A 136,041-nucleotide genomic window follows, 5' to 3' on the forward strand; every position below is an offset into this window, starting at 1 on the left:
AGCAAGCAAGGTGAGATGTGAGGAAATAAGGTTGCTAAGGATGGGTTTCCAGACCCCTTGTCCACTGTAGTCATCTCATTCATTCATTCATTCAAATAGTGATTGAATAGCTACGTGCTAGGTTCTGCATCAATCCTATGAAGTACGTATTATTATTTACATTTCAGAGTGAAGAAACTGGGCCGCAGGTGGAATAACTTGTTCAAGCTCCCAGAGTAGGTGGGGACAGTCATATCTGCGTGGCTCACAGTGCAAAGTTCTGAGTCACCCCAAGAGAGGACCATAGGGTACAAGGGCAGGTTGCATGTCCCGAACTGGCCTCACTCGCCTGGGCCCTGACCAGTCCCACAGGAAGGCTGGGCTTGGCTGGATGGGGCATCTGTGCTGTTTTGTAAGGGATGAGGGCCTTGACCAAGGCACAAACCATTCTGGAACCAGCTCTGATTCCAGCGCCTGGCAGGAGCACTCGGGGTGGGGCCGTTTTTTAGATATAGGTACCCTGGGCTCCACCCCTAATCCCTTACACCACACCTCTCCACTCCATAAAAGGCCACCATGGGTCTCAAGCCCTGGGAAGGCAGGACGGTGCCTCAGCCCAGGAGCTGGCCTGGCCGGTTGGCCCTGTCCAGGGCATCCACACCTGCAGCTGCCCAGGTGGGTGTCTTCTCAGCATGGGGCAGGGCAGGAGGAAGGGGGCAGGGGCCAGAGGCTAAACACTGGAGGTGGCAGCCTTGCTGCCTCACCCTTCCTCGGCCCTCCTGGGCAGCCAGGTTCAGGGCAAGGAGGGCAGAGAGCAGGCTGCCTGTACTTGGCAGGTCAACCAGAACCAAGACAGGTAGCTAAAGGCAGGGTGGCTGAAACCAAGCCTCAATGAGGAGGTGGAGTAGCTGGCTGGGGTCTGTCTTGTCCCAGACTGGGTTGGGGGTGGGGGGCGGTGTGAGAAGGGAAGGGAAGAGGAAGGAGCTGGTGCGGGACTTGTCCCCAGCCTGTGCCCAGGCCTGGTGGTACAGCAGGGGAAGTTGTGGATAGAGCTGCTGAAGCAAGGGCTCTAGTCCCGTCCCTGCCATTCATTTACTGTGTGACGTTGGACAAGTGCTGCGACCTCTCTGATCTGAGTTTTCTCACCTGTACAATAGGGAGGTGGCCTGGGATGATCTTAAAGATTTCTCTGGGTGGACCGTCTCAGCTTTCGGTTTGTGGTGGGCCTGGATGTGGGTGCCCCACCCTCTTCCTCACACCACCTTTTCTCACCTTCATCCCCTCCTGCAGCCACTTCAGACTTCCAGTCTTGGGGCCCCAAGCCAAGGACTGGCAACTTTTGGATCAATTTTCAGGGCCTCGTGGGGGCCCAGGTCTTCATGGTCATCTTCCTTCTTCCCTAGGGCATCCCGGGCAGGCATTTTTATTAGAGAGGATGTGGATGCCCTCGTGCCTGGGGAGGTGCAGGCCAGAACTGTGAAGGGTGTGGTGCTGAGTCCCTGGGGAACCAGCCCTAATTTCTCTAGCTCTGTGCTTCTGGGACACCCTGCAGAGTGATAATGTGTTCGCCTGCCTGACCCCTGGCCTCCTGAAGGGGCCTCTTTGGCATGCATGGTGTCCAGGGATTTCTCTGCCTAAGGGTTTGGAAGTCACTGCCCTAGAAGACCCAGGAAGGGGTGGGGGATGAGAACAAGCTTCATTTGCAAGCAGCACTACAGAGATAGATGGGGTTCCCCTTGCAGCCTGGGAAGCTCCTCAACTCTCAGGGGGGCAGGCACCAGCAGCCTCTGCAATGGGGGATCCCCCCAGCTTAGGCCAGGAGCTGGGGTGTCCTCTGGAGACCTTCTAAAAAGGGGACAGGAGGACTCCCTCGGCAGTCCAGTGGTTAAGACTTCACCTTCCAGTGCAGGGGGTGCAGGTTCGAATCCTAATCAGGGAACGAAGATCCCACAAGCAGCTGTTGTGCCTGATCCTCTGTGACCCCATGGACTGCAGCCCACCAGACTCTTCTGTCCATGGGATTTCCTAGGCAAGAGTACTGGACTGGGTTGCCATGCCGTCCTCCAGGGGATCTTGTCAACCCAGGGGTCGAACCCGTATCTCCTGCACTGGCAGGTGCGTTCTTTACCATTGAGCCACCTAGATCCCACATGCCCTGAGCCAAAAAAACAAAACCTAAAACAAGCAACACTGTAACAAAATTCAATAAAGGCTTAAAAAAAATGGTCCACATCAAAAAAATGTTAAAATAAATAAATAAAAAATAAAAAGGGAGAGGAGAAGGAGACACCCTCTGCAAAGCAGGGTTGGTGGTCAAGGGGCTGCAGGCTGGCTGGGCAGCCCAAGGCAAGGCAGGAGTTTCTAGCGCTCCTTCCTTCTCCTGCTAAATCCTCATCCCTCTTGAAAAAGACGTTCTGGGGAATGAAACCAGAGTTTTTTTTAAATTTCCTGAGCTACCACAGCCTTTCTCTTGACAGAGCCAGAGTTGCCAAAACGATTAAGATTAAAATAATCCTGTTATTGTCCTTATGGATCTGCACAAGCATTTCCTTTCTGGTAGGAAGAGAGCTAGTTCCCTGAATTTACTGGTTCTACTGGTTTGGTCCTGGAGCTCCAGTTGAGGCCTCCCCAGGGCAGAATGCTAATCTGGGTTGCCCATCTGGTGCTCTTGATTATTAACAGGAATAATCAACCAGCTTCCCTCATGCCCAGGCTGCAAGCATTCATCTTTAGAAATCAGAGGCCACACTAACATCTCAGCTGATGGTTTCACCTTCCTTTAGCTCATTTCTCAAACCAACTTTGGATGGGGGATAGGATGAGAAACTGAGGCCCTGAGTCAGGGGCAGATTTCCACAAAACTCAAGTTACTTAAGCTTCAAGATTCCCATTTGCTGAAACAATAAAGTATGTGAAAACGATCACTGAAGACATGCTAAGTTTTACCTTTTCTGTCATTACAAACCATCCATCTGTGACTGATTTCAACAAAATGAAACAAGTTCTGGGAAATCATATTTGCAATATTGTGCTCTTTTTCTTGAAGGGGGCTCCTGTGAAAACTGCTGCGGTCCTGCCAGGGTCTCTTGGGCAAGAAGTGGTAAGACGGAGCATCCAAGTCAGTGACTTTTCCCTCCAGCGCCTCTGATCCTTCAGCCTGTCCCTTTCTGCTCCCACCTCACTGTTTTCAAGCGAAAGTGTTGATATCGTCTACCTGCTTTGTTTAATCTGCAAATGCGGGTGGTAGGTTTATGGGAAATAGTTGGCAAGGATCGCCTTACTTTAAAAATAAGCCTGTGATCTCTGTTACGGGGGATTAGACTAACTTATATTGTAAAAGGTGGATATTTCACGGGGATGGATGTCAGCTCACTTAAAGGGAAACTTAAGCCCATCAGAGATTTCAAAGGTGGATGGGTTCTCTGAACAGGCAGGAAGCGCCCAGTCATGAGATATGGGCCGAGAGAAGCTGGAGGCCATTGGTTGCCGAAGAGGCGATTCCATCTTTGGGGAGAGGGTGTTCAGGCAGATGCAGTGTAAGAGGGGACCCTGAGAGCCTGCAGGGGCAAAAGCGTGGAAAGAGCCCAACCAAGCGTGCAGGTGAGTGAACGCAGGAGAGGAGGCCTCAGGACTGAGGATCTGGCTTAGATGCCTGGATGATCTCGGCTATGAGGGCAGCAGGGTATTATGTCAGTTCAGTGTCCCCACGTTTGGGGCGGGTGGTTGTCACCAGGGCTGCTGCTGCTCTTTCGGACCCTACTCCCAGCTCTTCTTCCCTCCGTTGTGATTTCCCATTTCCACTTGCGTTGTCGCTTGGCCCTGACCCTGCTGGGCAGAGAATAAGGTACCTCTCTGTTTCTCCAGCCAGGATCCAGGAAAAAGAACACCTGCTCCTCACCTTGTCACAGGTGCTGCAGAGGCAGAATTTGACACTGGAAGGGATCTGAGAACCCAACCCCTTCACAAGCTGTCAGCTAGTCTGCACACAGAGCAGGGCAGAGCCTCTGTTTTTTCATCTATGACGTGGGAACAATAGTTCCCAGTTCTTGGGATGGGGTGAGGTTTTAATTAGATCTACGGTTCTCAAACTCCAGCCTCCATCACCATCACAGGGAGGGGGCTTTTGTTAAAACCCAGATTTCAGGACCCCCTCTACCCACCCTAGTAGACCTTGAAAGAAGCCTGAAAGGTAGCATTTCAAACCAATTCAAAGGTAATGGGAAAACTCCTGGTTTGAGGGCCAACACTTTGAGAGTCACTGAACTAGACCGAGACGTTCTATATCTTGGCCAGCCCCTCAAAGTCAGGGACCAGCTCTAAATCACTCCCGTTTCTGCTTAGTGACTGCTCAGCACAGGCATGAGGCAGATGCTCTCAACAAGAGCTGTCCGAACTGAATGTTAATGCAAACCAAGCAGGCTCCTCCTCAGAGGCTTTTTCAATGGCCGGCACTGGGTTCTGGTTGCCATGGTGACCGCTGGAGCAGAAGCCAGGAGATAACATAAACACCCGACTTTTCGTAATATTGAGGAGAGCAGGCAAAGGTCTTGTTCCAGCTGCACGTGGACAAAAATGCGGAGGGAGGCAGGAAAGATGGGACTTTCGAAACCTCCCGTTACACAGACACCCTCCCATCTGCTCGGCAGCTGGCCTCAAACCGGGAAGGATTTAAACTTTGGTTGCATAACAGAGAAAGGAACAAAGGGAAGGGGGCTGGGAGGGAGTCTGTCTGTAGGAAACCGGAAAGAGGAGGACATCCTGGTCCCTGGGAACCAATATATAAACTCGGTGACTTAATCCATTAGCCCATTTCGTCCTCACCCAAACCCCAAGAGGGTGCCTTTACAAGGATTCACAGAAGCCGTCCAAGGTCACACAACTGTCTGGGCCTTGGTGTTAATCCAGATTGGAAACTTGATCTGCTGTTGCCAAAGGCCAAGTTTGTTCTTTGATTTCAGGGCTGCCTCTTTGCTGAACTTTGGACGTGGTTTAGAGAACCTAGGAGTGTGGGGGTGGCAGGGAGTCTGTGAGAAATGTTTGGGGAAATTTTAACACCCCAGGGAGCCAGGCTGGTCATCATCCTGGCTTCTCCCTTCAAAACAACTGTCCCTTCCTCCTTTATCTGCTTTTGTGTTTGAATCTACCTGAGCTGTGCTATGCGATGGACATGCTATCCCCCACACTGTTCTGGTCACGTTAACCCCACAAGGCAGTGGTTCTCATATTCCAATGCGGAAAAAAGTGAAACTTATTTAAAATGTCAATTTCTGCCTGGCCTCCAGAGATTCTGATCCGACAGCTGCAGGTGGGGATGCCTTAGGAACTGGGAGTTTTAATAGGCCCATGACGATTCTGATGTAGGGGACTGGTGCCCTTTGAGACATCCAGCCCGGGCCTCCGCTGTCTCCTGTACCTACGCGGTCCATCTGGAGCCCCCACTTTCAGTGACTTCTCATTCTAGCTCCCTGGCTGCCTCTGCGCTCCTCTCCTCCTAGCTATTTCCCGGGAACAATTCATGTTGTTGCCGAACTCTGGCTTCAGACTGCATGTCCACAGTTGCCCCCAACTGGTCAGCTCACCCTGTAACCAGCAGGCCCCCACACACCTAGCTGGCTTAGTAAACCCCACAGTCGAAGCCTCCGATCTATTTTCTAAAGATCTGGCTCCTGAGTAGCCAGAGAGCCTTTGGTCAGGCTGAGCCAGCCGCCCCTGACCTCAGAAGGAACTACGATGTCTGCCCTTTGTAAAAGAGGTTTGGGCAGAAGATCATCCCATTGACAAGAGAAAGATTAGATTTTGGGCATGAACCAATCAGACGGGGCTGCTTCATTTCCCTGCCTTAGTTTTCCCATCTGTAAAATGGGGGCAAGACCAAGTGCTCATCAGAGACTTTCAGAAAGTTCAGAGTCCCCCCGGGGAAGAGGTCAGGCAGGAGGTTTGGCCAGGGGCTTAGGGGCTTAGCCTGAAGAATTGGGGCTTCAGGCTCCTTCTCCTGCTCCTCTTTGATGACAGGGCTCACCTGTGTCCTGGCCTTCTGCCCTGATGTCACAGAGCCATCCTTTGAGCATCATAACAAACCTCAGAACGCCTGGGAAAAGCGGGCGGGACAGGGTTTTTCCTCCCCATTTTGTTCAGGAGGAAACTGATTTCTTATCTAAAGAGGCCAGGCATCTGGTGAGCAGCCGAAGCAGAATTTGGCTTCTAATCTCGGGGTGGAGGGTCTGTGTGTGTGTGTGTGCACGTGTGTGCTTAATCGTTCAGTTGTGTTCAACTCTGCGACCCCATGGACTGCAGCCCGCCAGGCTCCTCCGTCCATGGGGATTCTCCAGACAAGAATCCTGGAGTGGGTTGCATGCCCTCCTCCAGAGAATCCTCCCAACCCAGGGACTGAACCTGCGTCTCCTGCGTTGCAGGCAGATTCTTTACTGCTGAGCCACCAGGGAAGCCTGTATGTCTGTGCTTTGTGACCACCTCATCCCTGGCCCTGTAGGTAGACAGGGCAGCTCCTTTGAACATGCCTGGCGTGAGTTCCTGCTCAAGAAACTCCTTTCCTTCCTGTAAAGCAGGAACTTGGAGCTAGTCTGAGACTGCGCCCATGAAGGAGAAAGCTGGAGTCGGAGAGAGCAGGGAGGAGTCAGGCCGACTGAACCCTCCAAGGCAGGCACTGCCCTGGGAAAGGACGAGGGGAGCCCGCACCAGTGTGGAAACGGTACCACTCTGAGGCGAGAGTTGCACGGAGCTCCCTCGCCCAGCCCCCATCAGGCTGGGAGAGTTTTCCCTGGGGAAGGGTGGCTCCCGTGGTTGGGGTGAAGCTGGGTGGATTTAGATGCTTGACACACTCACTGGGGCTTCCCTGGTGGCTCAGCAGTAAAGAATCTGCCTGCAATGCAGGAGACACAGGTTTCATCCCTGCGTCGGGAAGATCCCCTGGAGGAGGACATGGCAACCCACTCTAGTATCCTCGCCTGGAGAATCCCATGGACAGAGGAGCCTGGTGGGCTACAGTCCATGGGGGTCCCAAAGATTCAGACACGAGTGAAGCGACTGAGCACGTACGCACGCAAGCTCACATGCACGCATGCACGCACGATACACTCAGTGGTGAAAACAAGGCCCGGGTCACTTACTCTGAGCCTCTGCTTACTCATCTGTCCAGTGGGGATCATAGTGGACACTTGAGATTTGTGGTAACAGTGCTTAGGATCTAGGTGGTGCTCAGTAAATAGGAATTAGCTCTTCCTTTCATCACTGCAAGGGCTCAGCAAATCTTTGGGTCTGTAGAGCAAGGAAAGGCTTCAAGGGATCAGACTGATCAGAAGGTACGAATACGAGGTACAGCCCTTGGCTCTGTGGGATGTAAAAGTTTCTGTTGCAAGGACTTCCCTGGTGGTCCAGTGGCTAAGACTCTGTGCTCCCAATGCTGGGGGCCTGGGTTCAATCCCTGATCAGGGAAATAGATCCCCACATGCTGCAACTAAGACCTGGCACAACCAAATAAATATATATTTTTAAATGCTTCTGCTGCAAAGAGAAGCTTTGCTTTAAGGGCCAGTTTCTGCCCCCTTCCCCAGCCCCTAGGTTGACTGTCTATTGTAAGTGCCCGGAGTTTTCACGCTGTTCACATTCAAAAGAACCTTGGGTTGCAGAGTGTGGGACAGCACTGCCCACAGCAGAGAAAGGCCCACTATACTAACGGTCCCTGTCTCTCCCTTAGACTAAGATCACACCTACCTGATGAGTACTTGATTTGGTGGTACCCGCACCTTCACCTGGACAAATCTTCTCCCGTTCTCTTCAGGGGACACCGCCCTTCCAAAACCAACAGAGCAGCTGTCAGGACAGGTCACAAAATCCTTGTCCTGCCCTGACCTCTGTCCAGTCCCGTCTCCCCCTCGCCCCAGCCTTGGCTCTGGCTCCCATCCCTCACTCTCGTTCATCCAAGTCCAAGCTCCTTAACTCCAGGCTGCCTATCCTGAATCCTCTAAGGCTCATCCTGCAAATGCCTCCATGCTGCTTTCATTTGGCAGAATCTGGGGAAGGGGAGGGGCTTCCCAGGTGGCTCAGTGGTAAAGAATCTGCCTGTAATGCAGACCTGGGTTTGATCCCTGGGTTGGGAAGATCCCCTGGAGGAGGGCATGGCAACCCACTCTTGCCTGGATAATCCCATGGACAGAGGAGCCTCGCAGGCCACAGTCCATGGGATTGCACAGAGTTGGACACAACGGAGTGACTGAACATACACGCTCGCACGCACAGGGTTAGAGAGGCAGAGAGAGGAGTCTTCTGAGACAGACCTGCCCTGGAGGGACTCCAGACTGATGAGGGACAGGTACTCTGAAGATATGATTTAAAGTAGGAAATACTCTGGGCTTTGGAGAGCTGGACGGTAGTGGGGAGCCATCACTTCTGGAGGGATCAGAGCACCTTCCAGAGGTGGGAGCTTTGGTAGGAGATGGACATATTGCATAAATATAGAAGAGAACAACATTCCTAGTGGCTCAGCAGAATCATAAAACAAAACTGGATGAATCCAGTAGAATTTGTGGAAGAAAATTGTAAAGATCAAGCAGGAAAGGTAAGTTAGGGCCAGGTTTTGAACTCTCCTCTAGCATTCCAGACTAAGGCCATCCATCCATTCCACAAACGGCCGTGCCCCTTTATGAGAACTGAAACACAGACAGGAACTCAGTCTCATCCTTTACAGTAATCAACCTGGGATGGGGGTTGGGGGTGCCCAGGAACCTTGGCAGGAGTCTCAGGAAAAATCTGGATCTACCAGATCCATGCAGAAACTGAGAGTGTTTCTTTTAAATCATGTTGGCGGAGGGGAAATGTACTTTCAGAAAGAGGACACACAGGAAGAGCCCTGTAATCATAAGGGTGGTTTGCTTCAGCTGTGCAGCCCGGCTGAGCGCGACGACACTGCTAAGGCTGCTTGATGACTTGACTTTTAGGCTCAAGGGACAAACAAAGCAAAGAACATGTTATGTAGAAGGCAAATGCTATCAAGCTCAGGAATGAAAATATCGAGGTTCAGACAGCTGAAGTGGGGAGGCAGAGGCAAGGGGTTCAGAGGAAAGGGGAGGACCCGATGCTGATTGCTTGGCTGTATGGTGTGAAAAGATATCGCTTGCAGTGAAAGACTAAAGAAATAAAGGTCCCAGGCTATTACTTCAGTTATAAAAATGATTAATAGAGGATGTAAAACAGGTACAGAAATAATTATGTCGACATGTGAGCAGAGGAGGCTGTCTGTGGTTTTAATAACCTGACTCATCATTAGCAGGACTCTAGAGGTAAGACCTAAAATTTCAGACAACAGCCAGCCACAAAAACATTTATTTACCAGCATGCAAATAAGGACCAGAAGCAAGTCCGAAATGAGGTAAGGAGTTGATTCTTCCTGGGCAGGGAAGATGAGGTGAAACAGGAGAGTTGGCAGGCAACTGATGTTTGCAACCCCACACTTACTTACTTCTTTCTTTTTTTTTTGGTGGGGGTGCATGCGGTTGGGCTTACAGGGTCTTAATTCTTTGCCCAGGGATTGAACCCGTGCCCCCTGTGGTGGAAGTGAGGAGTCTTAACCACTGGATCACCAGGGAAGTCCCTCTTCACATGTTTAATTTTGATTTAAGAAAAAGGAAGTGTACAGTCACTATTCTTTACATATGGGGAGCCAGTAAAAGAGTTGGTTCCTTGGCCAGTGACGAGGCTGTCTGGGTAATCTTTTAAAGTATTCATGTATGACTTAGAATAAATAAAACACTGATAATGCACAAAGTGTGAAAGATACAAAGGGTGTACAATGATGCCTTTGCTCCTGGTCCTAGTTCTGCAGAGACAACCAATGCTATCTCTCTCTTTCCAGAGAGTTCATACATATACATCCAAATACAGATACACAGTATGTACATTTTTCCCCCTCCACTTTCTCTCACAGAATAGTTTTTAAAACACAGATGAAAACATTCTCTACCCACTGGCCATCACCTTGAATTTTCCTTTTGGCAATTGATCTGAGATTGTTCCCTATCAGCAATGAGCTTCCCTGTTTGTCTTCTTTACAGTTGGATGGTATTTATGTTTGGATGTGGCAATAATAAATGACAGTGTCTATTTCCACTCAGTTCCACCAACCCCGTGAGTCATCAAACTTTCAGATTTTGTTGTCATTGTAGGTGAAAACCGGGATCTTGGTCAATTTTTAATTTTCATTTCTTCTATGTGTGGGGTTGAAAAACTCTTCATATGGTTAAGAGCCATGTTTGTTTTTTTTTTTTTTTCTGTGAACTGATGGTTCCTATCTTTTGTCCATTTATATGAATCAATCCTTTTCTTATTAATTAGTAGGGACTGTTTATTAGGGAAAGTAGTCCTTTGATTATTGATTATCAACAATTGCAAATATTTCTTCCTCGTTTGCCTTTTGCCTTTGGACTTTGCCTGTAGGTCTTTGTCACATATCATGTTTTGATTTTTATGTAGGTAGTTTTTTCAGTCATTTATGGCTTGAGGGGTTTGTGTTCTACTAATAATGCAGAAAGGTTTCTTGGAGATTAACACAAATTCTCCCAGGGTTTCTTGCAGGACTTTTCATCTCTTTTCTTTCACTGGGATTAGTGGCCCAGAGAATCTTTTTTTTTTTTTTTTAATTCATTCATTTATTTATGTCTGGCTGTGCTGGGTCTGCATTGCTGCATGCAGTCTTTCTAGTTGTGGGGAATGGGGGCTGCTCTTTAGCTACGGTGCTTGGGCTTCTCGTTGTGGTGGCTTCTTTTGTTTTTGGCCCATGGCATCAGTTGCCCCTCGGCGTGGGGAATCTTTCCTGACCAAAGGGATCAAAACCATGTTCCCCACGTTGGTGGGCGGATTCTTAACCAGTGGAGCACTGCAGAAGTCCCTCTTTTTTCTTTTTTAGAAATTGTTCCAATCTTTTATCTACTGGAAGTTTTTATTAGTGTAAGGTGTGAAGTGTGTATCCAACTTACATTTTTCCCCAGCTGGCTAGTGAGAGTGTGTTTTGAGAAGAAAAAGGTAAGGGACAGGAAGGTAGGGCAGTGAGCAGAGTAGTAGAAGAGGAAGTTTCCCTGGCAGCAAGTGGAGAAGAAACTGGAGGTGGCATGAGAGATAGGAACTGTTGAGATCATCCAGGGGAAAGGTGAACCCAGGTGTGCCTAAACTAGGGCAGGGACAGCAGGAAAGATGAGAAGATGAGGAGGGTGGTCCTGGAGAAGGGATCTATAGGACTCAGTTACAAGCTCAACCAGAAAAAGCAAAAGAAGATACCTATCTCTGGCCCCAAGCAGGCCATTAGCAGTGAGAAAGAGAACTGAGCGTGCAGTGTTTTGGCTTCATATAAGCAGAGTGCAGTCCATTCTGAAGGAGATCAGCCCTGGGATTTCTTTGGAAGGAATGATGCTAAAGCTGAAACTCCAGTACTTTGGCCACCTCATGCGAAGAGTTGACTCACTGGAAGACTCTGATGCTGGGAGGGATGGGGGCAGGAGGAGAAGGGGACGACAGAGGATGAGATGGCTGGATGGCATCACCGACTCGATGGACGTGAGTTTGAGTGAACTGCAGGAGTTGGTGATGGACAGGGAGGCCTGGCGTGCTGTGATTCATGGGGTTGCAAAGAGTCGGACATGACTGAGCGACTGAACTGAACTGAACTGAAGCAGAGTGCAAGGATTCATGGAAGCCTCTTTAGGAAATGCAGGGGAGGTGTTCAACAAAGCGGTGGAAAGGTGAGACAGAGTATCAGAGGTCTGGGAGATGAATTTCCCTCTTGCTGTCTTGAGGGTCCAGAAGATCCCCTGGAGAAGGAAATGGCAAACCCACTCCAGTATTCTTGCCTGGGAAATCCCATGGACAGAGGAGCCTGGCGGGCTATAGTCCATGGGGTCGCCAAGAGCCGGACACGACTTAGCGACTGAAACAAGGACTCTTGAGGGCCTAATATAAGACTTACACATTCAGTCCCTTAGTTAGACACGGATGTGCCCCACCCTGAAGGCTCTGGCATTTAAGCAACCTGTAGGCGGAACTGGTTTAATGAGGTGAATCAGACCTATTCCGGACAAACTGGAAGGTAGGAAGCCTAAAACTGGGGCTACGATCCTCTCTTTATACAGGCCTTTACAGTTTTCAAAGTATTCATACTTGGTTGTCGTTGGTGGGTCCCATTTTTAAAGATGGAGAACTGGTTCTGAACAAGTGAGTTGCCCCTCCCCTCCCTCCACTGTTCCCAGAGGAATTCGTAGCAGAGCCTGAAATTAATATTAATAGGGACTTCCCTGGCGGTCCAATGGTTAAGACTCCCCGCTTCCAACGCAGGGGCCACACGGTAACAATAATAGTGATAATAATGACTTACATTTCTAGAGCACTATCGCACCAAGCTTAACTATTTACGAACATGAGTTACCTCACTTAATCCTCATAACCCTGTAACATAGTAACAAAGCAGAAGGCAAACGTGGGCTTCTTACCCCTCAACCAAGGAAGCCAGACTTTTCAAACCAGAGGCGCCCTCTGCCCCCTCCCGCCTCTCTGGTCCAGTCGTCGCCCCTGGCTTGCTCACCTCCTGCCCTCCCACCCAAAAAGCAGGTCAGCATTCCAACCCTAGGCTGGACTGACCCCGACACTCGCCTCGCCATTTTCGAAGGCGAGGGAACTGAGGACCAGGGATGACAAAAAGCCACGAACACAGGCGATCAGCGGTCAGCAGGAGGCCAGGTGGCGAAGCTCACTGGCCACCGACCCTGAGAAAGCGTCGTCGGCCGCGGGCGCCGCCTGCCCGGGCACCGCAGCCCAGCCCGGAACAGAGCCGGGCTCCCAAGGCCTCTAGGCGGAGCTGGGACGCTGAGGGGGCGTGGCCGCTAGGGCCGTACCAAGAGCGCGGATTCGCAGGGGGGAGGCCTGGCCCCCCCAGACGCGAGCGCATGGCCGGGTTGGGGCGGAGCGGCGCCGTCGCTGGCCACGCCTCCACCCCCGCGACCGGCGCGGGCGGTGGTAGCGCCTCAGTGGTGTGGGCCTGCGTCCTGCTCAGATGTCTCGAGTGCAGCCGGCCGCCTGTGGTGAGTGCGTTTGTTCGCTGGGGTGGGATTGGTGGGGTCCGGGCGCCAGGGCTCCGGGTGCCGAGGCTCCGGGGCCCGACGCCTTCTGGCTGCCTCGGCCACCGGGGCTCCCGGCGCGGGGGCGGGCTCTCAGGCCGGGTCGGCTGCCTGTTTCGCCCGCCGCTCCCGCGGAAAGCGCGGCCCCCATCTCGGCCCTTCTTGGGGGTGGCCCTTCCCCTCCGCCTGGAGCTGACCTCTTGCGGATGCTTGAGGGTCGTCGTTTCCACGGCCGAGGGCGCATTACGGGCCCCTTCGACGGAGAATTGGGTCTCGGCGTGAGAAAACTCGGGCTCCAGACCCCCACGCCTTCACCCTCGGGCTAAACCACTTTTCCTCTCCGAGCCTCAGTTTCTCAGTCTGTGCAGTGGGCCTCAGGAGGCGGCCAGTTCTTGGGTTCAGTCACGTAGGGCGCGCTCGAGTGTGGGTGGGACCCCAGCCTGGCCGCGCAGCTTCAGGTGGACTCTGGGGAGCCCGCAAGACCGGCCTCTCCTGGGAAACGGTTTCGGTGCCGGCGGCATCACCGGGAGACAGGGGATTGCCGGGCTCTGCTAGGCAGCCGTGACCTTCTTTGCTCTTGGGAGCAATTGGGTAAAAGGGCGAGGTCTCCTGGGCGGCGGGGGCACTTGACCTCGACTATTTTGCTTTTTCGTTTCTCCACGAGATTCACCATTGTGTGAGCCGGTGACCACAGAGAAATTCGGGGCCGCTTCAAAGAACGTGGCTACCTCCTCTCTTAAGACCAACAAACTACAGCCTTCTCTCTGAGCTTGGCGGGAGTGAGGAAGAGTGCTAAGACCAAGGGAGATGGGGCTGGAATGGCTAGTCCTGGGTCTAACACCTTGGCATCTTGGCAGGACCACAGGTTTTTACAGTCTCTGTTAGGCAGGTTGAAATTCGAAAGAGAGGGTCTTGAAGAGTGACTTTGAGAACTGTGACATTCCATCTAAGTGAGCGTTTAACTAACCTCTGTGATCCAGTATCCTCACTGTGTTACTGTTACAGGCCCGCCTGTTTGGGGAGAAGACATTGATTCATTAACCACTCACAAATTCTATCTACACAAATCCCTTTTGAGTGGTTATGGGGTTGTCTTGATCAGGAAAAAGTCCAAAAGTCTAAGTTAATAAAGCAGTGAACCCAGAAGAAATGACTTTCTTTTCTTTGTGTCCCTCTAAGGAATTTTCATTTTCTCTTTGAAGAGTGGTCAGTTCTTGAGCTTCTCATGATTTTAATAATACCTAGTTTAATCATGTCTAAAAAAAATAGGTCTGCATTTCAGAGAGTGGAATATTGGCTTCCAGCTGGGTTGTAGTGTTGACAGCTTCGCAGTGATGGTAACTCTCCCCAAATCCTTCCTGTCTAGCACTTGAAAATGTTACAGGTAGGTCTGAGGTGAAAGGACCCCAGGGATGTACTTCAGCACCTGGAAACAGCAGCTTTGACCAAAGCCAGCATGAGTGAGGCAGGTGAAACTCCTGAGTGATACGGATTTGTAAACAATTCATGAGATGTTTCAGATATTTGTTTTTGGACAAGCCAGAAATTTTAGGACCTGCTGGTCACTCTGAATTGATCCCTTAACTCTTTGAAAATCAGAATCTGAGTTAAATAAAGTTCATGTGTACTTAGGAAAGAGACCATTTGAAATCAGAACTGCTTGGCAAATTCAGCACATTTACTCGCAAACTTTTCAAGTTCATTAAAAATGTAGCTCTTAAGCAATCCCCCTTTTTTTTTTTTTTCAGTTTCTCTCCCTTTGGAGGCTTCTTTAATTGCAGAGCTTTTCATGGTTCCAGGGAGCCCAACTGCCATTGCAACGTCTCTGCTTCCTCACACTTTGGAAGGGCGAGCCCTGGATGGGGTCGTGGGGGCCAGGAGTATCAGGGAACCTTAGTACCAACTCAGGCACGAGCACTGTGTGCCGTCTACCAAACCACCCCAAGCCCAGGGGCCTCAGTTTAGTGCTATGGGATTTAATTTAGGTGTCAGATTGATTTAACAATTAACATCAGAATAAAAGTGAAATAGAAAAATGATGGTTTTTATAAAAATATATTTTATTCTGTTAACGGAAATGCTAAGTGCTCATTATTTTAAAAAATACTATTATAGAAATACTCAATATGATAGTGATATAACAGTGAACATCCTTCATAGCCTTACACTGAGACAAAAAAGTTAACTGCTAGTCATGTAATATATATTCTCCAGATATTTTTGCTTATATATAAAAACACTTATTACCTAGATTTTGTTCTTTTACTTAAAACAGCAGGAAGTTTTTACTATTGAAGACAGAATTAAGATGAAATTAGTCATGCTGTTGTGAGTCTTTTTATTACTTAACATGATGTCTTTCTATAACACGATGTAAATAGCTACCTCATTTCTGTTTTAAAACCTCATTCCTTTTAAAAACGACAGTAGCCCAGTAACCAATGTGATTGAAAAAAATTTTTTGTTTGTAGCCTTTTACTGTTATGAATTCTGCTACAGGGATTAGCCTTGTTCTTTATCTCTTGGCAATTGGACAAATATTTTTATATAATGAATTCTTAGAAGTGGAAGAGCTAGAATATTTATGAGCTTTTAAAAGTATTCATTTAACAGGTAGTGACTACCTCCAATATACAGGTGCTATTTGAGGTGTCGTGCCTATAGCAGTGGAGAAAATAGGTCCTCTGTGGATCTGACACATGGCTTGTCAAATGATGATGTAATTTCAGACTTAACTTTTAATTATATGTCAGTTTCATTTGAAAATTAAAATCAGAAAAAAGTGGAGAAATGAATTTTTTCTAAAAGTGTATTTTTTCTGTTTACAAAAATATTCAGTGCTCGTTATGAAAAGACTATTATTATAGGAAATTCCCTGCTAGCCCAGTGGTTAGGACTCTTCAGTTTCACTCCAGAGGACATGGGTTAACGATCCTTGGTCAGAGAACTAAGATTCTGCAAGCTGAGTGGCACAGCCAGAAAAGAAAAAAGGACAATTACAGAAATGTGCAATATAGACAGAGAACATTCTTCATAGTCTTACAGTGAGACATTTTCCATATGGAAAAAATAGTACAAAAGAGTATGTGTGTTTGTTAAAAAAAAAAAAGTTATGACTTTAAATGTCAGTAGATATTGCCAAACTTCCTCCAAAAATCTTAATCTTACGTTCCCACCAACAGAGATGCATCATTTTAAAATTCCTAATTCTAAGGCCAGTCGCTAGCCACTAATAGCAGCGATGCTTTTATTTCAGGAAAAGTAGGCGCGACCTGCTTTGTGCTAGGTTTGTATTAGGTATACATGTTTTTTCTTTCTTTCAAGTTCTTCTGATGATCCCAAAGCCTGGTGTTTCCATGCCCACTTCACCCCTGGGAAGGCTGTCTCAGAGAGGAAATCACTTGCTCAAGTCCATGAGGGTAAAACTAAGGCCTCACACAGGGCCGTTCGCCTTCAGAGCCCTCCCTCCTCTCTTTGTGCACTGTTATCTCATTTTCTGACTGTAGAGGACATGTTTTTGTGGGGGGAGTGGGAGGAAATCTCCTAATACATGGTATTACTGAGTAATGTGATTGTTCTTCCTCGATTCTGTTACTGCAGCGTGCAAGTGTGTGCATCTCGTATGTCTCACCATGCATCTCATTACAGTGTAAGAAACATGAGAGTATCTCATACAGAGGTAGATGAAGCCAGTTCTTTTATTATCATCACCATCATCATCATGATCATTATACAAACTATAGGACAAAACTTGTGTTCTTGGACAGTTATCTGGCAGGTGATAGAAATGCAGGCTCAGGAGCAGGTGGAGAAAAGCTCCTGGGTTGGAGGCAGTATTCCAGCTTCTATTTAACAGGCACCAGCTTATACAGTGGAGAAGGCAATGGCACTCCACTCCAGTACTCTTGCCTGGAAAATCCCATGGGCGGAGGAGCCTGGAAGACTGCAGTCCATGGGGTCGCTGAGGGTTGGACACAACTGAGCGACTTCACTTTCACTTTTCACTTTCCTGCATTGGAGAAGGAAATGGCAACCCACTCTAGTGTTCTTGCCTGGAGAATCCCAGGGACGGTGGAGCCTGGTGGGCTGCCGTCTATGGGGTCACACAGAGTTGGACGCGACTGAAGTGACTTAGCAGTAGCAGCAGCTTATGCAGGCCCACACCTGGCCTTACTTATTTCATCCATGAAGCGGAGGAAAGAGTCCCTGTCCCACCACCTCCTGGAACAGCCCAAGGGGTGTTTATTTTTGGCAGTGAATTCTCTATGTTCTTGGATACGTTTCCATCCCTGAGGAGGGACACTTGAAAGACACATATTTGGCCTCTAGGATCTAAACTACTGTGCATAGGGTCTAATTCAGCCCTGGTGAAGGGTCTGGTTCAGCCCTGGCAAACGCTGATGGGGAGGGGACCAAACAGAAGTAAACAACGATGCCAGGATGTGTCGAGCTCCTTCTGGATTTAAGGTGTGTGACACATTTCCTCTTGGTGTTGAGCCCACTATGCCCTGGGGAATGCTCAGGAAGAGCTCTCTTTCAGAGAATTTCTTTTTTTTTTTGCCTGTCCTGGGTCTCTATTGCAGCACACGGAGTTTCTCTAGTTGCCCATCGGCGTTTGGATCTTAATTCCCCAACCGGGGATCGAACCCGTGTTTGAAGGCAGACTCTCAACCACTGGACCACCAGGGAAGTCCCGGGACAAGCTCTCTTTATGTGGGGTATCCTGCAAGGCTCAGCAGAAGAGAGGGTGTCTGAGTTGGATCTTAGAGGTTAGATAGGAATTCCTTGAGCCCACCAGGGCACACCAGCTCTGGGGCATGTAAGGGTGTAGGTTGCCTGAGACTTGGAAGTGATTGGGGCTTATCTGAAGGGGTCTTGTGAACCATGCCACGTGATAGGAAGGCTTTTAAATAGGTCAGGGATGTGGCTAGCACAGAACAGTGTATTCTTGTCTTGGGTTTCTGGACATTCTTACTTCCCTCCGGGTGAATCCATCATTTAGGAAGCTGACTCTGCCTTAAGTCTGTATCATACCATTTTAGAGCTCTACATCCTCAAAAGTGTTTTTTTCCTCCCCCTCCCCAAGTGAGGTGTTTACAACAGCTGTGCACCTGCGGGTGTGTGCGTGTGTAATGGTGGGAGAGGAGTGCCATTGTGCAAACCATGGCTCTTTGAAGGCTGGTGGCTGCTGTTGGTTGGGTCCTTTGGAGCCAAATTCATCCACCTCTGTTATGCCTGATGCTGGTTGGCATGGCAACATGCTCAGGAATGTTGTGAACAGAGCAGCGGGGGGACCTGGTCATTTATCTGGGTGGCTTGTGGAGAAAGCCACTGACATGGGGGGGCTTATTTATTTCACTTATAAAGAGGGGTTCCTGTGGGGGTGAACATCTAAGAATTATTCTTTCATTGGACTGCTAGAGGGATTCTGATCTGTACAGAGCTGAGAGAATTGTACACGTGCTTCCCAAAAATTAATCTGTTTCAAGGCTAAGCTAGAACAAAATGATGGCGAAACTGTGGTGCCCTCAGCCAAAGACTGTTCCTCAGACAACTGGATTCTTTGGGAGGTGACCTGTGGTAGGAGAATAGAATGGAAATAAGCAGACTCTTGTCCCCTGGTTATAATCAGAGAGGAAGACAGACTCTGTAAGGGTACTGTGCTGTGGGGTTATGTAATTCGCTTCTAAGTGAGAGTCACAAATGATGTTTAGTCATTTTTAAAAAATCTCCCCAAGTTCTTACCTCCAGTGCCTCCTCCTGTGGCCCTGTCCACCCCATTCCTTCTGCCTGAGCTTAGCTGTTCATATCACCTTGGAGCACCTTGGTCAGGTAAGAGCGCCTTAAGAGCACCTTGACCTCAAGAAACTTTGATCCTCGCAAGCATACACCGTGTCCTCGAGCCGGGTAGGCTGGGTCTGTGCAAAGGTTTGAGGGCTGGGCAGGAACACATGAACTTGTGCTCACCTCTGAACCCCATGCCCTGACTCTATCTGTAGGTTGCTTGAGGTTGGCTTTCAACACTGTAAACAGGGGTGGCGGTTCTTAAAAACACAGGACAGTGGATCAGCCAATTGTGCCCGGCTTCTTTCAGGGGTGGGGTTTAGGGAGGTATGCATTCCAGTCACAGGAAAGTGTCCCACTAGGAATTTGTGGTCTTGTGAAGAAGGGCATTTGTTGGTTTCAGCTAGGGTTGCAGAACCTTTGTGATTATGAAACCACACGGCGTTACCTGGACACATTGGACACAGTCACTTATGTAATGTGATTTGCAAACTCTAAAAGGTCATTGAGCATGACAGCAGAGATGGGCAAGCCTGTCCCTCCTGAAACCCTCACCAGTGAGGTCTCTGCCCCTGCGAGCGACCTCACCGTCCCCTGGTCCCTGAAGCTCTAAGGACAGAGGACGTTTCCACTTTCCCCTCATATTCACTATGGGTTGCCACCAGCACCCAGTCCCGACAGTTTTTAGTCTTTGAATCCCCTTCCACTGCTGTGGTCTTTCTGTGGCCCCTGTCATTTCCTGCCTCGCCAGCCCTCGTGTTGGCCTCCCGGCATCCATAGTTCTCCCTCCCGCTCCTCCCCCATCACTTCTCATGATCTGTCCATGGTACTATTGCTCGTTATCACTCTTCCTTTGCTCAAGAATACAGTCTCACTGTCTCAATGTTTTCTATTTATTTTTCCTCCTTCTTCCTCTGCTTCCAACAAGAATATGGAAGTGTTCAGTCGCTTTAGTCGAGTCTGACTCTCTGCGACCCCATGGACTGTAGCCCACCAGGCTCCTCCATCCATGGGATTCTCCAGGCAAGAATACTGGAGTGGGTTGCCATTCCCTTCTCCAGGGTGTCTTCCTGACCCAGGGATCGAACCCACATCTCCTGCATTACAGGTAGATTCTTTACCTACCTAGGAAGCCCGAATTCTTTAACATCTTGAACCACCTGGGAAGCCCAAATATGGAAGTAACTTATAATAAAAGGAGTCTCATTCTCCTCTCCCTAATGGCTGTGTGGTTGGAATAGAATGTGATTTGTCGGGGACAGAGAAATCCCACCATTTCCGCATATGTCAGCCAGGACGTGGGACAGTGCCAGGCGTGCAGTAGGCCCTCAGAAACACTAATGGGATGAGTGGAGGGTGAGTGCCTGTGGTTTCTCTCTGCCAGGTGTCTTGCCAAATTTTCTGCTGCATGTTGACTGAGATGCCACTATTGGGTCTGATCTGAATTTTTTAAAGATTATTCTAAGACACAATATGAATTTTTGGTACAATTTTAATCTTCCATCTAGTTGTGACATTTTACCTGTTTCGAGTTCCTCCTGCCTTTGGTAGTTGATTCAGAAATTGCTTTTTAATTGAAGAAGGGAAAGAGCTTCTTTGCTGCCCCTGGTAATACTAATAGCATTTTAAGCTTTGCCTTGTCCTGAAAAGGTGGTGAAGGGCATGCAAACGGATAATCAAGTGCCTCTGATGCCAGTTTGTCTAGGTTTAAATCCTGGTGCTAACGCTTATCAGTTCCCTGACTTTAGACAAGGTACTCTGATCACTGTGCTAGTTACAGCTCCTATACCTCAGAGCATTGGTGTGAGGAGGAAAATAAATAGTGGAAAGTCCCAGTGTATGTGCTTCATAACCTGGTAACTGTTGTTACGGTTAGTATTTATTTAGGAAAATGAAGTAGATGAGGTAAATAGAAAATGATGAGACCTAGGGATAAGGCTAGTGTGTGGCTGCTGGAGTCTGTTTGGCCTTGTCCTGAATTTCCTGATGTCTGGAACAAAGAGGGGAAGACGCCTCAGGAGGTGGGAGTACCTGCTGATGGGAACAGCTTTCCTTTGTAGGGGGAGAGGGGTGATGAAGATGTCCTGGAGGTCGCTAGTGGTGCCGCTTGCACAGCAGGTGAACATACTGGAAACCGCAGAATCGTACACTTTAAAAGGGTGAATTTGGGCGTGTGTGGATTATATCTTGATTTTTATGTCAGGACTTCCCAGGTGGCCCAGTGGATAAGAATCGGCCTGCCAGTGGAGGGAGCATGGGTTCAGTCCCTGGTCCAGGAAGATTCCACATGCCTCGGAGCATCTAAGCCCATGTGCTCCAACTGCTGAGCCCCCTTGCTTCAGCTGCTGAAGCTCGCACACTGAGAGCCCGTGCTCCTCAACACGGGAAGCCACCGTGATGAGAAGCCTGTGCACCACAACTCGAGAGCAGACGCCACTCACCGAGACTGGAGAAAGCCCGCCCGTAGCGACGAAGACCCAGCCCAGCCACAAATAAATAAATAACATTTTAGAAAGAAAATGTTAATACTACTTGCTTTAAAAAATCAGACCAATAAGCTGGATTTGTCTTCCTCCTACTAAGTGAACACAGTCAGGCAGTCCACAGCTCAGCAGCTCGTGGTTTAGTGCAGGTGGTATAATAATCATGGACGCTTTTACAGACACCATGAGACAATCCTCTGTCCCCACAGGGTCTGATTCTTCCCGACTCGTTCATGCTGCTCTGTTGTGAACTTCGGATAACCCATCTGCCCAAACCCTGCCACCTGAAAGCGTGATGTGACTCGGCAGGCAAAGGTCATGGAAATGACCTTCAGTTGTGTTCGTACAACTTGACTGACAACAGGCCTTTAATGGGCAGCAGTGGCCTAATGTCAAGGCAAAATACAGGCAGAGCTGGGATCAAAACAATGCCATCTGAGGCCCGAGCCTGACCTCATGATAAAAGCTGGCCCAGGAGAGCGCACGGCAACGTCTCTGAATGCTGGCCTCCGTCAGCGCCTCCATCATTGGGTGCGGAGCCGCTGCCCGGAGTGGCCTTGTGTGGCTGCCTGGTCCTCACTGCCGCGGCAGAGAGTTAGTCTTTGAACCAAAAGGCACCATCTACTGCTGGCTGAACCTGGGGTGACCAGCCAGCCTGGGAACCACCTGGGAGGATGGTGACCCAGGATTGGGCTGCCCCCTTGCTCATCTGTGGGTAGCCAGTGATGGCTAAAGCAGTGACAGGATCTCACACAACCATTAAATCTCCCTCTTTGAGTTACTGGCTGTGGGCCCTTAAGTAATTTGCTGATTCCTTAGGTCTTCAGGTTTGTATCTGTGAAATGGGTGAAATATTTACCTAAAGAGGCTAATCATAAGCGCCAAAGAGCTTGTGTGAAGTGCCTAGCGTGGTGCTTGGCCCACGGTGCCCTTTGGGTGGGTACTGTCTCTAAGCCTACCCTCTGCCTGCTGAGCAGGCAGGCAGCACACAAGGTGCTGATGAGGACCCTGCAGCCTTTCTGTCCCCTGTGGTGCTCAGGGCTGGCTTTTTGAGGATCGAGGTATTAACACTTGCTGCTCAGCGATTATGAGGAATCCTGGTTGTCAGATTCTCGAGACTGGCTGGAGAAGTCCAAAGATGATGAGTAAGACATAATGTGAGCTTCAGGAGCTTGTAACCCGGTGAGAGAAGCAGATGTGGAGGTAACTGTAACCTGAGGCAGAGGCTGCCAGGTGCCAGAGCTGAGAGTGGCCGTGAAACCAGGAGCCAAAGTTTTATGGAGGAAGTGGCACTTGTGAAGGGACAGCTTTGATGGCTACAGAAAGAAAAGGAAGACCATCCTCCGGTGGGAAGGCAGTGAAGCAGAAACAGGCAGCAGTGTAGCAGGTGTGTTTTCGGGGGCTGATAGGAAGGCCTCACGGTAAGGATGCTACTGGATTTTTTTTTTTTAACTTTTTCTCTTGAACCAATTTTCGACTTACAGAAAACTGCAAAAATAATTGCGAGTGTTCTTATATTCCTTACCCAGCTTCCCCTGATGTTAGTATCTTACAAAATTATAATAAAATTAGCAAGAACAGGCAGTTAAGTTCAGCACAGTATCATGAACTGTAAACCAGGGGTCGACAGACTTTTCCTATAAAGGATTAGATAGTGAACCCTTGAGGCTTCATGGGCCAGAAGGTCTCTGTCCCAGCTACCAAGTCTGTTGCTTTAGCGAGAAAGCGGCATAGATCATCTGTAAATGAACGAGCGTGACCGTGTTCCAGTAAAACTTTGTCTTCACAAGTAGTCAGCAAGTTGGGCATGGCCTGAAGAATGCCAGTCCTTGAATGAAGCTCCACCCCTCATGAGAATTTCACTTGTCTTTCCACTCATCTTCTCTCTACTCCAGGCTCTCACCCAGGATCCCACAATGCCCCGACTCGTCAGGTGTCCTGAGTCTCCTCCAGTCCCTGACAGTTCTCCTTTCATAACCTTGATGCTTTAGGAGAGGGCCAGTCCATTGTTTTGTAGAATGCCCCTCAGTGTGGGTTTGACCAGTGCTTTCTTGCGATTGTTGTGAGGTTGTGCATTTGTGGCAAGAGCACAACAAAGCTGGTGATGTGTTCTTCTCAGCGTCTTGTCTCAGGGGTCCCTTACTGATGATGCCTACCTTGACCTCTTGATTAGGTTGGTGTCTGTGGCGGTTTTCCACTGTGAAGTTTTTATTTTTTCCGTTTGCAGTTTTTTAGGTATCTTGGAGGAGATAACTTTGAGACTATGTAAATCCTGTCCTCCCCACCCTACCCTGCCTCAGAACTTTTTGCCCACTGATTTTAACACATCCATTGATGGATCTTACCTGCAGTAGTTCTGACTGTGGTTTTCTCTGATGGTAGTCCTGTCTCTTCCTCTTTCCTTCTAATACCTTTATTAGTTGGAACTCTACTGTGAGAAAGGCTTGTTCTTTCCCTCCCATTTTTATATCTGGACTCACGGAATGTTTGTTTGTCCTACGGTTAAAAATCCATTAGCAGCAAGCAGTCCAAAGAGGAAATCAAGAAAATAATTTCATTTATAGTAGCATCAAAAAGAACAAAATACTTAGAAATGAATTTAAACAAGGAGATGCCAGACTTTTGCACTAAAAACTGCAAAACATTGCTGAAAGGAAATGAAGAAGACTTAAATGGAAAGATATTCCTCTTCATGGATTGGAAGACTTAATATTAAAGTGGCATTATCCTCACTCTGCTCCAAGCAATGTACAGGTTCAATGCAGTCTCTATCAAAATCCCAATGGCCTTTTATGCAGAAATGGAAAAGCTGATTCCGAAATTACTATAGAATTTCAAGGAACCCCCAAGAGCCAAAACAATCTTGGAAAAGATCACACTTGGAAGACTCATACATACTAATTGCAAAACTTATTTCACAGCTGCAATAATTAAGACAGTGTGGTCCTGTTATAAGGATAGATAATGGATAGATCAATGGAATAGAATTGAGCCTCCAGAACTTAGCACATTTGTGTATGATTAATTGATTTTTTTTCTTTTTGACAAAGGTGTCAGGGCCATGCAATAGGGAAAAAATAGTGCTGGGACAACCAGATACCCACATGTGAAAGAAAGAAGCTGAACCCTTGCCTCACACCATATACAGAAATCAACTCAAGATGGATCAAAGATCTTAATGTCAAAGCCAAACTGTGAAGCTCTTAGAAGAAAGCAAGGGTTAATCTTCATGATCTTGGATTTTGCAGTGGTTTCTTAGATATGACACCAAATCATAAGCAACCAAAGGAAAAACAAAAACCAGATAAATCAGTCTGTTATGGACTAAATGTTTGTGTCCCCATAACATTCAGTGTTGAAATCCTAACCCTGAAAATGATTAACTGCTTCTTCTCTACTCTGCCATGTGAGAATATAAGAAAGCAGCTGTCTACAAAACACACAGTGGGCTCTCGCCAGACATGGAGTCTTCTCATGCTCTGATGCCAAGACCTTCCCACCCTGCAGAATTAAGAGACATAAATACTTGTTGTTTTAAGTCTGCAGTGTTATAGTAACAGCCCCAAGCTGAGGCATGGACTTGCTGTTTCTGTAGCCAAATAGCTTAGATTTTATTCATCAGTCTGCTGAACCATTCCTCTGTCAGAAACGATAGATGCCATCCAAAAATGTGTCTGATATCCTTGCTTTTTAACTGTTGGGGCTCGCTGAATTGAAGCAGCTGAATTTGATGCACTTCCACTGCCACCTCCTTCAAGAATTAGCTCATCTCCATGGGCTTGAGATAGCGAACAGGCACTGTCAGGCCACGTCCAAACCTTGTGGAGTTATCTTTTGCCCAAGAAATTTCGGACTTTGACAAGAGAGCAAGTCTCCTGAATGATTGCATGGATAGGGAAATGGGCTCACAGAGACCTGATCCTGTAACAGAAGCCCAGTGCGACACCCTTGATCTTGTTCTGTGTGTGAGTACAGATAATGCCAGTGATGGCCAGGTCCTTCCTGTCTCCCCACCATTCATCACCCTGGAGCCTTTTTTCCTCTCCTAGGAGGCTGAGTTCTACATTAAAGTGATTGAAGACCCTATGCTGGGTGGCCCGGGGCCCCTTCACAATCATTGTGCATCCCTTCAGAGAGAGTGATGCCAACCTTTTCTGGAATCTTGATGGTCTGATTGCTGAGAATGGGCTTCCCACAGTAGATGCAGCAGAGAGGATGCCCCATTCCCCACCCTGTGCCACTCCTCTTGTGGGGTCCTAGTTCCCAGCCAAGGATTGAACCCAGGCCTTGGGAGTGAAAGCATGGAGTCCTAAGTACTGAACCACCAGGGAGTTCCCGACGCGGTTTATTTTTAATCCGCTTCTGTCCTGAAGAAGTGATCCACTGACGTTCTTCGGGCGCCTACCATGTGTTCTCTGCAGCTTTACCCATATTATCCTCCCGGCAGCCCCTTTGGAATTATTAGTAATGATGATTCTCTATTTTAGATGGGCAAGCAGCTGAGGGAAGTCAAGTTTTGCCCACAGTCGTAGAGCTATAAGTGGCAGAGCAATTTTGAACTCATTTTATTTAGAGCTGTGACCCCATTGTACCTGCAGGCTGTACCTTCTGGTTCCTCTTCACTCAACCCCTCCCCGATCCCTCCATCTCTGCCATTTTGCATCCTCTCCCATCAGGAAGCCATCCTAAGCCAGCCTCTGCCCAGCCGTGAACTGCGCTGGCCGGAACCTGCACTCTTCGTTTTGGCAGGGAAGTAACTGTGTGTCCCATCTCTTGCCGTAGAGGAAGGACATCTCCTGACCTAGTTTGTCTTCTCCTGTTTAGTTAGTATGGTGCTGGGTACATGGGCATGGAGGGTCCACTCTTGATATGAGTGGAGCGGTTTCTCCTCAGGGCAGTTTCCCTCTGGACAGTTGTCTTCAAATCAGCATCACCATCAGCATTTCTGTGATTCTTTGCAGTGTTGCCACAGGCATCATTTATGTAAAAGCCAAACAAGGATTAAAAAACCACCTGGTTGGCTAAGATGAGAAGTGGTTCAGGCTGGCGGTGGTGAAACCAGCCTGCAGGTTTGGTTCACTAAACTCCTGCCAAGTCGCAGACCCTTTCACTGTGTCCCCCTGCCACAGTTTTTCTAGTTTTATAAAGCAGTGGGCTAGAGAGAAATCAAAGGAAAGGTGGGGCTATTTCACTCCCCTCTGTTATAGCCCCTTCTCTGTGAAGCTACTCGTGGTGAGAAGAGTCACAATTTTTAGTTGCAATTCAAATATTCCTTTTGGAAAGTAGCCTTGGTTTCTTTCCTTTGATGTGACTGAGGTGTAGGAATTCAAGAGTCACCAGATGATGAAAAAGTAGTTACTCGCTTTCTCTAGAGAATACTAGAATGGGGGCATTTGGAAATTTGACATAATACTATAAATATTAACGTATAAATAAAACAAAGTAAACAAAAACCTACCCACAGTTCTTAACATTGTGAAGGAATAAATAAAGGTAGGTCGGTTTCTGTTTACTTTGTTTTGTCTTCCTGGTAAGATGGTTTGGAACAAGGACAGGCTACTCCTCACACCAGAGCAGACAGTGAGCTTGGATAGACGTACCTTCGTCTTTCCACTCCGACCAGCGGAGGTTGGCAGAGACCTCACTGACCTTGTCTGCTGATGGTAGAAAAGTGCAGGCAGGGGACCACCAGGGTCTGGCAGGGGTTCCAACTCCCACCTGCGTGTTCTTAAAGCCCAGAAGAGCTGTTGCGGCACCTCTTTGAGTCATTTCAAACCTTCCGAGCTCTCCTCTGGGTCTGCCCTCTGCCACGCACTTGTTTCCTGTCCCCTTGGAGGAGCTTCCGGGGCCTGTGTGCACACCCACTTTCTGTCCCCGTGGAAGTTAAGGTTTTCATGTCGGAAATCAAGGCGAGCCCTCCAGGAGTGGCTGAAAGACTGCCCTTCTTGGGCACCAGGGTCCTGGCCTCCCTGGAGTCCTTATGGAGTCTTTTCTTTTTTAATATGGATTCTTATCAGTAGGGTTTTTTGGTTTCTTTTCTTAACCCTGTTTCCTTCCCACGCTGATGGGGATGTAGTGTTTTGTGGAATTACTCCCTCTTCCCCCAGGTTAGAATGCAAAGGGAAAGCTGCAGAGAAATGCTGAAAAGAAATTGCTTTGTGGAAAATGATTTGAAAGTGAGTCAAGGGTCCTAAAAATCTTTATTCCCTTTGATTCAGAAATGTTTCTAAGATATATTTGGAAACCCTATTTTAAGCAAATAATCAGAGGTGCACAAAGTTTTATCTTGAAAAGGTGTCAGTCGTCCTGTTTATCGTGGTGGTATTTGTAATAGTGAAGATATCCAGTAAGCTGCTGTGTAGTCATAGGCTGGAAGAACATTTGAGATTTTTATAATGTTCACAATTTAACAAATGAAAAAAGCCCGGACAAAATTATCTGTAGTATGAAACCAATAATGTTAAAAATAAATACATTTTATAGTACACATGTAAGAAAATGGGCGGCACAGAAACAGATAGGCATTTGGGTTGTGTTTTCTTTATGTTTTTTAATGTAATACATTTTCTTCAATAAGCTTGTATTTATTTTAACTTATTTTTATTTTGAAATAGTTTCAGATTTACAGAGAAGTCACACAAATAGTGCAAAGAATTTTTGAGTGCTCTTTACACAGGTTCCCCAGATATTAACGTTTTACTTTATTATTTCCTCTCTTTCTCTCTCCTTTTTATTGCTAATATTTTACTTTTTGGCTGCCCCATGAGGCAGGCAGGATCTTAGTTCCCTCCCCAGGGATCTGACCCTCACCCTCTGCGGTGGGAGTGCAGAGTCTCAATCACTGGACAGCCAGAGAAACCCCTCTCTTTCTGTCTTGAAATTGAAGTGCAGTCCACCTGCGTCTCTGTGTTAGTCCCAGGTGCGCAACGAAACGGCCCCATGGCCAGTCTGGCAGCCGTCTGTCACCAGCAGACCTTACAGTATTACTGGCTCTGTTCCCCCGCGGTGCAGTTCATCCCCATCCTCTCTGGCATTCAGGGAACCAGTTTGTTCTCTGAATCTGAGTCTCTTTGTTTTGTTTCTTAAGATTCCACAGATAAATGAGATACATGGTGTTTGTTTCTCCATCTGACTTGTTTCACTTGGTGTAATACCCTCTAGATCTGTCTGTGTTGTCACAAATGGCGAGATTTCATTCATTCTTACGGCTGAGTAAACTTCCATTCTATACGTATACCATATCTTCTTTACCCCTTCATCTACGGATGGGCACTTAGGTTGCTTGCATATATTCGCTATTGTAAAGAATGCTTAGGGGTGCACTATGTTTTTTAAAATTAGTGTTTCTATTTTCTTTGGGGAAATACCCAGAAGTGGAATTGCTGGCTCATATGATGGTTCCATGCGGCACCTCCATAGTGTTTTTCCATGGTGGCTGCAGCAAGTTACCTTCCTACTAACACTGCACAAGGATTCCCTTTGCTACATTCACACCAACACTTGTCTCTGTCACTGCTATGTTTTTCCTTGATCTTTTTGAGAATAAGTTGTACATATGGACATATGAAGTACCCCTAAGTACTTCAGTGTTTCTTTTCTGAAATCCAAGGGCATTTTCTTACATAGCCATGGTTTAATAATATCAGGAAATTAACACTGATATTCTGTGTTAATTGTCTAATCATAGACTTTTTTTTCAAACTTACCACTAATGTCTTTTATAGCAAAAAGAAAAAAAAAATTTTATTTTTTCTTGGCCCAAGATTGCACTGAACTGTAACCACCCCCTCTTTACTTTTCTTTGATCTGAAGCAGTTCCTCAGTCTTTCTTTATCTTTTGTGACCTTGACATTTTTCAAAAAGTCAGGCCATCTCTTTATAGAATGTCCCTCAGTGTGGATTTGTCTGTTTCCTCCTGATATGATTCAGATATGTTTTGGATGGAATGTCGCAGAAATGGCCTTTTGTCCTTAAAGCACTGTATCAGGTGCTTTCACTTTGTCCCGGTATTGAACTTTGATCTCTTGATTATGGTGGTGTCAGCCACGTTCTCCACCATAAAACTCTCTCTTTTCATATATAATCTTTCAGTTTATCACCAGACACTTACCCGCAAGTTTTAGCACTCATGGTTCTTGTCTGAAACAGTTATTAGTCTGACGATTGCCAGTTGGTGACATTCTGTCCTTTTCTTTACTCCTGCATTTATTAGCTGGCATTTCTACTCTAAGGAAGAACTTTCCCTTCTCACTCAAGTGTTTATTCGTTTGTTTTTTTATTTCAGTATTGACTATCATTATTCGTTTATCCAGTGGGTTCCAATCTGTTGCTGGCAGTATGTATCTTGATGCTCAAGTTGTCCCAGATTTCCCAGGGGGAACCGCTTCAGGTACACTCCTGCCTTCTTCAGATGCGTCCCTGTCATGCTTCAAGCCCTCCCTTGCTGGAGCACAGCAAAGTGATCCAGGTTCATCCACTGCTTTTCCTGCCCTTATTCCTGAGTCAGCCATCTCTCCAAGGAGCCCTAGTTTCTTTGGTTGGAGAATGGTGTTGAGAAGCCAAGATTTGGATGCTAAATGGCTTCTTGCTCCTAGGATATCTTTACTTCCTCTCAGCAGACAAAACTAGGAAATATACACAAACACATACGCATTTCCGTGTTCATCTTCATATATGAAGAAACCATTGTGTATACTGATATCTCTAGTTTCAGTCCAGCCCCGCAGCATTCATTCCCTGATCTCTCTTCCCATATTTGTACCTCGAAATCCAGCTCCTGTGAATCTAATATCGTAAGTAACACAGTCATCTCCTTATAAAGAATAGGCAAAGCAAAGGTCCTTTTAGACACCCGCCCACCACTATCATATTGTAGATGTTTCCTAGAGGAAATCACTATTGTATACATCCTCCTGGATCATTTTTCTGGAGAACTACCTAACTTTCCTTTTATTTCACTAGTGGTTTCATAATGAGACTGTCACTGCCTTCTGTGTTATGTATATATAATGACAGCATTTCAATGAGAATACCATTAGTTCCACATAACTTTTTTTGTTTTAACTATTGTATAGCATCCCATTTCTTGGAATGGAAAACATAAGCACCCAGTTTGGGGGCTGGTACAGGCAGTGCTGAGCTCAGTGAGAGACACAGTCAAGGAAGAAAGTCACCAGACCCAAAGGTCTGGGCATTTTTTCTTTTTTTCCTTAAGAAAAAAGCTTTAAAAAATTTTTCCAGTTAGGTAAATAGCACATACTCATTATTTTTAAAGCAAGTCATACATTAAGAATAAACTGGGGGAAAAAATCTCCCCCCTGAGATAATATTTTGGTGCTCCTTTCACATATCTTACGCAGATGCAGGCATAAATATTTTACATCCTAGAGTACATGTGCTGTTTTGTGGGTACTTATTTTTCCAGTGTAACTTACATACAGTAAAGCGCACAGTCTTTTAATACGCAGCTTGATGAATGTTTACATAAACTTCCCACGAACTGCTGCTGCAGATGAGATACTGGACATTGCCCAGTATGCCAGAAGGTTCCCTTGTGCCTCCTCCTCCACTCATGACCCTTGACCCAAAGGTAACCACTGTTCTGACCTCTGTCACCATTGACTGCTCTTGCCTTTTCTTGAAGTTCAGCCATAAATGGAATCCTTTAATAAGGTCCTCTCCTGTGTTTGGCTTCCCTCGTTCAGCATTACATCCATGAGATTCAACTGTTACTGTGGGTAGTAGCAGTTCATTCTTTATCATGGTCATGGGTACTTATCTTTTGTTGTTTACTTCTTATCATTAAGACTTTTCATAGTAGTCACAGCTACATTTATCATAGCACATAACCCTTTGCATGGAGAAGGCAATGGCACCCCACTCCAGTACTCTTGCCTGGAGAATCCCAGGGACGGGGGAGCCTGGTGGGCTGCAGTCCATGGGGTCGCACAGAGTCGGACACGACTGAAGCGACTTAGCAACAGTGGCAGCATAATCCTCTGCTAGGCACTGTTCTAAATCCTTGACAATTTCAGCTTGTTTCAGTTCAGTTCAGTCGCTCAGTTGGGGCCAAATCTTTGCGGCCTCATGGACTGCAGCACACCAGGCTTCCTTGTCCTTCACTATCTCCCAGAGTTTGCTCAAACTCATGTCCATCAAGTCAGTGATGCCATCCAACCATCTCATCCTCTGTCATCCCCTTCTCTTCCTGCCTTCAATCTTTCCCAGCATCATGGTCCTTTCCAATGAGTCAGTTCTTCACATCAGGTGGCCAAAGTATTGGAGCTTCCGCTTTAGCATCAGTCTTTCCAGTGACTATTCAGGACTGATTTCCTTTAGGATTGACTGGTTTGATCTTCTTGCTGTCCAGGAGACTCTCAAGAGTATTCTCCAACACCACAGTTCAAAAGCATCAATTCTTTGGCGCTTGTTTAATCCTCAGAATAACCCAATGAAGTGGGTATTACTATCATAATAGCATGTCCTTGTCTCTGTATCAAGCTGAAGAAGTTCCCTGCTATTCCCAGTGTGCCGAATTTTTTTCATCATGAATGGATGTTGCATTTTGTCAGATGCTGTTTCTCCATCCACTGATGATCACATGAGGTTTTTTAAAAAAGCCTATTGATAGAGTAAATCACATTGATGTTTGAATATTGAACTAACCTTGATTCCTGGAGGAAACTCCATTTGATCATGATGTAGTATCCTTTTTACATTTTGTGTTATTCGATTGGCTAGTATTGTAGATTTTTGCATCTGTGTTCATGAGGCACGTTTGTCTGCAGTCTTCTTCTTTGTACTTTCTCTGTCTGGCTTTGGTATCAGCATAATACAGGCATAAAAGAGTTGGGAAGCCTTCTATTTTCTGTAAGAATTTGTACAGAATTGGTCTAATTTCTTCCTTAAATGTTTGATATAATTCATCAGTGAAGCTGTCTGCTTCTGGAGTTCACTTTTGGTGATGATTTTAACTAGTAATTTGAATTCTTTTAGAGAACTCTTCAGCTTATCTATTTTTCTGGAGTGAGCTCTGACAGTTCATGTCTAAGGAATTTGTCCATTTCATCTAAGTTATCAAATGTTGACATAAAGTTGTTCATAATTTCCCATGTTACCCTTTTAGTGTCTAAAGAATCTGCTGATGTCCTCTTTTTCATTCCCTATATTGATGATTTGTATCTTCTTTTCCTCCTGGTCATTCTGCCTGAGGTTGATCTATTTGAGAACAATGTATATATCATGAGTTCTAAAAATTCTAGTATAGTTGAGAATTTAAGGATTTTTTTAAGAGAAAACTTCTTGTTTTAAAATATTTTTTTCTTATTATTATTTGGGGAGGGAATCAGAATGGACCTTAGTAACAGACACACATTTTATTTACTTATGAAAATGCTCATTTATTTGTTTTGGCTGTGCTGAGTCTTAGTTGCAGCATGTGGGGTACAGTTCTCTGACAGGGATTGAATCCATGCCTTCCAGCATTGGGAGCACAGAGTCTCAGCCACTGGACCACCAGGGAAGGCCCCAGACACATGTTTTAATTCAAGCTGCACCCCTCATCAGCTGTGTGACTTCAGGGGGCTGAAAGACTTGTCGACCCCCGGGATGCCCCTCATCGCAGTGGAAAGCCCAGCTCCGTGGGAAGCACGGACTGATCTTGGGACTGATGATCTTGATTAATCGAGAGAGTTAGTACTTCCTCCCCTTCCTGCCTCTTTCAGAGTCTGCCCTGCGCCTCCTGGCCTCTCTTCCCGTTGCCCGAGCCCTTAGGCTGTGCAGCGGACGTGTCGCTGCGTCATTCTCTGCTTTCACTTTCCATAGCTCTTCTTCAGTGTGAGCTAGAAGCATGTGTGTGTGTCTGTGTGTGTGTTTCAAAGCCTTTGAAAGAGGGGAAAGAAGGTCAGGAATCCGTATTGAAGTGCTGAGGCAGGTCAGAGACTGGAGTTTTCCTCCTGGCATCGTCACCAGTCAGCTGGTTCAGTTTTATGGTCATGAACTTGGCGGGTCTGTGTCCTGGGCCCCTGGCGTGGCAGGCAGTCTGTCATTAAGTGCAGATTACCTACCCTTGTGTTGACCCATGTCCACTGATGGGAGTGGGGCATGCCTCACCACGGTTCATTGTCTTTCTGCGCATATTTGTCAGAAGGTTCTTCCTGGAGAGTGTGGGAACCTCCGTCCCTCCGTTACCACTTCTGCAGTCCAGGGCTGCCGCCACCTCTGTTTCCTGACTGCCCAAAGCAGGGATCCGCTGCCTCTCAATCTTCTCTTTAGGGTAAACCTCTCCGGTTCCTTTCCAGCTTCTCGTGTGTCAGGTTTTGGGGACCACGCCATCCCAGGGGCCTTTTTCTGACTGTGTTCTGGTTTGTCTCTGCTGTTCTATGTGGAGCCCATTTGTAACCCTGTCAGGGGGCCTTTAGTGCAGGTCCACTCTGGGAAGGCCCCATAGGCTCTGGCCCATCCCATTCCCTTTTCTCGGAAAGGGAGGCATAGGATCTGTTTTGCAGGCTTGCTCTGTGAACATTCCCAGTGAATGGTGGCATGCCCTGCTTGGGATGGGGGGTTCTGATTCCCCTTTGGCGGTTCTCATCACACCAACACCCGATTCCCAGTCGGGCACTAGAGGCAGAAGCCGACCTCAGAACAGGTCTGCCCGGACCTTAAGTAAAGCAGGGCAGGTCTGCAGCTCTGTGCCTCTCTTTTCCGTCTTTGTATTCCCAGTCAGTGAAGGCGATGGGGTGGTCAGGAGAGTGTCGGCTTCAAAATGCACATGAGAGCTGTGAGATAAGTTCTGTTTGGGGCAAAATGAGGACTGCAGCCTGGGAGACAGCACCTCAGCTCTGGGAAACTGCGCCAGAGAGACGGGGTGGGGGGAGGGACAGTATGCTTGTGATTTTGGTAAACGGGAAATACATGCAGTCAGACACAGATTTTTCCAGAAGCTTTCTGCGCATCTCGTGAAGCTTTCTGCTAGCCACGAGGAGCAGTTGTTACCATGAAGGATTTTAGTGCTTTTCTGGGTATGAGGAGATACAAGAATTGGGCTCAGAAAATCAGCTCCTGAAAATATCTATCTGAAGATCTGTCCTGCCAGTTTTTCCCTCAGGTACAGATGCCTCATTTCTGCTATCAACCCTGAGCTCCTTTCAGGGGGTGTTGAAGGTCAGCAGCTGCAGTAGCCCATGAGTAAATCCTCGTAGGGGTAGATGACAAGTGCCAATTTGTAGTTGAGGGGGTGAGCCATATGAACTTGGCTTAGAGAAGCCCAGCCCTTCCTCCTGGGTCTCTCCTTCACTTCTTATGCCAGATGTGGGGGGCTTCCCCCACCAAGCACTGCAGCTAGGTGCCCTGCAGTTTGACTCCACGTTGATGCTGTCTACCTGGAGATGGAGTCAGATCCCACAGGGGAGGGCTCAGTCCCTCAAGACCGCTCCCCCCTCCCCCGCTGCAGATGTTGGGCCCAAGTCCACTTGTCCTCTGTGCCTCTCACTGATGGACTGTGCATTTCGGCTCCCACAGCCCCCTTCTCAGGTTTGGTTAGTTTGCTGGAGCCACTGACAGAACTCAGGAGAACACATTCACCAGTATATTAAAGGATCTGATGAAGGGTACAGAGGGGCAGGCGGGTGAAGAGACACATAGGGTGAGGCCTGGGAGGATCCTGAGCCCAGGAGTTTCTGTCCCTGTAGACTTAAGGTCACCCTCCCAGCACATGGCTGTGCTCACCAACCTAGAAGCTCCCTGAGCCCCGTGCTTCTGGGATTTGAGGGAGGCCTCCTCCTATAGGGATGATCAGTTATTCAGTCCATTTCCAGCCCCTCTCCCCTCTCTGGAGAAGGCACTGGGGGTAGGGACTGAAAATTCCTAGCTTATCCCCTGGAAAAGGAAGTGGCAACTTACTGCAGTATCCTTGCCTGGAGAATCCCATGGACAAAGGAGCCTGGGGGCGACAGTCCATGGGGTCACAAAGAGTCAGACATGACTAAGCAACTAAATAACAACAACAAATTCATCGCTTGGTCTTCCTGGTAACCAGGCCCATGCAGGAGCCGACTCACAGTTGCATTCAAACAGAAGATGCTCCTGGTGCTCTTATCACTTTAGGAAATTCCAGGAGTTTTAGGATAGAAATTTTTTCTATTATCTCACAGCACTCGTGTGAAGTCTCTTGTACCCATAAATTGCCCTTGCTAACTTTTAGTAGTGTCAACTAAGTTACACCCTCAGAATGCCCCAGAGTTCATTGCCGAGGGCTTAGGGGATCTGTGGGTTCACACTGCTTTGGGTTCAGGCCAGGTGGCTGAGGCCCCAGAGAGGCTGAAAGAAGAAACAAGTGCACGTGGCTGTCCACGGCCGGCTGCAGTTCCGGTGGTCAGCGGCCGTGGGGCTTTGTCAGCTCCGTTGACGCTAAGTGATGCTAGGTCGGTCTTCTGCCTGCTTCTTGCCAAGTCATGCTTTCACAGATCCAGCTTCCCTGGCTGCCTTCCTCTTTCACGTCCTTGCATCAGACACAGTGCTTGTCATGTGTCTCCACATCCCACCCAGAAGCCCTGCTAATCGGGGGAAAAGTCATCAGCCGGGGCATTTGGGCATCTGCGGGGAACGTGGGCCTGCATGAGTTCTAGTCTAGGACGCCTTGGTCATGGCTCCACGTCTGCACTGATCCTGCGGGTGCAGCCACTGTTTGGGGTTACCACCCTGCCACCTGGTTCTAACCGTGCCACACCCTCACCCTGTCATCACTGCCACCCAGAGCTCAAAGGCCTTAGGCGCGTGGAACACTCCTTCACGCCCTGGTCTTAAATCTCCTTTTAAAGGCCAGCCTCTTACTCACCACCTTTATACTCACGCATACAAACGCATCTTGTCCTACCACTGTTGAGTCACACTAGATTCTGTAACTACTGCTGTTTTAGCATTTGTATCAGTGGTTGCAAGTGAGTAACTGCTGCTGCTGCTGCTAAGTCGCTTCAGTCATGTCCGACTCTGTGCAGCCCCAGAGACGGCAGCCCACCAGGCTCCCCTATCCCTGGGATTCTCCAGGCAAGAACACTGGAGTGGCTTGCCATTTCCTTCTCCACTGCATGAAAGTGAAAAGTGAAAGTGAAGTCACTCAGTCGTGTCCAACTCTTTGCAACCCCATGGGCTGAAGCCTACCAGGCTCCTCCGTCCATGGGATTTTCCAGGCAAGAGTACTGGAGTGGGGGGCCATTGCCTGCTCCTTTATCAGGAGGCACATGCTTCCTCCAGCTGGAACTTTTCCCTCCTTTACCTGACTGGTGGGCCCTGGTCATTTTTCATGCCCCAGCTCAGAGGTTGGGCCCTGGGCGACCCATCTTTGACTGTTTGAACCATCTTCCCTTCTTCCTCAGATCTCCATTTTCCCCTACGTGTGGCCCCTCCATGGTTTGAAACCACTGGAATATGCCTACAGTGGCGGAAATGGGTTGGCACTCTCCATCCCCTACCAGTGTTGGGACAAAGAAGGCCTGACAAAAGAGAGGACTTAAATAAGATTTAGAGTGTTATAATACCCAAAATGCTTAGGATCCAATTTAAAAAAAAAAATCACTCAACATCCTAAGAACTAGGAAAAATCTCAACTTGAAAGAGAAAAAGCAGTCATACAAAAGATAAAGAAGAGCCGAACAGACTCTTAGAACTGAAAAATACCATAGCAAAAAGAAAAGACCAAAATTCCATGGATGGCACCACGGCAGAATTGGCAGAGGAAACCACCCGTGAACTTAGAAGAATGGAAATTACCCAGTCTGAGCCAGGAGAGAAGCTAGAGTGATAAAGCTGAGCATAGCCTCAGGGACTTGGGGACAACCTTAGGTCAGCATGGCCCCAGGAGGGAAAGAGGAAAAGGATGGGGCTGAGAAATATTTAGAGACAAAATAGCTGAAAAGTTCCTAAACCTGCAGATTCAAGAAGCTGAGTGAATGGCAAACTGGATGAACCCAAAGAAAGCCTCACCGGCCTTGTGTGGGTTTAAAAGGTCAACGAGGTGGACACTCTAGCCAGAGGGGAGTGTGTTCCAGCTGGTCTTTTGAGCAGTGCTCTCAGCAGGCTGCCTTGGGGAGGCCCTTTCCCCTGAGTTTATCGCTCAGGCTCTGGAGGATTAGCTGTTAGGCAAGAGCAGGCTTGGTTTCCCTGAGGATTCTCTCTCTCATTTTGAAGAACCTTGGCGGAGGTTTGTGACCCTGAGCAGACCCTACTCCCGCTGCAGCTCCTGGAGGAGCTCCTTGGAGGCAACAGTGCCTGCTTGCCTGGGTGATGTGCACGCTATCTAAAGGGGCGGCATACACTGCTCGCTGGCTTCCTTCCTTCCTTCCTGTTGCTGCATTCATGCCAACTCACTGTGATGTCACCGCCAGCTCAGTCGATCAGTTACTGACGGGAAGTTACGTACAGTGACGGCAAAGCTGCGGATCCTTTCCAGAGGACGATCTGAGACATCAGGTGTTGTCGACAGTTGTATGGAGAAAGAGCCCTTCTCTTTTTGCCACGTTTGTCCCTGCAGAAGCTGACTTAGCTCTCGCCACACCCTTGGCCCCGGGTGGCCAGCGATTTGTTCACCCTGCTCTGCAGGGTGTCAGGCTGCCCCGGGGACTGCCACTCAGTTGCCTCCAACTCTGTGCGACCCCAGACTGTAGCCTTCCAGGCTTGTCTGTCCATGGGATTCTCCAGGCAAGAATACTGGAGTGGGTTGCCATTTCCTACTCCAGGGGATCTTCCCGACCCAGGGATCGAGCCCACATCTCTTACATCTCCTGCATTGGCAGGTGGGTTCTTTACCACTAACACCACCTGGGAAGCCCTGGCCTTGCTGCCTTTGACCTTCAGCATCAGTGGGAACTGGCTAATTGGTGCAGTTCAAAAGGAGGAATAGCACCTGTCTGTCTATTTATGCCCGTTTCCATATGTACACTGTCTTTATGATAAAAGTGAAAAAACTTAGGTACAGTTCAGTTCAATTCAGTCGCTCAGTCATGTCCGACTCTTTCCAACCCCATGAATCACAGCACGCCAGGCCTCCCTGTCCATCGCCAACTCCCGGAATTCAGTCAGACTCGCGTCCATCAAGTCTGTGATGCCATCCAGCCATCTCATCCTCTGTCATCCCCTTCTTCTCCTTACCCCAATCCCTCCCAGCATCAGAGTCTTTTCCAATGAGTCAATTCTTCGCATGAGGTGGCCAAAGTACTGGAGTTTCAGCTTTAGCATCATTCCTTCCAAAGAAATCCCAGGGTTGATCTTCTTTAGAATGGACTGGTTGGACCTCCTTGCAGTCCAAGGGACTCTCAAGAGTCTTCTCCAACACCACAGTTCAAAAGCATCAATTCTTTGGCGCTCAGCCTTCTTCACAGTCCAACTCTCACATCCATACATGACCACAGGAAAAACCATAGCCTTGACTAGACAGACCTTTGTTGGCAAAGTAATGTCTCTGCTTTTGAATATGCTATCTAGGTTGGTCATAACTTTTCTTCCAAGGAGTGTCTTTTAATTTCATGGCTGCAGTCACCATCTGCAGTGATTTTGGAGCCCCCAAAAATAAAGTCTGACACTGTTTCCACTGTTTCCCCGTCTATTTGCCATGAAGTGATGGGACCGGATGCCATGATCTTTGTTTTCTGAATGTTGAGCTTTAAGCCAACTTTTTCACTCTCCTCTTTCACTTTCATCAAGAGGCTTTTTAGCTCCTCTTCACTTTCTGCGTAAGGGTGGTATCATCTGCATATCTGAGGTTATTGATATTTCTCCCTGCAATCTTGATTCCAGCTTGTGCTTCTTCCAGCCCAGCGTTTCTCATGATGTACTCTGCATAGAAGTTAAATAAGCAGGGTGACAATATACAGCCTTGACGTACTCCTTTTCCTATTTGGAACCAGTCTGTTGTTCCATGTCCAGTTCTAACTGTTGCTTCCTGGCCTGCATACAGATTTCTCAAGAGGCAGGTCAGGTGGTCTGGTACAGACCTAATATATAGTATATATATTATATAGTATATATATATATATATATACACTATATATAATATAAAGATTGAATCAGACCTGCTCTGTTTGGGGTGGGGGAGACTCACTTGGCTAGTCTTGATGAACCCCATTTTTTTCTGTGTCTAATTTTTACATGTAAGAACATGAAAGCCTCCTTCCTGCCAGTAAGGGATTTGCCTAGCTGGCGATAGGCCTGTGGCAAGAGCCTGGTCTGGTTAAAAACTTCCTCTATATGCTCACAGCCTTTTATTTTCTTCTGTTGCTGACAGGTGTTGCTTTTGGCCCTGTGAGCTCTGTCCTGTTTGGTTTTCCTGCTTCCCACTAAGTGCAAAAGAATGACTGACGGAAAGGTGGATTGCACAGGGCTCCCAGAGTCTCCCTCGGGGGCCTATGGGGACCTCAGACTGTCTCACGGTCAGCCCCCCACACTTGAAATGGAAAACACCCACCAGGCAGAGTGGTCAAATTTCTTCCATCTGAATATTTCACATGCAGAGTAGAGTGATTTTATGCAGCAAGGTCTTGATTCCCTGACCTTGCCAAGGTGCCTCGGGGCATCATTGCTGGCACCCAGACGTGCTCTGAGAGACTCCACATCTGTGCCCCTGAGCGCAGCTTGAGGTGTTTCGCAGTATCAGTGTGAGATCTGCATTCCTTTTGACTCTGTGTGTGTCTTTGCAAAGCTGGGTTTTTGTAAGTTGTTGGGATCCAACTACTCCTAAATGGAACTCTCCTGTATGTCTCTTGGCCTAGGGATACCATATACTCAGATGCCAAGGGCTTCACAAGCCAAGAAAGTCAGGGGACCTCAGTCCTGGAGGATTGCTGCATGGGCCTGCTCCCAGCCCCTGAGTTCTTTGCAGTCTGTAGGCTTCATGTCGGCTGTCCATCTCAGAGCTGTGGGGACCCCAGGTCTGAGTGCTGCGGTTGACTCGCGTGTGCAGCGAGAAGCCGTCTAGTTTTGTGGGTGTCAGTCCCCCCTTGGTAAAGTACGGGGGCCGGGCAGCCTGAGTCAGCAAGGCGGTGGGACAGGAAGGTGGTTCATGCAATTGATACATCCTGTGTGTTTCGATGAATTCATTGACTCTTTTCATTCCGTGAGAACTTTTTTCCAGCCCTAGATGATGTGCCAAGCACTGTGCCGGGAAAGTGTGATACACACCCCCCACCCGGGAAGTGACAGTTGAGCCAAGGTCTGAGGACTGAGTGGGGAGCAGGTAGAAGGAGAACATCCCAGGCCCAGGTCAAGGCCCTGCGGGCGGGGACACAGGCTGGAGGGGAGGGCAGGTGGGCTCGTGTACACCTCAGTGGGTCGTTGGTGGTTTAACAGTTTGTTCTCGCTTTCAGCCCCCAGGCACGTGGCTCTGATCCTAGTAGGGAAGCACGAGGTGAAGGGTTTCCTGACTTCCTCCTTGCCAGCCTCCCAACCCTTCCTTCTTACCACGAGCCAGGTACCCAGGTGTCGGGGGGACTGTTTGTCCCTCGGGAACTGGGGACAGAACAGAGAGATGTGTCCACTCCATCCCCCGGCTTGGGTGAGTGGCGAGCAAACCTCGCCCCCCTGGAGCCTCCCGGCCTCCGGTGGAAATCAGATGCTCTCTGGGGTCCTTTCCACCGCCCTCTGCGGCTCTGGTCTGTCTGACATTTTGCATCTCAGAGCTGTGGGGACCCCAGGTCTGAGTGCTGCGGTTGACTCGCGTGTGCAGCGAGAAGCCGTCGTTTAGTTTTGTGGGTGTCAGCCCCCCTTGGTAAAGTACGGGGGCCGGGCAGCCTGAGTCAGCAAGGCGGTGGGACAGGAAGCTGGCAGTCTTTGCGGGGGGCTCTCCTGGGTCAGCATGTCGGCCCTGGCGGGACCCCAGGCGGGCTCCAAAACCATGAGGACAGGCCCCTCCACAGCAGAAGCCTCGTGGGTGCACCAGTCGCCACTGCCAGAGCGAGTAGAGAGACGTGACTAACCCTGAGTAAACATTCCGTGTGTTTATAAGTCAGTTCTTTAAACAGTGCTTTCTGGTACTCGAGTTAAGATTGTCTTTTCACATCAGATACCGGAAAGGGTGAGCTGAGGTGATCTCGGGAACTCAGCCCCTGAGACCAGCCCCTCAGATTAGTGACCAAGCTGAGAAGCAGGCTGGAGGGCCACTCTGGAGGGCCCATTCCCGGCCCTCAGCTGACCCGGGCCCCCCACCCCCCCCACCGTGGTTCCCTGAAGGCAGTGACAGCGAATGGAAGTCACGTGTGAAGTAATCTCGCAGTGCCCTCCTCACGGAGCTGTGACTCAGGCATTTCTGACTGCGCCTGGAGCCGTGGTTGCGCTGAGAGCCCGCCACTGGATAGGAGCAGCGATTGCAAAAGGGCAGTGACGTTGCGGAGCCAGCCCGGCCTTGGTGGCAAGAGCAGAAGTGCACCGCGGGAGTGTCTGGGCCTCTGTTGGCTCATCTGTACATACCTGCCAGGTTTCAGTGGTGGAAGGACCAGTCGAGCACCTTTTGAGGGGACTAACTAGGTTGGTGTGGTGGGGGGCCCCGAGAACACCATCAGGAACTAAGCCAGTCGGTGTGTGTTGGGGGGTGGGTTCCCCCAGGACCGCTCTCTGCCTCAGTGACGCAGGAGGACACACAGAACTTGGCAAACCTGCGTTCCTCCCAGTCATAGGTGATTAGGGCCGAGGGAGACAGCAGAGGGAGGCGCGAAAGGACAGTCCAGCAGGAGCCGGGCTCTCCTCCGGGGCAGCCACACCACGTGCTCCACCGGCAGCCACGTGTGGCCACACGTCTTAAGTGCTGCTAGCTGGCAAGGCCCCCTCGAGCCTTGGCATCCAGGGTTCTTACTGAGAATCAGTCTCGAAGGCCTGGGGCGCCCCCATGTCTGAGCTCACCTCTTGAGTCTCCAGCACCTGAGAGGTCCCAGCAGAACAATGTGACTCAGAGCCTCAGGTGTTCCTCTAAGCCGCAGCATTAGCATAAACTGTCTGGGTGACCCAAGGTCTCGGGTATGCGGGTATGTGGAGACATTCTTATCAGGCGGCACATTCCAAGGGCTCAGAGGTTTCCGTGGAGCTGTCCAAGGGCCAGTCCCTGAAGACCTGTGGAGCGTGGTGGGTTCGGGGCATCCCGGGCCTGCCGGGGAAAGGGAAGCTGCGCCCCGCTGTGTCCTTGTGGGGCTGAAGCAGGCTGGTGTGTGGAACCCGTGGCTCCTTCTCAGGTCACCGGAGGCCCGGTCCTGGTTCCAGCCTGTGCCCAGGTGCGCCCGGGGCTGAGCAGGCACCACGCGGGCTGTGTGCTCGCTCAGTTCTGGTCCCGGGGCTCTGCCTGTTGCTGCAGCCCTTGGGGTGTACAGCCCAGACCGAAGCCTTCAGGGGGCTCCCCAGCAGACCCCAGGCGGCCCCTGCTGACGTCTGTCCTCCTTTCTCTGGACAGATTCCTGATGAACATGGGAGACTCCAACATGGATGCCGGCACCACCACGCCTGAGACGGTGGCCGAAGAAGTGTCCCTTTTCAGCACGACAGACATGATCCTGTTTTCTCTCATCGTGGGCGTCATGACATACTGGTTCCTCTTCAGGAAGAAAAAAGAAGAAGTCCCCGAGTTCACCAAGATTCAGACCACGTAAGTGACAACGCTCAGGGCCCACCCCCCCGAGCACGTCTCTGCCGTCCTCCCAGCAGTGCTCAGGCAGGAGCGAGCCGGCTGAGAGGGGCAGGGCCCCGTGCAGCGTCTTGAGTTTTGCCTGACTGGTGGGCTCTGCTTCTGGTCTAGCTTCATAAGCGCTTCTGTTACGCTGCCCCTCACACCGGTCAAGGCCCTTTGACGCCTGTCTCACATTCAGGCCTCGCAGGAACCAGTCAGAGCAGAAGCCACCATGCGCCAACAGGTAGCCTGGTGCTCTGGCACACCAGGGCCTCAGCACAAGGCTCCCAGTTAACGTCTCACTCCAGGCCCCTGACCGGGCCTTTCGCAAACACACGGGCTTACCGAGGCACCGTCCTCAGGGCCAGGGCGCAAGTTTCCGGTCCTTTTGGGATTCCCTTGACTCCTTTTCATTGTTGACAAGGACAGAGTTGCAGTTTGATGCTACCTTAACATGCCTTATCACCTAACAGCTGCTCATTTCTCTTTTTATTTTATTTTAAAAATTCATTTATTTTAATTGGAGGATAATTTCCTTTCTCTTTTTAAATGAAGAGAGGAGCCTGGAGCTTAGAGATTGGTTGCGGTCAGGGGTTGGCGACAAAGTAAGAGAAAAGCTATTTTTCCCTCCTCTACCGTCAGTGCTCAGACTGAATGCTCCTTTGACCAAGCAGTTCTCCAGCTCTCTGGACCCCAGCTGGGTGTGACACTGTCTCCTGAAGTTAGCATCAGCTCCCCCAGGTTACGGGCTCAGCCCCACAGGCCTGCCCCCTGCCCCCCTCAGACAGCCGTCAACAAGTCGGGGTGCCAGCAACTACCTGGGTCAGAGGTTCCCATAACCTCGTGCTCGGGTTTGATTAATTTGCTAGAGGGGTTCACGGAACTCAGGAAAACATCTTTCTTACTAGATCACCCGCTTAGTGTGATTTATTTATTTATTTTTATTTTTTTTTAGTGTGATTTAGTAAGAATAAAAGAAATAGCCAGATGGAAGTGAGGCATAGGGCAAGGTGTGGGGAAGGGGCCCGGGGCTCCCCTGCCCCTGTGGGCTGCCACCTGCCCAGTCCCTCTGTGTCGTCAGCAGCTCCAGGACTGTCCAAACCCCATCCTTTTGGGTTTTTGTGGAGGTTTCGTTGTGCGTGCATATTGATTAAATCATTGACTGTTGGGCAGTAATGCAGCCTCCAGGCCCGCTCCCCTCCCCAGAGGTCACTCACCCTACATGCAGGGACCCCGCCCTCACGGGGCTCTTGTGGGTGATGTCTGTGACATCTACTAGCTCCAGTCCTGCCACTTGGCAGCTGCTTAGGCGTTTGTGTCGCAAAGTGTTTCATACCGAGCACTGCGCTGGATGCCGCAGGTATGCAAGGATGGCCTTTATGTTAAAGAAGCCAGCAAGTCAGGACTTGGAAAGGTACTTTAAAAAATGGTTTCTGAAACACTTTCAGCTCAGCAGAGTGGGTGGCCTCATCGCTCATGATGGAGGGAGAGGTGAGCAGGTGGGAGACACAGGCTGTGGGGTCTCTACTGAGGCATCCCCTCTTGGAGAGGTCAGAAGAGTGTGCTGCAGGAAGGGGGCCACATTCCAAGACTTTAGGGGCTTAGCCAGCAGAAGGTCAGAGCCGGGCAGGGAGGCTGGCAGGCGAGCGGAGGCCAGCCTGTACCCCTGGAACTGGACAGGTACATTCGTGGTGTGGCAAAGTATTCTTGGTGAAAAGGTATGGCACTCAAGATAAGAGGACCAGTGCCCCGGTCCCAGTTTAAAGGGGCCTTGCGTCTGCTCGTCTGTAAGATGCAGGCATGTCCCCACCCCTGCCCCCGAGGGAGGCTGTGCCATGAGAGAGCCTGGAGCCGCCGTTCTCGCGTTACCAGGGTCCCTGGGCTGGCTAGGTGGACTCGCAACAGAAGTCCTAGGCTTTACAGAGTCACAGATTCGAATGGTTTTCCTTTGCCAAAGTGCTGGGACTCTGTCTCCCTCTGCACAGTCCTCAAATTTTCACCCTACATGTTTCAGTCCCCTCTCGTCCCTCATGGTTTCACGCGGAATCCCTTGTGGCCAGGGTCCTGCAGGTACGCTGTAAGAGAAGCTGCCATAGAGCAGTGGTTAGGGTCTGGGCCCTGAGCCCACCCCACCCCGTATTTGTCTTGTGACATTTGCCCTCACGTAATCTTTTGAAGTTCGTGTCTTCAATTATAAATCGGAGATAACAGTAGAACTGACCTCATAGGGCTGTAAAAATTTAACCAACACACTCCGTCATAGAGCTCTTTGCCCAGCTCCTGGTGCTTGACGAGCCCTCATCATTAATACCATCTCCAGTCTTACCGGAACCTTCCAGAACACCATCATTACCCTGTTTGGCAGAGAAGGAAGCTGAGGTGTTAGCAATTGAGTGTGCCCGAGGTCACCTAACTTAGAAGCAGAGCTGTGTTTTTTTTTTTTTGAACCCAGATCTACAGACTCCACAGCCCTCAGTTTTCCCCGCTTTGCCAGGCTGCCTTCTGTCTCTTAAGACATGGGTAATATCCCAGTTTAAAGGTGAGAGAGCTGAGACTCAGAGAGGCCACCTTGCTGATGCGCCCGGGCCACGAAGCTGGCTCCCGCTGCAAATCCCTCCATGCTGCCCCTGCTCTCTCGTGCTGCTGGTGAGCACAGGTGGTTCCAGCCACAGCTCGGCGCCTCCCTCACCGCCAGGCCCGCGGAGAGCCAGCGGTGTGGGGACTGTCCGCAGCCCACGGCTGGATCCGGAGTCCTCACTGATTCCCAGTGGCTTCCAGTTGGTCTTTTAAGGCCTTTTCAGGCCTTCACCACCTGGGATAGTGAGTCCAGACCTTTGGGCATGGATGTTTTCTAAAAACCAAGCCAGTAGGAGCGGCTGTGTCTGATAGCAAGCACAGGATACATGTCCGCAACCCCCTGACCCCGGACTTTGGGGTGCAGGCTATCCCCAAGGAGCCCCCGTGTCCACAGGTGAATCTCCGAGGTGTGCTGGCCTCGGGGGGGGGGGGGTCCTCACCACAAGGCTGGATTGGGCTTCAGAACCTCAGGAGCCCAGGGAGGGCTTCGAGGAAAGGTCAGTTCTAGAAGGCCTCCGTGGTATTTTTCATAAGCTCTTTATTGAAATGCATAACATTCAGACACAAAAGTACACAGATCTTAAGCACATGGTTTGATCATTTTTCACAAAAGGGACATAATCAGGTAAGAAACTACCCCCACCAGTCTCACCACCCCCAGGTCGCCCACTCTCCCGACTTCTCGTGACAAGTGTCATCTGTGTCCCGGGATGTGTCGCGTTTGGCCGTTTTTCCTGAGGTTTCTCCACGTCACGTGTAGTGATAGTTCTCTCGTTGTTATCGTTACATGGCGTTCAGTTGTGGAAGTAAACCGTGATTTATTCACTCCCGTCATGAAGGCCCCTTAGATTGCTTCCAGCCTCGGGCATTGTTACCAGCGGTTCTGCAGGGAACGCCTGTACAAGTGGACGTGGTTCCCATGTGGACGTAGCTCTGTTGGGTGTGTAGTGGGCGTGGAGGTGGCGTCAGAGGGAAGGCTCACGTGTGCCTCTGTTAGATGCGGCCAGTTTCCCGGCCTGCAAGCACCAGCTTCCAGCCCTGCCCCCGGCATGCAGGGGTTCAGTTGCTGCCCATCCTCACCAATACTTAATCAATTAAAACATTTCAGGCTTTCTAGGGAATTCCCTGGTGGTCCAGTTTTTAGGACCTGTTGCTTTCACTATCAGCGCCTGGGTTTGATCCCTGGTCAGCGAACTAAGGGGTTTCTGGCTTGGATTGTGAAGCATCTGCCTGCAATGCAAGAGACCTAGGTTTGATCCCTGGGTCAGGAAGGTCCCCTAGAGAAGGAAATGGCAACCTACTGCAGTATCCTTGCCTGGAGAATCCCGTGGACAGAGGAGCCTGGCGGGCTACAGTCCATGGGGTCACAAAGAGTCAGACACAACTTAGCAACCAAACCACCACCGCCACCACAGTGAACTAAGACTCCACAAGCTGCATAGTATGGGCAAAAAACAATTTTTAAATTAAAAATAAAACAAAATTTTAGCCATTCTAATGGGCATGTGGTGGCACCAGTTTTAATCACATTTCAGCGGTTTTTCACGTTTACTGGCCACTGAGGTATCTTTTGTGAAGGTCATTCAAGACTTTGGCCGTTTTTTTCTTGCCAGGTTACTGACCTTCTTCATTTGTCATGGTTCTTCATGCATGCTAAATCTGAGTCCTTTGTTAGATATCTGCATATTGTCAGTATCTTTTTGTAGCTTGCCTTTTAACTCTCTTAATGGTATCTATCTTTTTGTGATCAGAAGTTCTTAAACTGGTCCAATTTGTGAGCTTTTGGTTGGCCTTCACATTTATGGTTAATGCTCTGGAGTCCAGTTTAAGAAACCTTATCTTATGGTCATGGAGCTTATCTTTTGTATTTTCCTCTGAAAGCTTCATTCTTGTAGTTTTTATCTTAGATCTGCCATCCAGCTAAAATTGATTGGCTATCGGCCAATTGTCAGGGCCCTTTGAGATTCATTTTTTCCTCTACGGATACGCACGTATTCAGTTCAGCACCATTTATTACAATGAAAAAGGTCATTCTTTTCTCGCTGCACTAAAATGTCATCACTGTGGATATAAATCAGGGGACCAGAGAGATGGGGTTGACTTCTAGACTCCTTGTTCCGTTGACCTGTTTTCTGTCCTCTCCCCAGTACCACACTATTCTGTTTTCTGTGATTTTATAGCGACTGCTGACTTGGCATCTGGTAGTCCAAGTCCTCCAGCTTTGTTCTTTTAAGATTCTGGTGGCTTTTGGGGGTCCTTGGCATTTCCAAATAACTTTTTTTTTTAACTTGGCCAAAGCTCAGCTTGTGGGATCTTAGTTCCCCAATCGGGGATCACACCCGGACCCCAGCTATGAAAAGCACAGGGTCCTAGCCACTGGACTTGCAGGGGCTCACCTCCATGTAACTTTCAGAGTCAGTCTGTCAATGTCTGCCAGAACAAATGGAAAAAAACCTGCTGGGATTGGATGGAATCTCTCAGTTAATTGGCATCTTCCAGTATTGAGCCTTGAGCCTTGTAATCCCGGAACATGGTTTTATCCCCCTGGGGAGGTGTTTTGAACAGTTTGCTGCTGTTGCTGCTGCTAAGTCGCTTCAGTCGTGTCCAACTCTGTGCGACCCCATAGACGGCAGCCCACCAGGCTCCTCTGTCCCTGGGATTCTCCAGGCAGGAATACCTGACTGGGTTGCCATTTCCTTCTCCATTTCCTTTATTCTTTGAACCGTTTACAATAGCAATTAAAGACTTGGCATAGAGAGCAGTTATAAGCAGTGCATCCTCACAGTAGTAATCCCTCTTTCATCTCCACTCCCTCTCACTCCTCCCTCTTCGCTCAGCTTGTACCTCTGGGCAGAGCGAGTGGGGCCAGGGCAACTCCCAATGGGGAGGACCCCAGGGTGGGGTCTGGAGCTCAGGGGGCCCCTCTGTGCCCAAATGCACTTTGCTTGCACATATAGTACAGCCCCCTTCCTATTGGATGGGAATTTGTTTCTTTCCTCTTCCCATGGTGCAGAGATAATGCCCTGTTCCTGTCCTGTCCTTTGTCTGGGTCTCCAGCCCAGCCCAGGGCCTGTCGGAGTGAAGATACTCAGAGAAAGGCCGTTGACTTAGTAAATGCTAAAATCTGCACGTGTGTCTGCCTCTCGAGCAAACTGGCTCACAGGCTAGGTGTGGTTTACGTTACTTTTTTTTTTTAAATTTACAACATTGAAAGCCCTAGCAGTTTCACTTAGAACTCATTTCTATATAGCCTTTTTTGAAAAAGGAAGAAAAAAAGCATCCCAGAGGACTTGGCCACGCTGTGAGCCCACCGTGACCGTGGCCAGCAGGGGCTGGGGCTGAGCAGGGCCGCCCGTGTCGAGGGGGTCCGCACGGCAGCCTGCACCCCAAGCCAGCCCTGGCCATGCTCCCCCTCAGCTCTGCTCACAGCCCTGGGAAGCCCTCAGCCCTGCAGCCTGCTCCTCTTGTGGCGCCTAAGAGTGCTCTCAGGAGAAACAAAGCTGCTTCTTACAGAACGTTGCAAGCAAACACCGAAGCATGGGGGGCACCCATGCCCCCGTCACCGTTTTAGCTCACCGCTCTGGGCCATTCCCCATTCTTGCCAGATTATCTTAAAGCTGGCGTATGATTTCATCATTAGTCCTGTAACTCATATGAATTATGAATAAAGAAATCACATGCTTTCATTGGAAATATCTCCTATGAAACTATACAGAAACCTGAACTAGGAGAATATTCCAGTTCTCTCACATTTGAGGACTTCCCCTTTCTAAACCCAACACACCGCCTCCCTCCCACTCCTTCAGGTCCACAGTACGTGTCAGTATCATTGGATACTCGGCCGGCGTTGTTCATAGTTCCTTGAGTGACCGAGCCATTTTTTTTAAACCTTTTTTTGTTTTAAAGATTCAGGATCTAAAGCCATACATCAACAATTGATTACTCAATCTTCTCAGCCTCTCTTTTGGAGGGGTCAGGTCTACATGCAGTAAAATTCTCCTTTTTTAAAAAAATATATATATATTTCATTTATTTTATTTGGTTGCATTGAGTCTTAGTTACAGCATGTGGGATCTCATTCCCTGACCAGGGATCGAACCCAGGCCCCCTCTATTGGGAGCACAGAGTCTTAGCCACTGGACCACCTGGGAAATCCCCCAAATTCTCCTTTTTAAAAAAAATGACTTTGAATTGGAGGATAATTGTTCTGCAGTATCATGCCGGTTTCTGCCATGCACACTCCCCCTTTTGAAGTGTACAGTTTGATGAGTCCTGACAGGTGTGTGCAGTTGTGTAACCAGGGCTGTGGTCAAGATAACCAAGGACATTCCGCACCCCAGAAAGCACCCCCCACAGGTCCCGTCACAGTCGGCACTCCCCAGCCCCCACCCCTGGCAGCGGTTGATCTTCTGTCCCTGCACTTCTGCCTTTTCTGGAAAGTCATGCTAATTGTGCCTGGTTGCTTCCCCATCACACAATGACAGATCTCTCTCAGTCCGAAGGCTTCCTTCCACCCCTGTGACTCCCTCACAGCATTTTTTGTCGAAGAAACCAGATCATTTGTTTCCCCAGGTTTCCCACGGTCTAGATTTTACTGACTGCATCCCACTGGGGGTTGCTTCTGAAAAGCCACAAAGAAGCTCCTTTTCCTCCGTGACCTTTGTTTGACTGCTTGCTCTCTGCAGAAAGGCCAGGAAGACCAGGAGTCGAGGCCACCAACACCATCTCTAACCATTCCCTGTCTCCTGATTGCTGTCCTGCGTGCTGGCTCTTTGCACACCCAGCTCAGGGGCACCCTTCCGAGACAGGAGTCCTTGGCTCTGACAATGGAAACGCAAACGGGTTTTACAAAGAGCCAAGCATGAGGAAAGGCTGTGGAGAGTGGACCGTGCCTGAAGCCGCCTGCATCTGTGGTGGACACAGCAAGGACTTGGGCTCAGGACATTCACACCACCCCTGTACTCCAAGTCGGGGGTTTTCCACTGCCACCTGACCACGAGGGACCGCTCCTGTCCCTTGTTGGGATTGGGGAGGTTTTGCCAAAGCTCAGACGTGACCTGTCTGGGAAAGTGATGCAGGGCCGAGTGTCAGTGGCCCTTCTGACCTCACTGGGCGTCCTCCGGGCTCTTGGTGCCGGTGGCTCCATCTCTGGGGGCCAGGGGCCAGGGCATAGGGACACAGGACATCCTCAGGGCCTCACGTGTAGGTGGGACGCATGACGGTGGTACAGCGGACAAGGCTCAGACGGCGCCACTGGGGGGATGTCAGGAGGGAGGTGCCCCCAAGGCTGAGTAGGAAGCTGGGAGAGGGCCGCGTGTGCTGGCGCCGGGACCAGAACAGGGCCTGCTCTGGGGAAGGTGCATCCTGGCAGGGCCTGGGTGTAAGTCACCAAGGGAGTCGGGGGTCATGAAGGGAGCCGAGATAGGAGAGCTGAGGCTGGGGAGGGACCTGCAGGGCCTTGGGGTTTTTGTCTGACCCTCGTGGGGAGCCGAGGGGAGGGCTGGTGCCAGGGCAGCCCCGAGCGCCACGGTTTGCATCTGGTCCCAGGACACAGATTGGAGGACGGTCATCAGGAGGCGTCCTGCTGACCAGGGCCTATGGCGTCCACCAGGGGAACATCACTCCCCCCAAGGCTCAGAGTACCCTCAGTGACAGGGAGGAATCCCTGGGAAGGGCAGTGAAGTGTTCATGGGGACTGCTGTGTCCCGTATCCCAACCGACGAGGCGACCAGGGAGATGCAGCCTTGCTCTGCTGGGGGTGGGGTAGGGAGCAGACCCTCAGCCTGCCCTGGTGGGGAGTGGGAGGGTGCCTCTGGGCTCTCCTGGGCCTGAAGTTACTGCCTCAGCCCCAAGCTTCACTCCCCTCCAAAGTCAAATGGGGCAGAATCCTTTCTGCCTTCCCGGTGGGGGTGGGCAGGGCGATTACCTGAAACAGAAAAGGAAGTGGACAGGAGCACTCTGTAAGCAGGGGTCCTCCCCTTTCTTGCCTCTGACCCCTGGCCTCCCACACTGCTGCATGCTCCCACCTGCCTCGCTGCTTTCCGCCCGCAGCAGTTCCCACTCTGGGCCCGGGCGGTGGAGAAAGCTGCTGTTTCCTGTTCAAGCTCCAGGGAGCCACTTTGTTTTCACCCCCGGCAGCTTTTCTCAGCCACGATCTTTCTGCCACGAGGCTCCGGTGGGTCTGCCCCCTTCCACCACCTGCTCTGCCACCATCGGTGTCACCCAGCTCTTGGCCCTTCTCCCAGCCTGCCGCCCTTGGGCTTGGAGAACTTGTCGCTACCCACGAGGCTCTGAAAGGGAGCCACTCGAAAGCAGCTGCCGCACGTGTTGCCAGGAGCAAGGGAAAGTCTCAGAAGTCAGTTCTGCTTTGCTGAAAATTAAGTTTCACAAACTGGCCTAGGACTGGAAACAGAATGAATCACGCCAGCCCTTGTGGTTTGTCTCGGTCCAAGTGACTCAGTGTTCTTGTCTACCCTCCCTCGGGCCGATCCAGTCCCCCCCAACACCCCCGCTGTAGTTGACCTCTGAAACCAGAGGCACTTCTGCTCCCAGTTTGGGGGTGGGGAGCCTAATTGGAACCGTTTGTACTCTGGAGCCATGTGGTTTCAGCTCCACGCCTGGGCCAGCCGCGGCCTCTCCTGATGGCCGTTTACTTGGGTGCCTTCAAAGGGGGGCTCCCCACGTGGAACCATGTCAGCCCACCCTGCTGGGCATCCCCCGCACTGCAGTGAGGGGCCAAGATGCGCCTCTACCCGAGGCGACTGGACCCAGCGTCGTAGGCTCTGTCGCCCACAGTTCTTTTGTAGGGAGGGAGATGGGAGCCAGATCTAATTTAACAGGATCCCAGGGCGGCCGGCAGCAGGCTCCTTTATGGGGATGCAGCCCTGCCATAGCAACCTGCCCCACCGCCTCCCAGGGTCCAGAAGAGCTTTGTTCAGCCTGCACGGCTTCATTTTATTTTTTCCTTAAAGTGGAAAAGGGGGAGGCTGTGGGGAGAAAGGGCTCTGCTATAAACAGTTACCAAGGAGACCCCAGCCACAGCTGGGGAGGTTGCCTCCTTCCCTCGGTCCATACAGGAGGAGGAGGGGTGTGTGCCAAACGCAGGGGCTCATGGGAGGCTCCAGCCGGGAGTCCCGGTTCCTCCCCACTGGGCCCGCCAGATGCAGCCGCTCTCCCAGGCTCCAGGGTCAGGCAGGCAGGGGCTCGGCGGGGCTCCCGAGAGGACAGAGCGTCCGGGAGGATGTACGGCGTCCACGGGCCGGGCTGCCCGCCTCCAGCGCCGGCAGAGAATGGACGGAGCCCGACCTGCTAGCTGCTGTTCCCCCACACGCGTCCAGGGGCGCAGCATTCTGCCTGGCCCTCACGGTCCAGAGCAGCTGGGCATGAGAAGCCATGGGGTGCACCTACTCAGCTCACCAGGACGAGCCCGTCCCGAGGTCAGTTCCAGACAGCATCCGGGAGACGGTGTGGATGCCCGCAGGCACCCCCACTGGGGTGTGGAGGGAACTTGCTCCTGGGCAGGGACGTCTGGAGGCATGAGGAGGGCACGGTCTCGAGGGCAGCCCCTGGGGGCTCGCCAGGGCACAGCCACCCTGGCGCTTGTGGTCCTGGTTTGCGGGCTGCATGTCTCTGCTTCCGAAGAAAGGGGTTTAGACCAGAAACCAGGAGGGCCGCAGTTGCCCTGCCCACCCCTCGCCCTGTGAAAGATCGGGTTCCGAGTGCAAATCCCAGTGCGGAGTGGTCAGGAGTGGGGAAGCCAGGCGAGGGCACCCAGGGGTGGCCCTACTCAGGGCCTGGCAGCCGGGCGTCAGCAGTGGGAGCCTGAGGAGCCTGCCCTGTGTCAGGCAGTGACTGGAGGCACAGACGGAGTCTCCCCCTCCTCCTCGGGTTTCCCGTCCCCCTCGTGGCTCTGTGGGTATAATCTTTCCCCGGAGGCTGAAGCTAAGGACGGTGCTGGGCTTCAGAAGTGCACGCCTTTCTCAGGAGTACCCTGTTCCTGGGGGTGGGGGGCCTTAGCGCTTTGTGCCTTCCCTCTGACACCCCCAGCCAGACCTGCGTAGAGGGCCCCTCTCCCCTTCCTGCCAGCCTGGAACACCCCCTCCATGCAGTTGGACAGGGAGCCCCCACCTCTGGCCCTCCTCCCCGGAGCTCGTCCCCTCCGGCTGCATGGGCCTCAGCCAGGAGCCCCTCAGCTGCCGCAGCTCTCCCTCGCAGAAGCTGTTTCCTCCCTGAGGCTGGAGCCTAGTCTCTGGGCACAGTGCCTGCTCCTTCTGGAGCCTGTGCCTGCGGACGCCCCATCAGTTTGGTCTTCTCACACCTCACCCTGCTGAAATCACAGAGCCACCCAAATACTTTCCCCTTCCCTTTTTATGCCTAAGAGTTAGATGAGTTCCCAGTGTGGAGCACCCCACCAGGGCGGATACAGAGTTTTCAGTCAAGGAGTCCGAGGCCTGGAGAGGCCTGACTTATCCGGTTGGGGTCCCATTTAGTAGAAGAAGCAGGCTTTGACCCTGAACCTCTCTTCTCCTGAGGTGTGGCCCCTCCTCTTCCTCCTTGATTTTCCGATCCTGGTGACAGGCCCTTGGAAGGTAGGGGCTGCCTCGTGTAGTCTCATGCCTGCCCCTCCTTGGCTGGCCTGCATCACCTGGAGGTGGAGGACGGGCAGCTGGGTGCTCAGTGGGTGGTGGGCGTGCCCCAGTCCCTGTCTTCAGTGAGGACTCAAGTGCACTTGGCTGAAGCTTGTATGGAAGCCTCTGTCCTCTGAAAGAGGAGAGCTTTTCCACTGATGTCAGACCCTCAGGTGGGTGGGGGAGCCTCCAAAGGCCTCTGAGGCCACCTCAGCCAACCTCCTGCTGGGCAAGAACTCAGGACCGACCATCCCAGAAGCTGATAAGGCTTCATGTGCCAAGTGTGATCATGCTCATGCTGATGACAAAGAGATACACAGGCAGCTCCCCCCCGTTGTGACATCCAGCCCTCAGGTTGAGCAAGAACACGCTGAAGGAAGTGTTTGGACGGAGGCGTGAAGACACATTGAAGATGGTAACAGACAGCCTCATGTCAGTGGCAGGGAAGGTGCTCTGGAGAGGAGTTTAGGCCTCGTGTTTGGGGGATAAGCAGGAGTCCGTGGGTTAAAGGAAGGGCGCTCTAGGCCAAGGCGGCAGTGGGTCCAAGGGCAGGGAGGAACTAGGAGATGCCCAGCTGGTCATTGTGGTCAGTCATTTAGACGGTGGAGGAGGGTGGATTCTGAATCAGAGGGCCCCATTTCTTAAGAATGGCTTCTCTGGTGTGGGTCTCTCCTAGGGTATGTCTTCAGCCATCCTGATGTCCAGACACAAGGCGGTGGAGTTGACAGGATCCTAGGGGCCGTCATGGAGGGGTGGCCTCGGGAGGGGCTGGCAGTCAAGGCCAGGGCAGATCCTGAAGGGGTCTGTGCACCTCTGGCCTGTGGGTCACAGGAGCCATGGAAGGTTTTAGAGTGCAGCAGTGGCCTGGTCTGAATCTTATGTGGGAGACTCCTGGTTGCCTTGAGAGGTGGAAATTGGAGGTGAGACAAAGCCATGGGGACCGTGGGCTGGTAAGGGCCCAGAGAGTGAACTTGACCTTTCATTCTCATGCTCTCCTGTACCCAGCGGGTCAGCCCTGGTCCCGCGAGGTGTTGGATTTGGGTTTATCAGGTCTGGGAGCCTGGGTCCTGCCTCTTCCAGCCCCGGCACCAGACTGGAGGCGGCTAATGGCGTGGGCACCATGGTGTCTCCTGTGCCCGTGCCCATCAGACACTTTTATTTTTCAGGACCTCCTCTGTCAAAGACAGAAGCTTTGTGGAGAAGATGAAGAAGACGGTGAGTTCTCTCTCTGTGCTCGGCCCTGGTGGGTGGGCGGGGATGGCCAGCAGAAGGCCAGCTTTGCTGGACGGGAGGAGAGAGGGCGGGTAGGAGCGGACTCCGCTTCCGTGTGTGTACATTCCAGTCTAGCCAGAGCTCTGCCGTTGCCGGGACAGTTTACTCTGCTTGTTGACTGTTTACTTCTTGAACAAACCAAACTGTAGGAACAGACCCTCCCTCTGTCTCAGATGCCGCCCGTCTCCTTCCTCCCAGACCAGGCTGTGTCCACGAGCAGATGTCCACCTCACATGGCTGTGGTCCTAGCGCAGCTACGGTTCTCTCTCTTTGTTTTTGTTTATTTAAGTATCAAATTTTATGACATGGTACTTCATTCATGTGGTTAAATCCAAAACACAAACTATTCAGGTGGAAAGCTCCTCTCCTGTCCCTGTCACCCATCACCATTCTTAGAACTTCTTTCTGTGCGTGTAATGAAAAAAAATAAACTTTTTTTTTTTTACTTTATAGACACAAAAAGTGGCATATTACACACACTGCTATAGACCTTTTTTTTTCTCACTTAATAATAATGTCTTGGAGATTGCCTCAGAGCAATTCAGAGATACCTCCCTCATCCTTTATTATAATTGCATGATGATTCCACTCGTGGCTACAAGTACTATAATTTGCTTTAACACTGCCTTGTTGATGGGCGTTTGGAATATTGCTTATCTTTAGCTCTTCTTTTGTGGCTTCCCTTGTGCTTCCCTTGTGCTTCCCTTGTGGCTCAGCTGGTAAAGGGTCCGCATGCAATGCGGGAGACCTGGGTTCAGTCCCTGGGTTGGGAAGATCCCCTGGAGAAGGGAAAGGCTACCCTCTCCAGTATTCTGGCCTGGATAATTCCATGGACGGTATAGTCCATGGGGTCACCAAGAGTCGGACACGACAGAGTGACTTTCGTTTAGCTCTTTCAGAGAGAGCCGCTGTGACCACGTAGATCAGTTTGCATATTTGCAAATACACTACAGTCCCAAATGTGGAATTGTTGAATCAAAAGATACATGTGTTTGTGACAGAAGCTGCCAAATTGCACTCCACAGGGTTCACACCAGGGCAGTCACTAGCAGGGTGTGAGAAAGTCTGTTCCCCCACAGCTTTGCCAACAGTCTACTATCAGAGTTTTGGATTTTGCCCATTTTCTAGGTTAAAAAAAAGATTTAATCTCTGTAGTTCTAATTTGCATTTTTTTCTATGAATGAATTAAAGCAAATTGTCATGTTATGGGATGGCTTTTCTTTTTTCCTTTTTAATAGATTCTCTGTTCAGCTCTTTTGCCCACTTTTCTGTTGGGATTGATCTTTCTCAAGAAATTCCTTTAAATTATTAGGGAAGTTAACCCCTTGTCTGTGATAGGACTTAAAATATTTTCCCCAGTTGATAGTCTGTGTGTTACTCAGCTTATTGTGTGTGTGTTTTGCCATGTAAAAATTCCATAGTCCGTTTTACTTTTCTTTCTTTGACTACTGGACTTCGAGTCATCATGTAAAAGACTTCCCCACTCTAAAGAGATAAAGCAATTCTTCCATGTTTTCTCTTGTATCTTTATGATTTCTGTTTTCATATTTAAAATTCAGTCTGTTGGGAATTTATCCTGGTGTAAGATGTAAGGTGTGGGTCCAACACGTTTTTACTCAGCTGTCTATATTCCATGTAATAAAGTCCATCTTTTCCCCATTAGTTTGGTCATAAATGTAATTCTCACTGGTTTTTGAGTCTATTTCTAAATTTTCCTATTCTGATACTTTGATCCAGCTGTCTGTGTATAAACAATATCATACTGTTTAATTATTATAACTTGTTTTAATACCTGTAGCACTAAGCACTCCCTCCCTCTCCCCATCACTCTTGTTTTTCACTTTCCCTAGCTTTTACTTCGTGTGTATTCACTTGTTTTGGATTACAGTTTTACTGGGATTTAATTCATATCTCATATAGTTCTCCAATTTAAAGCTTACACACCGGTGGTTTTTTAGTGTATTCTCAGTTGCACAAGCCATCACCGCAACCAATCTTAGAACATTTGCATCTTACCCAAAAGAAGCGGTTTATTCTTAGGCGCCACTCCCACCCCCCACCCCGAGCCCTCGGCGGCTCCGCATCTGCCCGTCTCTGTGGAGCTGCCTGTGCCAGACGTTCCGTGTGTGGAAGCGCACAGCGCGTGGCCTTTGGCGGCCTCGCCCTGAGCATCGTGTCTGCAGGGTTTGTCCGTGCTGTAGTAAGTGCGAGCACTTCTTCCGTTTCTGCTGCCAGATGATGTTCCAGCGACGGGTTCATACTTACTTTTCTACAAGATTTTTAGGATCATGTTGTTGATGAAAAAAAAGAGCCGTAGCAGTTTTTATCAGGATCGTGTTATTTCTGTACTGTGGATGGAGGACTGGCACCCTGCACGTTGAGCCTCTCTGCAGAATCGGAGGGTCTTTCCACTCGGCTGGGCCCGTTGTCACTCAGTTGTTGTTATTGTTGTTGTTTAGTCGCTAAGTCATACCTGACTCTTCTGCGACGCCATAGACTGCGACCCACCAGGCTGTCTGTCCATGGGATTTCCCAGGCAGGAATACTGGGGTGGGTAGACATTCCCTTCTCTGGGGATCCTCCCGACCCAGGGATCACACCCGAGCCTCCTGCAGCTTCTGCCTTGGCAGGCAGAGTCTTTCCCACTGAGCCACTTGGGAAGCCCCTTGTCACTCAGTGGCTTCTTACATGGTTCTTGTTTGGCTTATTTCTAGGTTCTTTATGTATTCTGATGCTACCATAACTATTGTTTTATATCATGTTGACTTTCCTTTCCTTGATATCATAAGCATCATTTTAAAATACCTTTTGAAATGATTTGTAAGAAAATTCAGGAAATGAACGAGGTATGAGAACACTGCACAGCAGTTGTGACCCCTGTGTTTTACTTTCGTCACCTGCAGCTGTCAGTCAGGGCTTGAGCCAGACCAGAGACCCCTCCAGGCAGTTTGGGTGCTGGAAGGCCTGCTGCTGAGGTCTGCAGAAAGGGGCCCACCGGAAGGTGGCCTGTGCCTTGCTTCCACATTCCGGGTCCTACAGAGCGCATCCCGTTGGCTGGACCAGTCTGCTGCGTCCCTGAGTGCAGGGAGTCTGGGGGATGGAGTAGGGGCTTTTCCAGAACTGCTGCGGAGGGTGCTGTGGGAGGAGGGCAGTCAGAGCCTGTGGGCCAGTCTAGATGGGGTACCTCCCCCCCACTGTCCAGGTTTTTATAAAGCATTTGTGATTACTTCTGCAAACATCCAGGAAAACTCACCCGTATTTCCCACTTAGAGACTCCTGGTATATTTCATGCCGTTCTTTTTCCTTTCTACCTGAATGTGTATAAACTGTGCACACACATGTCAGGTGGATATGTAACAACTGGATTATGCTAAAACTGCACACACACACGTCGGGTGGATATGTAACAACTGGATTATGCTATATGTAGTCTTTGGTCACTTCACGTTTTTTTGTTTTTTTTTTACTGAACGTTCTTTCTGCTGTTTTCAAGTGTCATTTAAAGATCTGTCCACGGTGTGACTTTGAGCAGCTGTGTGTGTTGGATTACCTTGATGGCTTCGGCTCGAGCCGGCTGGGTGGCCTCTGACCCCTCCCGCTGCAGTGGCTGTGGCAGTGAGATGCTGGCCCAAGGGTGGCTTAGAAAGGACCTGAAGGAGGAAAGAAAGAGGGTGCCCTTAGGGACCCGCCTGCCCCTGTGGTCACCTTGAGTCTCCAGTGAAGCCTGTGGCTCTTGGCCCCTCACTGACCCCGTGTGTCCGGCCATCTCTAGGGCAGGAACATCATCGTGTTCTATGGCTCCCAGACGGGGACTGCTGAGGAGTTTGCCAACCGCCTGTCCAAGGACGCCCACCGCTATGGGATGCGGGGCATGGCAGCTGACCCCGAGGAATATGATCTGGTGAGTGCCCGCCGCGCCCCGGCCCCTTCCTCCCGCGCAGTGCGGTCCAGAGTGTTAAGGCAGGCACGTCGGGATCGTGGAGACAGGAGGGCAGAGTTAGGCAAAGGGACAGGCGGGATTGGGCACCTCTTGTCATTTGTCCCAGCAGCCAGGCAGCCTCCAGACATAAAGAACCCCTGGCCCAGGTGTGTCCAGGTGCGCTGCCTGCGGCTCTCCATGCTGCAGGCTCCACAAGCGCTGGGCAGGTGCCCACAGAAGGGACCTGGGCACCTCGTGGATTGGGTATGGCTTAAAAGATGACAGGGTCTCAGCAGGTCAGGAGAGGAACCGTCTCTCGTGTTCCCTCAACCCCCATCTCCTGGACTGCAGTGTCAGGGGGGCTGGACTTAGGAGCCGGGGGTGTGTCTGGACTCTAACCCCGCTCGCCCGACTGCCTAGGGGACCTGGCCTAGCCCCTCACTGGGGGCCTCATCTACAGGGAGGGGATGAGGGTGTTGGACGAGCCATCTCTAGGAACCCTGCAGCTCAGCTTTGCTTGGAGGCTGTAAACTCGTGTGTCTGGGCTTGGGGAGGGCCCAGGAGAGCCCGGGGATTGAGGGGAAAGCCCCCATTTGGGGCTACAGGATCCCCCCTCCCCCATCTCCTCCTTCAGCCGTCCTCAGCACGTGGCTCCTTCGGGCCCACACAGCGCTGTCTGTAGGACTCAGCCCCCACCTCCTGGCCTCAGCCACACCCAGCCTGTCTCTGAGGCCGTGGGGGCCAACTCACCCTGCTCACGCTCCTCCCAGCACTGGCTCCTTCACTGGTCATAGCTCTCCAGAGTGCAGGAAACGTCCAGCAGTCTGCTCACTGAGATGGCCAGGCCGGCAGCGCCAGGGGACACGGTGGGCAGAGAAGGGCTCGGAGTGGTCCTTAGGCCCCAGGAGAGGCAGGGCTGACAGAGCAGCTAGTCCTGGGAAGACGCCCCAGGGAGCGCCGTCCTGCTTCTCCCTGCAGGCTCGTGGCCAGTCATCACGTGGGCTCCAACGTGATGGATGAACTTCCTGAGAAGCCTTGTCTTCTGAGTGCCGGCTACTTCCCACCTGTGCCCCTCCTTCACCCAAACCAAACCAGCCCCCGCCTACTCCACACACACGCCCCCTTCGGTCTTGGGGATGGCACCACTATCCCTCTGTCTTAGGACCTGGGTTTTGAGTTGGCAGACAGTTGGTTAGGAATCACATGAGCTCAGGCCCCCCGGGACTCTGTAGGGTGCTGAGGTGCCCCAGAGGTGGCAGCGTGTCCCACGTGCCCACTCCTGGGCTGGAACCCTGCTGCTGCTCTCCACACCCAGGCCCTCACCGTGCTCTTCTGTGCCTGCTGTCCGTTCGCTCTTGAGAAGCACTCTGTTCCCCTGAGCCCAGGACTCGCCTGTCTGCACTTGGGGGCCGGCTCAGTCATGGTCACTTGGCCTGGCCCTGCCTTTGTCCCCCCAGGCCGACCTGAGCAGCCTACCAGAGATTGAGAAAGCCCTGGCCGTGTTCTGTATGGCTACCTACGGTGAGGGGGACCCCACCGACAACGCCCAGGACTTCTACGACTGGCTCCAGGAGACGGATGTGGACCTCTCTGGGGTCAAGTATGCGGTGAGTCACCCGTGTGGGCTCGTGTGACCTCCAGAAGCTTGTGTCCAAGAGGACACCTCCAGTTCTCACCTTGATCTGCAGAGCCTGGGCCTGGCAGGGAGCTTGTAGGCGGGAATCCCAGGAAGGGCTCACGTGGTGACCCTCTCTTCTGCCCAACCCGGCACTAAGAGCCCCCTTCCCGTGTCCCAGCCCCACCGTGCCCAGGGGCATTAGCTTCTAGAGACAAAAGGCAAGAAAGGAGGAGTGGGCTGACCAAGATTCGGCTGGGCAAGGGATCGGGTGGGGTGAACACCCTGCAGCTGCCAGGGTCCAGGCCAAGGTGGCCACGGAGGAGCCTGAGCTATGGGTCAATGAAACAAAGCTGCTCCGGGACCTCCCCTTATGAGGTGTCTGGCCGGACCCACTGACCCTGGCTCCTCATCCACACAGGTGTTTGCCCTTGGGAACAAGACCTACGAGCACTTCAACGCCATGGGCAAGTACGTGGACAAGCGGCTGGAACAGCTCGGGGCCCAGCGAATCTTTGATCTGGGGCTGGGCGACGACGACGGGAAGTGAGTCCCCCACCCTGAGCCCCACCCTCAACCCCCACCCAGGCTGTCGAGTGTCAGGAGCCACAGATTCAGGCTGGCCGGGGCCCAGGAGGGCAGGGCAGAGCCATAGTGTCCGCGCACCCCTGTGACCTGCCCCACCATGGGGAGGGAAGGCCAGCCCCCCATCACCAGGCCCTCCTTGCTTGTCCACACCCTTCCAGCTCACCCAGCTGACAGGGCTTCCCGTGGTTACCGCAGACCCTCTGGATGCTTCCTGCTGCCCTGGTTTACATCACTGGGTGGGCTGGTGTGAAATGAACCTTTGAGCTTGCGGGGGAGCCAGGGGACAGAGGGTCCAGGCCTGGCCTGGCAGCCCCATCTGGCCCCGGGCTCATCCCCTCTGGTCCACAGCCTGGAGGAGGACTTCATCACGTGGCGAGAACAGTTCTGGCCGGCTGTGTGCGAGCACTTCGGGGTGGAAGCCACCGGAGAGGAATCCAGGTGAGTGCGTGCAGCTGGTGCCGTGGGTGGGGAACCGGCCCGGTGGGCGCAGTGGGGCTGGGGGAAGCTCAGTCAGGGTGTGGAAAGGGCCCAGGCCCAGGCCCTTGGGCTTTGCCCGCACGTGAGGGTCAGAGTGGGCTTCCAGGCCTCCTCGGGCCTGCTGGCCCAGCTGCCCCACCTCTCCTACCTGCCCCGCACTCACACATCTCCTTCCTTGTGGGTCATGCCTGGCCCCGCGTCCCCCAGGCGTGCCCCATGGTCTCACAGCCTCACTCCCTCCTGGGGACCCTCCCCCAGCCTCCTGGCCCTCCCAGTCCTCAGCCTCACTCTGGGTCTCCCCGCTCCAGCATTCGCCAGTACGAACTCATGGTCCACACGGACATGGACATGGCCAAGGTGTACACGGGCGAGATGGGCCGTCTGAAGAGCTATGAGAACCAGAAACCGTGAGTCGAGAGCGTGGCTGGGGCCCAGAAGGCTGGCCGTCCCGTGTGTCTCCACGGGGCCTTTCCTCCCAGGCCCCATCCCGTGGTCTTCCTCGTTCCCTCCATCGGGAAGGGGCCTGGCTGGGGCCACCCACATGCCCATTTCCACCCCAGAGGAGGGCACGAGGCCTGGAGCAGAGAGACGGAAGGCTGCTCCGAGCCCAGGGCCCTGGGGACCCCTCCCCTCTTGGTGGTCCTTTGGTCCAGAGCGTGGCCTCGGGGAGACTGGCACTTGCTCAGTTTGTACTTCATTTGCCTGTTAAATATCCGGGGGTGGGGGATGCCCACCACTTCCTGGACCAGGATGTAGCAAGTTCAGCTCTGGGTCTAGGCTGAACCTTGACCAAAGGGCTCGCTTCCTTCAAATCTGCCTCCATATTTGGACCTTTTTGTCCGAAGTGTTCCTCTCTGGGGCCCCTCACTTGCACCTGGCCCCACCCAGACACCTCCTTGAGCTGCCCAGGAAGGTCCTCCTTGACCCTCCAGCAGCCCCACTCTAGGCAGCCCCTGCAATTGCAGCCAACAGCGCATTTCAGTGACTTCCCAGTGGGAAAGCCTGTCCCATGCAGCCCTGGGCAGTCACTCAGGACCCAGGCCCTTCCTCCATCTTATGGAACCACCTTCTTGGGCCAGGCCCTCTTTGTGCTCTGCCCACCAGTGGGTACCGGGTGTGGAGGGCCCCCAGGTTTCAGACCAGCATCAGTCTGTCTGTAGACAGGGACACTGATAACCCAGGTCTGCCCCCTTGCAGGTGTCAGGAGCACTACCTGGGCGGGGGCTGGGAAAGCCCTTTACCTCACTGGAGAGGTTTTCTCATGACCCAGGAGGCCAGCTTTGAGGTTCCCCGTGTTCTGTGTGGTTGGGAGGGTCCTTGTGGGTGTGGAGATTCAGAGGCCTGGCCAGTCACTGCACTGCTCTCCCCACCCAGCCCCTTCGACGCCAAGAACCCATTCCTGGCTGTCGTCACCACCAACCGGAAGCTGAACCAGGGAACCGAGCGACACCTCATGCACCTGGAATTAGACATCTCGGACTCCAAAATCAGGTACCAGCTGCCGCCACGCCCCTCCCCAAAGCTTTCGCCCAGGCCTCCTGTTCCCACGCAGAGCTGCCCTCCACCCTCCCCCTGAGCCTCGCATCACCCCCAGGTATGAGTCTGGGGACCATGTGGCTGTTTATCCGGCTAATGACTCTGCCCTGGTGAACCAGCTTGGCGAGATCCTGGGTGCTGACCTGGACGTCATCATGTCCCTGAACAACCTTGATGGTGAGTCCTGGGTCCCAGGCCTCCCCTCTACCTGGGCCTGAGGGCGCTGGTGGGAATGGGTCCCCTGGCAAGGCCCAGAGGTTGAGTTTCTGCTTAGACCTAAAGCCTGGTATCCTGGAAGCCCTCATATCCAAGACCTGAGGGGCAAGTTGTGGAGCAAACTGGGAGGCAGGGGGAGAAGGCAGCTGTAGGGTCTGGTAGGCTCCCTTCTGGGGCTCCCTATCCCCTCACTGCCATAGCCCCTTGAGGGAATGGGGGCCGGAGACAGAGCCAGGCCCAGCTGCCCACACAGCCCCATGTCCTGTGGGGAAGAGAGCCACAGCCAGCCACCGCAGGCCCCTCCAGCTCCAGGGTCTCCACCCGTGCACCGGGGTCCTAACAGCCTCCTGGTCCACTGAGGGTGCTCAGCCTGCACCCCCGCCCTGAGCCTCTGACTGTGACCCCCCCAGCGCCCCACACTGTCCACCGACCTGGGGCCCACCTCAGCCTGGCCCTGTCCCACTCGCCCACCCGTGTCCTCGGTGACCCGAGCCTGGGCTGCTCCTCCTCACCTCTCAAGGCTCCAGAGTCGGCCTTGAGAGGACAGGAAAGGGGGCTGGTCTGCACTGGAATTGCTCGTGCTGGCAGGGGACCTGCTGGCCTGTGGGCCATGGACTGGTCTTCCTCCCACTGTGGGGGGCGAGGGAGGCCTTGTGCCATCTGAAGCAGCACCTTTCTGGGGGTGAGGGTGTTGTCGGTGCTCACTCTTTCCCAGGAGTGCCTGAGCCCCTGTGGTGGGGGCCCTTCTCTGCCAAGGGCTGCTGTGAGAGGGCTGCAGAGGCTCAGAAGGCGAGGCAGAAGTGGGACTTAAGAAGGCGCGCCCACACCTGCCCCGTGGTGCGAGGCCTGAGCCCCCGTTTCTGAGGGTGCCTGGGCACGGGGAACACCTGCTGCTTGATGTGGGCGTTGGGTACACAGTGGCGTTCAGTTCGCGAAAATCCATCAAGCTCTGCTTGTGTGACTTGTACACCGTATGTAGGTCATGCTTCAGCAAGGAGTTCAACCCTTCCCCCAAAGCTAGGCCCACAGCCCTCAAGGCTGATCCGTCCTGGGCCAAGGCCCTCTCCTCTCTGGGTGGCTTGGCAGCCTTGTGCTTCTCTGGGGCTCGCTGGTGCACAGGAGTCAACACCCCTGCGGTCGTGCCTCTAGGAGGTGGAGTCACTCCTGGGTCCAGCCCTCCTCTGGCCTGGCCGTGGGTTGGTTGGTTAGTTCAGTCACTCAGTCGTGTCTGACTCTTTGCGACCCCATGAATCGAAGCACGCCAGGCCTCCCTGTCCATCACCATCACCCGGAGTTCACTCAAACTCATGTCCATCGAGTCGGTGATGCCATCCAGCCATCTCATCCTCTGTCGTCCCCTTTTCCTCCTGCCCCCAATCCCTCCCAGCATCAGAATTTTTCCAGCATCAGAATTTTTTCCAATGAGTCAACTCCTCGCATGAGGTAGCCAAAGTACTGGAGTTTCAGCTTTAGCATCATTCCTTCCAAAGAAAATGCAGGGCTGATCTCCTTTAGAATGGACTGGTTGGATCTCCTTGCAGTCCAAGGGACTCTCAAGAGTCTTCTCCAACACCAAGTTCAAAAGCATCCATTCTTTGGTGCTCAGCTTTCTTCACAGTCCAACTCTCACATCCATACATGACCACTGGAAAAACCATAGCCTTGACTAGATGGACCTTTGTTGGCAAAGTAATGTCTCTGCTTTTGAATATGCTATCTAGGTTGATCGTAACTTTCCTTCCAAGGAGTAAGCATCTTTTAATTTCATGGCTGCAGTCACCATCTGCAGTGATTTTGGAGCCCCCAAAAATAAAGTCTGACACTATTTCCACTGTTTCCCCATCTATTTCCCATGAAGTGATGGGACCAGATGCCATGATCTTCATTTGGCTTTAAGCCAACTTTTTCACTCTCCTCTCTCACTTTCATCAAGGCTTTTTAGTTCCTTTTCACTTTCTGCCATAAGGGTGGTGTCATCTGCATATCTGAGGTTATTGATATTTCTCCCATCAATCTTGATTCCAGCTTGTGCTTCTTCCAGCCCAGCGTTTCTCATGACGTACTCTGCATATAAGTTAAATACGCAGGGTGACAATATACAGCCTTGACGTACTCCTTTTCCTGTTTGGAACCAGTCTTTTGTTCCATGTCCAGTACTAACTGTTGCTTCCTGGCCTGCATACCGGTTTCTCAAGAGGCATGTGAGGTAGTCTGGTATTCCCATCTCTTTCAGAATTTTCCACAGTTTATCGTGATCCACACAGTCAAAGGCTGGCCGTGGGTAGGTGTCAGTAAAGCTGGCCTGTTGACTGTGGCAGTGGAAGCCCCCTTGGCAAGGGCTGGCGGAACGCCTTGAGTGTACAAGATGCCGCCCCAAAAGCTTGGCATGTGGGCGCCCCGTGCACCAACCTCTGCTTGCGTCCAAGAATAAAAAGGGGGCTGTCATCACAGCCGAAGGCCCAGTATTGGCATCTTACCGTCAGACCCTGGAGCCCCCACAGTGAACCAGGTTCAGCCCACAGGCAGGCAGGCCCCACCGGGGGGCCTCCCCCTCAGCCACCCTCTCTGAGCAGTGACTGTCCTGGATAGGGACAGTGACAGGCCGCCCCCAGCAGCGTCCTGCTTCTGATGAGACTGCCTGTCTAGCAGCCAGGCGCCTCAGGCCTTGCCCCAAAGCCAAGGAAGACCCCGAGAGAGCTGGCTTTGCTTCCTGCCCACCAAGACTTGGCCCACCCCTTCCCTGTGGCACCCCACCCACCCCAGGGTGGCCCCTTATCCCTCACCCTGCTGCCCTCTCCTTGCAGAGGAATCCAACAAGAAGCACCCCTTCCCCTGCCCCACCTCCTACCGCACGGCCCTCACCTACTACCTGGACATCACCAACCCGCCGCGCACCAACGTGCTCTACGAGCTGGCCCAGTACGCCTCGGAGCCCGCCGAGCAGGAGCAGCTGCGCAAGATGGCCTCCTCATCAGGCGAGGGCAAGGTGGGCCTGCCCCCGGCGCCCCAGCACCCGGAGAGCCAGCCCCCCCGGCCCAGCCATTCCCCGAGATGCCTGGGCCCCTGGGCCGCTCGCCGTCTCACCCACGTCTGTGTCCCCAGGAGCTGTACCTGAGGTGGGTGCTGGAGGCTCGGCGGCACATCCTGGCCATCCTGCAGGACTACCCATCCCTGCGGCCCCCCATCGACCACCTGTGTGAGCTGCTGCCTCGTCTCCAGGCCCGCTACTACTCCATCGCCTCATCCTCCAAGGTGGGGGCTCCGGGCCCAGCCCCGTAGAGAAGACAGTGTTGGCTCCTCAGAGAGCCCTGGGTCCCTGGGCCGCAGCCCCAGCTCTGCCCCACGTCCGCGGGCACTTTGCTCAAGACTCCTGGGCTGTGTATCCAGAAGGCTGGACCGTAAGATCGCACCCTGCCCTCCGGCCCTGGTGCCAAGAGCCAGTCAGGCCGGCTGCCAGGAAGGGGCTGTGAGCAGGGACCCCGTGACGGGGTGGGTGGCAGGAGGGAAGGGGCCCCGGGCACCGCCACGCTCACCCCTGCACACCCCCAGGTCCACCCCAACTCCGTGCACATCTGCGCCGTGGCCGTGGAGTACGAAACCAAGACGGGCCGCATCAACAAGGGCGTGGCCACCAGCTGGCTGCGGGCCAAGGAGCCGGCCAGCGAGAACGGCGGCCGGGCCCTGGTGCCCATGTACGTGCGAAAGTCCCAGTTCCGCCTGCCCTTCAAGGCCACCACGCCCGTCATCATGGTGGGCCCCGGCACCGGGGTCGCCCCCTTCATAGGCTTCATCCAGGAGCGGGCCTGGCTAAGGCAGCAGGGTGAGTGTGTGGCCCGGGTGGGCTCCATGCAGGGGCCTGGGCCTGGGGCCCCTCACTCACCCGGCTGCCCCTGCCCCAGGCAAGGAGGTGGGCGAGACGCTTCTCTACTACGGCTGCCGGCGCTCTGATGAGGACTACCTATACCGCGAGGAGCTGGCCGGCTTCCACAAGGACGGCACCCTCACCCAGCTCAACGTGGCCTTCTCCCGGGAGCAGCCCCAGAAGGTGAGGCCGGGGCCAGGCCCCAAGGTGGGGGGGTGCGGGGGGCGATCGGCCTCCCTCATAGGCAACCCCGCCCCCAGGTCTACGTGCAGCACTTACTCAAGAAGGACAAGGAGCACCTATGGAAACTCATCCACGAGGGGGGCGCCCACATCTACGTGTGCGGGTGAGTGGGGGGGGGGGGAGGGGGGCAGGGGGGGTGAGGGGGGCAGGAGGGGTGAGTGGGGTAGAGGGGGTGAGTGGGGCCGACGGGGGGGCAGGAGCAGGGTGAGTGGGGCAAGAGGGGGGGTGAGGAGGGCAGAGGAGGGGCTAACTGGGACAGAGGTGGGGGTGAGGGGGGCAGGAGTGGTGGTGAGGGGGGCAGGAGTGGGGGTAAGGAGGGCAGAGGAGGGGGTGAGTGGGACAGAGGTGGGGGGTGAGTGGGGCAGAGGCGGGGGTGAGTGGGGCAGAGGCGGGGGTGAGTGGGGCAGAAGCGGGGGTGAGTGGGGCAGAGGCGGGGGTGAGTGGAGGGGTGAGTGGGGCCGACGGGGGGCAGGAGCAGGGTGAGTGGGGCAAGAGGTGGGGTGAGGAGGGCAGAGGAGGGGCTAATTGGGACAGAGGTGAGGGGTGAGGGGGGCAGGAGGGGTGGTGAGTGGGGCAGAGGCGGGGGTGAGTGGAGAGGTGAGTGGGGCAGACGGGGCGGGGTAAGGTGGGGGGTGAGTGGGGCAGAGGCGGGGGTGAGTGGAGGGGTGAGTGGGGCAGACGGGGGGCGGGTGAGTGGGGCAGAGGCCCGGGGCGGGAGGCTGGCCTGCCCGTGGAGGGCCCTCCCCCAGTGCCGCCTCCGTCCTGCGCGCAGGGACGCTCGGAACATGGCGAGAGACGTGCAGAACACCTTCTATGACATCGTGGCCGAGCAGGGGGCCATGGAGCAGGCCCAGGCCGTGGACTACGTCAAGAAGCTGATGACCAAGGGCCGCTACTCCCTGGACGTGTGGAGCTAGGCCGCCCACCCTGCTCCGCCGCTCATGCCCTACATCATGTAATCACACGCCTCACTCCCTTCTGCCGTCTCCTGGGTGGTTCTGCCGGGTGCGGCCCCGGAGGCAGGCCCAGAACAGAGGCTGCTCACAGCCCAAACCGTGCCCTCCGGTCAGCCCAGGGGGCGCGGCTGAGGGTGACAGGCTGAGGTGTGTGAGCACCTCGCGGCCCTCAGTGGCTGAACACAGGGGTCCGCCTGTCAACTGATGAGGCCTGGCCCCTCCCTGTGATTTTCGATGAGTGTAAATAATTTTAAATAATCTCTGGCCCTTGGAATAAAGTTCTGTTTTCTGTATTTGCTGGGCAGTGCTTGCACAGATCTGAGGCCTCCACCTGGGTCTCCTTAGCTCAGACCCCAGAGACACCTCGGGGGCCCCCAGGTCCCAAGCGGTGGCAGCACAGGACCCCCAAGCCCGTCTCACCCGCAGGAGCACATACACCGAGGCTCTCGGAGCTGTCTTCCTTTATTCAGGCCACTGGCGCCCAGGTCCTCCTCTCCAGCAATGCCTTCAGGGCCCACGGAGCCCACAAAACCCAGGGGAGGGCAGACGAGACCCTCCTGGACACGAGGAGTCCCCACCCCCTCCACACAGAGGTTCAGAAGCCCCTTCCGGGCCAGGGGTGCCATTGGGCAGGGAGGGCCCAGCCTCATTCTTTCTTGCTCCCATGCAGCTGGTTGTGGAATTTCTGGTGCACGACCCGCAGGGTGGTGAAGAAATTGCCAAGGAAGAGGAGGAGGAAGGGGAAGCCGCACATGAGCACCTGGGGGAGCAATCGGGGTCAGGACGGGAGCCAGGCGGCCCTCCCCGCGTCCTCCCCAGGCAAGGGCCCGGCTCACCTGCCACTCTTTGCACTCGGGGTCCCGGGCCAGGTTGAACAACGTCAGCGCGTTAAAAAGCTGCCAGAACTGGGAGGGAGGGGGCTCTTACACAGAGTCCCTGCTCGAGACAGCCAGGTGGACGGGGGGCTCAGGTACAACTTACGTGTCCGAAGAAGAGGAAGGGCAGCAGGAAGGTGAGGCCCCGCCACATCCAGGACTGGAAGCCCTCTGCAGGGGCACAGCGGGGCAGAGAGGCCCCGTCACTCAGAGCCCAAGCCAGAGGCAAGGACAGGCCCTCACGGTGCCCCGGCAGGACCGCAGGGCGGGGCGGCCCTGCCTGACTCACCCACAGTGAGGTCCATGGTGTGCCGCTCGCCCAGGGCGCGCAGGCGGTACAGGCAGCCGCTCTGGTAGTAATACTGGAGGAACTGCACGAAACCTGAGGCGGGGGGGGGCATCAGGACCAGGCTGGAGCCCCAAGCCCCTGCCCGCCCTTCCTGGGGGGCGAGTCCTAAGCAGAGCAGGGACCTCGGAGACACTCACTCTGGTACATGGAGAAGGACAGGAACTGGTTCCGGAACTTCTGGTACATGAGGCCGTCGGGCCTGAGAGCAGAGGGCGGGGGTTGGGGGGGGCGCTCAGGGACGCCCCCCTTCTCCCTGCCCCTCGCTCCCCCGAGGCCCTGGGACCAAGCCGACCCACTCACCATGTCAGCATGACTCCCGACAGGAACGTGGACACGTAGTGATGGAAGACCCACCAGCCTTTGATCCTGCGTCAGGGAGCCGCCGTCACCCCTGTCCCCTCAGCCCCCGGATCAGGGCTCGGGGGGCAGGAAGTGGGGCTGCAGTGGGAGGGAGCCAGTACCACCCTGCTTCTCAGCCATGGCACCCCCTGCCCCCCACTCTGCAGGGCATCCCCAGGGGCGTTCCCCCCCAACCCGCCGGGGGCTGGGCCCCGCCCTCGCCCACCGGGAGCCGTTGTTGATGAGGATGCTCTCACGGATGGTCAGGGTGCAGTAATACCAGACCAGCAGGAAGTTGAAGGCAGCGTCTGTCACCCTGTGGGCAGAGGTGCAGAGGGTGGGTGCTGGCACCTCGAGAGGGTCCAGGGGGCCAGACCCCCCGCAGGACACCCACCTGGAGTTGAGGAGGAAGCGGCAGGTGAAGGAGATGAGAATGAGGATGATGGTGAGGTAGAGCTTGAACTTCTCGTACTCGTCTTTGTAGGCAAACCTGGGGGGACACACTCATGGGGCAGGCTGGGGTGCTGGCAGGGCCCACCCAGGCCTCCCGACGGGCTGCTTGGGGTGCCATCAGGCAGTGGCCCCTGAGCCCCAGGCTCGGCCAGGAAGGCTGGGGCAGGCTGGAAGGGGCCCCGAGGTGGGAGGTGGCGGGGGAGGAGCGTGGCGACCACAAATTACTTAGCCTGCTTGCTCAGGAGTGTCACGTTGACATTGCCCAGAACCAGGCTCAGATACAACCTGGGGGAGGAGAGTAGCCTTCAGCCCCAAGCCCACTGCAGCCACCCACACCCACGACTGCACCGCGACCTCCTGCCAACCCCGAAGGGTGCCATCACCCACCCCATCCAAGCTCCTCTCGTCTGAGAGTCATAGCCGTGTACCAAGCAGCGGCACATGTACGGGCTCCTATTCACACACAAGCCTGAGGCCCAGGCTCACAGTGGTTCAGGGACCGGCCTGAGGCCGCGGAGAGGTTACCGGACACAGCGGGGACTGAGACTGGAGGCCAGGCTGCCTCTCCGCCTCGCCGCGAGCTCCTCCCTCTCCCATTCCCAGCGGCGGCCCCAGCCAACCCTCCCTCAAACCCTCCACCCTGTCACCTTCAGGTAGGTGACATCTTCCCTGCTGCCTCCCCACCCTCCTCTCTGCACGCCCCTCCTCCCTGACACCCCTTCCCAGCGCCCCAGGGACTTCCCTCCAGTGCACACTACACCCCTCCCGCGTCTCACCCTCTGCAGGCCCCACCTCTGAGCAGGTAGAGATGCTCAAGTCCTTCCTGTGTACAAACACACACCCAAACAGAAGCGACTCCTCAGCCCTCATGACGAGCTCTAGTTGCTAGTTTCCAGGCACTGGTTTCTCCTTCCACTCACCTCCAAGCTGTGCAAGCGTGGCCTGAACCTGGCTGTCTCCTCGGCTCTTCTGTCATCCCCAATATCACCTTTCCAGCCCCACCCTCCTGGAAGCGGTTCTCTCCAAGGTCACCCGAACTTCCAGGAAACATTCCCTTTCTGTGTTACCTCTGGCTGGCCCCCCACACTGGCCCCGGGGGGCCATCTGATCTCAGGCTGCTGGCCACTCCCTCCCCTGCCTTCTGGGACATGCTTTCTCCCCGCGGTCTCTCTGCTGGACTGTTTTCCCAGAGTCCCGGGTTCTGCCGCGTCCTCTGCTGCGACTGCAGCTGATCTAAGTGCATAATTGAGCTGTCGCTTCTCCTGCCCACTGGGCCAGAGGGAAGCGCCGCAGGCTGGCTCCTGTGCTGGTCTCTCCGCAACCTTTCACCTCCTACCCTATGCTCTGGACGTGACACCTGCTGTTTGCACCTCTCCAGGTCCAGCCGGCTCCCTCCTCTTAATCCTTTGTGATGCAGCCCAGGCGTCACCTACCCCAAGAGGCTTTCTCCGGCCTCCCAAGTGGTGAGGCACCCCTGTCTGTGCTCTCCCCGATTCTCCGTACGTCCCGCACAAAGCGCCCGTCATCATAGTGAGCTGCCACTGTCACTGAGGCGGTCCCTGAGGGACGACGGGTCTGACAGCCCCCTTGGGTCCAGGAAACCAAGCAGAGGGAGACGGGGCTGTGAGCCGAGCTTGGGGGAGGGGCGGCTCACCCATTCTTCTTGGGCAAGTAGGCCTCCATATCGAAGAAGAGGCCCTGTCGCTCCTTGATCTGGTTTTCCAGCTCCTGCGCGGCTTCCTCGGCCTCTGACGGGAGGGAGGGTTTGCATCTGCAGGTGGGGCCGCAGAAGCCAGAGTCAGAAGCCAGAGTCCCCCCTGGGGGGCAGGGGAGCAGACGCAGCCCAGAGAGGGGAGAAGCCATGCCCAGGGGCACCTCGGAGGCAGCGCCAGCTCCCTACCCCACCCGGCCCGACAGCCACCCCCGGTCCACGGCCAGGGACGTGAGGAGGGAGGGCAGGGGAGCACGTCAGGGGGACAGGTCCTCACTTCTTCAGGACGAGGGCCAGCTCCTGGAGCCGCTTCTTCTGCCGAGCGACGGAGCTAGTACAGCTGTTCTGCAGCTTAGTCAGCTCCTCCAGCTTCAGGCGGTACAGCCGGTGGGTCTCCTGGGGACCAGGGGGGGGAAGGCTCAGGCTGGCGAGGGGACCCCTGAGCCAGAGCCTGCTGGGAAGGGGGTGGGGCACGCATTCGCCCAGGGCTTCAGGATGCAGCCAGATGAGCCAGCCTCAGGAATGCCCCAAGGGTCCTCTCTCTCCAAGGCAGGCAAGGAGACAGAGCTCTTCGGGCAAGCCCAGGAGCCCCCCAGCACCTCGCCCCCAGAAACAGACATGTTCTTGGAAGGCTTTCTTGGTCTCAGCCCATCTACTAGTTGTTCCCACCCCTCTCTGCCCATCCTGAGTCTGCATTCTAAGCCCACACGGGTCCACAGTCTGGACCAAGCAGGCAGCCTAAAGCCATCCATGACCTTCTCAGAGCCTCCTGTCCAGACATCCTGCAAGGGAGAGGGGAGCTGAGGCTGTTCAAGATGACTGCTACTCTGGCACTCCCAGCATCTTCTTTCTGGGTTAAAGGTCACCAGGCTTCAGCCCTTGGACCTCTTGCTGTAAGACCATTCCTCTACCCTTCCCCCCAGCACCTTTGGCCCAGGGCTTCCCAGAGCACTTTGCCCCCTAGGGTGAGTCTTGAGAAGAAGCAGCCTGGAGATAAGGGGCAAGGGGCAGTGTGAGGAAGGCCAGGCAGGGGCTGAGGCCAGGATGGTGGTGCCCAGGCTCGGGAGCCTGGGTCTGCCCTGCTCAGGACCCTGGGGAGAAGCACAAATGATAGCAACTTGGCCAGGACAGGCCAGGGGGCAGTCAGGCTCAATGTGGACAGGAAAGGGCTGGAACCAGTCCAAGAGAGGCAAAGGCCTGATCAAGTGCCCAGCTGGCCTGGGCTCTACCCTGGCTGGGGTTTGTTTCTCATGCTCAAGAACGGGCCACCTCGGCCTACCCCCAGCCACCGCACTCCCCTGTTCACCTGTCCGCAGAACAGCACAGCGGCCCATAGCAGCCAGATCCAGACAATACCCACCCCCGCTATGCCTGGCTTCCACTGGTCTCAGAGAGACTCCCACCCCTGTCAGGCCCATGAGGTCTCTTGGCAGGGCCCCGCCCACCCACTTTCCCCTCACTCTCTGCAGCAGCCACGTGGTCCTGTGTGGTTGGAAGCTGTCCTGCACCCAGGATCAGCCTCGCCCCCATCCAGGGACTTCATCTAAATCCCACTTCTCCGGACCGAGGCCACGCGGCCTCCCGTCCTGCTCCCCATCCACACTCAGCCCAGACCGCCCGGCCCGAGGGAGGGGAAGGCCGGCCCGGCCAGCGCCCATGGCGCGTTTGCTCAGTGAATGACCCAAGACTGGCCCTGGTTAGCTCGGACTCTCCTGGGAGGGGACTAAGTCGGAGTCGGGGCCTCTTTCCGAGATCTTCACGAGGGACCGGAGGTCTGCCCTGGTCAGTAGGGGTCGCGGCGGCTGCGCGGGCGAAAGATACCACCGCCGGACATTGATTTGAGGCCGAAAGGACGGTCCAACCGGGGACACCGGGACCCAAGGCCTCGCCGCCGTCGGGAGCAACACCACGGTCCCCCACCCTGACCCCGAGCTTTCCGCAGCCAGACCCGCGGCTACCCGACCCTTGACCCCGAGCCAGACAGACATGGCTCAGAACCAATGGCAGCCCGCCTTGGCGCTCACCTGGATGCCGTGGAAGTCCTGCTGCAGCTCCTCCCAGTCGCGCAGGCAGTCGCCCAGCGGGCCCGGAGGCGGGGGATGCATTGCGGCCGGGCCGCGGGCCGGAGAAGCCGAGAGTCGAGGACAGCACCGCAACCCCGGCCGGCCGGAGGCACCTCCGCCTCCGCCGCCTCCGCCCCCGTCCGCTTCCGGGCTCGCGCCGCCGCGACCACCAATGGGGAAAAGTCTGGGGCCGCGAGCCCGCTGGCCCCGCCCCCAGCCAGACCCAATCCGGGGCCGGGACGGGGCTGGGGCGGGGCCACAGGCTCCGCTAGCCGCTGGCCTGGCAGCTCTAGCGTGGAGGGCGGCGGCAGCTCCCCGCCGGGGCTCTACGCGGGATGCCAATTGCTGGTGCTGCCAGCAGTGTCCCTGCCGGTCACGCTGGGAGTAAAGCAAGGCCCAGGGAGGTGGCATTCTGCCTCAAACACTTTCCGCCTGGGGAAGCTGCTCTTTGGCAGGGAGGCAATTCCGAGCCTCTTCTCTTGCTTGGATTTTTACAAGGGTCTCTTTATGTCTCCCTGTCTCCAGGTTCACCGCTACTGCCCCTTCACACAGACACCAGGCTACCCTGACTAAAACACAAAGCCAATCCCTACTGTGTCCCTGCTGAAAATTTGCCGGTGTCTCTGCCCTGCTTACCGGGAGGTGCCAAAGACCTGCAGCCATCCCAGGCTCCGCTCCAGTTCAAGTGGTCACTAAAGCCCACTGCCTGAAAAGCCCTAACCCCTGGGCAAAAAGCCACTGCTTGAGGGCGTAGGCTTCTGTTGGGGTGTCAGGGGAAGGGGTCCGGGGCCGCCCCTCCAACCCTCTGTGGAGTCCTAGCAGGCAACATGGCGTTCACCTGTATGCCTCGGCCCTGTCCAGGTAGTGGAAATGTTTGCTGAATGAACGTGGACAGACCTGTTAAAATTCTCCATCAGTCCCCTTGTCCGTAGACTCCAGGCTTTTTCGGTGGGTGCTGCCCTCACTTGGAAGCCCATTTCTGAGGAAAACTCCCTTTAAGACCTGAGGAATTTCTAGAAACCCTGGCATGGGGTTGGAATGGAAACAGTGAGAGACTTTATTTTGGGGGGCTCAAAATCACTGCAGATGGTGACTGCAGCTATGAAATTAAAAGACGCTTGCTCCTTGGAAGAAAAGCTATGACCAACCTAGACAGCATATTAAAAAGTAGAGACATTACTTTACTGACAAAGGTCTGTCTAGTCAAAGCCATGGTTTTTCCAGTAGTCATGTATGGATGTGAGAGTTGGACTATAAAGAAAGCTGAGCACAGAAGAACTGATGCTTTTGAACTATGGTGTTGGAGAAGACTCTTGAGAGTCCCTTGGACTACAGGGAGATCCAACCAGTCAATCCTAAAGTAAATCAGTCCTGAATATTCATTGGAAGGACTGATGCTGAAGCTGAAGTTCTAATACTTTGGCCAGAAAGAACTGCAAAGAACTGACTCATCTGAAAAGACCCTGATGCTGGGAAAGATCAAAGACGGGAGAAGGGAACAACAGAGGATGAGATGGTTGGATGGCATCACCGACTCAATGGACAGGAGTTTGAGCAAGCTCCGGGAGTTGGTGATGGACAGAGAAACCTGGCGTGTTGCAGTCCACGGGGTTGCAAAGAGTTGGACATGACTGAGTGACTGAACTGAACTGGTGTGGGGGATGGGAGGGTGGGAATCTCTTTGTGGTGAACATAGCCAGGCAAAAATGAGTGGGGAGCAACGAAAGGAAAGATCCAGCCCACAAGCAATGGACCAGTGGGAGCACGGAGGAGTGCTGGAGATGAGGTAAGGAGATGCCCTCGTGTCATGAGTCTCTCAAAGCTGTGAAGCCTGGCACCTGAGCCAAGGCTGGGCTTGGCATCCCTGGGGCTGGGGATCTCTGCCGGTGGGTGGGCATTTTGACACCCCCTGTGGAGCAACACAAAGCTGGGGGAAGACTTGGAGCTCCCCTGGGGCAGCCTCCCAAGGGACCACGTTATGGGAGACAGGAGGGCAGCTGCTCTGGCAGCCAGATGCTCCTCCCAGGGCAGCCTCTGGAGTGCAGTGGGGGTGATCCAGACGCCCTCGGGATGGGTTCTTGCTGAGTCTGAACACCTGCTATGTGGCACCAATGAGGAAGAACCATTGCAGGAGGCTGACACGAGGCTCCAGGCAGCAAAGGCCTTCTTATTCCTTGGCTACATACCCTGGCCCACTACCCACAAAAAGCCCCCAAGTCAGGTTCTTCTGGCCCCATAGCTGGACCACAGAATCAGTAGGGTGGATTCTGGATGTCCGTGACGATGTCTCCGATGACAACCTTCTCCCACTCTGACAGCTGAGCCACCAAAGCGCGATTTGGACGCATGTTGGTTTTACACTTCTTGAGGTAGGCCCAGGACCTCTGTGAACCAAGGAGAGGAAAGCAGACTTCAGGGTTGGACCTGGGCCCCTTCCACCTTGAAGAGAGCCAGCTCAGGAGGGCAAGAGACACTTGCCCAGGGGCTAGCAGCAGAGCTTAAGGGCAGGACAAAGAAACAGCAGCAGCCTGGGGTTAACAGACTAGGGCGAAGCAGTCAAGGAGCTGGCTCTGCCTTGGGCAAGCCCCTCTGCACCTCTGCTACTGAATACAGAGACGGAAGTCACTCTTCTGTCAGATGGCTCCTGTGAAGGCTGAGAAAACATGTGAGACCTACTGTGGACGAGGAAGCACCATGCCCATGCCTGCCACTCAGTGCTGCCTCAAAAAGATTTGCACTGGATTTCCCTGGTGGTCCAGCGGCTAAGAATCCTCCTGCCAAGGCAGGAGACACGGGTTTGACCTCTGCTCCCAGAAGATTCCACATGCCTCAAAGCAACAAAACCAGTGCACCACAGCTACTGAAGCCTGAGTGCCCTAGGGCCCATCTGCAGCAACACAAGAAGCCCCCGCGGTGAGAAGCCCACCCATGCACCACAACCAAGAGTGAGCCCCACTCGCCACACGTAGAGAAGGCCCTCAGGTAGCAACAAAGACCCAGCACAGCCAGAAAGACTATAAAGAAATAAAAATGAAGGTTTGCATCAGAAGTGGGTAAATGAATGGAAAGAGGAAGAGAACCTCGGCAAATTCTCTGAAGAAGGAAAACTGAAGCTGCCTTCATTCACGTGCCCATCCCCAAATACAGGAAAGGTTATCACATGAAGGAAGGTCATCAGCTGGTCCCCATCTGATGGAGGAAAAAGGCAAAAGGCAAAAGCGGTGCCTCAGCACGCTGTGAAACAGAAGGAAACTATCTCAACATAACAAGGGTCACGTATCAAACAGGTCACATCATACTCAGTGGTCAAAGACTGAAAGCTTTTCCTGTGAGACTAAGGGGAACGAGGCAAGGATGCCCACTTCCACCACCTGTATTCAACACTGTACTGGAAGTCTTAGCTGGGGCAATTAGGAAAAAAGAAAAGAAAAGGCGTCCAAATCGTAAAATATGAAGTTTTGCAGCTCTGTTTGCAGCTGATATGAACTTAAGGATCTCATATGCAGAAAACCTTAAAGAGTAAAAAACAAACAAACAAAACTACAACTGTTAGAATGTAACAAAGCTGCAGGATACAAAATCAGTTGTGTATCTAACTAACAATGAGCAATCTGAAAAGGAAGTTAGGAAATTTTCATTTATGCTAGCATCAAAAGAATAAAACTCTTAGGAACAGGGACCAAAATGAGCAAGGGGGTGGAAGAAAGGAAGAAGCTTCCAGAAGGTTGGGTAGTGGGGAGACAGTGAGTGAGTGGGCTTCAAAGCAAAGCAGAAGGCTTTGTGGCAGAAGTTACTAAGGGAGAATATGAGGAAGGCGGGGGAAAACAGAATAAGGCGTTCTCGTCACAAGTAGAGAGGTGAGCGCTGTTCTGGTACAAAGTGTAGACTTGGGGAAGTGGAATCCCTAATCTGCCACACGGGCCAAAAATTAACCTTTTAGAAGCCAGATGGCCCAGGGCAAAGTTGCACAAATAGTAGCCATGTGTTAAGATATCTGGAGAACATGGTAATAAAAAGCATGTTCACAGAGTTTGCATTTGCCTCTTAAAAAAACTCTCAAAAATGTGTGTATCAAGGGGATGTACCTCAACATAATGAAGACCACACATGACAAGCTGACAGCTAACATCATACTCAACAGTGAAAAGCTGAAAGCTTTTCTCTAAGATCAGAAACAAGACAAGGATGCCTACTCTTGCCACGTTTATTCAATATAGTTTTGCAAGTCTTAGAGTAAGAAAAAGACATCCAAACTGGAAAGGAAGAAGTAAAACTGTCTCTCTTGGCATACAACACATTATATATAAAAACCCCAAAGACTTCACAAAGACACTGTTAGAATGAATAAACAGAGCAACAAAGTGATAGGATACAAAATCAATATACAGAAATCAGCTACGTTTCCACACGCTGATAAAAAACTATCAGAAAGAGAAATTAAGAAAATACTTCCAGTTGTGTCAAAAGGGTAAAATACCTAGAAATAAATTTAACCAAGGAGATGAACAACTTGTACACTGAAAACTATGACAACAATAAAAGAAATTAAAGACACTAGTAAACAGAGAGAGAGCCCATGCTCATGGATTGGAGGGATACTGTTAGAATGTCCATACCACCCAAAGCGATCCACAAACTGAACATAAACCCTATCAAAATCCCAATGGTATCATTCAGAGAAACAGAACAAACAGTCCTAAAATTTGTATGGTACAACAAGACTCCAAATAGCCAAAGCAATCTTGAGGAAGAAGAACCAAGCTGGAGGCATCATACTTCCTGGTTTCAGACTATATTGCAAAGCTATAGTAATAAAAACAGTATGGTACTGGCATAAAACATAGACATATATATCATTGGATCAGAAGAGAAACCCCAGAAATAAGCCCATACATATATGGCCAATTTAGGATAAAGAAGCTAATAATATGCAATGATGAAAGAATGGTCTCTTCAATAAGTAGTGCTGGAAAACTGGACAGCCACATGCAAAAGAATGAAAGTGTTGGGAATTCCCTTTCAGTCCAGTGGGACCACTATCTTACACCATACACAAAAGTCAATTCAAAGTGGATTAAAAGCTCGAATAGAAGACCTGGTACCATTAAACTCCTAGAAGAAAATAGGCAGTAAACTCCTTGACATCAATTTGGTGGTGACTTTTAGGAACTGACACCCAAAGAAAACAAAAGCAAAAATAAACAAGTGGGACTACATCAAACTAAAAAGCTTCTGCACAGCAAAGAAAACCACCAACAAATTAAAAAGGCAATCTGGACTTCCCTAGTGGTCCAGCGGTTAAGGCTCCACATGTCCATTGCAGGTAGGCACAGGTTCAATCCCTGGTGGGGGAACTTAGGTCCTGCATGCTGTGCAGTGCAGTCAGAAAAAAAAAAAAAAAAAAAAAGATTACAGAGAAGCCTTTATATTGTCACCTTGCTTATTTAACTTATATGCAGAGTACATCATGCAAAATGCTGGACTGGATGAAGCACAAGCTGGAATCAAGATTTCCGGGAGAACTACCAATAACCTCAGATACGCAGATGACACCACCCTTCTGGCGGAAAGCAAAGAGGAACTAAAGAGCTTCTTAATGAAAGTGAAAGAGGAGAGTGAAAAAAACTGGCTTAAAACTCAACATTCAAACAACTAAGATCATGGCATCTGGTCCCATCACTTCATGGGAAATAGATGGGGAAACAGTGGAAACAGTGTCCGACTTTACTTTTCCTGGGCTCCAAAATCACTGCAGATGGTGACTGCAGCCATGAAATTAAAAGACGCTCACTCCTTTGAAGAGAAGTTATGACCAACCTAGACAGCATATTAAAAAGCAGAGATATTACTTTACTGACAAAGATCTGTCTAGTCAAAGTTATGGTTTTTCCAGTTCAGTTCAGTCAGTTCAGTCGCTCAGTCATGTCTGACTCTTTGTGACCCCATGAATCGCAGCACGCCAGGCCTCCCTGTCCATCACCAACTCCCGGAGTTCACTCAGACTCACGTCCATCGAGTTCGTGATGCCATTCAGCCATCTCATCCTCTGTCGTCCCCTTCTCCTCCTGCCCCCAATCCCTCCCAGCATCAGGGTCTTTCCCAATGAGTCAACTCTTCGCATGAGATGGCCAAAGTACTGGAGCTTCAGCTTTAGCATCATTCCTTCCAAAGAAATCCCAGGGCTGATCTCCTTCAGAATGGACTGGTTGGATCTCCTTGCAGTCCAAGGGACTCTCAAGAGTCTTCTCCACAGACTCAAAAGCATCAATTCTTCGGTGCTCAGCTTTCTTCACAGTCCAACTCTCACATCCATACATGAGCACAGGAAAAACCATAGCCTTGACTAGATGGACCTTAGTCGGCAAAGTAATGTCTCTGCTTTTGAATATATTATCTAGGTTGGTCATAACTTTTCTTCCAAGGAGTAAGCGTCTTTTAATTTCATCGCTGCAGTCACCATCTCCAGTGATTTTGGAGCCCAAAAAAATAAAGTCTGACACTGTTTCTACTGTTTCCCATCTATTTCCCATGAAGTGATGGGACCAGATGCCATGATCTTCGTTTTCTGAATGTTGAGCTTTAAGCCAACTTTTTTACTCTCCTCTTTCACTTTTTCAAGTGGCTTTTTTTTTTCTCAAGAGGCTTTTTAGCTCCTCTCCACTTTCTGCCATCAGGGTGGTATCATCTGCATATCTGAGGTTATTGGTAGTTCTCCTGGCAATCTTGATTCCAGCTTGTGCTTCTTCCAGTCCAGCGTTTCTCATGATGTACTCTGCATAGAAGTTAAATAAGCAGGGTGACAATATACAGACTTGACGTACTCCTTTTCCTATTTGGAACCAGTCTGTTGTTCCATGTCCAGTTCTAACTGTTGCTTCCTGACCTGCACACAGATTTCTCAAGGGGCAGGTCAGGTGGTCTGGTATTCCCATCTCTTTCAGAATTTTCCACAGTTTATTGTGAGCCACATAGTCAAAGGCTTTGGCATAGTCAATAAAGCAGAAATAGATGTTTTTCTGGAACTCTCTTGCTTTTTCCATGATCCAGCGGATGTTGGCAATTTGATCTCTGGTTCCTCTGCCTTTTCTAAATCCAGCTTGAACATCAGGGAGTTCACGGTACACGTATTGCTGAAGCCTGGCTTGGAGAATTTTGAGCATTACTTTACTAGCATGTGAGATGAGTGCAACTGTGTGGTAGTTTGAGCATTCTTTGGCATTGCCTTTCTTTGGAATTGGAATGAAAACTGACCTTTTCCAGTCCTGTGGCCACTGCTGAGTTTTCCAAATTTGCTGGCATGTTGAGTGCAGCACTTTCACAGCATCATCTTTCAGGATTTGAAACAGCTCAACTGGAATTCCATCATCTCCATTAGCTTTGTTCATAGTGATGCTTTCTAAGGCCCACTTGACTTCACATTCCAAGATGTCTAGCTCTAGATTAGTGATCACATCATCATGATTATCTGGGTCCTGAAGATCTTTTTTGTACAGTTCTTCCATGTATTCTTGCCACCTCTTCTTAATATCTTCTGCTTCTGTTAGGTCCAGACCATTTCTGTCCTTTATCAAGCCCATCCTTGCATGAAATGTTCCCTTGGTATCTCTAATTTTCTTGAAGAGATCTCTAGTCTTTCCCATTCTGTTCTTTTCCTTGATTTCTTTGCATTGATCGCTGAAGAAGGCTTTCTTATCTGTTCTTGCTATTCTTTGGAATTCTGCATTCAGATGCTTATATCTTTCCTTTTCTCCTTTGCTTTTCACCTCTCTTCTTTTCACAGCTATTTGTAAGGCCTCCCCAGACAGCCACTTTGCTTTTTTTGCATTTCTTTTCCATGGGGATGGTCTTGATCCCTGCCTCCTGTACAATGTCACAAACCTCACTCCATAGTTCATCAGGCACTCTATCTATCAGATCTAGTCCCTTAAATCTATTTCTCACTTCCACTGTATAATCATAAGGGATTTGATTTAGGTCATACCTAAGTGGTCTAGTGGTTTTCCCTACTTTCTTCAATTTGAGTCTGAATTTGGTAATAAGGAGTTCATGATCTGAGCCACAGTCAGCTCCTGGTCTTGTTTTTGTTGACTGCATAGAGCTTCTCCATCTTTGGCTGCAAAGAATATAATCAATCTGATTTTGGTGTTGACCATCTGGTGATGTCCATGTGTAGCGTCTTCTCTTGTGTTGTTGGAAGAGGGTGTCTGCTATGACCAGTGCATTTTCCTGGCAAAACTCTACTAGTCTTTACCCTGCTTCATTCCGCATTCCAAGGCCAAATTTGCCTGTTACTCCAGGTGTTTCTTGACTTCCTACTTTTGCATTCCAATCCCCTATAAAGAAGAGGACATCTTTTTTGGGTGTTAGTTCTAAAAGGTCTTGTAGGTCTTCATAAAACCGTTCAACTTCAGTTTCTTCAGCGTTACTGGTTGGGGCATAGACTTGGATAACTGTGATACTGAATGGTTTGCCTTGGAGATGAACAGAGATCATTCTGTCATTTTTGAGACTGCATCCAAGTACTGCATTTCGGACTCTTTTGTTGACCATGATGACTACTCCATTTCTTCTGAGGGATTCCTGCCCACAGTAGTAGATGTAATGGTCATCTGAGTTAAATTCACCCATTCCAGTCCATTTTAGTTCACTGATTCCTAGAATGTCGACATTCACCCTTGCCATCTCGTTTGACCACTTCCAATTTGCCTTGATTCATGGACCTGACATTCCAGGTTCCTATGCAATATTGTTCTTTACAGCATCGGATCTTGCTTCTATCACCAGTCACATCCACAACTGGGTGTTGTTTTTGCTTTGGCTCCATCCCTTCATTCTTTCTGGAGTTATTTCTCCACTGATCTCCAGCAGCATATTGGGCACCTAATGACCTGGGGAGTTCCTCTTTTGTCACATATGATTGTGAGAATTGGACCATAAAGAAAGCTGAGCGCCAAAGAATTGATGCTTTTGAACTGTGGTGTTGGAAAAGACTCTTGAGAGTCCCTTGGACTGCAAGGAGATCCAACCAGTCCATCCTAAAGGAGATAAGTCCTGAATATTCATTGGAATGACTGAGGCTGAAGCTGAAGTTCTAATACTTTGGCCACCTGATGAGAAGAACTCACTCATTTCAAAAGACCCTGATGCTGGGAAAGGTTGAAGGCAGGAGGAGAAGGGGATGACAGAGGATGAGATGATTGGATGGCACCACTGACTCAGTGGACATGAGTTTGAGCAAGCTCCAGGAATTGGTGATGGACAGGGAGGCCTGGCATGCTGCGGTTCATAGGACAGCAAAGAGTCAGACACGACTGAGCGACTGAACTGAACAGAGAAGGAAAAGGCAACCTAAGAAGTGGGAGAAAATATTTGCAAATCATATAACTGATAATGGGTTAATATTCAAAATACATAAAGAAGTCATACGACTCAACAGCAAAAAAAAAAAAAAAAGAAAGAAACTAACAAAAAAGTCCAAATAATCTGATTTTTAAAAGGGCTAAGATTCTGAATAGATATTTTTCCAAAGAAGACGTCAGATGGCCAACAGGTACATTGCAGCAGCCAAAATGCACCTCCCTTGGAAAGCCCTGAACAAACACTAGCAGAGAGCTGGGCAGCACTGGGGGCCATCCAGGCGGTCCTGCTGGCCACAGCCTTGCCCAGCCTGCGTCCTGGGCCTGCCCCAGGTGCCCAGCCCCAGGCCTCTACCCCAGCCCTTGGCACACTGTCCTTGGGTGTGGTATGTTAGGTAAAGCCCTTGACCCTTCCCTCTCAACCCCTCACCGTCAGTTAAAGTCCCGAGGCAGTGTTGGGGACCCATTCCTTTGAGGTGCAGTTCTGACCTCACCTCCCGGACCAGGGAATACGTACCTTCAGGGTCTGCCCGTTCCGATGCATAAGGAAGGCCAGGATGGCTGCACAGCTGCGGCTGATGCCCAAGGTGGAAAAGACCAGGATGACGGAGTTGAGCTCCAGGTGAGTATCTGGAGAGAGAAGGAAAGGTGGGAGGCTGTGCGTGGCTTCCTTCTCTGAGGATCCGGAAGATGACTGGCCTCAGTGGATCCAAAAGTAGGTTCGGAACCAGCACACCACGGTCTAGGCAGGTCACGTGACAGCTCTAGGATACTGTTTCGTTGCCTGGCAAATGATGTGTTCAGCATCATCATCGGAAGGCCTTCTCTGAGCTGCCCGTGCTTCCTTCCCAGGGAGGCCGGCCACCGGCTGACTTCCCAGGTGGGGATGGAAAGGCTGCACCCCACGGGCACCTGGGTGCTGACAGACTGTGTAGCCTGATGTGAACCACAACCAGTGAGCACTGGCTGCGGGGCCTGGGCACTCGAAGCCACCGTTTCCTCATTTGGAAAATGTGCTGATGGTACACGGCCTGCCTCATGAGGTTTTGCACCATGCTTAACCCCGCCCTTCTTCTCCTGAGAGCTGGGAGTCACCGTCAGTAATAGGCACAAGGCGCCATGGCCCTCTCTGTTCCCTGGGCACAGGCCAGTTAGGGCCTGGCTGAAGAATGCCCCTTACCAATGAAGTGACAGAGGTGGCGTAAAAAGGGTGTAATGTTTGCTTCCAGGGAATCTTCTATCTGGATGTGCAGAAGCTTGTCGGCGTCACCTACAAAACTAAGCAGAAGAAAAGCATGTCGTCGGGCAGACTCACCCAGAGCCTGGCTGTAGTGTCGCTCATCCACAGCAACAGGACCATAAGGAGAGGAGGCTGAGCGGGGAGATGGGGGTGAATAAATGGCCCCTCTCGGAAAAACAGCGCCTGCCTCAGAGGGGTGTTGCGTAGGTTAGATCATCTCATCTATGTAAGGCATCTGGCAATCTGCTTGGCACGTGACAGCGCTCAGTAAACGGGATGTTATTGCTATTAACCAAACCTGGTGCTTTCCTGGAACACAGTGCAGACGGTGAGGATGGAAATATGTAATGAGTCTGCTACGTTAAATGGAGGAAGCAAGACTGACGGAGGGTGGTGGGGCTCCTGTTTTAGATAGGGTGGTCAGGAAGGCTTTCCTGAGGAGGTGGTGTTGGGAAGAGGTTTAAAGGAGGTGACGGGACAAGCCAGGCGGTTGTCTGAGCGAAGAGTGTTCCAGGTAGAGGAGAATCCAAGTGCAAAGGCTCCAAGGGCCAGGATATTTAGTATGCTTGAGAAACATCAGGGAGATCAGAGTGGCTAAAGCTTTACGAACAAGGGAGAGAGACGAGGGAGATGAGGCATGAGGCACATTCCAAGAGAAGACGCCTGCAAGGAGCTTGGCACAATGCCTGGTGTGCAGTGAGCACTTGGTAAATGCTATTTACAAAGAATACAGCCTGCTGGCCATTCACTGTGGCATGCAGAAAGGTGCAGTAGATTCAGGACTGAAAATATTCTGGTTTAGTTTCTTCATGAGCATGTGCTGTGAAAAACACAAGCACCATTCACCATGCATGCATGCATTCTGTCCGTCCGTCCTTCCCTTCCCCTTCCTCTCCCTCTCCCTCCCCACCCGACCACCCACCCACCATCCATTCATCCGTCTATCCCCAATCATTCATTCTTTCCCCAGACACTCGCTCAGTGCCTATAGTGCGGAACCTAGTGGACACAAGATGAATCCAAGAGGGCCTCTCCCCGCTTCAAGGAGCGCTCACCCTGGTGGGAGGGGTGTGCACATAAACAAATGGCTAATCCAATCAGCTAGGCTTTAGGATAAAGACCTACACATGCTGCTGAAGAGGAGGGGCAGGGAACAGTCGAGGGAGCTGGGGAAAGCCCAACAATGGAGGAGACATATGCACGGAGGAAGTTGAAGGATACAAGGTTAACATAAAAATCAACTGGATTTCCATATGCTAGCAAGAATCAGAAATTTAAATTTAATTTGTTTATTGATTTGGCTGCACTGGGTAGCTTGCGAGATAGTTCCCTCACCGGGAAGTGAACCCAGGCCCTAGGAATGAGAGCGCCGTGTCCTAACCACTGGGCCACCAGGGAACTCACGTGACTGTTGGCAGGATTCAGTTTCTCACGGGCTCTTGGACTGAGGGCCTCGGCTCATCACTAGCTGTTCGCTGAAAACCATCAGGCCCTTGCCTTGCAGACCTGTCTCCAGAGGACAGCTGGCAGCATGGTAGCTGACTTCCTTCAGGGTGAGTGAGCAAGACACGGCAAGATAGACGCCACGGTCTATGTGTGACCCAGTATCAGAAGTGACAGCCCATCACTTTTGCTTTACTCCACCCATTAGTGAACCCCAGTAAGTCTAGCCCAAATGCTGTGAATGGTAGGTGGTGGGGAATCACCAGGAAGACTGCAAAGACATATTCCATATTCCCCTTTTGTTGATTTCTGTTGAGTCAGTCGTCAGTCTAATTATTGTTCCTTTGAAAGTCATGTCTTACTTATCTGCTTCTCCTCCCTCTCTCTCTTGTTCTCAGCAGTCTCACTAAGTGCCTTGATGTGATTTTCTTAAGATTTATTGATTTTCACATAGTAATTTTTATTACCAGATGCCTCACTGAATTCTTGTGTTATATAAATTCTCTCTGGGCTGAATTTTATTAGCTTTTGATTAGGAACTAGAGGAAATAGAGGCCTTGGTGATCATGACTGGACATGGCTGGGAAGACACAGGCTGACAAGCAAGGCTGTAAAGAACTTTCCTGCTCCATGAACAATGGTGAGTGTGTGTGTATGCGTGCGCGCGTGTGTCCCTAGCACCAGGGAAAATCTGAGGCATAACAGTTGGTGTATCCAATGTTTATGTCTTCCCCAAATTCATATGTTGAACCCTAATTCCCAAAGTGATGGTATTTGGAGGTGGGGCTTTGGGGAGGTAATTAGCTTATGAGGGCAGAAATAGAAACCCTTATGAGTGGGATTAGTGCTCTTGTGAAAGGGACCCCTAGAGAGCTTTGCCCCTTCCATAGCAAGAAGAGTCCATCTGTGAACCAACAGCAAGCCTTCATCAGACACGGAATCTGCCAGTGCCTCCACCTTGGACTTCCCAGCCTCCACACCATGAGAAAGCCCGTTGTTCATAAGCCACTGGTCTGCAGTATTCTGTTACAGTAGCCCGGATGGACTAAGAGAGGGGTCACTTCTCAGAGGGCCTGAGACAAGGAAAGCAGGGTAAACCAGGATTATTTTGCATCAGAATGTCAAAGCACCAAAACAGCATTACTTTTGGTGAGATTTAAGTACGGGCTGTGGGGCAAGTGTAGGGCCTCAGTCTGGGGCAGAGGATGTTATGCTCATGCCGGGAAGTCAAGAGCAGGCTAGCAACACGTGAAAACAACGCAGATCCCATTCCAGTGTGTACTGACTTCTAAAAGCCATTTCAATTCTATCAGTGCATGCCACTAGAAGGCTTACATAAATAAATAATACTAATATTTAAAAAAATCAGTGGTATTTCTACTTACAATGGCCCTGTCTCCATGGAGATGTTGACATGTGCATTGATTTTCAAATCCTTCTGAATTTTAGGGTCACAGGCTTGCTTGAAATTTCCCAGGTAGATCCTGCCTGGCATTATCTCAATAGGGTATGGCTGGAAGGCATCCAGTTCCTGAGGAGGGGATGGAGAAAGCCTGGCTATGATAATAATCCCCAGAGAAGAAGCTGTTTCTGTTTTGTCTCTTGAGATGCGGCTCAGCAAACAAGCTTAGAAAGGCAGACTGGGATAGTGAATGAGACTAACCAAATGTTCATTGCAGCACTATTTATGTAGCCAGGACGTGGAAGCAACCTAACCGTCCAACATCAGGGGAATGGATAAAGAAGACGTGGCACGTATATACAATGGAATGCTACTCGGCCATACGAAAGAATGAAGTAACGCTGTTTGCAGCAACAATGGATGGACCTAGAAATTATTGTAACTAAGTGAAATAAGTCAGACAGAGAAAGACAGACACTATATGGTATCACTTATATGTGGGATCTTAAAGATATGATACAAAAAAAAAAAAAAACCACAAAAGAAAAAAGAAAACACACACACACACACACACAAAATGAAAACATATGATAGAAATGAACTTACTTACAAGACAAAAAGAGACCCACAGACTTTGAAAACAAACTTATGGTTATCAAAAGGGAAAGATGTAGGAGGAAGGATAAATTACAAGTTTGGGATTAACATACACACACTACAATATATAAAACAGCTAATCAACAAGGACCTACTGAATAGCACAGGGACCTCTACTCAGTATTCTATAATAACCTATATGGGAAAAGACTCTGAGAAAGAGTGGATATATGTATACAAATAGCTGAACCACTTTTGCTGTACCCCTTTAACTAACACCACATTGTAGAACAACTATATCCCAATATAAAACAAAATTTAATTTTAAAAAATTTAAAAACAAAACTGCCGTTTGATCCAGCAATCCCGCTTTTGGTATATATCTGAAGGAAATGAAATGACCATCTTGAAGATATAGCTGCACCCCACATGATCATTTGAGCATTATTTACAAAAGATACAGAAATGACTTAGAAGTCCATCAGTGGATGAATAGATAAAGAAAATACGGCATGTATATACAATGGAATACTGTTCAGCCATAAGAAAGAAGGAAATCTTGTCATTTGTGACCACATGAATGGAATTTGAGGGCACTGTGCTGAGTGAATCAGTCAAAAAAAAAAATTGCATGATCTCACTCACATGTGGAACTCTGAAAAAGCAAAACTCATGGTATTTCCAGGGGCTGTGGGGGTGGGGAAAATGGGGAGATGTTAGCCAAGGTTATAAACCTCCAGACGTAAGGCAAATCAGTTCTGGGGATCTAATGTACAGCATGATAACTACAGCTAACAACACAGTATTATATACTTGAAATTTTAAGAAAAATTTCTAGAAAGTACATCTTAAATGTGCTCATCGCTCACACACACATAAACGGTAACTGTGTGAGGTGATGGATGTGTTCATTTTACTGTGGTAATCATCTTGCAACATATGAAGGGACAGTGAAAGTGTTAGTTGCTCAGTCCTGTCTGACTCCATGGGACCCCATGGACGGCGGCCCTCCAGGTTCCTTTGTCCATGGGATTCTCTAGGCAAGAATACTGGAGTGGGTAGCCATTCTCTTCTCCAGGAGCTCTCCCTGACCCAGAGATCAAACCCGGGTCTCCTGCATGTCAGGCAGATTCTTTACCATCTGAGCCACCGGAGAAGCTGCAACATATATGTGTATCACATCATGCTGTACGCCTTAAACTTACACAATCTTATACGTCGATTATACCTCAATAAACCTGGGCGGGGGTGGATTACAAAATTTGAGTGTTTCCAAGGAAAGATTATTAGAGCACCTATCAGGTGGTTAGAAACAATTATTAACAAAAATAATTATTAAACAATTATTAATGAGACTTATAAACAAGTTGGAAAACAGCCAGAGAAGCACACCAGTCTACCACTGTTCTCAAAGCATGCCTCCAGGACTAATGAAAATGCCCCTAGTGGTTCCCTGGGTGACCTCTTGCAGTTCAGATGTCGGTAATAAAACAGTGGATACTTGTTTACTGTTGACATAGACCGGAAACTTACTTGTTATATTTAGTAATATAAAACCTAGGCATAACCTCAAAAGAAAAAAAGAAAAAGAAATCCACTAACATTGAATAAACTGATGTTTATAGAATATGATCTGGTGGTGGTGGTGGTTGTTCAGTCGCTGAGTTGAGTCTGACTCTTTGCAACCGCACAGACTGTATGTAGCATGCCAGGCTTCCCTGTCCTTCACTGTCTCCCAGAGTTTGCTCAGACTCATGTCCATGGAGTCAGTGATGCTGTCTAGCCATCTCATCCTTGGCTGCCCTCTTCACCTTTTGCCTTCAATCTTTCTCAGCATCAGGGTCTTTTCCAATGAGTTGGCTCTTTGCATCGTTGGCCAAAGTATTGGAGTTTCCGCTTCAGCATCAAATTTGGAAAACTCAGCAGTGGCCACAGGACTGAAAAAAGGTCAATTCCAATCCCAAAGCAGGGCAATGCCAAAGAATGTTCAAACTGTTTAGAAACCCCCCTTTTTTCATCAGTTTTCCATAGGAAATGCTAACCAATATAATTTTAAAGGTCAAACCAGTTCTGAACCACCTATGGCTCCAAGTTCGACTCAGAAACAACATCTCAAGACCTCAAGCTAGTGTGCAGTCCACCTGAGGCTTTCAGAGCCTTCTGGCTTCAGCACACCGCCCCTCCCAGTGAACCCACCACCAGCCCACATTCCTCTGAAACCGTTGACCTCAAAAGCTTTTTTATCAATGAGCAGACACCTCTCCGAGTCAACCCCCAAGTCTGTGAGACATTTGGCCCTTCCACATGCAGGCAGGCAGACCCACTACCTGCAAATGTGACCCAAAGCGCTCCCTAGGGTTCAGGGTGACCACCCCCTCAGGATGCTCAGCTTGCTGGAGCCAAGTGAACTCCTCCTGGTTTCATGTGGATAATCTCACTCACTCTCACCACAAATCTGTCAAGGCTCTTCCTGATGCTTTCGAACCAGCTTCCTTTCCCAGTAGTTTTAAGGGCCATGGGGGAGTGGGTGTGACATGGATAAAAACATGCTCTGCTCTAAACAGCCACTGCCTATTAATTCTAGAGGACACAGTTTTGACAACCACATTGACAAATGTAAAAGAAACCAGTATCACAAACTAACATGTCCAACTTGAGCCCACTGCCTTCCCCCGACACGGCTACAGTCCACTGGTTCACAAATAGTCGGACATGACTTAGCGACTAGACAACAACATATAAAACAGGAAATTAGCAGTCACTCGGTCTAAAGTAGAGGGGCCATCTCAGAGTCTAAACTCCTTGCCTCCATCCCCCTGGTAGGAGTTCCTTGGGGAGCAGCAGAGACACGTCTGCTTCACAACGTGTCAAAACACATAACAGGAAGGGAGTGGGGCTTTCGTTCTTGCCCCTGAATTAGTAACAAAAGTCCCAAAGTAGGGAGAAGCCAGTCTAGGAAAGTACATCCTATGAAGGCCTCGAACAAGCAGCATAGAGCTCACCTGTCCAGGCCCTGCTAGATACCACCAGCCGCCGCCCCATCCCTCTTCCCAAACTACTTAAGAAGACTGGGGCAAGGACCAGTCTCAGGTGTATACACATCAAAACTAACCAAACTGTACATTGTAAATATGTGCTGTTTTAACCTATGCCAGTTCCACCTTCCTAAAGCTTTACGAGAAAAATAAAGGGGCTTTCCTGGGGATCCAGTGGTTAAGAACCTGCCTGCCAACGCAGAGGACATGGGTTTGACCCCTGGTCTGGGAAGATCCCACAGGCCACACAGTGACTAAGCCCGTGCACTGCAACCGCTGAAGCCTGCGCACCTAGAGCGTGAGTGCGCAGAAGGGGAGCTATGAGCATGTGAGGTTTGCAGACAAGAAAGAGCCCCTCTCATCACCACAAAGCCAGTAAGGATGCCCCTCTGGGGGCAAAGAGGGGCGTCTGGAGGGACCCGGGAAGACTGGCTGTATAGCTGCTGAGCCAAGACTCACAGCCCAGTGGAAGGTGAGGACGTCATCTGGAGAGCAGCACACGTATACCCTGCGTTTGGGAACAGGTATGACCCCAGGCGTGGGTCCTCGCCTTTTCACACAGGCTGGCTGGAGCAGCCGTGCCAGCAAGGCCAGGAGCAGCCTCATTCCTACCATCACCCCCTCCGGGGGCTCATTCTGGGCTTCAGGTGAAGGAATGTGGACAGGGTGGGAGGTCGTGAGCTGCCAATGGAAGGGAAGGGACCTGGCAGGTATTCCTGTCAGGAATTCTCAGCTGGCTCTCTCTGAAGGATCCTTGGTACCAGATGGAAAGGAAACCAGCCTCAAAGGCCATCATCTGTGGCACACAGAACCAGGCGGGGCAGGATGAGAAGAGGGCACATCCCCACCACTGATAAGCAGCCAGTCACACAAGACAGGGCCCACATGGACCCCCAGCACCAAAGGGACCAGGACCGGAAGAGGGGAAGTAAGGAGGTATCCCTGAGGCTACCCTACACTCCTCCCCATTCCCAGTCCCGAGCCTGCAGACAATGGAAGGCTACCCAGCTCCGGGAAGGGAGAAGAAGGCGTGAGTTGAGACTAGAACGTTAAGCTAGCCTAGCTTGAACTGGACTGTTTTATTCCTTTTTAAAAAATTATTTCAAAAGTACACAAAAGTAGAGAGAATGATGTAACAAACTCCTGGATCTCTCACCCTTCAGCAAACATTCATTACCAACTAATGGCCCATTTCGTTTCATATATACCTCCAACTTGCTGACCCGCCTCAGATTATTTTGAAGGAAATTCTAGACATCATGTTATTTTAATTATAAATATCTCATTATGTATCTCTAAGAGATAGAGACTCATGTTCTCAGAAACATAGCCATAATAATGTCATCACAACCTAAAAAAATCTGTAACAATAATTCCTTGTTGTTCAGTCGCTCAGTCATGTCTGACTCTTTGTGACCCCATGGACTGTAGCATACCAGGCCTCCCTGTCCATCACCAACTCCTGGAGCTTGTTCAGACCCATGTCCATTGAGTCGGTGATGCCATCCAACCCTCTCATCCTCTGTCGTCCCCTTCTCCTCCTGCCCTCAATCTTTCCCAGCATCAGGGTCTTTTCCAATGAGTCAGCTCTTCGCATCAGGTGGAATTCCTTCCTATCACCAAATTCCAGTTCCTAGGCACATTTCTCCAGTTGTTTTATAGTACGACGAAACTGAAATTTCTGATAACCGAGAGTGGTCTGAAAGTATGGTATCGGCCCATGATGCTGCCCGCGGCGAGTGAGAGCACAGCTGAAGTAATTGCTAGAAAGAATGAAATCCCTGCAGGTTCACATTCCGTTTCATTCTGACTCTTCAAGAAACCAGATGCTATAAAATTCCCCCAGGGAGCGCCCCTGTCTGCCTGTCACTGTCGCCCAGTGCTCACCTTATTCATCCTCTGGTTTGGCTCCTGACACCTTGTGTAACACCTTGGCCACACCTGGTTACAATCCTTGTCTCCGCCAGTAGACAAAGGAATCCTTGTAGGCAGGGGCTGCTATCTCACCCTTTCGCTGTATCCTCTGGACCCAGCCAGGGTTTGTGAGGCCAGACAGCTAAGGATGGCCCTGCCTGTGTGGCTTTGACCACGACCCAACACCCAGAAGCCCCCGCCACGGATCCCTGCTCTCTAAACTGGCCCCATCGATGAAACACCACACTGGCTCCTGCCTCCGTCTGGCACTCATAAATTCATCACACTGGACTGGACTGGACCTCCTGGCTGCCCGAGTTCCTTCCCAAGCCATCGTCAACATCTCTTCCACCTTTTCCACACCATCTGCCTCCTCCTGCTTCTCCAGCCCTGCTCGCCACCCCTTCGGCCCCCAGGGAAAGGCCCCGCTCCTGCCCGAGCCTGCCCGCGCTCAGTGCACAGCTTGCCTGAGGCATCCAGATGATCTTCTGTGTCCGTAAGAAGTGATACATGGCCGAGAAGCGCTCGAAGCCTCCTCTCAGGATAAGGACGGGGTGGCGCGTGAGGTGGGTCAGGGTTCTGCCGCACTCAACAGCCGCTCCAAGCGCTAATCCTAAGAGCAGAGACCAAAGAGGTGACTGTCCCCTGTGTGTTCACCGTTTGCCTAGAGGCCCAGTGGACAGGCACTCCACTCTGGAAAACAGCTATCGAGGAAACTGAAGCGAATATAAACAGAGATGAAAGCTACAATTAAAATTTAAAAAGCAATTCGCCACCAAGAAAGCTGATCTTTGTAAACTCCAAGATTTCATTTTCATTTCCATGTTGTTGCAAGGAAGGACGATCCAACATAAGCGAAATGCGCACGTGTCTATGAAAGCGACAGTCGCTCGGTCGTGTCCAGCTCTTTGCGGCCACATGGACTGTACAGTTCACGGAATTCTCCAGGCCAGCATACTGGTGTGGGGAGCCTTTCCCTCCTCCGGGGGATCCTCCCAACCCAGGGATCGAACCCAGGTCTCCCACATTTCAGGGGGATTCTTTACCAGCTGAGCCACGTCTGTGTATATACAATATCATAAATGATGTACCACACAATTCATCCATTTAAAGTATAGAAATGAATGTTTTTTAATGTATTCACAGTTGTGAAACCATCACTGCAGTCAATGTCAGAACATTTTCATCCCCTCCAAAAGAAACCACGTACCAGTTATAGGGTTTCATTCCTCACTTCCCTGCAAACATTCAGCTCTAAGCAACCTCTAACCTAATTTCTTATGGCTTGACCTGTTTTGGACATTTTCTAGAAATGGAATTATATAAATGTGGTGTTTTGCGTCTGGTTGCTTTCCCTGGGCATGATGTTGTCAAACTTCATCTGTGTTGCAGCAAGCGTCAGCACTCCAGCCTTTTTCGTAGCTGAATAATATTCCTCTGTGTGGCTCTCCACCTTTGGTTTATCCACTGATCTGCTGATGAATATTTCAGGTGTTTCCATTTTGTGCCTATTATAAGACTGCCAGGAACACCCGTGTACAAGGTTTTGCGTGCACATCTTTAGCTTCTCTCTGCTAGACACTATGGACGAAGAATGTTGCTTGCCACATCAGTAAACAAAGAACACTGTGGCCATCGAGCCATTGGCTGCTGCAGGTGTCCCTGACTGTGCACTCTTCCCTGAGTAAGCAAATTATCAGTGTGTGGTTTGGGGTTTTGTTGTTCTGTGACTGTGATTTTTTACCGAGTGCGGATGGTGGCTCCATAGTGCTAAAGTGAGGTCAGGCACAGAGAGTAGAGGGGATTGTTTTCACTGACCACCATTTCCTAAGACTTAGGCTTCAGCCAACAATCCTAGGATTGCAGACCAGGTTTGACTGTAGCAAAGAGGGGACAATTTCCTGGCTAAGGGCCTCCTGAGAAAACTGGTGTTATTACAGGTGGAAGCCTACCGCCACCCAGTGGCCACTGGTATGAATGCCCAGCCCATGGAACTCATCCACCCCATCAGGCACTGAGCGGGCAAGCGGCAGCAATGCGTGGTCAGCCCAAAGCAGGGGCTGAATGGAGAACGCAGCGGAGCCTCAGTGAAGCAGGCCAGAACTGGCCATGGTCCAGCTCGAGGATGAAGTGAGTGTTCTCCAGGATCACCATTCAAGCCGTGGGAGACCAGACAGAGCCAGACTGCCTGGGTTTGAATCCTGGCCCCACCACTTACTACGTGTGGTGGTTTAAAAACTCTTCCCGCAAACACTTTCAAATGCTTCCCTTTAGTTTAATTCCCCTCTCCTATAGGGGTTGGAGAAGGAAATGGCAACACGCTCCAGCGTTCTTGCCTGGAGAATCCCAGGGACGGGGGAGCCTGGTGGGCTGCCGTCTATGGGGTCGTAGAGTTGGACTAAAGTGACTTAGCAGCAGCAGCAGCCTGTAGGGGTAGCTGTACTCAGTGACTTGCTTCTAATGAACAGAATGTGACCTAGTATTTCCGTCTCAAGAGCAGGTCATAAATAGGGGCGCGGCTGTCCCCTTCTCTCCCTCTGTCTTGGCCCACTCCCTCGGGGGAAACCAGCTGCCCTGTCATGAGGCCATCTAAGCAGCCATCTGCGGAGGTCCGTGCAGTAAGGAATGGAGGACTCCCGGGTATTCCCATGGGAGTGACCATCTCAGAGCCATGTCATCCTGGCCCCATCTCACCTCCTTGGGACAGCAGTCTGGCTGACGTCATGTCTACAGCCTCAGGACAGGTGAGAAACTCCCAGCTAAGTGCTCCCAAATTCCACAGAAACAGACAGACAACTAATGATTATGGCATTAAACTACTGAGTTTGGGGGTAATTTGTTACACAGCAGTAGAAACCCACGGCCCCAAACATGGGGAATGAGTTATTTCACCTTCCTGGACTCCAATTTCCTCCTCTATAAAACAGAGACGTTACTTACTAGGAGACAACTCTCCACAGCCTTTCGTGTTTCTACATGTCCTTTGAACAAAGGCGCTGGCTTTTCAAGGATATCTGTGTAATAAACAGCCTTGGTTGATAGAGACAGTTCCTCCCTCCAGAGTCAAGGGCAGGCAGGCTTTCTGCATGTTTGTTAGAAAAGATTTAGGCCCCCTAAGCTCAGAGTTCGCTAACAACACCACCCAGTGCTTTCTGGCTACTTCTATTGCTCTGAGAAATAAAGTCTTTTATTTCTGAGCCAGGAGCCTCAGGTCTTGCGCCAGCATCCACAAAACCACGGCAGGCTTGCTTGTCACCTTGCAAAGAAGGAAACATCCCAGACCCTTCCCAGGTTCTGACACTGCCGTCTCCATCGGGCTGCTCTGTAGGGGTGGCCCAGGCAGAGCTCCCGGCATGCAGCAAAAGCGCTCGGTAACTTAACTCTTCTCGCTGCTCTGGTACAGACTCACTGTGCTTGCCGTCGTCAGCGCCGTCATCATCACTGCCGTCGTCTTTCAGCATTAGCTCCGGGGAGATGGTGTTGTTATCGTATATCACACAGTATTCCACACACTCCAGATCCACAGACTCCGGGATTAGGTATTTGCCTGCCCTCTAAAGAAACCACCGGAGAAGCCTGTTGGTAGGTGGGTTAGGCTGAGTCCACACGCCCTGCACACCAGCACTGGGAGGAGCCCAGGTGGGACAGCGTCCCCTTCCTTGACTACACTCGGGCCTGGAAACCCTGAGAGTGGACCAGAGAGGCTGCCACGTTCCAAGAGTCTTCCACACCCATGGTCCCTCCTGGGAGAAGCTGTCCACGGCTGACTGGACCAGAGATGATAGCCTAGCAAAGAACAGTGGTCTAGTGGCCAGCCCACAGCCAATTAGGAGCCTTGGCACAGGTGCTGAGAGGGCAGCCATGGCCACCGGAACTACTGACACCCTCTGGAGAAGGGTGTGGGCGATGGAGACCAAATCCAAAATCCGCCATGAAGAGGGCAGTAAGCAGACAGGCTTGAATGGGCAAAAGTCACAAGCCCAGGGTCCATAACACTGCCTGGCCCATCAAAGAATGAAATCAACATTTGCTTAATGAAGCTGTTGCCCACAGGGGACAGGGAGAGGCCTCAGGGAGTGAGTGACAGTGTCAGAGACCCTCGTGGTGGACACACGGGGTCCTGCCCTGCCGCCCACAGTGTCCAGTAGGAGGTGCCCCCTCTTGGACCTCGGATAAAATCTCCCATTCTTCCGGCCCTCCAGTAAGGCAGCCCATCTGCCCCACAATCGGACTCTTGTCGGTATACCTTCTTCACGAGGAGGGCTGTAATCACGTGGCTTTCATCATACTCCCATTTGGACCGCACATCTCAAAAGGAAACGTATCAAATGAGTAACTGCTTTTGCAAAGGAACACGTGACCAACAAGAGCATTAAAATACATTAAAGTAAAATGATGAGCCAGAAACAGAGAAAATAGCTCTAATACAAATAACTAACAAAACCTTGTATCCAGAATTTGTAAAGAAGTTAAAAATCAATGGGGGAAAAAAGCTACAGACATCTGAAGACATCTTTACCTTCAGAAACAGCTGAAGAGTACATCCAAGGCTGACTTCAGCCCTTGTGAAGTGCCTGCCTGAGGACATTCAAGGCCACCAAAGAACTTACTGCTTGCTCCAGCTGGCACCTGAAGACAGGGCCCCTGTTCCCCGCCTCTGAGAAGGGTAAGAGCCTAACTTCGATCAGCACCAGTTAGCAAGCCCCCTTGGGTTTCACATGGTCCAACTTCAACCCAGTTTGTAGTTTTTCACTTCCCTGACTCTGAGCCCCACATTCCCCTTCTCTACTCCCTCACTCTCCATCTCAAAGGCCTCTGTGCAAACTGGAGTCCTGTTCACTCGGGGCTCCTCCCTATTGCGATAGCACACTACCGATTAAATCCTGTCTTCCCCTTTGTTTATCTCTAACATGATCTAATAACAAAAATGAACCGACTACACTCTAGCTCCATGCAACAACATAAGTGAATCTTCATCACATAGTCTTGAGCAAAGGTCAGAGACATGGTCTATCTGGCTTAAAAACAAGTGAAACTGGGACTTCCCGGGTGGTCCAGTGGTTAAGAAGCCCTCTTCCAAAGCAGGGGGTGCAGGTTCAGTCCCTAAGATTCCGCATGCTGTGGAACAACTAAGCCCGCATGCTACAACCAGAGTCTGCCCACCTCAATGGGAGATCCCACCTGGCACAGCTAAGACCTACCCAGCCATAAATAAAGTACTTACCCAATAAACAGAGGTAGTTGGGTTCAGTTAATCTGGATAGTTTTGTGACCTGATTCAAGATGTTGTAAAGCTCTGTTGGTTCACACAAAACCAAACCAGTCATCCTACAGGAAAGAATCGATAACGTATTAATAAAAGCTTAGTGAAGTGAAAGTCGCTCAGTTGTGTCCGACTCTTTGTGACCCCATGGACTATTCAGTCCATGGAATTCTCCAGGCCAGAATATTATTGAGTGGGTAGCCTTTCCCTTCTCCAGGGGATCTTCCCAACCCAGGGATTGAACCCAGGTCTCCCGCATTGCAGGTGGATTCTTTACTAGCTGAGCCACAGGGGAAGCCCAAGAATATGGGCGTGGGTAGCCTATTCCTTCTCCAGCGGATCTTCCCAACCCAGCAATCTAACCACGGTCTCCTGCATGGCAGGCAAATTCTTTACCAACTGAGCTATCAGGGAAGCCCAAAAGCTTAGTACATCTTTCTATTTTAGACGAATGACTACCAAGTAAGATAATTAAACTTTCTTAACATGTGTTCAAACAAAGGTGAAAATAATCACCAAAGTGATCAAGGAAACTTTAAAAACAAAGTGAAATGTGTGTAGGGGAGATAAACATTGCACACAATGTATCTGAATAAAACAGGTTATAAAACAGTCACCAATTCATTTCTTCTTTCAGTAAATCATCACTGAACACCTACTAAGTGCCAGGCACTGGAAATAGCTGTGGTCATCTAGACCTACCCTCACGAAGGTTACAGTCTAGGCTGGAATGCAGATATTGGACAAAAAAATACTTCATTAAGCAGGGAAAGCATTATAAAAGGGTCAGCATCCAGTGCCACAGGAGGTGCCAACAGGAGGGCCTCGCCTAGTCGGCGGGGATGGGTGGTCAGAGAAGGGCTGTCTGAGATGTGATTGCGGAGACAGGAGGTTAGGCAAGACTTAAGCAGGTGGAGGAGACAGAGAGGATGAAGGAGGTGGGGATACTTCTGGGAGCAGGAGGGAACTTAGCACCTGAGGTTTCCAAAGGAGCCTGGGCTGATGGCAGTGGGAGGAGAGTGATGATGAAGACCCTGGGGAGGCTGATGCAGGTCCCTTGTGGGGGCCTTGTGGGCTTATTGTAAAGACCGTGGTGCTTCCTGGAAGGTGGCGCATCGCTCACTTGTACTGACAGAACTGCCCGGCCAGCCTGGGCTGTGGCTCCTGCTTACAGGGCTGCTCTTGGTTCCTGGGTGCGACTGTCTCTGCTGCCCCCTGGACACTGAGCGGGGAAGGCTGGGCCTGTGCAGCAGCTTCCTGCAAGGAGGTTACCTTTTAGCCGGGGTGGGAGTGACCAAGAGCAGTCAGCAGACCTCTGCAGGCCAGTCAAGTCCAGGGACAATCTTGCTCAAGTGGACAGTTAGGGTCCACTTCAGGATTACCGATACGATGCTCCCCAGAAAGGCTAACCCCTCGTCTTGGGCCCTGGAACCTTCTCGCCTCCTCCAGCACCTCAGTTCTCAGCCTCCCCTCCAACATCACCACTTTCAGTCTCCATGTAGGTCGTTCCCAGTGGCATGCCAGCGTCCTCTCTGCCTATCTCTGTTCCCTTTGTCAGCTGAGACCTTTTTATGTCTACACGGCCTCCACTTCCTCACCTCTGAACTCTAGTCTGAACCCCTGTTGTGCCACTTATTCTTGGCTGCCTGTCCTCAGGGAATAATTAGCCTTTCTGTGCCTCAGTTTCTGCCTCTGTAAAATGGGGGTAAAAATCGTATTATCATGAAATTACACATGGAAGACATTCTGAGCAGGGAGGAAGTGCTCGGTAATTGTTAGCTATTGGTACAAACTTCTCCCCTGGAACTTCTAACCCCAAACCACAGAACCTGCTCTTATCAAGGTCATCACAAATACTCCTCCTGCCTAACCCATTTAGTTATTCCTCTGTAACCCGCTTGAATGCCTCCTTCCCCAAACACTCCCCGCTCCCAGGACCCCCCACTCTCTGGGCTTCCCGCTCCCCTCGCAGATGGCTCCAACTCTCCCCACGAGCACACCCTCAGACACAGCCGTCTCCTCTCTTCTCTACCTCTACTCTCACTCTGGGACAGAGCTTCTCGGCCTTGGCACCACCGACGTGCGGGACCAGGTAGTTCTTGGTGGTGGGGCTGAGCTATACACCACAGGATGTTTAGCAGGATCCCCAGCCTCTACCAGTAGATGCCAGGACCAACTCCCACCCTTCAGTTACAAGTGTTTCCAGATGTCACCAAATGTCCCCTGCAAGAAGGGCTAAGTCACCGTTAGTTGACAACCACCACTCCCCTAGAGTCTGGGGGATTCATCCAGTCCCTTGAATACACCCTGTATACCAATGACTCCCAAATCATAGCCTCTACTTGACCTCTCCACTGAGCTCCAGGCTCCATGTGGATGCCGGATAGGTAGCTCAAGTATAATGTAGCCAGAAAAGAAGGTTTAAATTACACAAGCCCACATCTCCAATATCTTCTTGTCTTTTAGTCTTCCCTGTCTCAATAAACAGCACCATTATCCACCAAGTTACTCGAGGTCACGTGTCTAATCCCTCATTTCCCTCCCATTAGCTCCCATCTATTAGCTCTACTACCTAAATATCTTGGGCTTCCCAGGTGGCTTGGTGGTAAAGAACCTGGCTGCCAACGCAGGAGATGCAGGCTTGAGCCCTGGGTCGGGAAGATCCCCTGGCGAAGGAAATGCCAAGCCACTCCAGTATTCTTGCCTGGAAAACCCATGGACAGAGGAGCCTGGTGGGTTACAGTCCATGGGGTTCCAAAAGAGTCAGACATGACTTAGTGACTAAGCAACAACACCTAAATATATATATTCCAAGCCCATCTCCAGGGCTAACATTCTAGACCAAAGTACTTGCATCTCTCTGCCAAGGACACAGTACTTGCCAATTGGGCTTCTTGCTTCTGCTTTCTCCCTATAGTCTAAACTTCACATGGCAGGCAGGGTGATCTTTGTGAAGCATGAGTTCATTGTCTTCTCCTGTAGTCACTTATTTGCTTATTTTTATCATCAGTCTCCTCACAGTGGGATGTATGGCTCATAAGAGTGGGGACCTTGCCCTTCTTGTTCACTGCGGTATCCCCACACAGGGCCCAGGATTTCTGATGCAGACCAATGCTCAATCAGCATGTGTTTAACGAATACATTATTACCAGTCACCATTCCTGCCTTCACCAATGGGCCCATCCTGACCTAATGCCATACACCTAGATGCCACACACAGATCCCTCCTAAAGGACCTCCCAACTCATCCCCCCAGGTCCTCTGCCTCTGAAAGTCCTGATCTCAGGCCATTTTGGAGGTGGTGAGCATCAGGGAAAGAGGATGGACTCTGTGTCGTCCCCAAGCTTCATGAAGCCAACCTAAAAGCTGGCTCTTAACATACCTCGTTGATCCCTCTGAGTCCATCCTCACCCTCCCACCTGCTTCTCCCCATGACAACCTCCATCTCTTCATTCACTAGCTAACAGACTGTCTCTGGGCTTCCAGGTAGAAACCTAGTCTAGCCCCAGGAGTCAGCTCCTTTGGACATCTCTCCTTCCCAAAGGGTGCACTCTTACTTGTGAGGCAAGATCTGCCTCACCTGCTGGCAACCTTCAGGAGGGTATGCACATCCTGACCCTAACTGCACACTCCTGAGAGAAGACGCAGCCTTGTGAGCCACAGTGAGGAGCGCCCCTGGACTGGGCAGGCAGAGGCCTGGACACAGCAAACAGCCCTTCCAGCCCAACTCCACACTTGTTTGTCTTTTTTTTGGCTACACTGAGCGTCATGAGGCATCGTAGTTCCCCGACTCGGGATCGAACCTGCACCCCTGGCAGTGGAAACATGGAGTCCTAATCACTGGACCACCAGGGAATTCCTGCTCCAAACTCTGAAGGGTATGAGAGGTTCTTGGCTCCACCATTTAGGTCCTAAGAATATTTTGATATCAAACTTTTATATAGAACCATAAAACAAATACTGATGAGGTGCTCAGCCAGGCTTGTGCCTCACCTTCTGCTCCTGACATGGGTTCCTGGACATGTCCAAGCTCTGGACCCAGCTTTGTTTTCACTTCTCTGACCTCTGGCTGGCCCGGGGGACTGAAGCCTCTGCTCCCAACTCAGAACTGCCCCCATCAGCATCTCAGCTCACGGGAGCTCCTGGCCAGCACCTTCAGGCTGCCTCTGCTGTCACCAGTCCACCGCCTCCCGGCTGCTCTGCTGGCACATAACTTGAAAAGCCAAGTCCTTTGATGCCCAGCAGGGATGGGCCATGACTGAAAATTAAGCTATATAAACATAGCTCTATTTAAACATTTACGTCCCCATTTTCCAATATTCTAGGTTCCCTAGAGGAAAATAAAACTCTCATACAGGTTGGACAATTAACATCTTTCTAATTCTTCATTTTAAGGATCTGAAAGATTTAAAATACTTCACTTGGGTAAAATACTTCACTTGTGGTACAATTTTAGGGTTGAAGAGAAGATAAGTTAGCACAGAATATGTGCACCTAAGAGCAAAAATTTGATAGCTCATGACTGTGCTCCAAAGCCTATGCAAGGAACAAAATGGTCAGTGTAGGTGCGTGTGCGGGGCTGGTGTGGGGGTGCAGCAAGGAGGTATCAGTGTATTTCCTATATTGTGTATAAAGATAGACAATGAAGAACTAGAAAAAGTAATCTATAGTGGTAGAAATCAGGAAGTCAGGTATTTCTATTTTCTGGGGCACTGGGACATAAGGGAACTTTCTGGAATAAAGAAAATGTTCCTATAGCTTGTTTTGGGTGGTGGTTACAGGACTACAAACTGTCAAAACTACCAAACTGCACACTTAAGATCTGTATACTGTATCATATGTAAAGTATATGGCAATTTTTGGAATCCCCTGAAATACGAGGACACTTCTCTACTTTGGGTGGGGATGGCCCAATAGAGAATTTGGGAGGTAGGGGTTCCCTGCCCTAGAAATGCTGACAGGGGCTGACTGACTTGGCAGGGATGGGGAGAAGTCCCAGCCCCAGATGTAGCAGTGAACATGAGAATCTGACTCCCGTTTCTCTCCTGTGCCCTCAACTCTCCCCTCTACAGGGATGACTTCAGCCCTGGCCTCTCTCAGGGGTTTCAGTCCCATACTTCCTCTTGGAGTAATCCCCCAAGTGTCCACTGATACTTTTATATGGACAATTTATCACCACTTCCAATTCAGCCCGTCTAAAATAGAGCTCTTTACTTTTTCTCCACACAGCTCTCCTTCCACACAACCTCTCTCAGGCTGAGTTCCCACAGCACTTTTATTTAAATCCAGATGGGCACAAACAATTCTTATCAACTCTTCCCTCTCCCTCATTGGCCCCACTTCCCCATTTCTAAAACTACCATCAAAACTCAGATTATTTATCATCTCCTAAGACTCTTGCAGCACAGAAGCTGCAAGAAGAACAAGGTTAGTCTCTCAAAATACTATGGAAGATAAGCCTCCTGAACAATCTCCCTGCCTTGCACATTTTTCCCTTGGAATCTTTGACATACCAAGGTCAGTCTAATCTTCCTCAAACACAGTTCTGGTGGCATCACAAAAACCTCTGATAAACACTTGCTTCCCAAGGAATAAAACACAAACTTCTCAGCTAACATGTGTAAACCCTGCACAATCTGGGTTTTCCAGTCTTGTATCTAAAACCACTTGACTCTCCCCAAATTCAGAAACCCGCTCTCAACCTGGTCAGGTGCTGGACAATAGAGATCAAAGTACCTGACTGCACGATGCTTTCAGTTCTCGTGGTAAGATACAGGGGTCAACAATTAACAAGAGAACACAGTCAGTGATACAATAAAGGACACTGTTCTCATGTCCCAACTCCCAACAGAAATGATCTGTTCACTGTCCCCTCCTCCAGGTTTTCCGTTGGGCTCTCTTCCCTTTCTTTCCCATCTGAACACTTTCTACTGTTAAACGCCCAACTCCCAGTGCCCCTCCTCTGGGAACTCCAAAGCCCACGTGCAAGGATCTCTCCCTCCTGTGGCGCTGAACGGCCTCACTCTTGTTCTTTCTTTACATCTCAGCTTAGATGTTTCATCCTCCAAAGTCCTCTCTCACATGGCCCCCACCTCCACCCCAAATCTGAGTTAGATAGACCTCCTTTGTGAAGGAAAGCTACACGGCTCAAAATGGCCTGGAGTTAAAACTCCCCTCCAATGGTGGGGTCTTCCTCACCATTCTATACAGGACAAAGAACTCCCTGGAGCCCCCCTCTCGCCCCCTGAAGGAAGGAATGGACATTAAGAGTGATTACGTCCAGCTTCCAGCTGGTCCCAGTCTCCAGCCGGTCTCAGGAATTCCTTGCCCCGTTGTTAAAAGTTCTATGTTGCCTGTATACCTCCTCTTTTCTCAGCTTAGCGCAGCAGCTCACTCATCCGACTGCTACCCCTTCTCGCCTCATTAAAGGTGATCTGTTCCTGTAAAGTATAGGTCTCATTCTTTCTCCAAACCTCGCTTTCTCTGACTCCCTTAACCTACACTTCATGTTCCCACAGCCCCTCATAATTCTCTAGTGTTGCCCATATCATGCTGCTTGCAATGCACCTGTCTCTCTCACTAGACTGTGAGCTCCTTAAGGGCAGAAAATGTGTGGATCCTCGCTCACCTGTGAAGCAAGTGGTCTTAGCAGCTCAATGAACAAATGGAAAGGAGGCAGGAAAGAGAAGGCCCGCCATCACACGTGCCCTCCTACTTATATGTTTGTCAGTACTGGGGCTAGCTGTTCTTTTTCACCTCCTGCTTACCCGTCCCCAAGTAGGTGGGGGTCATCTTCCCCCTCACTGGGTTTGCACACTTCTCCAAGGTAACAGCCTGCAACACAATGACCTGCCTCACTTGACCCTGAACTTTTGGAGGGCAAGGAGGTCTCTGCACCCCCCAGAAAATAGCAGCAGGGCAAATGAAGCTTCTAAGTATACTGATACATTTGAATGGTAAGCTTCCAGTGAGCAAAAACCATGTCTTCACTTTCTCTGTGGTGGACTCTGAACAAATCCACTTTTAACTGTGCTCAACACGGTTTCTTGGCTCCTAAAGCTTAAACGATGTGGCCAGGTTGACAGCATTGCTGGGCCGACCAGAGGTGAAGGGACGGCGTGACTTTGCAAGTTTTATCACCTGGATATCTGTTACCGCATCTAATAAACTCTAGCGATGAGTCAGTGCTCAGGGTCTGTCATTCTCGGGAGTGGTGTCCCTAAAGCTTTGTAAACTTAATAGAAGGTCCTGGGCATCAGGAGGAACGACAAGTGGACGGACTGTGTGTGATCAGGGGTGGTGCACAGGACCGACAGATTAGAGGAGCCCCCATCGTCCACCTCAATCCCGGGGCTCTCAACCTCCCCTCCCCCGTTTCTTTTCCAGAGCTTTCCATAGTTCGGAGCCCCTCCAGTCCCCAGGGGCAAGATGGGTGGGTTTGGCTGAGCTGGCGGAGGGGAAGGACGGCTCGGATCGCACCCATTCCGTCGGACCTCCGACCTGACCTCGGCCGGTCGCCCCGTCAGAGCCTTTGTCTGGGGCCCCACCTGCAAAATGGCTCCTCTAAGGCTTTCCAAGCCTACAGCCCGTCTTCTTCCACCTCTCGAGTGCGGACTCTCCCTCCCACTCTGACCGCGTCTGCCTCACAGTCGGCGCGCAACACAACCAGCGCTATGACCCAGCCCAAGAATGCGCTCCGAGAAGCACCCTTCTGCGGGCCTCCTAGAAAGCCCGGATGTGGCAGAGATACCGCGAGAGCTGGGAAGTGGGGGCGCCGGAAGCAGCGCCGCTCTCGCGAGACAAGGCGGAGCAGAGCCGGGAGGTCCTGTGCAGTGTGGAGGTCGTTGGAGTCACTTGTCTGCTGACAGCTCCTCTGCCAGCCTGTCTGCGCCCCGCCCGCCCCAGCCATGCTTTCCGCCCTCGCCCGGCCTGCCGGCGCCGCTCTCCGCCGCAGCTTCAGCACCTCGGCCCAGGTAGGCCCTGCGAGGGGCAGCCTGCAGGTGGAGGCTCTCCGGCCTAGGCCACGTGTGTTCCTGGCTCGCGAGCAGCCTTGACCCCGGGTCAATCAGCTTGGACCGCAGGGCCGCCTGGTGCAGACCCGCAGTTGTGTCGGCTGGGTCGGCCCTGATACTGGGCGGGAGGTGCGGGGAGAAAGTCCCGGAGGCAGGGAGGCGGGAAATAGCCCAGCTCCAGTACCGGGCCGCTTCTCCGAGCCTGCCAGTTCACCCCCAGAGTCTGCTCTTGACCTGTGCTCCTTCAAGCTTGAGAAGCCAGGGCTGTAGGGCCTAAAGTAACTTACCTTCCGTGGTATTTTGAGAGACTAACCTTGTTGTTGCAGCTTCCGTACAAGCGTTGTGTAATTTTTAACTTCATAGTGCAGAGAGAACTACCCAGGGTAAAACACTGGTCCCAGGTTACACAGTCTTTTGGCCAGAGGATTAAAATTCCCCTCTGCTGGCCGCTGCAATTTTTTCTTTTTGGATCACCAAGCCTTCCCTCTAAGAACCCGAAGACTCTGCTTCCTCTTAAGGACCTTTTGAAGGCTGCTGCCTGCGGTGGACCGCCTGGGCCTGGCTTGGCCTGAAACTACTTAAGCCTAAGCTATTTTTAGCCGACTCGGGCAGCGATTCCTAAACTCTGGTGTGTATCAGAATCACCAGAATACTGATAAAGATCAAAGACAGAGGGTCAGTGAAGGAGATAGGACCCGCTGGGCCTCTGCTTTTACCAAGAGCCCCAGGTGATTCTAATACAACCCAAGTATGAGAACCCTGGAATACCCACCTCGCCTCTTAAGTACCTTGCCCTAAAAGGGAGGTGATTGTTAAATGAGGTTCTGCATTTCTTAGCCTCTGCCTTTCAGACCAGTCTCTTGTGTGTTCAGTTCATTTGGAAAATAAATATACACATAAGTGCCTTTGAATATCTGCTTGCCCAGAACTGTGTTGGGTGCTGCAGGTGATACCAGGATGAGTGAGAAGCAGCACTTATGCCAAAAGTGAGTAAACTTAGGACCCCTAGGACCAGTGGGAGTGTTGAAGAGTGACACTGAGGAGTAGGGGAAGGGAACTAACTGAGGAAAAGACCAATATTTGCTGGTATGATTTCATGAAGGGTATTGAGACAAGAAGGAACATGGAGAAAACCAAGGCTTTGGATTTTGGAGTTGAGTTGCTAAGGTAGGAAAAACTGCTTGGAAAGAGTGATGGGAGTTGGCGGTGGTATTGATATCAGGAGCTCAGGTTTGGATATATTGAGTTTAAAATTCCTACTGGACATACAGACAGAGTCGTTGAGAAGGCAGGTGTATAAGTCAGAAAGGTGAGCTTGAGCCAGATGGTGCATTGGCCTAGAGACTTTAGATCCCGTGTCATTAACAGGAAAAATGGAATGAGCATTCAACGTCCGTGTATTTATGTCTCTGTATGTACTAATGTTCTAATATATAAACACAAGAAAGAAATTTAAAAACAAGCCGTTAAATAAAGTTTGTTATACAGACTTTAAAAAGCAATCTTGTGAAAGAAGTGTTACTATATATCCATTTTCAAAGCCTAACTGCTAAACAGTGTGCCAAACAGTGGGAAAGGATGTGAAATCTGGCAACAGCTTGTTTAGGAAGAGATTGTGAGCTGTCCTGCAATACCAGAGCTTCTCATCTCACTGTAAAGATTCCACCATTTACAAGTTATGTTTTTATAAATATAGCGGAGCTGATGAAACCTTGTACAAAACGTAACGTGGCCTCATTCCACTGAAAGCGTGTTACATTCGTCTTGTTTGTCACAGGGGACTAATTGATCCAAGGACCCTAGTTGAGGACGCCAGGTCTGTTTCCTGGTAGATATTAATTCTTCACCTGTTAGACAGAATTAAGACACAGTCTTCCACACTGACATCCCGCACACCAAGGGGACTGTGTCTTGCCCCCCGTGTTGGAACCCTGGTCAGTCGTGGGAGTCAGGCCGAGAAATCTGGGCATGAGGAACTTGAGAAGATTTTTGAGCAAGGCAATGATGAAAACTTTGAATTTGGGGGAGGATGGTTGAGAGGTAGAGCTGAGGACCTAAGTTAGACAGTGGAATCAGAATGGAAATCAGAGGCAGGTTAGGGAGATGTTTGATATGCCAGCTCCTTCGTATCCTAACTGGGTGTCTCCAGTAAGGAAAGAGGCAGAAGATAGGAATAAAGGTTTGAATGTGGGTGAACACAGGTGCCATTTGGGGACAGGGATGGGAGAGGATGCGAGGATAAATTTATTTGCACAGTTGGGTTAGTGGGACCAGTGGGATGCCTAACAGAACTGGAGATGTGGAGTTGGAATCTGGGAGTCCCTGGGATTTGGGACAAGGACTGAGGGTGATCGCTGAAGCCCCAGAGGTGAGTGAGACTCCAGACTTCAGGTTCTGGGTGGTTGGTCCAGCTAGTTTTCTGTGAAGTCAGGGGTACAACTTAAAAAACGTGAATTTGAATCTTACTTATAGTATATGCCCTTTCGAGTTTTAATTTCTTCAAGCAGATCACACTGTGTGTGAGGTGGGTTTTTTTGAGGTTTTTTTGTTTGGTTGGTTTGGTTTTGTTGACAGAAGCCCAATATTGCTGGTTTCTGTTGCTGTGGACCATGACGTGCAGCCGCAGCAGCCGTAGTGTAGACGCTGCCCTCCAGGACTGTGTCCTGGCCTTTGAACTCCTGTGGCTGCTCCTTTCTCAGTTTGTCTTCTTCCTGGCCTGCTTGCCGGGATAGGCTCCCCTTCTCGTTTGTGAGTTTAGGCTAGAAACAGCCCTGAGGTTGGCTGGGGTTTGGGTTAGGCCCTGCGCGAGACCTAGAGGGGAGAGTGCCTCTTGTGTAAGGGGAGTGAGCTTTAGGGCAGGACTTCGCTTCAGGACAGCTCTTTGCCCTCAGCTCCTGGGCATCTCACTGCCTGGCCGCTCGGGAGCTGGCCAAGGCCTGTTTCACTCCTACAGCCCCCAGGTCCAAGCACTGGCCCATTGGTAGGATTTCATAAATATTTGTTTATAGTTTTTAAAACTGCACGTTGCAGGCGAGGCTTCTGTTAGCAGTCCAGTGGCCGAGTGAGTAGTCTGCTTGTCTCTCGAGGGTACGGGAGAAGTGTGCCCTGACTCTCACAGTATCTGAAGGCATAGTTGGTCCCCCGTTTTCCTGAGGCATGCTTCTGAACATCCTGAAAGAAACAGGGCCTTAGGGTTGGTAGGCATACCTTCGCCTCTTTGTTTGGAACCACTGCAGTAAAGGCGGCCAGGGGCCGTAGTCTGCAGTTTTTACCATGTGAATCCTTTTAATGCTGATTCCGTCTTCAGAGTCCTCTCTCTGTGCCTCTTTCTAGAACAATGCTAAAGTAGCCGTGCTGGGGGCTTCCGGAGGAATTGGGCAGCCGCTTTCGCTTCTTCTGAAGAACAGCCCATTGGTGAGCCGCCTGACCCTCTACGATATCGCTCACACGCCTGGAGTGGCTGCCGACCTGAGCCACATCGAGACCAGAGCGACCGTAAAAGGTACTGGGCCCGCCTACCCCACGGACCTTTCATCTCTTCTCCCCAGTAGACCAGGATCCAGGATTAGAGTGAGATTCTTGGGTGGAACTAGGTGTTCAGAGACTTGGGGTTTCCGTGTCCATTTTAGAATTTAATTTTATAAATTATTGCAGCTTTTTGGACTTGTCTCTAAAAATGCTAACTAGTGTCTTTCAGAAAAACAACAGTGGCCTGATCTTCCCATTTAAAAATTTTTTATGATTTTAAATCATAGGAGGGCAGGGGTGGGGGGAGCCTCCTGCAGGGACGTGGGGGCAGTAAGCGGCGCTGTCCCTGGTGCGCTGCCAGTGCCTTCCGGGCCGGGCCGGGCCATCCCTCCACCCCAGGGTTTCTCTCGCCAGCTTCTTCAAAGCACGGCCACCTTAGGGAAATCTGAAATGAATATAGGTATATTATCCAAGAAGTCATTCATAATCACATAGAGTTATATATAGCCTGCTCATTATAGCAGCGTTTATCCATGTCACCAAATTCTTGGTAAAGTCATTTTTTAAGGGTATTATAAGTTATAGCTTATTTATTGTTATACCCATGCTGTTAGCCATTGGGCTGTTTTGTGTTGTGCTATTGTATAAATATTTATGTAAGCTGTGATAAGCGTCTTTTTATCTTTACATTTTGTTTAGGATCGTAAAAGTAGAATGAGTAGGTACGGCTGCTTTACAGCTTTTACTGTAGATGTCAGACTGCTGTGCAGGAAGCTTGCGCTGCTTCCCGTCTCCACTGATGGTGTGAGGCTGCCGATGGTGTTTGCACATGGCTTCAGTGGGTGTAGACAACACAGGAGGTTAACTTGTCAGGTCACATGCTCTCGTGCCTTCCAAGGTCCCTGTGCATTCATTGGCTTACTTTTTCTTGGGCTGTACATTTTAGAGTTTCCAGAAGCTCACACAATAGGGAAAAGTCAAATCAAAGCAGGTTTTGGTCATTGGGGCCAATTCCTCTGAGATGTTTGAAAGTGAACCTTTTTCTCCTCAGGCGATAGGCGTAAACAAAGCCGGTGCTAATATGTAGAGTCCCTGTGTGTCGTGGATTCTCTCTCCTGGCCTCCAGTGCCCCTTCTGATCTGACCCCAAAGTGGAGCTTTTGTTAGAATGACCATGCTGTGGGATAAGCAGCTCTTAGCGGGAGCTGAACAGGGCTCAGCGGTGCTGGCAAGTCGGGTCAGATAAGGCCAAGTAGCCGACTTGGATGGTTATTCCATTCTGTAGGGAGGCTGGGTCATAGAGGCTGGGGAAAAGTGGAGTGAAAGGGACTGTCCTGCCAGCCAGAGTCGTCCAGACCATGGCGGTAGTTCTCAAGGAGAGGAACCCCTTCACAGATAGCCCTTCCATCCTGTCTTGAGGCTTTGGTCAGATTTGGACCTGGGTGGGGCTGTCCTCCTGGGCTCTGTCTGTGTAGACGTGCTGGCCTCTGTGGGTCAGAAACTGAAATTGCCCACTCGACTGCTTTCTTTTTTCCAGGCTACCTCGGACCTGAGCAGCTGCCAGACTGCCTGAAGGGCTGCGATGTGGTGGTCATTCCGGCAGGAGTCCCAAGAAAACCAGGTGTGTGTTGAAAGCCTTGCCTAGCATCTCCCTGAAAGTCAGCTAAGGACATGGCTTTCCATGAAAAGTGGAGCCGGTCTTTTCTCTGCTGCAGAAAAGATTCCAGGCTCCCAGATGCCCGTGGGGACAGACCCCTGCACGAGTCACTGGATCCCCTTGCCCAGTCTCTTGGGTTTTCCGCACGGAATGCCCTTTTCTCCACACACCTCTGCCTTGGAAGGCTTACTGATCATCCTCGGGTGTAACTCCCCTCTCCGCACCCCCCCACGCTCCACCCGCACGGACCTCTGTCTTGGCACTTGTCACACTGGGCTGTTTTCCCTACAAGACGGATTTACTTGACAGGGACCCTGTGTCACTCATGTTTAAATTTCCTTAACAACAAACACACAGCACTTGGCACGTGTTTGGAAATTCGTCCTGTGCTTTATGAACAGCATTGAATTGGATCGTTCTCAGGTATGACCCGAGATGACTTGTTCAATACCAACGCCACGATCGTGGCCACCCTGACTGCTGCCTGTGCCCAGCACTGTCCGGAAGCCATGATCTGCATCATCTCAAATCCGGTGAGTGCCCGCCGTGGGCAGGTGGGTGCCGCAAGTGCCGCCTGGAAGCTCAGTGTGCGGCTGTGCTTAGAGGGGGGAGTAAGCGGGTGATGTGCTGAAGTGGATCAAGGGTATGAATGCTAAGAGGCCCTTAAATTTTATTTCCTGAGGGTTCTTTGTGGCCATGTGAGTAGTAACCTGAATTTCCCATCAAGCGTGTGCCTTTGTGCAGGTCACATCCCCTCTCGGTATCTTAGTCCTTCCACCTGGAAAGCAGGTCCGCTCCTCAGGCCGCCTGTAGCTGAGATTTCGGCAGCCTATTAGCTCCTTTCACTGTGCTCCACTCAGGCTCTGCAGTTCCCGCCGCTCCGGCCTCTCCCTCCTCACACTCACACCTGATCACGTACACAGCTGCCCCCACTCGCCCCTACCCAGGCCCTGCTCGCTGGTTTTTGCAGGAAGCTTGTTCCTCAGTTCACAAACTGCAGGTCGGGAGCTGTGTCCCCCTGAGAAGTCAGCTAGGGTGCGCATACCCACCCCAGCAGAGCCCCTGGTTGCATTTGACAGCGGCCTCCTCCATCCCTCCCTCCTGATTGAATCTGGACTCTGGTCTCCAAGTGCGAGAGGGACGCGGGTGAGGTGTGGTGGCAGTGCTCTGGACTGAGGGGCGTGGCCGCGGGCGAATACCCCAAGCTTGCAGCCAGGGCCTCTGAGAAGAGGGTCCTGCCCTTTCCAAGCAGCTCCCCATTCCTCAGGGGCCACTGGTCAGAAGTTGTTGGGGAGCTGATTAACCAGTACCTGATATAAATCTTGCTGGTTTTGTCTTATTTTTTTCCATGTACCAGGTAATATGTTAGGCATTTGCCATATATTAAGACACTTAACCTTCATAGTAACTTCATGAGGTCGTTGTCTTCCATTTTTACAGATAAAGAAACTGAGTCCCAGGGAGTTGATGTAACGCCCAGGGTTACAGTGCAGAGTGCCAGAGCTGGAACTTGGCCCTGGGCCATCTGAGCTTGTAGCCCTGTACTAGGCTGTTTTGTTGGTTTTTTTGAGAATGGTCTTTAGGGCCTAAGGCCCAGCTGGAGCAGAGCTTGGCCTGCGGAGCCTTCGTCACATTTTTAAGTTGACTGATGAAGGGTCACGTGCATATGTGAACTTTGGGGTCAGAGGTCACCAAGGGGAAGAGTGCCTGCAGCAGTGAACGGCTTCTTCTTTCACATGGCAGGGTGGGGGGCGAGGGGACGAAGCGGTTTTTTACAGTAGGGGCCCTTCCACGGTGAGGCTCAGTTACCAGACAGGGCAACTTAATGTGATACCTTCAGGCTTGCTAGAAGTCTGATGAGATTTTTCCTTCTGTCGCATGGCTCTGCTCTCAGAATGCAGGGGAATTGTGCCTTTCTCTTGGATTTACTAGGTTAACTCCACCATCCCAATCACAGCGGAAGTTTTCAAGAAACACGGAGTGTACAACCCCAATAAAATCTTCGGGGTGACAACCCTGGACATTGTCCGAGCCAACGCTTTCGTTGCAGAGCTGAAGGTGAGAGCTGCGTCGGGCCTCATGCACATGGCCTTTCTGATCCTCCGTGTCCATCCTTGGCTCACTGATGGGCATGGATAGGTCACGATAGGTCACGTGTGACCTGAGGGTGGTGTTAAATGTCTTCAAAGCTCACCTCCATCATGGGAGGCAGCTCTCACGTTTTTGTGGGGAATGCAGACGGCGGGCGCCTGCGTTGACCAGCTCGGTCTCCTCCCCGCGGCATCCAGGGTGCAGGCTTTCCCAGGGTCTCTCGCTGGCTGGAGTGGGTTGTGCTCCTGGTACTCTCCGCCTCTGATAACCAACCTTTGCAGGATTGACCTGCTCATCGTTAGGCAAACGATAAGATGAGCAAACAGGAAGGGCTTGGGCAAACTCCTGAGGTGGTGACAGCGTTGTTACCCCGGTCTGTGTCCTGATTCGCTTCTCCTCGGGAACCGGTAGTGACTTAGACTCCCCTCTGCTCTCGCCAGCTGCCGGCTTCTTCCTGAGCTGCCAGACTCGTCCTAGGGTGGGTGTGGCACCGGCACCGGGTCCAGAGTCCTTGGTGTGTTTCACAACTCACTGTCTAAAGTCCCTGCTTGTGGACCCTGCAGAACCACTTCCTCCCTCCCCAATAAACATCCATCCTAAGCTTCAGGCCATTTTTGTGACTCTGCAGAGGAGGGTTCCCATTCTACCTCCCACCAGTTAGGAATAATTGTCGAGCACGTGGCTTGGAGAGACGGACAGGCGCAGGATTTGACCTCCGTCTTCCACCCCTGCACTCAGCACCTCTCTCCACAGTCATTCTTGCTGTGGCGTGTTCCTCAGCCTCTGTCTCCACGGGGCAGATCCTGAGATGTGGCCCCAGGGCCTGGGAGCTCTGTGGAGTGAAGTGGAAAGAGATGCTTTCATTCCAGAGACAGTAAGTTTGAGCAAACTCTGGTGGGTAGTGAAGGACAGGGGAGCCTGGCAGTCTGCAGTCCATGGGGTCGCAAAGAGCTGGACACGACTGAACGACAGCAATTCTGGAGACAGTTGGATTGAATAGCCAGTTCAGCACATGTGTGTTTGGAGTGGGATTGTTGGTGCCATGTCCCAGGTGTCCAGCCTGGCACTCTATGCAAGCTCCCTGCTCCGTTAGCCCTCTGCTGCTGGGCCTGCCCACCCTTGTGACTGGACTCCCCTTGCTGGGTGAAGCGGGTTCCTAACTCAGGGCATCTCTCTCTAGCAGCTGCAGCATTTGGGGACTGCTAACCCCTCTCCCATAACTCCCACCAGCGTCTTTTTCTGCGATAAGAAATACCTGATTTGCAGATTCTTGGGGGGTGGGGGGCGGCACCATGCCTTAGGTTTAACAAGTGAATCAGCTGTCACAACAAGCCCCACTTAACCAACTGTGGCGTCGTGACCCCTTTCCACGTGTTTCCCTCCTTTTGGTCCCAGTCACTGAGCTGACAGACTTCTCAGCCCTGGCTTTTCTAGAATCTCAATCTCGTGCGAGGGAAAGAGAATCTGCGTTGCTCACGGTGAACGCAGTGTGGGCACGTGAGTCTGGGCTGAGGCAGGCGTGACAGCAGGTGTGGGAAGGAGGGCTGTCGGCCTCTGGTCCCAGGAAGCTGTCAGGCTGAGGGGGACCCACTGGGACCCTCCAGGGAGGCCGTCTCCAGCCCGCTGTGAAGGGAGAACCCACGGTGTCCTCACCAGACGCCAGGTTCTCCTCGCTGCGCGTGCCCAAGCTGGTGTCAGAGCGTGCAGGCGCGGGGGCTGGTGGGAGAGGTGAGCGTGGCCGGCGTCGCCCGCGGCCTCTTTCCCGGCTCCTTTGTTTTGTTCTTGGGTTTTGTGGATTTTCCCAGTGTTGGTGCTTCGGGTGCATATAACGTGTTTGACACTCAAAGTGCTTGTTTAAAAGTTAATCAGACTTCACGCTTCTCCTGACCAGGATTTGGACCCAGCCCGAGTCAACGTCCCCGTCATCGGTGGCCATGCTGGGAAAACCATCATCCCCTTGATCTCTCAGGTGCGTGTCAGGGCTGTGTGTCTCCTCGCCCGGAGGCCCCCAGACCACGAGTGCCCTTCAGAGGCTGACGGTGGGGCCCTGGGGCAGGCAGACCTCACCCTCCGTGGTTACTTGGAAAGGATTCCTCCTGTGGGTGCAGCCCCACCCCACTTGTCTGGGGGCCTCTTGATGGCCTGGGGGCTGTGGGGGCGAGTGCGGCCAGAAGGCGTTAGAACGGCCAGCTCCCACACACACTGAAAACTGCCGGTGGAAGCACCCCCTGCCTTCCCGATTAGGTCAGAGCAGGCAAGGTCTCCTTGTATAGAAATGAGGAGACAGAGTAAACACCCCTGAGAATGAGATAAATCACCTCGTGACCTCGGAAGAAAATACTGAGGAACCACTTCAAATCTGAATTGATGGACATCCTACAGAGCGAGCATTCGGTGCCCTTGACTCCTGTCATGAAAGATGGGAGGGCGGAGGGAGCAGTCAGAGGCGAGATCCCTGAGTGCTGTGGGCCCTGCCAGGCCCCTGAACAGCAGAGGGAGGTAGGGGGACAGTTGGTGACGAGTGAATAAGGTCTGCGGTCTAGTTCCTCGCACATGATACTAATTCCCTGCTCTTCATAACTGCACCCTGGTTATGTAAGATGTTAACATCAGGGTAAGGCAGGTGAGGAAAATCTTCCTGCTATTTTTACAGCATTTTGGTAAGTCTAAAATTAGTCCAAAATAGAATAAGTTTTTAAAACATGAGTAGGGATCTCACCGCACCTCCCAACAAAGTCAGCTTGTTCTTTAAAGAAAGGGTCTTGATTTCCCACATGGCTGCGATGCCCAGCCCCCGTGGGCTGGGGGCTGGGAGGGCGTGGGATCGTGGACCCTGGCCCTGCTCACACAGGCCTTGCGGCTTCTGCTTGCAGTGCACCCCCAAGGTGGAATTGCCCCAGGACCAGCTGGCCACCCTCACCGGTCGGATCCAGGAAGCCGGCACCGAGGTGGTCAAGGCGAAGGCCGGAGCGGGTAGGTCTCGGGCGGCCCCGGGCCCTGGTTAGAGTCTGAGCTGAAGACACAAGCACCCGGCAAGGAGCAGGGCCTTTTCTCAGTTTCACATCCACCCACTTGACATGCCACCCCCCTGCTGGGCGGCGTGGAGTAGTGTCTGAGGTCAGCAGAGCTAATTCCATGCCATTCATGCATTTATTGGGTCAGGGAATGCTGACGTACATTTCTGATGATTAGAAGGCTGGAGGCTACGCAGGTGGCTTTTCAGCTGGAGGGAGAGCGCGCCTGGATCTCCAGGTTGCGTTGCTGGTGTGGCTCAAGCACCTGTGTCCTCCTAGGCTCTGCCACCCTGTCCATGGCATACGCCGGAGCCCGCTTTGTCTTCTCCCTCGTGGACGCGATGAACGGAAAGGAAGGAGTCGTCGAATGTTCCTTCGTTAAGTCCCAAGAAACGGACTGTCCGTATTTCTCCACACCGTTGCTGCTGGGGGTACGTGCCTGGGGGCCGGGGCTCGGCTGAAGGAGGGGCGCGTTCTGTAGTGGAGAGTCAGCTGCTGCACCCAGAGCCTTCGCTCCGTGACTCAGATGTCCGTGAGCAGGGACCATCCCGCCGCCTTTGGAGGGTAGAAGCGCCACCGAATCAGGAGCAGGGAGATACCGCCGTCTGTGGGGCTGACAGGCTCTCGTGGCTCCAACAGCTGGTTGGCAGCGACCACCAGGGCAGCCATCCTGACGGGACCCTCGTGTCCCGAGGCGGCTTGCGGACGGCTCCCAGTAGCAGCTTCCCCACACCAGCCTGCGCTTGTCCTGAGCCCAGGGCCTGCCGAGGCCTATGCCGCTGTTAGGCATTCAGTTCCAACGCTGCTGGGCCGCTGGGACAGGGCCCTTCTCGTCCAGTTGCCGGCTTCAGCCAGGCTGGTGTGGGCAGCCGTCCAGTCTGCTTAACCCCTACCGGGTGTTCGGGGAGCAGCTTGCCATGTCTCAGCCGTGGGCACTGCTGGGATCAGCCTAGTGTATGCTCCCCTTCCTCTCAGGCCCAGAAAGAAGCCCTTCCCGTAGCCCCCTGGTGTCCACCATCCCCGAGACTCTCTGAAGAGGTTAGTCCCGGAGCCCACTGAGCGGGTGTGTGTGGCACAGTGAGGCCCCAGGGGCTGATGCTTCCGACCAGGGAGCGTCTGAGGAGGCCTGGATGCCAGGCTGCTGTCTTCCTAATGACCAGCGTTTGCCCGCGTATTTACATTGGGTTCTGGTGGACATTTAAGTGTTTCTTCAGTCCTTAACCAACTTGGGAAAGAAACTAGCTCCGAGAAGTAATCTGTGTTGGGGAGAATAACTCGTGTTACTAATTATTGAATTCTTTGTGTACCAGCTGACCCAGGTCTGTCCTCGCAGCCTTCTGTGAGGCAGATGAGGAGACAGACCTGGCGTGTGAGCCGCTGGGCTGTGCACACAGTGAGTTCCAGGGCCTGGCCCCCAGCCCGGGGCTGGCTGAGAGCAGCCTGAGTTCCCAGCACGGCTCACATCCGTCCCGTCCCGTCCCGTCCCCGATGCGTGTGACTCCCTCCGCAGGCTGCCCAAAGCCGCCAGCCGCTGGTGTAGACAGGCTAGGCGGGGGTGATGAAGTTACGAGCAGGCTCTTCTGTAACAAACTCATTCAGGGAAGCTTTCTTGTAAAATATTACCATCTCTCCTCTCTCCTTCAGAAAAAGGGCATCGAGAAGAATCTAGGCATCGGCAAGGTCTCCCCTTTCGAAGAGAAGATGATTGCCGAGGCCATCCCTGAGCTGAAAGCCTCCATCAAGAAAGGAGAGGAGTTTGTCAAGAGCATGAAATGAGAAGGCTCTTAGCAAGCAGTCGGTCTCCTTAACTTATTAAGGCATCATGTCACTGTAAAGCCGTTTCAGATACTTCTGTCATTTCAATTTGCTTGGTTGAGGAGGATTGTATTAATGAACCACCCCTTCCCAATCTCGGTCAGTCTGTCGGTGTATCAATAAAAGCAGGCTTTGATTTTCTTTTTCGGGGTCTCCTCCAATTAAATACTGCGATTTCTTCCCCGTTAGAGCCTACTGCAGAGTGTCTGTCTGGCATCTCTCCCATCACGAGTCAGAACTACATCTTATTTAAAATTTAGACTGAAGCATCCTGGTCTCCTCAGTAGCTTCAGGTCTAAAATCTCGATCAGTAACTGCTTTTCTCAAGCCTGCGCTGTGAGCTGTCACGGCCCCCGGGCGTGTGGGCTGGGGCAAGGCCTGCTCAGGCCTGATTCCTTCGTGTCCTCTCACCCACTCGCTGCCAGACCACTGTCTCCTGTCCCGTGGTTTTTCTGGCCCAGCAACCAGCACTGCTGGCTGGATTTCATCCTCCTCTCGTTGAGCCCTGATGTTCAGTGGCGGTGAAGACAGAATCGTGAGAAAGGCTGGGCAGGACCAGGAACAGCCAAGCCAGAACACCAGCTGCCGCCACGGAGCCGAGGACACCTGGCGGGGGGTTCCTGTCCTCGTCAGTCGCCGGAAGGAGCCTTCGCGCGTAAGCTGGGCTTAGGATAAGTGTAGGGGATTAAAGGGAGGCCCGCCTCCCTTCAGGCACAGGCTGCTCCCCAGAAGCCATGGCCTCTAAAATGGAAACTGGGAGCTCCATACCTAGAAAAGAACCTCCTGACGACAGGTGATGATGACCTTCAGTGAAAGGCAGGTGGTAGGTGGAGCTTCACCCAGTGGACAGACACTCTTACCTGCAGCTTTCCTGTCCCCCCCAATTAAATGTCAGTATGACATCGCTGTTTTCTTACACAAGTGATCATGTTCATTGTTGAAAACCTAAAATGTAAGCCAAATAATAAAGCAGGAAATTATCGCTGTTGATAGTATGTATGCTGTTAATTTTACATATTTCAAAAGCAGAGATACCTGTGCCACTGTGCAACCTGTCCTGCTGGTTAACTACTGTGTAACAAGCACAGTGTAGTTGTGCAGAATTTCTCACAATTCTGCAGTTGACAAGTTTCCACCAGAAAATTCTGCTCTGCTACGTGTAGGGGCCTGGCCAGCCCGGCACGTTCAAGATGATGTCTCGGGCTCACGGCTGCTACTGGTGGGGATGAAGGGACAGCTGGGCCCCATGAGGCCCCCAGAGCGGGGTGCATGGATTTCTTCTTGATGGCTCAGGGTTCCCGAAAGTGCAAGAGCAGAAGCTGCCTGGCATTAAGGCTTAGGCTCGGAACCAGCACAGCATCACTTCTGCTACTTCCTTGTGGCTTAAGCAAGTCCCAAGGCAAGCCCTGGTCCATAGTGGGAAGAGCCTCAAGGGCCTGACTACCCAAGGCCTGGTCCTGTGGGAGCCAACTTTGGAGATGAGCTGCTACATGTGACTTTTCTGTAAGTATATATGCGTTTTCCTGCATCGCCTGCTTAATTGCTGGGTAATCCTTAAGGTGAATGTACTATAAGATATACTCCACTCTTGTTGGGTAGTTAGGTGGTTTGGGTTTTCACTCCTAGGAAGAGCATGGCTGTGAACGTCATGGTGCTGCTGGACTAATGCCTCCTGGTGATTCTGTGTGTGAAGCACTGTGCCAGCTCTCTTTGGGGTGGTTTGCTGTCCCCTGGGATCCTTGCCGTGACCCTGCCAGGCAGGCCCTAGTGCAGATGACTCAGCAAGCTGTCTTGGTTTAGGAGGGTCAGGTCAGTGCCCATCTCCATACACCAGTGGTGACCACATAAGTTCCATCGAGGAGTTTGCTTAAAATGCAGGTTCCTCCCTGCTGCACTGTTGGTGGGAAGGTAAACTGACGCAGCCACTGTGGAAAACAGTATGGAGGTTTCTCAGGAAACTAAAAATAAGCACGTGATCCAGGTGGCTCAGCTGGTAAAGAATCCGCCTGCAATGCGGGAGACCTGGGTTTGATCCCTGGGTTGGAAAGACCCTTTGGAGAAGAGACGGGTACCCACTCCAGTATTCCGGCCTGGAGAATTCCAAGGACTGTATAGTCCATGGGGTTGCAAAGAGTCGAACACAACTGAGGAACTTTTACTTTCACTTTCCAGCAATCCCAGTCCTGGGCATACATTCAGACAAAACGATAATTTTTTTTTTTTTTTCGAAATGATAATTCAAGAAGATACATGCACCCTTGTGTTTGTAACCACATTATTCACAATAGCCAAGACAGGGAAGCAACCTGAGGAACAGATCAAGAAGCTGTCCATCAGCAGGGGAGCGGATAAAGAAGCTGTGGCACATGTATGCCGAGGAATAGTACTCAGCCGTAAAGGGAAGGAGATCGTGCCATTTGAGCAACATAGATGCGACTGGAGATTATCCTGCTAAAACAGACAAATACCATATGACATCACTCATTTGCAGAATCTGAAATATGACAGAAACGAACTTATCTACAACAGAAAGAGGCTCAGGGGCATAGAAAACAGACCATGGTTGTTGCCAAGGTGGGGGGATGGAGTAGGAGATTGGGATGTAAACTATTATATAGTTTACATTAGAAGATGATGTCAACTATTATATATAAGATGGATAAACAAGAAGGTCCTAATGTATAGCACAGAGAACTGTATTCAATATCCCGTGATAAACCATAACGGAAAGGAACATTAAAAGGATGGATGCATATGTATAACTGAATCGCTATGCTATACAGAAGTGATCAACACAATACTGTAAATCAACTGTATTTCAATTTCTAAAAAAAATTTTTAAGGGAATTTCCTGGCAGTCCAGTGGTTAGGACTCCATGCTTTCATTCCCTGGTCAGGGAACTAAGACCCCAGGCACACTGTGGCCAAGTTTTTGTCTCTGTTTTTGGCTGCGCGGGGTCTTCGTTGCTGCATGCAGGCTTTCTCTAGCTGGGTGAGCAGGGGCTACTCTCTCGTCGCAGACAGAGGCTCTAGAGCACGCAGGCTCAGTAGCTGTGGCGCACGGGCTTAGTTGCTCGTCAGCACATGAAATCTTCCCAGACCAGGGACTGAACACGTGCCCCCTGCATTGGCAGACAGATTCTTGAGGAAGTCTGTCAAGCTTAAATTAAAAAAAAAAAAATTACTGCAGGTTTCCTGTACCCACCCCTGAGAAGTTCTGAGAGCAAGGACCAAGAACCTATAATATTCCAGATTCTCCCAGATTATTCCAAGGGGGTGAGGTGGTCAGTGACCACATTTCGGACACTGGCTGCCCCAGAGTTCTTTTCACTAAGGGTTTTCACAATAAGGCTCCTGCCTTTCAGGGCTTACAGATAAGTCAGGGACAAGAGAATCAACGAGAAAAATGCAGATCAAACACCAAATGACTCCAAAGAGGACAAGGTTATTTCTGCACGTCTTGGTAGAGGCCAGGACTGGAGGAGACTGCCCATCAAGATAGCTGGGAGGGAGGAAGAGATGCCATCAGACCTGGCCCTGCAGGCGGGGTAGGATTCCAGCTGGCCGGAAGGGCAGGCTGGACATGGCAGGCAGCAGCAGGAGCCGCCTGGGCTGAAGAGAATGGGCTTAAGATGGGTTTGAGGTATGGCCAGTGCTCACACAACAAGGGGAGTGAGGCCATTCGGGGTGGAGTCAGGGAGTCTTGAATGCCAGGTTGCAGAACTAGGACCTCGTCCTGTGGGTGTGGGAACTGGGAGGATGTCAAAGGCGCTGAGCAAGCTAGTGACAGGGTCCCGGGAGGAGGCTTGTCAAGATACAGATTTTGGCCCAGGAGCCTGGAGAGGGATCCAGGTGATGTCTTTGCAGCTGGCCACATTTAAGGAGACAAGATGCCACAAGGACCACTCCTGTGTCACTTGGCAGCAGAATGGGCAAGAACCAGAGTGGTGTGGCAGGGAGGCAGAGGGTGACGGGGACATGGAGGAAACAGCAGCCCCTCCCAGCCTCATTTCCACCCTCCAGCAGCCTATCAGCCCGTTGGCAGCGTAGGTTCAACTAACCGCGCTCCCCGCTTTCAAGCTCCAATTATCTTCCTCGCAGTCTGCAAACTGGCTGCCAGCCCCTGCCTTCTGGTCGCCTCCTGACACACGACTCCCATCCGGCTCAGCAAGGAACAAAACCCGGGGACTGAGTGGATGGTGTTAATGACCATGATGAGCTGGCCGAGTCTTTGCTGGGGGAAGCCAACAACCAGTCTGTAGAGAGCATAGAGGAGGCTCTGGGGCACCCACTCGGGGGTCATTAGATGGCGACAGACTCGGTTCTGCAAAGAAGCTGCCCTTTAAGTCCCGGGTAGACCCAGCCATGTGGGGTAATTAGAAGGAAAGTGGAGTCCTGCCTCCCCACTGCTAAGGCAGAGAGGGTGACAGCTTAGCTCAGAATGAGCCTGACCTCTCAAGAGGAAGGCCAAACCTCCCAGGCAGTTCTCCCAAATTGCCAGCAGAGGGAGCTGGAGGCTGATGCTGCAGCACCGGTCCCGGGGACTGTGGGTCAGGCGGTGGCTGGAGGGTCAGCTTTCCCCTTGGGTCTGGGCTCTGCTCACCCAGACCGGAGCGGGCAGCCACTTTCGGGCAGGGATAGTGGAGGTGGGAGAGAGTCCAGGGAGATCAGCCTGGAGACACAGAAGGGTTGAGGTGGGGAGTTTCAGAATAAAACCTACCCCGACCCCCGCCCTTGGTGGCTCAGATGGTAAAGAATCTGCCTGCAATGAAGGAGACCCAGGTTCTACCTCCGGGTCGGGAAGATCCCCTGGAGAAGGCAATGGCTATTCACTCCAGCATTCTTGCCTAGAGAATCCCATGGACAGAGCAGCCTGGTGGGCTACATACAGTCTGGGGTTGCACAGAGGCAGACGAGACTGAGCGACTTTCACTTTCACTACTTTCCACCTCCCCATAACCATAACCCCGCAACTCAATGCCACGGGCCCCACCAGAGGAGTAGGCGGAGGATAACTTCCCACTCACACTAATCAGTAACCATTGGCTCCTCCTGTCTCCAGTGCCCTGAGTGGACAGTAGGGACAGGCCACTCATCCAACACCCTGAGGGGGTGGGGATTAACTAACCCAAACCCAGGGTGGACCGAGCTGCTGGGTGGCAGGAAGGGAAGGTCTAGCCTGTGGACACCTGCAGCGCGCCTCCTTCGTTGGGTCCTGCGAGGGAGCGGGGCCAGGCCCTGCCTGCCGCTGAGTTCCTGCAGAGTCCTTCCTCAACGGCTCCGCTTCTAATCCCCTAGGGCTTGAGATGGATCTCTTCAATTAACCCACTTTAAGAGGCCACCCACATCTTTCCGCTGCCTGTCATCCCCAGGCCTGCTGGCTCAGGGCTTGGGGCAACCTCCCTAAAGCAGCCTGGGTGTAGATGCTTAATTCAATTTCCTCATGAAGCCGAACAGGGTCACCCAGAACTGGGCGCCGAAAGGCAGAGCCAGGGGGGCTGATCTTTGACCGGTTGCCCCAGTACAGCTGACCTGGCTGGGAAACACTTAGACCACGTAATCCACAGCTGCTGCCCCCACCCACAGGCCTGCTGCAGGCCCCCTTGGTCCACCCCATGGTAAAGAGGTACCACCTGGCACCTTGGCGTCACCCAAACCCATTAGCCAATGCTTACATACTTCAGTACCACTGTGATATAAGGTGCCCTCCGCGGGACTGGGGAAGGCAGTCCCAGAGGGCAAACTTCCCACCCCCAGCAGAGCCCACAGGCCTGACATCCTCCCCCTACAGGCCCCCACAGCCCCCCACCACAGCCTGGCTTCAGCCAGCGGGGCAGTGTCCAGAGGCGGGGCTTTGGGGTGATTCCCAGCAGTTTTACCTGCTCCCTTTTCCTTCCCAGGGCCTCCCAGGTGGTGCAAGCAGTAAAGAACCCGCCTGTCAATGCAGGAGAAGACGTAAAAGATGAGGGTTCGATCCCTGGGTTGGGAAGATCCCCTGGAGGGGAGCATGGCAACCCACTCCAGTATTCTTGCCTGGAGAATCCTACAGAGGAGCCTGGTGGGCTACAGTCCATAGGGTCAGACACAACTGAAGCAGCTTAGCACACACACATTTCCTCTCCAAGGAAGCACTGACCTGACAAAGAGAAGAAAAGCCTCTGCACAATCCATTACTGCTGCTGCTGCTGCTGCTGCTGCTAAGTCACCCACCAGGCTCCTCATCCATGGGATTCTCTAGGCAAGAAAACTGGAGTGGGTCCACACCTATTACATGAAAACAAATGGGTATTATATGATTCCATATATCATAAAAAAAAAAACCTACCACCAACAACCGCTTCCCCAAATGTATTTGTGTTTGAGCGTAAATGTCCGTTAACTTGGTTCACGGTCTAGAACGGGAAGTCTGGTTCCTGTCTTGACACCAGACCCTTGGATTTCTTGTATTGCTGACTCCCCATGATCTGCTGTCCCTATGGGAAGTTTGGGGAGTTCCCCGATGTCCACCGCCACCCCCGGAGACAGGATCTTGGGGGCACTCCATAGAGGATGGGGGGAACACTGATCCCGGATCAGGGGCTGAAGGAGGGGACTGGCCGTTCACAGAGGGGCTGGTGTGCCTTCAGGAGGCCACCCACTCTGCCACTGCCCAGCTGCTTGTATCAAGGACTGACGGGGAAGCACTGCCCTGCTCCCACCCTGTGTATCTGTCTGTCTGTCTGTGGGTGGGGAGAGGAGCCGTCAGCTCCCACAGAGCCTTCTCCCCACTTTAGAGCCATCTCACATTCTCCCAGCTGGCAACCCAGCCCAGCGGGACGGCTCCTGTAGGAGGTCTTGGCCAGTCTCTTTCTCCTTCTCTGGGTCCCCTCCCCTCCTTCCGGAGAGCCCAGGGCCAGCCTGGTCCCTCTTAGGAAAGGCCACCCCCTAATCTAAGCACCACCACCCCACCATCGCTCTGTGAAGCCCCCTCCTCCCGAAGCCTCCAGCCCAGATTGACTACAAACCCCACCTCCATTGCCTAAAAATAACTCCTCCCAGCCCAGCCCGCTCCCTCCCCGGGCTCCTGCTGCCGCTAATACTCTCCCAGCCAGGCGGAGAGCCCCGTGCCAGGCAGACCACGGGACGGTAATTAGGTTAACTCTGCTCCTGACCAGGATGGTGATCAGATGCTTGGGGCTGGGGCAGGGGTGACTGGGAGTGCTTCTTTCACGGGCTGGGGTGATTTTGTGTGGTGTGTGTGTGTCTGTGTAGGTGTCTGGTGTGTGTATACGTGGGGCGTATGTTTTGAGTGGCAGGCACTGCATAAGATGTGAAAGCAGAGACCACAGTTGGGTATACCTGGCCCAGACTGGGGGAGGGGGTAGGGGCAGGAAATGTCTGGCTGCCCATTGCCCATTGATGTTGACCAGGCAGTGCCTGCTTGCATTACCTAGCATCTTGTCCTCACCCGGAACCTTCCGTGTCTACCATCTCACAGCTGTGAGGCAGCCCCCATAACAATCGGGGAAGCAGGGAGGGGCTGCCCAGGAGCCCCCGCCCTGATGAAAGCCCAGTGCAGCTTTAGCCCCCTTTTACCCCGGTAGCACTAGCAATAAAGAGCCTGCCTGCCAACGCTGGAGATGTAGGAGGTGCAGGTTTGATCCCTGCATGGAGAAGATCCCCTGAGGCAGGGCTTAGCAACCCACTGCAGTATTCTTGCTTGGAGAATCCCATGGACAGAGGAGCCTGGTGGGCTACAGTCCATGGGGTCACAAAAGAGTCGAACACAACTCAAGCGACAGCATGCACGCCCAGGCCAGCTCCTCTGTGCCAGGCACCTCCTGGGCACAGATACAATGTGGGATGATCAGTAGACTGAGGCTTCAGTCATGTGACCTTGCAGGTGGTGATTGGCAGGTGGGACTGAGTCCCCACTGACACTTGAGAAGACCCCAGCCCCGGGGCACTTTCCACAGCGAGGAGCAGGGTCATCCATGGCTGCTGGAGGGGGGCTGTCCCAGCAAGCAGCTGCAGAAGAGACCGCAGGAGGAGGCCACCGCCCAGGCCAGGCCTTTCCGAGGGACCCTGATAGGACTGTGGACGTTTATGGTGACGAGCATCTCAAGGTGGGAAACTAGCGCATCAAGCCTGCGGCACTCGACAGCGTGGCTCAGACAAGGCTCAGTACAAACAGGAAGCGATTTCAAGAAAGAGTTAAATAGCAGCACAGAAGGTGCTCAGAGGAGCAGAAATGTGGAGCTGGGACCAGAATTGCGGAAGTTTCCCTGGCATCTTGCTACGCTATAACCTTGACTCCAAGCTTCCCAGTGCCACACAGCCTTCCAGAAGGAGAGTCCAACAGGACAGCCTGGGAGATGAGGCTGCGGGAGGCCAAGAAGGGGTCGCCTCACTCCAGACCCCAAACCTCCTCCCCACTCCCCACCCCCAAAGCTGTGGCACCTGGATTGTGGCCATTCCCCTGCTTGCCGAGAGGATTAAGTGTCTAAAGTCCTCATCGGGGAATTCCTAGGTGGTCCAGTAGTTGGGACTCTGCCCTTCCACTGCAGGGGCCACAGTTTCTTTCCCTGGTCAGGGCACTAAGATTCCATATGCTGCACAACATGACCAAAAAAAAATAACATTAAAAAAAATATTTAATAAAATAAATAAATAAATCCGCAACCCACAGTGGGCGCTCAATAAATGGCGATCGTCCTTGCCATGTTACTCATTTGGAGGTCAGGCTCTCCTGGGACCCATGGGGGAGTCTCCGGGTCTGAGGGTGGAGGCTGCTGGGAGGAGGGGAAGCTGGGGGTCTGGAGACAGCCCCAGGCAAGGCACAGGAGCAGGGTCCCCCTTACCGCCACCCCACAGGGCTGGGGCAGCCTGGCTTTGTCTGAGCTGCCGGGATTCAGGAAGCAGGTTCAGGCTGCTGGGGTCCCTGCAGGGATCATTAAAGCAGGGCCAGGGGGAGAAAAAGGAGGCTTTTTGGTAGTGTGCAATTAAATGTATCATATTTATACCACTCGTGTACACACACACAGACACACGCAAGCAGGTCATTCCCAAGTACCTCTCGCTCGCCCTGTCCCACCCAGGCAGCTGCTCCCAGGCCAGCGGCCCCCTCCCCAGAGCACACGGTCACGTGGAGCGGTCCAGGCCCCTGGTTCTGCCTCCCTGCCCTGCCCCTAGCTCACTCTGACTTTGGCTCCAGCTGAGGTGGGGCCTGTGGCCTTCTCTTGGGCCACTGAACAGCCAGGAAAGGCCCCATGAAATAACTGGGGCCTGGGTTAAGACCTCTCCTCAAAAGAGACCCTCAGTGAGGGTGGGGTGGGGAGGGGGATGGGAGGGAGGTCCAGGAGGGGACATGGGTCTACCTGTGGCTGATTCTTGCTGATGTTGGACAGAAAACCACAAAGTTCGGTAAAGCAATTATCCTTCAATCAAAAAAATAAATTGAAAACTAAATAAGTAAAATTGAAAGAAAATAGACCCTCAGTGGCTCCCCTCCCACCTCTGGGTACAGAGGTGGGGGGTTGTCAGCTTCAGTGTGGGTGTGCCCCTCCCATCCTACAAGCCAGCTCTAGCCATCTGTCCCAGGGTCTGAGGTGTTGGGGTGTGTGTGTGCATGGATGTACATGTGTGGGTCGCATGTTGATGTGGGCGTATGTGTGTGCTGTGTATGCCAGGAGTTGTGTGATGTGTGTGTCTGAGGTTTGGGTCATTCAGGTGTAGAGATGTAACAGTGTTCGTGAGTGTGAGTGTGTGTGTGTGTGTGTGTGTGTGTGTGTGTATGGGGCACATGTAAGGGGCTACGTATGGGACTACATGCATGTGACCTGTGCATGGGGTACGTGTGAGGTGTGTATCTGGTGTGTGTGTGCCTCGTGGACATGTACAGCGGGTTCAGGTGACTGGGGATCACTTTTGCTGGCAGAGGAATGCTGGTGATGAAACTGAGTCACAGCCTCAGCTGCCATCTCTGCGGCCGCATCCCTGCTCGCCCTCCTCACCCCCCGCCCCGCCCACCCTGTCCTGGTGTCAACACGTGGACCCAGGTGTGGCACTCAAGGACCTTAAGAAGAGTTCACTGCACACTCCTCGGGGATGAGGGACCCAGGCCAGGGCACCTGTCCCCAGGGAGAACCTGGATTCTCTCTGGACCCAGATGTAGTCAGCGCCCAGTGTGGGATGGTGAGATGACCGGTGATGATTAAGGGCCTACGGGTGTCCTGCCGAGGAAACAGGAAATGTACATCCCAGACCACAGTGACGGGGGAAGGGGCAGGGCTGTCCTCTGCCCACCCTATCCCTCTGCTACCATTTCTGTTTTCTTTTACTCTCTTTATCTCCTCACCCTGACCCTCCCTTTTCCTAAGCATCTAAAACAAAGTTTTTATTAAAATAAAATATATATGGGGACTTCCATGGTGGTCCAGTGGTTAAGGCTCCGCACTTCCACCGCAGGGGTTGTTGGTTAGACCCCACACGTTGCATGGTGCAGCCCATCCTAGAGGAAATCAATCCTGAATATTCCCTGGAAGGACTGATGCTGAAGCTGAAGCTCCAATACTTTGGCCACCTGATGGGAAGAAATGACTCACTGGAAAAGAGCCTGATGCTGGGCAAGACTGAAGGCAGGAGGAGAAGGGGACGACCCTGGAGGAGGCATCTCTGCAGCAGCTGAGTGGAGGAGCCGGTGGCTCAAGTCATCGCCGAGGTCATGTCTGGGCTGGGTGGCCGTGAGCAGCGTTGGACCTCTCTGAGCCTCAGTGTGATGGGACAGTGATCCCCGGTGCAGGGGCTCATTGGGAGGTTCAGAGGTAATGAGGCTAAACGCTAGGATACGGCAGTGCTCAAAGTGCGGGTCCCTCTCATTCCTGCGCCCAGGCCTAGTGGGACCTGGGTCTACAGGTGAGGCCTAGGCTGCTGACAACAGGCCCCCAACTCCAGCCCAGGGTGGGGCTGAACCATTGAGCTGCTTGTGAGGCCTCAACAGGGAGGGGCATTCCCATGAAAGACTCTAAGGCAGAGGCAGGCAGGGCCCACAGCCTCAGAGCATAACTCTCTTCCCCTCTACACTATTACCCCTGCCCCACTCCGACCCCCACCCATTCTAACAAAACCTTCCCTTCACACTCTCACAGCCCAGGGACTTGCACCCTCCAAGAGGAGACCAGTCCTGAATACTCACTGGAGGGACTTATGCTAAGTCTGAAGCTTTGGTCACCTGATGTGAGGAACTGACTCATTGGAAAAGACCCTGATGCTGGGAAAGATTGAAGGCAGGAGGAGAAGGGGACGACAGAGGATGAGATGGTTGGATGGCATCACCGACTCGATAGTCATGAGTTTGAGTAAACTCCAGGAGTTGGTGATGGGCAGGGAAGCCTGGCATGCTGCAGTCCATGGGGTCACAAAGAGTCAGACAAGACTTAGCAACTGAACAACAGCAAAAAGGACCACAGGGCAATGCTTAACCCAGAGCAATGGCCCCTTATGGCAGATTTACAGGCAAAGGACAGGAGAGTCCAGGCTGGAGGGAGGAGGGGAGCGCAGGGAAAGCAGGCGGGGGAGTGGGAGGGAGGCTGCTGCCTCTGCTCATTTTTTATTAAAGATCTGCTTCAAGGTCAGCCCTGCCCGTCTGCCGCAAGGGACTCCTCAATTTCCCAGGCTCTGCGGAGAGAATGAGAGAGTGATGCGCTGGGAGGGGAGGGAGATGGAGAGGAAGAGGCCTGTGGTGGGCCAGGCAAAGAGGCACTGAGAGAAAAAGGCACGGTGGTCCCTGAATGCAGAGAGGACCCAGCAGAGTGCTGGGCTCCAAGGAGGGGGGGCCATGCGACAAGGAAGGGAGCAAGGAGAGAGAGAGGACCACAGGGGGAAATGCATTTGGGGTTGGATCAGGAGAAGAGTGAACAGCTATGGTATCGGGACCCTGACGCCCAGGTTTTGTCATTTTCCAGATAAAGGCAGCAGAACATCATTGGCCTATCACCTGCATCACCAGTTCACTGCAGCCTGTGGCCATGAGGTGATCTCCAATTAGGAAAGGCATATAACGCTCAGAGACAGGGATTGCTGGCCCCATTTTACAGATGAGGAGACTGAGGCTCAGTGAGGCTTCAATCACTTTCCCAGATCCACAGAGCCAGTCAGCAGCACACAAGGGCTTCAGGCCTGGGTCTGACTCCAGACCCCACTCCTCCCACTGGGTCGGTCGCACCTTCCCCACCCTCCGGACTCAGCTCAGGACTCTCCCTCCGAGGGTGCTCCAGTAGCCGTGAGGCAAAAGAACAACCCAGGGGATGAGGAGGGCAAGGTCTCGGGCAGATGAGGGCCATAGCCTTGGTTCTTCAAGTTCAGGAGCACAGTTGTGGGTTTACCCACAAAGGGTGTGACCCAGTAGGTTTGGCAGATTAAAGACGGCCACCACCTCCTTGTCCATCACGAGGGGCGATCTCTGTCCCCCTACCTGTGGATATGAGTGAGGGAGCACCACCACTTTATTTTTATTTATTTCTTTTTGGTCACGCTGGTTCTTCGTTGCTGCTGGAAAGCGTGGGCTTTCTCTAGTCATAGCAAGCAGGGGCTACTCTGTAGTTGCCGTGTGGGGGCTTCTCACTGCGACGGCTTCTCTTGCGGCAGAGCACAGACTCCAGAGCATGGGCTCAGTGGTCACGGCGCACAGGCTTAGTTGCCCTGCATACGGGTTTTGGGGGTTTTCTAGGTGGCTCAGTGGTAAAGAATCTGCCTGCCAATGCAAAAGACACAGGAGATGTGGGTTTGATCCCTGGGTAGGAAAGATCCCCTGGAGTAGGAAATGGCCACCCACTCCAATATTCTTGCCTAGAAAACCTCATGGACAGAGAAGCCTGGCAGGCTACAATCCATACAGTGGCAAAGAGTCAGACATGACTGATCAGGCATGCTCCTGTGGGATCCTAGTTCCTGGACCGGTGACTGAACCCATGACCCCTGCACGGAGAGGCAGGTTCTTAACCCCTGGGCCACCAGGGAAGTCTGTGGAAGCACTGCTTTAAATGGAGTGGACTCTGTAGCTGCTTCAACTAGTAGAATATGAGGAAAGCGATGTGTCTGCTGAGCCTTGACCTGCCTTAGAAGTTCAGCTAATTTCTACTTCCTCTCTAATTTCTACTTCCTGTCTTTTGGAACACTTGCTCTCAGAGCCCTCACCCGCTGTGTAAGAAGTCTGACGGCTCTGCTGGAGACACCATATGGAGAATCCTGAGATGGCTCACAAAAGGAGAGGAGTCGAGCTGAGCTCAGCGCTGCCAGCCATCCCCACCAGGGCCCCAGACATGTGAATGAAGGCGTTCTGGACTTTCCAGTCCACAACCCATCCATCAGCTGAAAACCACCCAGTGTTCCCATTTAATGCCTCATGGAGCAGAAGAATCCTATAGTCAAGAGCTGCCCAAATTTTTGAACCCACAAGCTTGTGAAATATCGGTTGTTGTTTTGAGTCATTGTGTTTTGGAGTGTTTGTTACACAGCAGTAGATAACCATCAGAGTGGGTCTGGAGAGAGACTCTGATACCAACACATTCAACAAGTGCTTAAGGTGGTTTTGATGCAGAGAGTGGAAAAAACACTTTGAGAAGAGCCAGAAGAGAGGGTGCTGACTCCTCAGTCAAGTGCCCCCAGGGGGCTCATTTACATCACCTCGTAGAGAAAGATAAATGGAAAGAGACAAGGCAACCCCAGAGAGAAAGGGAGGACTCCACTGTTTGAGGAGTAGAGAAACAAACAAACCAAAAACTAAAGTGGGAGATGGGCGTGGGGAACAGAGCAGCTTGGAGATGGAGAGAAAACCAGACAACTCAACTCAGTAGGCAATGATTCTTGCCTCCTCCAAGCTAGAGCGGGTGATGGGAGGTGGGCACAACACAGCCCCACCATCATGGAATTCACATTCCAGACACAGCTTGGCACCGGGAGAGGGTATCAGAGACGGCAGAGGAAGAGAGAAAGTGTTAGTGGCTCAATCATGTCCGACTCTTTGCAACCCCAGGGACTGTAGCCCACTAGGCTTCTCTGTGCGTGAAATTCTTCAGCAAGGTTACTGGAGTGGGTAGCCATTCCCTTCTCCAGAGGATCTTCCCAACCCATGTATCGAACCTGGGTCTCCTGCATTGCAGGTGGATTCTTTACCTTCTGAACCACCAGGGAACCATAAGAGAGAAAGGGCAGGGCCAATTTTGAGGTCAAAGCCACTGTACATCATTCTCTGGGCCTCGGGACTTTGGTAAGTGAAACACCACAGCCTGGCCCAGCCTAGCCTCTCATCTCAGGGTCTTTCCTGCTATGGAAAACAATATGGTGTTTCCTCCAAAAATTAAACAGAGAATTACCACATAATCCAATAATTCCATCTAGGTATTAACCCAAAGAATTGGAAGCAGGGACTCAGCCATGTGTGCACCCATGCTGATTGCAGCATTATTTACAAGAGCCAAAGAGTGGCGACAACCCAAAAGTCCACTGATGCTACGACATGGAGGAAACTTGAGGACATTCTGCTGAGTGAAATAAGGCAGTCACAAAAAGACAAACACTGTATGATTCCACTGACATGAGGTCCCCAGAGCTGTCAGATTCGCAGAGACAGAGAGTAGAACCATAGGTACCAGGGGAGTTTGACAGGTAGAGTTTCAGCTTGGGTTTGGACGATGGTTGTACAACAATGTGAATATACTTAACGCCATTGAATTGTAAACACTTAGAATGGCCAATTGATGTCATGAATATTTTACCACAATAAACTTTTTTAAAGGAGAATAAGAATGATAGTGCAGGACCGGGAGATGCTATTTTATGAGGTTCACTGGAAGGGTTCATTGATTGAGTGCTAGCCAAGCAAAGATGTATGTTTCAGGGGAGAGTGAGCGGGGAGAAAACAGGCACTAGCCGGTGTCTAGGACCCAGGCTTGGGCCAGGCAGACACCCTGGGGGTGAAGAAAAGCCACAGTTCAAGGAAGCAGAAGGTCTGCAGGGAGAAGGGGGAATTGGAAAGCTCAGAGACTCACAGGGTTCTGACTTAGAGACTGGAATTAAGAGGGAAGGTGATGGGCCAGGGACCCAGAATGAAGTCACCAGCACTTCCAAAAGTTTAATGGAAGAGGGGCTGATGAAGGGACTAAACACAGAGATGGGGTTGGGGATAGGAGAATGGACCAGTGAGGGACAGAGAAGCACCCAGTGACTTATCACAGCAGTAGCCATTAGCACCTCCAGCCCTTAAGTGCCACCGGGAGGAAACTTAATGCCAGAGCTTGCCAAGGAATGGAGCAGTGGATGTGGGGACACTGGACCAGAGCTGGAGAGGAACTGGGCAATGGAATAAACACCTAACCTCTCTCCTCCCGCACTTCGTTCTGCTGGTGATGCGTCCCCTCGGATGAACCCAATCGGTAGCCAAGAACAAGGGAACCTGGGTAATCAATCTGTAGAGGTCAGCCTCCCAAGACCCAGAAGAGGGCGGAGAAGGAGGAGCACGGACCAGAGGGGCAAGCAGAGGAAAACCAGCGCAGATGGTGGTGCCATTGGCTGAAATAAGTAACACAAGGGAAGGAGCTCCTTTTGGAAAATTGGCAGGCTGGGAGGGAAACCAAGATAGAGGTCTATTCCTCTGAACTGGGAATACAAGGGGTGAGGGGGCGACTGGGGCTAAGAGGCTGCCTAGGTCTCCAGGCCTCCCTCATCCCAGGTCTGGTAGACAAGAGGGCCCAAGGCGGCTGGGGAGGCCTGCTTGCAGGTCCCTCTGCCCTTCTTCACCAAAGTGGTTCCCACTGTGAATCCAGGGAGCGGGGGCGGCTGCAGAGGCAGATGAGGGGAAGGCAGGAAGAGGGCTGCCCAGCTTGGAGCTGTGTGTTCCCAGGCACTAGCCCCAGAGTTGAGGCTAGGGCTGGTCAGGAACCGAATCAGTGCAGTGACGTTTCAAAATACTAACGTGACTTCAGTTAAGGCATAGGCTTCACCCCGGGAGGGTGCTGCCCTGCACCTCCTCCTATGGCTTCCTTTACCCTCGCCCCTCCACACACCCAGCCATGGCTCCCCAGGCAAGGGGCCCCCTCCTAGCCCTGATCTGCCTACTCCCGGCTCTGCCTTGGGAGTCCCGGCCAGGCAAAAGGGGGCAGCCCCCTCCCAGGCAGGGGGAGCAAACGCACTGGTACTAGGCCAGCTCAAGGCCCCAGCCTATGAAATATTCACGCAGCCAGAAGGCAAGAGACCAGCAGAGGACTCGCCCCTGGGGCTATGGGGCGGCAGTAATGGCAGCAGCAGCTGTAGCCCGCCCCTCTCCCCCACCCCCAAGCTTTGTTCTGCAGACCCAGTGGGCCTGCAGTGCCCGGACCCCAACCACTCACACACAGACCCCAACATACACTCCAAAGGCATACAGTAGGTGAAGAAACCTGGGGGAAAGGAGAGGGGAGGGGAGGAGGGTACAGGCGGAATATAGAAACAGACACACACACACAAACCCGCGCAGATTCACAACAAACGTTTACTCAGATGACTCTCAGTGTCGTGCAAAGGTGTTCTTCTTCTTCTTAATATTTATTAAATTTTGGCTGCATCAGGTTTTACTTGCAGCATAATGATCTTCCACTGTGGCCCACGGGCCTCTAGGTGCAGCACAGGGCTTTGTTGCCCCAGAGCATGTAGGATCTTAGTTCCCCGACCAGGGATCAAACTCAGGTCCCACACACTGCCAGGTGGATTCTTAACCCCTGGACCAGCGGAGAAGTCCCGCAAAGGGCCTTCTTATAATCTGCACCCCAGGTGCCACCCTTGCCTCGCCCCATCCCTCCACAGCCTCCACCCTGCTCTGGGACTTCAGCCCTGCCTCCTAAGACAGCACAGGGTCACTGCTCGTGGTTCCAAGCAAAAACTTTGTCCTTCCTGGCCTCCTCCCACGACAGACAGTTCTCTGTGCTTCCAATGCTTCCTGTAGAGCCCGCCCCACCCCTGAGTTCCCTCCACTCAGCCCGCTCACTGTCCAGCCAAGGAAACGCAGGCGGAAGCTGCAGGATAACAGGCTTCCAAGGTCACGAAGAGAGTA

The 136,041-nt window shown here is 51.7% G+C and overlaps 4 protein-coding genes and 1 pseudogene across 19 annotated transcripts; 2 read left to right on the forward strand and 3 right to left on the reverse strand.

Annotated features, from left to right (window-relative positions):
- Positions 1-571: 571 nt before the first annotated feature.
- On the forward strand, positions 572-69,176 carry LOC101115252 (NADPH--cytochrome P450 reductase). 8 transcript variants are annotated; one of them, XM_027961642.2, is made up of 17 exons: positions 572-654; positions 3,026-3,079; positions 42,783-42,974; positions 55,366-55,414; positions 59,244-59,372; positions 60,848-60,997; positions 61,427-61,551; positions 61,942-62,031; positions 62,379-62,477; positions 63,445-63,561; positions 63,665-63,783; positions 66,627-66,808; positions 66,925-67,074; positions 67,372-67,642; positions 67,722-67,867; positions 67,945-68,030; positions 68,700-69,176. In XM_027961642.2, the coding sequence occupies exons 3-17, from the start codon at positions 42,790-42,792 to the stop codon at positions 68,842-68,844; spliced, it is 2,043 nt and encodes a 680-aa protein (XP_027817443.1). In that variant the 5' UTR covers positions 572-654; positions 3,026-3,079; positions 42,783-42,789; the 3' UTR covers positions 68,845-69,176. The 8 variants fall into 8 exon arrangements, with proteins under 8 accessions (XP_027817443.1, XP_027817441.3, XP_060261953.1 ...); XM_060405970.1 differs by lacking the exons at positions 572-654; positions 3,026-3,079 and adding exons at positions 13,004-13,058; positions 21,082-41,869; XM_060405971.1 differs by lacking the exons at positions 572-654; positions 3,026-3,079 and adding exons at positions 13,004-13,058; positions 21,082-25,326.
- Positions 24,973-25,585, reverse strand: LOC121817908 (large ribosomal subunit protein uL6-like; annotated as a pseudogene).
- Positions 69,177-69,327: 151 nt separating the features above from the next.
- On the reverse strand, positions 69,328-74,790 carry TMEM120A (transmembrane protein 120A). Its single transcript, XM_027961645.2, has 12 exons — positions 74,635-74,790; positions 72,888-73,006; positions 72,554-72,670; positions 71,125-71,184; positions 70,841-70,936; positions 70,673-70,762; positions 70,408-70,473; positions 70,245-70,306; positions 70,048-70,140; positions 69,865-69,929; positions 69,720-69,788; positions 69,328-69,643 (listed from the first exon to the last, which is right to left on the reverse strand). The coding sequence occupies exons 1-12, from the start codon at positions 74,713-74,715 to the stop codon at positions 69,530-69,532; spliced, it is 1,032 nt and encodes a 343-aa protein (XP_027817446.1). The 5' UTR covers positions 74,716-74,790; the 3' UTR covers positions 69,328-69,529.
- Positions 74,791-76,820: 2,030 nt separating this feature from the next.
- On the reverse strand, positions 76,821-107,485 carry STYXL1 (serine/threonine/tyrosine interacting like 1). 9 transcript variants are annotated; one of them, XM_027961796.3, is made up of 9 exons: positions 107,249-107,485; positions 98,885-98,988; positions 97,907-97,968; positions 97,070-97,214; positions 94,128-94,273; positions 88,098-88,243; positions 85,210-85,307; positions 84,547-84,659; positions 76,821-77,057 (listed from the first exon to the last, which is right to left on the reverse strand). In XM_027961796.3, exons 2-9 carry the CDS (start codon positions 98,985-98,987, stop codon positions 76,926-76,928), a joined length of 945 nt encoding a protein of 314 aa, XP_027817597.1. In that variant the 5' UTR covers position 98,988; positions 107,249-107,485; the 3' UTR covers positions 76,821-76,925. The 9 variants fall into 9 exon arrangements, 8 of the variants coding, with proteins under 8 accessions (XP_027817597.1, XP_060261957.1, XP_014959702.1 ...); XM_060405974.1 differs by having other exon boundaries at positions 76,821-80,042; XM_015104216.3 differs by lacking the exon at positions 107,249-107,485 and adding an exon at positions 106,471-106,662.
- On the forward strand, positions 106,720-119,120 carry MDH2 (malate dehydrogenase 2). Its single transcript, XM_004021260.5, has 9 exons — positions 106,720-106,896; positions 110,269-110,437; positions 111,940-112,023; positions 112,483-112,592; positions 113,992-114,117; positions 116,042-116,119; positions 117,024-117,123; positions 117,444-117,595; positions 118,809-119,120. Exons 1-9 carry the CDS (start codon positions 106,831-106,833, stop codon positions 118,938-118,940), a joined length of 1,017 nt encoding a protein of 338 aa, XP_004021309.2. The 5' UTR covers positions 106,720-106,830; the 3' UTR covers positions 118,941-119,120.
- The last annotated feature ends 16,921 nt before the right edge of the window (positions 119,121-136,041 follow it).

Source organism: Ovis aries, chromosome 24 (assembly GCF_016772045.2).
Source record: "Ovis aries strain OAR_USU_Benz2616 breed Rambouillet chromosome 24, ARS-UI_Ramb_v3.0, whole genome shotgun sequence".
In the NCBI taxonomy this organism is placed as follows: domain Eukaryota; kingdom Metazoa; phylum Chordata; class Mammalia; order Artiodactyla; family Bovidae; genus Ovis; species Ovis aries.

Excerpts from the sequence above, each read along its gene's own strand:
- LOC101115252 (XM_027961642.2), top strand. The coding sequence starts at position 42,790 with ATGAACATGGGAGACTCCAACATGGATGCCGGCACCACCACGCCTGAG. Across the intron at positions 67,868-67,944 it reads CCCGGGAGCAGCCCCAGAAG|GTCTACGTGCAGCACTTACT; the intron begins GTGAGGCCGGGG and ends CCCCGCCCCCAG. Across the intron at positions 68,031-68,699 it reads GCCCACATCTACGTGTGCGG|GGACGCTCGGAACATGGCGA; the intron begins GTGAGTGGGGGG and ends TCCTGCGCGCAG.
- TMEM120A (XM_027961645.2), bottom strand. The coding sequence starts at position 74,715 with ATGCATCCCCCGCCTCCGGGCCCGCTGGGCGACTGCCTGCGCGACTGG. Across the intron at positions 73,007-74,634 it reads AGGACTTCCACGGCATCCAG|GAGACCCACCGGCTGTACCG; the intron begins GTGAGCGCCAAG and ends CCTGGTCCCCAG. Across the intron at positions 70,474-70,672 it reads CTCATCAACAACGGCTCCCG|GATCAAAGGCTGGTGGGTCT; the intron begins GTGGGCGAGGGC and ends TCCCTGACGCAG.
- STYXL1 (XM_042239770.2), bottom strand. The coding sequence starts at position 103,047 with ATGCTGATGGGGGCAGTTCTGAGTTGGGAGCAGAGGCTTCAGTCCCCC. Across the intron at positions 97,969-98,884 it reads CAACTACCTCTGTTTATTGG|ATGTGCGGTCCAAATGGGAG; the intron begins GTAAGTACTTTA and ends TTTCCTTTTGAG. Across the intron at positions 88,244-94,127 it reads AGATCATCTGGATGCCTCAG|GAACTGGATGCCTTCCAGCC; the intron begins GCAAGCTGTGCA and ends TCCCCTCCTCAG.
- MDH2 (XM_004021260.5), top strand. The coding sequence starts at position 106,831 with ATGCTTTCCGCCCTCGCCCGGCCTGCCGGCGCCGCTCTCCGCCGCAGC. Across the intron at positions 112,024-112,482 it reads AGGAGTCCCAAGAAAACCAG|GTATGACCCGAGATGACTTG; the intron begins GTGTGTGTTGAA and ends GATCGTTCTCAG. Across the intron at positions 114,118-116,041 it reads CTTTCGTTGCAGAGCTGAAG|GATTTGGACCCAGCCCGAGT; the intron begins GTGAGAGCTGCG and ends TCTCCTGACCAG.